The sequence below is a fragment of the Falco peregrinus genome, chromosome 8 (assembly GCF_023634155.1).
Source record: "Falco peregrinus isolate bFalPer1 chromosome 8, bFalPer1.pri, whole genome shotgun sequence".
NCBI lineage: Eukaryota > Metazoa > Chordata > Aves > Falconiformes > Falconidae > Falco > Falco peregrinus.
In genome coordinates this window covers 38,911,417-39,055,595 of record NC_073728.1, presented here as the reverse complement: position 1 = coordinate 39,055,595, position 144,179 = coordinate 38,911,417, and the positions used below count along the sequence as shown (strand labels likewise).

Genomic DNA, 144,179 nt, shown 5'->3' with positions numbered 1-144,179 from the left:
GCATCTTTAAGCGGGGATCCGTGTACCTTTAAATACAAGAGCGAAGACCGTATGTCGAGTGCGCTGGAAAAGAGCGTCACGAATTTTAAAACAAGATTACTAAATATAAATCTATATATCCACAGGGATATATGTGTGTGTCTGTACCACATTGGTTCAACCCAGCTTTTTCAAGGCACTTGGGCAGGCAGAGCCTGCTCTCCTCCATTGCTTCCCCCAAAATCCTGCTCGTCACACGCACAGATTCAGGCATGTCAGGTGCAATCAATACGCGCAACTGATATTTCACCGCTCTTTTAACTTGAATCTCACTGCATTTAACGCACGTCTTTGAAAACATTTGGATCCTTCGGAGTTCTGCTTTTAGTTTGGGCGTTAGCAAACAACTTTAAGAGGCTTATTTAAGTAAATACGCCAAAACACTTTCAGTCTGTCAATATCTAGTCAGAAAATTCTGCATGGCAAAAAGAGATGAAAAGAATTAAAATAGAAAGGAAATTAGTAGCATGGCAAGCTTTCAATCTATTATGCCGGAGCCAAGTTTGCTTGGTAAAATGACATATACTCAGTAAAATTCCGCTTTTATATAATTAGCTACTAAACAAATGTAACACAAAGCAACTTTTCAGCTCTCAGCCAATGAACATATATTGTACCTGCTATGGTTATTGGAATGCAGCAGTGAAAATTTATGTCTAATTTAACTTTTAAGAGCCCTTGCTCTGTAACAGTCCAGCATACTATCCCCAAAACTAAAGTTATGTAACAAGGTAATATCAACAATGAGAAACTGCATGATAAAATCCTGCCCAAAAGTGAAAAATGCTAATTTTGTCTCATTTAGCAGCTGGATACAGAAATGCTCATTAGTTTTAAGAGGGTTAATCCTTTTAACTTTTGCATATTGATATGCCAATTATGCCTAATTGTACAAGAGGCATCAGTCAAGGTAATAGTGCATAAACACATGAAAGTTATTAAGTACATCCCAACATGTAATAAAGTAGGTGTTAATTGGTAGCTGAGTTCTGCAGGCTATTGAGGTGGATAATTCATTGAGAGATGGATCACTTGTAATTTCTCTACATAATTCCTTTTGCAGTCTCATGCTGTGATGTTTTCATGCTTGTCAAAAACAACTGCAGCCTAGTGCCTTTTGTTAAACACAGCCAATAAAATATGTTAGGCATCATTAAATATACTTAACTTTTAAACTTTTTCAAAGGTACAGTTCTTCCTGATAATACATTATAGTATTGCCAGTAAATTACTATAAGCATCATTTCAGGTTTGTAATGGAGGAACATTTCACGTCAGCTAAAAAGGAAGAAACATGTACAGTGTGTCTGAGGCAAACAGTATAGTTTAAACGGAAGGTAAATGAGTCTCTTATCAGCTGCTAAGATCTAAACAGATTTTTCTCCCTGGAAACGTAAGGTGAAATGAGTTACGCTATACCAGGGAAATAAACGATTAAAATAATGTACTTCCAAATAAGTCTGAATGTTGAGCTTGAACTTTGAGTAAAAAGGGAAGAAAATACAGCTGTTATTGTGGGCTTCCTCCATTTAATAACTTTGTTAGAAAGCTGAATATTTCATAGGAATCCATTACATCAACAAAACAAAAAATTAATGGCTGGCATGGCTGTGAGAAGTGACTGAGACCTGGGACTGTGTCCCCAGCTAGCAGAGTTTTCTCCCTCATTTGCATTCTCAGAGAACAAAATGGATCTGGAGTCCAAGAAGTGGTTAACATTGCATAAATAATTTTGCAACATCATATGGCCTCAGCTGCAAGTTGCCACCATTACGGAAGAAAATTAACCAGGGGAGACTCATACCAATCAGTTTGTTTAGTAGCTCGGAAGGAGTACAGGGGCAGGGACGCAACTGGCAATAGAGTTCACCACTAACTATTTAATTTAAAAAAAAATGGTAATGTATAAAAGATGACTCAACTCTTTCAACTCTGTCAACTATTAAAATAGTGAGATAACTTCAGAGTTTGCTTTTTTAGAATTTGTTCATTCTTACAGCAAGACTTACTTTTGTCATGGACAAAGTTGTCCTTTATTTACAGAGCTGTAATTTCTATTTCTTTTCTTTTGTCTGCTTTTAAAGTTTGCCTTCTTGAGAAATCATGACATATACCTGATACTGTAAGTACTATTGTCTGCAGCAGACGTTCTTAAGTACGCTAATACCTGAGAGTTGAAGCTCTGAGTAGAAGCTATGGTTGCAGCCACTGAAGCCAAATTTGGTCTTTCATTGAAGGAAAATTGTTATTCCAATTCCTAGCCATACTCCTAAAAATGTATTAGTGCCATTAAACCCCACCTCACAAGGGATGATCATGAAATGAGTAACTTAACTGCACATAACTGGAAGACTCAGAAAATATTAGGAGTATTTTACTTACAGGCTCAGTGACTTTGATGTTCTCAGACAGAATCATAGATTTGCTTTGGCTCAGTCTATCATGGTGACTGTTGGCATTTTTGATCCTCATTTGAACAGCCCCCGTGCTGTGGTGGGAAGGATTAGGCTTTTCAGGGGCCGTATCAGAGGTTGTAGACCTTTCCATGGTTACTGGGTTGACCTGAAGAACATAAAATAAGAGCATTAATCTTGGGACCCTTCATACAAAAATGTGTCAATGCCAGTTCTATGTCATCATAGTCAGGTGAGGAAGCAGAGTTATCTCACTGGCAAGATCTTGATCATCTTTGAACACCAGGATAACTATCAGCTGTGTCAGCCTGTAGTTTTATTATTGTCCTTATCACTCACCCATCCAAACTGCCTTGGAAGAGTTAGTTTGTGTAAAAGATTATCCTTATCTCAAAAGCCATTCTCCTCTATGGTGTAATCTCCCTGCAAGCCTCTGCCACGTCCAGCTGGCAGCCACTACACTTTGTCTTTGGCCCTGCTCACACTACACATTTTAAATCTTGCAAAGGAAAGCGACATGCTGTGAAGCCAATTAACATATCTTACCTCCGCAGTCCGATACATGCATGTTACAAGTGCATTGTGGGGCCACGCTGCAACCCTGATAGCATCCTAGATTCAAACCCAGACCTAATAAAATTTCCTTTCATTTTTAAGATTCTACCAACAGCACAGATGGGATTTTTGTTTCTCTGTTCATTATGAAGATTTTGAAATGAACAAATGGCCAAGGACGTCAGCTTTCAAGCCCTTGGAGGGACTGGGGGACACTTGTGCGGAACGACCGCCTTCCCTAGCAGTGCTGCTGGTCAGCCTCCTGCCTCAGCCTTAGTGCAACCCAACAACCTCTGTCCCAGCTATTCTAATCCCCCAAACATTCTTCATCAAGAGTTGCTTTATATTTCCTGTACAAAACATCAGGGCAGTGATGTGCAACACTTGCTGCTCCGTTCTCCTCCCCCACTAGTTCACCCTGGCACTACTATAAGTAAATCGTGGGTGAAGTCACAAGAAAACTTGCTATTTATATTGCTATGCAACCGTATGAGCAAATGTGTAAGGAGGAGATAGTATATAAGCTGGAATTGCTGGTTTCCTGACTATGGAGCCAGGCAAATGGAAATCCATTTAAGTGCAGTTATAATACAAACTGTTGAAAATCAGCATTTTCCAAATTGGTTTGAAAAGCACAACTTTTTCTAGCTACATCTCCCCAACCTCTGAAGACTCTAAAAGATGCAATTCCCTGATTTCAATAAAGTCCATTTCTAGGAAGGCGCCAGAGCGGAGGAAGATATGGTACCAGTGAGGAGGTGGGAGAGGGAGGTGACAAGCACTACTGCATGTCTCTGGGCAGGACCACAGCTGTTGTGCTGGTGGAAGGACATGGCTCTCACACCTTCACCCTCTCCTGGCCTCAATAAATCAATTCCTCCCAGGAAACTGCCTTAGGTGTAGAGGATGATAATGAGACATCACTCAGTCACAGAATGGTTGAGGTTGGAAGAGACCTCTGGAGGTTATCTGGTCAACCTCCCCCTTCTCAAGCAGGACAACCTAGAGATGGTTGCCCAGGACAATGTCCAGAAGGCTTTTGAATATCTTCAGCAGTATTTAAACTCATACAGCCAGACATATGTAAATATGAAGAAACACAGTGCTCCTGAAGAGAGAAATGCAAAGTGCTTCAATATTAGCCATTACACGTTTAACCTTATGTGCCATGATAGGAACAATAACTTTAATAAAAGCAACAGTAAAGTTTATACCCATTGGCTGTTTTCCACACTGAATTAGTTACTCAAGGATCCCTACAGAAGTTCAACCAGGGAAAGAGAGGAGAAAAATTAGGCTAAAGTCGTTTCCTGCCACTCAGGAGTATGTGTGCCTATTTCTGCCCAGAGCTGGTGTACGCCGCTGGAGGAAACTTTTTCCGTGGACCTTTGGCAGACAGCACTGTGTGTTCTCCCTCCCTGAGACACCTCTCACCACCCTTCAGAGAAGTCACCGCTCAAACCCATGTCACAGGGACACTTTGCCATTTTGGCAGTAAGGTCTGCAGCAGCTCTAAGTAGGAAATTATTTTTTCCTCCTTCTAAACTTGGAGAGTCAAGCCATTTTGTATTTCATGTTGGTATCAAATCAAAATTCTCAACAGATTTTCAGTAGGCTCCAGGCTGGAGAGCTGATCAGACTCGAGAGACGAGAGCAACACTGGCTCTGTCACCGATCCAATGTTTGGCTGGAGCACATCTCTCAGATTTTTCTTCTGAATTCTCCCACCTATAAAGCTCTGACATATCTCTTCTTGTAAGCATTATGAGTTTTAATTAGGTAGTCTCTGTCTGGTGTTGTCAGTACATGATGTGTTAGAAAAAAGTTTAATAGTGTGGCAAAGTCATACCCTGGATCACAAATAGGAACACAAACAGTAAATGACAAGTCTGCAAAGACTTTTGAAAATTTTTATTCTAATCTCGTTGAACCTTAGTTAATTTTTCCCCAAACTGGAACTATTTCACCTACATCAGAGTATTTCAAGGAGACTTTCTGAGGCACTAAAATTACAGGAACCACCATAAGAGAAAAGAAAAAAACCCAAACCTCAACATTTCCACCACCAGATTTTGCTTGTCTTGGTGTAGCACACGGTGAGATCCTGTCAAATATGAAGGAGATCTTGCAAAATACAAAGGAAAGGTACAAGTTACAGAAGTCACTCCCTTAGGATTTCCAGGTGGAAATCCTTTGCTGCCCCAACTCCATGAAGATTCCCAATAGCGTTATAGATTCCCTGCGTGCCAGTAGATGGCACCCTGAATATGAGCTCCACGAATGCAAGGGCGTTGCAGTCACATTTGCAAGAATTTGGGAGTACTTACACTCTGCTCTTCTTTTTTTTTTTATTAAAAAAAAAAAAAAAGTTTAAAAAATAATAGAGGGGAAGACAGTTGAGAAACAGATGAAATATTAACAGAAACCAGAAGAAGGATCTTATCTGATCCTTTTATGATTTGGTTCTTCCAAACTGTTATTAGCAGCGTCAGGGCCAAGTTGGGGCCAGTTTTGCAGGGGAATTCATTACACTTACTTTGGAAGGCAGAGCTGCCAAGCCCCGTGCAACTGCTTGTGAGGCACTCCATGTTCATTACATAATTAACTAATTTGCCTTTTGGCAAATAGCTAGCATCTGGAGATAAATTTTAGGTTTGAAACCTCCTACGGTTGATTTGCTGGAGAAAGGCATTAAACCAAGACAGACTTCCCTCTCCTCCCCTCGCCGTTGTTTATAGGGTTCCTGGAGCAAAGGGGCAGCATAACTTTAAGGCACTCACCTCGGAGAAGGGGGACAGGGGAACACCCTGAAAAATCCTCTTGGAAAAACCTGTTCTGGGGCACTGTGGAACAGAAGCAGCAGGTTGGATAAGGGTGGGGAAAAGTCAAGGAACAGTACCTGTACAAGAAAAATCCTTGACACTGGGCTGGATGGGTGATACAGGAAGGGAAAAGTGATCAATAGAGTGGGGGTAAAGGTTATACTGGATATGAGAAAGGAGAACTTTAATTTCCGGAGAGCGGGTAGATCAGCTTACTTACAGGGCAAGAAACATCACTGAGCTGAAGGGACAAAAGCATCTTTCTGGGTGGGACAGCAAAACCAGTTCAGCTCTACACAGACAGCCACTTTGGAGGTACTTTCAGGAGTCCAAAAGCTGTCACCGAAGGGAGTTGTTCATCCTTTAAAAATTTCATGCAACCTCAGTGGGTCAATGCTTGCAGTCACTTTTCCCACAAATTGGTCCACGTGTTTGGGATGCTCAGGGAGGAGAGAAACCTGCTCCAGCAAGTAGCACAGCATCCCCAGAGTGACTCAGGTCGAACTGAAGCCACAGCTCAGACACCAGCTACAGCTGTGAGGTGGCTGCAAAACGGTCAAGTGGCAGCTGACATACCGTTACATTTGACATATCTGGCACATCAATAGTTAAGATCCTAAACCCCTAATTTCTAAATGTACAGTCAACTTGCAAACACATGGTATGGAAGTAATGAGTATTACAGAGATGAGAAACAGAAAGGTTATTGCAGATGTAAATCCGTGCACACAGCAAAGCCGTCCCGTTTCTGAGAATAAGGCCCAGTTAAAAGAGTAACAGCAAACTGTGAAGATCAGATCTCGGTCTTCCTCTCAAAGTGCTGGGTCTTGGCAAAACTATTTTCAAGAACATTTTCTGTAACTATTTTTTTAAAAACAGATTTTACAAAATCTTTATGTTCGATAACAGCAAAAATATTTCAATTATTTCTCATTTTCCTTTGATGGGGAAAAATATTTTTTGCTTTTTCTCCTCAGAAAGAGAAAGGAGATGACAAAGGAAATAAATTAACATTATTAACTTCCCAATGAAAAACAGCAAAACGAACCCTTCCTTTTTCTATTTATAATTTTCATGAAAAAAAAAGTAAAAATATTCTATTTAGCTTCTTGAAAAAATTAAATATGTGAACTGTTCATCTTACTGCCATTCTTCTGACTCTGGTAGCTTAATTATGGTTTCCATCTTACAATGACAGCCAGCAAGTATTCCCCTCCTACAGCAGCTCATGAAGCTAAGAGGAAATTTCACATTGCATTTATCAGGATTTTAATCATTTTGACATGCTGCTTTGTCCAGAGTTTGATCATGTCATGAGTGGTCTGACTGGTATTACCCAAGAACTTTATGAGTTTTGGTACAGTATTGGTAAAGTTAGTATATAGGTTTTGTAAAATTATGTCTTGAGCTATGCCTGCATTTCCTGCAGCTACTGACAGTGCAAGATGGAATGCAAATGTTAACTCATTAGCAACTTGTACCAAGTAGTTGTAACAAGTACTTTTACCCAAGAAAGGAAAAAAATCTATCCATGATTAATATAATTTGTTGCATTTATTATTCAGGATTATAAGAGTAAAAAATTATGTATATTTTTCATTATTTATCAAAATAAACTTTTAATTTCTTCCGACTTTGCCCCTTATGACATCTGCACCATTTTCAAGTCAGAAGCATAAAGAACATGAAAGTGCTCGACATAGATACATGAAAACACTGCAAAATTAAAGTGTTCATGTTACATTCACTAATTCCATTTTTCTACTCAAAAGCATACTGTACATGAAGAACATCCAATGAAACAATATTACAGAAGAATAAAAATCAGCAGTAGGTTCCCCATTACACTAGACCTGTGAGCCTGAAAAACCATAAAAATGGAAGAGGAAGTAAGAGTTAACAAATGAAAAAACAAGATAATGCCACACACGTGGTGTGTCAGAACATTCTTGTAAAGGAGAAAACATATTGCTGTGCCTGTGAAAGAAGCGTTTAAAGTCAACACACCTACGTAAATATTTCTGCTATTGGGCTTTGCTCTTAGCCTTCGCTGCACTGTTTGTTATCTCTGCTGAAGTGCAGCTCAGGGCGGTTAGTGCTTAAACACAAAACTGATGGAAATAAAAGGGGACAGATGAAAAAACTGTAGGTAAAGAGAAGGCATAACAAGTAAACAGCCACAAAGCTTTTTTCCAATTATTCTTATCTGCACTCTGTTGTGTCTTTTTTTTTTTTTTTTTTTTTTTGGGGGGGGGGGGTGGCACACAGCTCTCACAGCTAACATCACATGTCTGCGCCCAGGGCATGGACACAAACAGCAAAGGCTGCTGAGTGATGTGGTGTCCTGGGCCAGTGCCCAGAAGTGTCCTGAAGCCAGTTTATCTGAGAACTAGAAAAATCCATTGTAATGAAAATACAATACAGATGTAACATTCCTGTGCCTTTCCCTTTGCAGAAAGATGTCTGGAATAATTTGTACTTAGGAAGCAGCATTAATTTCAACTGTCGGTCATATCTCTAGTCAAAGTAGGAGATCAGGAATGGCACTGCATCACCATTGCCTGGGTCTTTACTCTGGTTTTATCCTTTCATATCAGACAGACAATAAAACAGGACTTTGTGCTGAGTTCTACTGTAAAATGTAAAATGTAAACTACTGAGTTTCTGTTGTAAAATGCTAATGCCCTAAACCCAACAACTCAGTTCCCCTTACCCACCAAAACTCCAATCTCATCAGCAAACACCAGTGAGTTAGTTGATACAACCCAAGTCCTACAAAAGCCATGCTCATCAGCATTAATTATCACATCCCCTGTTAATTTCTTTACCTGCTGCAACCATATTAGGCTTTCAGTGGTGTCTCTCAGAACTGACAACACACTGAGCCAGGATCATGGGGGTCATCTTATTTCAGTGTTTAAAGGCTGGCTTTGTAGTCACTCTTTTCTACTCCAGTATTTGAGGACTTTCTGCAAATAAAAGCAGAAATGGCCCACAGAGTTCTTCAGGCAACTCTAATTTACATGTATAGTTACCAATGCCTCTCCTATGGGCAAAGAGAAGAGTAAACTCATTTTTCTGCTTTGTTTGTAATAATATCTCACTGCCCAGCATTTCTTTGTTACCATGTGTGGGATATGCTGCTCAGCACCATTATTCACAATTGTATTTATGCTGTGAGCTATCTAATCCAGTCTCTATGAAGGATGTACCTAAAAGTCAATTTCTTGACACAGTTTGGCCTAAATCATAGCAGACTTCCTAGGCAGTAGCCCAGTACAAGTAGTAAAGCATTTCCAAGCGTCCTTGTTAAGCAACTGTTATGCTAAAGAAACTTTTATCCTTGAGATTTTAACTTGATCCTTGATATGATGACCATTTCAAACTTTTTGGTTTATTCTCTGATATTAAAGAAAGCGCTACATTTTACAATAACACTTAGTCAATAATTCTCACGATTGAAAAATCACAAAACCAGCTTAATATCCAGTAGGAACAAAGCATGGTATCATTTGAAATGATATCTCCCTAGTTTCTGCAATACAGGACATGCAGTTTCTGACAGGTCTTAAAGGTCTGATCCTGATCTCAGGTTCACAGTGAACCCACTGCAGCTGATGGAATTACAGCAAAGCCAAAGTAACACCAAGCACACCCAAAAAGGAACAAAAAAGCACATATTGCATTGTGGTGTCAGGTGTGGTGATACACTAAGAGGCTGCAAGAGGGAGGGACACCATTGCACCGTTGTACAGCAGCAACTCTGTTGAATTTTGGGTCTAAGAACATACTCTACGGTTGTTCTGATGACTGAATTCCGAAGAACTAAAGTGTTGAACTACAAGGCTTCTTTTCCCATTCCTGATAGCTACCACACATATTAGGAGTATGTGAATCTCTACTTACAGTAGGTCACAGCCCCACGTGGCTGTGAAGTCTACACCGCACGGTATCTTACAGACTTCTACAGTTTGAAGCTTCAGAGATTTTCCTGCCCATTGACTGCAGCACTAAAAATATAAGTGACTTGCTGCTATGAAGATTGACTGCAGTCATCCTTTTTTGCAACTAGCAATAGCACCTTACACAATAAAAAAATATCAAAAGGATAAAATAAAGTAATTGAAGGCTGATATCAAGTCCCTCTTTCTAGCAGATGGCAGCAAAATGCCTTAACCAAATAGACAGTTTCAGTGGAAATTTTATTAAACTTTACAAATTGTTGCTTGATTTGTCTCAAAGACTGGATGGAGAGAGACATGAAGACAGAAAATTTAAACAGCTGTGCTAGACTGGCAATGGCTGTCAATGAGGATTTAAGCAGGGACCTAAAGTCCTCTTTTGTGTCATTCTGAGATGTTGTAAAAGATGATAGCTGAAAGCCCCAGGGTCTGTTCTCTGCTATACGTAGACCTTTAAAAATAGCAGGATCAGATGACAAAGAAAAACAGCCACCTGGAAAAGCTACTTGTACCCTATAGGGCAGCGACACGCTGTCTCTGAAAATGCTTTCATACCTGGATAGAAATGGCCTGAAAATTAGAAAGAGAAGAGGATGAGAGACTGTTACTATTCCAAAGTTGTGCAGATACAATGACAAACTCTTCACATCCATATTTAATGACCACAGACCCAACTCTCATCCTGTGATCCTCCATGACCTGCTGTCTACGGGACTTCCCTGCACAAACAAAAGCTTGCTAGGAAATATTGTTAGAAATATCACTAGGATATTCTTGGAAACAACACAAACACATAGGATAGGGTAAAAGAGCTTCCTCACATCAGGAAGTGACTACATATGGTCACGTCTCTTCTTGCATCACTTAGTTTCTTAATTATATTACATGTGAAGGTCTCAGGAAAGGTAACAGTTGTTTCAGGAGTTCGTCTGTCCCAATATATCATATGGGATAGCATAATGGAGTCTATTTTCACCGCTCCTATGTCACTTTAATATCTCAGTTTCAAGTGGAACTTGAAGCTAAAAGTATCCTTTGTGTACAGTTTGGCCTGCATATGTTCTGGGAACAGTCGTCCATAGTAGAAATTCAGTTGAATATGTAAAAGAACATGCCTGGGAAAAATTGCTACTTCTAGGTCTTCCTGCTGGCAGTGCATTTCATTTCTTTCTGGAGCGCATCTGATCTGCGACACCTGCCTGCATTTTCCATGCTGTGCAAGATAGATTACAATCCTTCCAGTGATGAATATTGGTCATATATACACAGTATTAAAAGAACTCAGCTATGACTGTCACCTGAAATGTCGCACTCATAATGCACCCTGCAACACAGAATACAGAACAAGTATGATTTAGACATTAGACCAATGGCCACAAGTAGTTTACAACATCATAAAGGTTTGTAACAATTTAATTGATTTAACACCAAACCTGAGAAGTGCTAGAGGGGAATGCTTGGTTACTCCCGACCTGCCCTCACCTAACACAGGAGGAAAAGGTAATTTCCTTCTACCTCCTTTCTTTCTGCTATACATTCGTATACGGCAGGTAAGTACGGTAATACAATCATGGCTTTCCAACCACCACATGTACGGCTGACCAGTTCTAAACTAATTTTACACCTGCATATGATGCTTGTCGCATGGTAACTTTTTAGTTTAAAGCTGTCTAATTCCGAATTTAAAAAAAAATAAAAAAAATCCAATGTTTTCTCTAGGAAGATCACATAAGAATCACAAATTTTCTCCGGTGCTTGAAAGAAATCTGTTCCTATAGCCTAAATGTTCAGAAAAGTGTTGTTACTTTTAATGTTGCCAGATCTGAAGTGATGAGATACTATGGGAAAGGTTATTCTTGCAGTATTTACAGATACAAGCAGAAGCAGAAGTGACAGAAATTTCAAAGTAAGACTTCTTGAAATACTTCCAGCTCAATTTTGCAGAACTTATCCTCACAGAGATTCAGATATTCATCCAAACTTTCCATGCTTACCTGAACTAGACATGTGGTGATGGTAATTTTGGAACAGCCCAAACTCTCTGGAGAAGTAGAAGAGTTAGTACCACAAGACAAACTGATGTATTAGAAAAAAAAGATGTTTAATGCCTGAAAGCTTACTGCAAATAACCAGAGAAACAAACTTCCTATAAGCTTTAAATCTCAAGCTCTGCCAACAGAAATTCAGGTTTTGATTTCACAGCAGCGATATAAACAAGCCACCACAAGGCCAGCTCAGGTAGGATGTTACAGCACATTTGTGACCCCCACCACGTTCATGTACAGGCATGTGCTCCACTGGTTGATTCATGGTGGAGGAAGCACCTCCTGCTCATCACTAAGACTGCACACAAGTTTGATGCCCCTCTGCCTTTAGATCACTTGCGCACAACTGAACGCTTGGAGCAGCTGTAAGTCCTGCCTCAGTTTGCCTCCTGCTCCTTAGGTCCTGCAGCAGCAGCAGCTCCTTCACTAGAAAAAATGCCTTCCGGAGCTCTTTTAAGCCTTTGGTGAGGCAGTGGCAGTGGGTTTAACCTCTTAGGGTATCTCAGAGTCCCTCAACTTAGTAGTTTAAATGCACATTTGCCACGTCTTATTCCATTTCGCAATTCCATATACCCATCATCCTACAGAAGACACATCTGTTAAACTGAGTTACTGAGATTATCAAAGAGGAAAGGCTTTAAAGCTTCTCAGGCTTTAAAAAAAATTTAAAAAAACAAACTTATAGTAAAAATATTTCTTTCTTTTTTTATGTAAAACTTATCACAAAAAAAAATATTTCTTTCTCTTTCTGGCACCGCCTGCCTCAATAATGTCTACAACAAGAGGCTCGTCCCTTACTCAGATGGCAAGGCCCCCTCCCTCCCACTCCCCTGGATAAGGTTTGATTCCCCGTGCTGTGCACATGAAACGGTCCCTCCCACCCACTCCTCCAGACATAGCTGCAGTAGTTTTTGTGCTGTGATCCTGCAGCTGCTCCCTTTACTTCTTCTCACTGCTCCCACTTCCCATCTGAGGGGGGAAAAAAAAAAAAAAAAAGCTCCAGACACTTTTAATGTGTTCCCACACTCCATCTCCACTTTGCAGAGCTCCCGGTGCTGCTCTTCTAAGAGACACTGCTGTGAAACACACCAGAGCCCACACCTACAATTTTAGGAGAAAACTTTTAAGCTACAGCAGGAACTAGAAGGGGAAATTCTCTGTGGCTTGCATCAAGCAAGCCCCTCTTCTGCATTTCGTGGGGCCCCCAGCCAGCTTGCTTCAGCAGCCACCCCTGCCGTGCCCAGAGCAGAGTGTCAGGCAGCAGGAGCACCTGCCCCCCGCCCTGCCAGCAAAGCGGGAAGGAGACAGCGGCATTTGTTTTATGTGACTGTATTTGATATCACATTGTGTGGCTAAGATGTCTGCATTCAGCAAAGGGGAAATGTCAAGGGTACTGTGGTGTCAAAAGCATGATTGCTTGGATTATGCAAGAGGTTTGAGCACAGGTTCTCTTAATTAGATTTAAAATTTTTACTGCAAATGTACATGCTTCATGAGGGACCAATGAAAATATTTTTTTTTTAACTAAGGTGGTTCAAGATGACTCCAGGAACCTTGTATGCCTGCTTTGCGTGGGCCAGGAGACCAGAGCCCACCTGTACCCCCAGCCCCACCGCAGACACGCTGCACTCAGAGCAGTCAGTCAGCAGTGACGACAGCAGGAGTGCGTCAGTGCCAGATCCACGTGTGAACACCAGCAGTCACAGTGAGAAGAGTGGCAGCCATTCATCTGCCCCCAGCACGGCTGAGAGCAGAAATCCTTGACAAGTATTACATCTTCCATCAGCTGTGGGTTTATTAAGTCATGTGGAAACATGCAGAGCTGATGTACCCCTCAGATCCCTTGGTGGATGAAATTGCTGCACTCAGCTCAAGTGAGCCTTGGCAGTCCTACGTACCTGCATTAAAATGTCCGCACCGTGCATCAGCATTATTCACTAAACACCTGTATCTCAGCGTGTGATACGAGTCTGGTAAGAAATCTCTGCATTGAACATTTTTCATTCTTTTATTTTATGCAATTTCTGCTCCACTTCTCAATAGATTCCCTCTCTTCACTTAGTTGCACTCTAGGAAAGATTTAATAAAAAGACCCAAACTTTAGATGGAAATTAAAACTAGCAAAGAAGTTTTCTGATTAAAAATCTGTGCAGAAGTTCTGGATGTCTCAGGTCTGTATGACTTCTTCCTACCCAACCCAGAGCCAGTGCTAGGCTGTCCAAACGAAATTCAAGAATTAGTTGAAGACACCGGTTTCTCCAAGCCTCTGCTAAGAGTGGGGGCACTCCTTGCCTTTGCCAGGGCCTAGGGTTAATGAACAAGGAGGAACTGACTGTTGTGGTTGCTCTTACTTGGGCTGTTTCCACTTTCGTTGCCACTCCCAGAAGAGTGGATGGATTAATGCCACCTCCTAGTCCAAAAATCATCACAAGAATTTGACTACTCATTACACTGGTACTACTATACTTAACTTTTTTTTGCTAATAAACTAACAGAGCACACAATGTGCTGCTGGTAATAGAAACATTAATCCTTCTAGATCAAACCTCAGCAATACTCGGCCCAAAGCACAAGAGGCAGCATGTGTCAGAACAGCTTGGCCTGTTGGAAAATCTGATGTAACACCTTCCTAGTGGAAAATGTTGATTCACTTGTAGCAAAGCTGTTCATTAGAAATGCATTTTGTTTAAGAGAGCCCAGGGAGGCTTCTGTTGGTGTTTGCTGTGAATGTCCATGGTGTTACCATCAGGCTCTCCTGCAGTGTGGGGGGAGGTCTGGCTCTGGCCAGCATCCCCATGTGGGCTGGGGATTCCCCAAACAGTGGGACACACTGCTAGTGTTGGGTCCATTCTCCCACTGTGGACTGCTCAGTTCCTCCAACTCCACTGTCCGAAGCAGACACCTGGCCAGCCCAGCAGCAGGTGCCTCCTGGCTCCAGTTGGGATGCCAGAAAAGCTGAGAGCATCCTGACACCCTGCAGGCTGGTGACAGACCTACCAGTCATGGAGGTGACTCCCTGGGAGACAGAACTCCATAGCTTCAATTGCCTTCACAAAATATCTGTGTCATTTCCCTCCTCACCCACGAAGGAAGAGTTTAGCAACGTCCTGAGCAGCAGACAAACAAGCACAGGTGCTAAGCGCTATTCCCTGCCTAGGAGGAGCTTCGCTATCTAGTTCAGCACCAAATACAGTGGTGGTTTTTGCTCAGGGTGTGGCAGGAAAAGAAATAAGAAAAGAAAAGCAAGCACGTACTTAAAGCTCTTCAGCTCAGCCACACAACCACTTCTGTTTTCTCTTCCTCCTTGTCTCCCCACTCCCCCATCATCATGTTGCAGCTGTGCTGAAAACTGATGGGTGTCTTGGAAATGGAATCAGAAGTCACTTGAAGTTCATTTGCTCGAGGACTGTGCCTGTTCAGTCTATCAGGCACAGGCTTGGAAAGAAATATTCATGAAAAGCCACAGTACAAACCCACAATACCTGGCCTAGCTGCAACTGAATAATTTAATATCTGTCAAACTCCAATGGCAGGAGGTGTTACATTACGCCTTAACCTTAAACCGCTAACCATAGCAATATCAAACTTGCTTAGTTAATTTATTGAAGGAATCCTTCAGCAGGTACCTGTGCACTGAGTTAGTATTTTACTGTGTAACTTGCACATACTCCCAGAAATTTAGAATCTAATTCAGAAAATGCCAATATCTGTTTAACCCTCTGATACCTTTCCTACTGAATTCCCAAACAAGTTCTTTTTCACACTAAGTAAAGTGACTAAAAATAAAGAGAAATTAAGAGAAAAAGGCCAAAATTTTCAAGCATGTAAACATTTTGGGTTCTTAGTTTCTGGCAAATTATGCTCTTACACATGCCAGACCTCAGCACTACCAGGTGGCTTCAGCACGAGCCAACAACGCCCTGAAAATCTGCTTCAGCATGACCCCGCTGCATCCACAGGCTGAGCTCTAGCATGAGTTAGATTTGCCCCATAGTCAGTTTGCAGTATCTAAATATCTGTGCCCAGAAACTTAACGCCTGGTTTTCTCATTCAGACAGCCTTCTTAAAACAAAAATATCCAAGAACATTTCTTTTGCTCCTATTTCAGCCAGCCTGGAAGTTTGCACCCCAAGGTGCTTCAAGGTGTAATAAAAATTATGGGAGTCCACAGACTCTGTGATGAGAAGTCTCGCTTTTCAAAGTAAAAATACATCACATTGAGGAAGTCCTGTGAAAGCGAGGAGCTAGCAGTGTTTGTTTTGTAGTGAGTCTCCAAAACAACCTTTTTATAGAATTTCTTAAAGCAGGGAAGGCTGACAGAGGCATCAAGTACAGGAAGGCACAAGCTTAATATCCAGCACAGCACACAACCACCTCTGTCCTTCAGATGTCAACAAGAGAGTTGTCAGTGAAATTAAGATTCACTGACACCTCTGGCTGAAGCAGACCAACTTTATGAGAAGGTCTGAGAAGCAGGTAACACCAGTACCTCCTGACCTAGACCAAGCTCACAGGTTCCCAAATACACACCCAAGGAAGCGTGCTGTTGTGAGCAAGCTGGAGGTAGCAGGACCTTCAGCCTCCTATGAGACTAAAAGGACATTACAGCAGTTAGTTTGAATGTGACAAAAGCTGTGGAAGCCACTACAGGATGGGAAAAGGGATAGTTTTGTGCAGGTTGTGTAAGCAGTAAAGAAATCTGCTGTTGTGCTCTGAATAGCACTTGAATTATCATGGAAGATATGCGGCCAAAAGCTGGGCCAAAATTTTGTCCCATCTGTTTTTTTTCAGGATTAATGCCATCAACAAATGAAACCAGAAAAATGATCAAAGCATCTTCATATAGATGGCATCCACCAGTACCAGCTTCTGTCTTTGTAGTGCTGAGAAACAGGTTTGATGCCTCCATGTGAAAGTCTTACTTAGGAGAAAAGTGAAACATAGAGACTTTAGCTAGAGCTCCAGTGATATTTTCTTTTGTCTTTAAAAGAGATCAGCCCAAACAACACCCATACAGTATTAGGATAAATTCCGTACAACTGCCATATTTCAGGTTTTTAATCAAGAACACACCTAAGCGCTAAAAACACACGTCTCCAACATCGAGACAGTTCTTAGCAGCATGCAGGTTTTAACAGCCAGCTGAATGGTTAGCAACTCACGCTGATTGAGCTGACACAGCACAGAGGCATCTAAAACAAAAGTCAAGAAAAATGCTCATGTACCGGAATTACACATTGTGAACCTCAAAAAATTCAGAAGACGCTGCCTATAACCCACTAAGCCCCATGTGGCTTAGTAGAAACAGCCCATAATACAGCAGGTTCCCACTGCTCAAGGTCTGTGGGACTGCTTAGCAGGAACCAGGCTGAAGTCTCTGAGCAGACAGCAGCAGCCATCCTCACTGCAGCACTAGAGATCGTGACGGGCACTCCATCCCACTTGCACGGGATATTACATTTTAGAGCTTGGTCTGAAGCTCATCACAGCACAGAAGTAATAACTTCTGGGAGCAGAAGTAGAGAAATCCAAACCGGAGCTGCGTACAGCTGTTTCGGTTAAGTTAGCACCACATCGGAGGTTGTAAAGTTGTGCCACCCAAATATCAGGAAAAGAATCTATATGGATGTCTGTCACTATTTGAGTTTCTGGTTCCTGCCTTGCTCCAGGTAGGCAGGAACGTGCCCCAGACCACGGTCTGATACAGATCTGTCCATTGCTGCCCTGGCCAGCCCAGCCCCGTGAGAGGGACTGCTGAGGGGGTCATGCACTCGTGCTAGGTCAGAAGGTGGATTATCTCTCTAAAGCTAGGGTATCTCTTGTACCAAAGCAAAAGGAAGTTTCTACAACAAATGCTGCCAAAAACACAATTTATTTATTTTTTTTTTTGTAATTCAATAATAGAGTACAGCAGGAGGTTTAAAACACAGAGTGATTCAGCTGTTCACTCTATTTGGAAAAGAAAATGAACAAATGTACATTACAGATGTAATTGGATTGAGAGGTAAAGTGAACAAGAGATGCTGCTTTTAAATGAATCTTTTTTGGACACAAAGAGGTAAGTTGCAGGGGAGGGAGAAAATAAAGAAAAATAACTCTGAGAATTCAAACTACTTTACCAAATCTCACAGCTCTGTGGAAAATGCATTTCAAATGACTCTAAGACATTGCAGCAGTAACATAAAAACCACTACAAACACAGCCCAGGAAGAGAACATGTTCTTTTTATACAATTTCCCTCTGTCTGTGTTGATTTGTGCATGCAGGCGGGACAGCTTTTTTTCTCCAAAAAGTACAGAAAATTTGAAATGTAATCTTACAACACTACACTAAAATCTGTCTCCAATTAGTATGCATGATTTCAAAATGAGCTTCAAGCCACGTATGATATCTTTCAACTCTGACCCATATTTCCAAAAGAAAAACAAATTGCTTCTTAAGATAAGGCTATCAGTTAGAAACAGGAGTACTTGTCACAAAATTTGCAGCAAACTGCACATTACCAGGAAAATAAATCTTCACTGTAGAACAAATCTTGCTAATTCTGGCTCTCCTTTATGTGGCCTATAATCAAAGCATTATATTGTGTTAATTGTACATCTTCCCAAGTTACTATTTCCTTGTAAAGCCCAGAAGGCCAGCAAGCAGTGTTCGCCCAGTGACAGCAACACAAAGCGATCTTTTCTGATAGAAAGCTCCGAGTGAGATGGGGACTCAGGACACATAACCTTTTTCAGGTCAGCTCCGAAGCGGAGGAGGAATCAGTCTGAATCTAAACAGCTTCATGCAGGAAGCACGCTACCACAACATCTCCATTGAACATCTCCACGAGGAATGTTGCTGAAAGTGCCCATAGAAAAACCAAGGGTATTTTTGGTACACTGCCCTTTATGCTGCCCTGTGTCCTTTTCCTATTAGTGTCACTGATGAATAATAGGGTGGTACCACATTTTTGGTACTGAGCAGGGCAAGAAATCCCTCTATCGACATCTTCAGTCTCTAGCAATACCAAGTATCAGCTGGATACCTACCCTTACCACCCACTAACTCTTACAGCATCCACCACTACTGATCACCTCCCTCGTGGTCACCAGCAGGGAACCCAGTTAATCAAGCAATGATGAACAGCACCTGGCAAAGGCAAATGTTGGGAAAAGTGATGTAATCTCATTTTCCAGCCAGTGCCACCAGCCTTTTCTACCTTTTAGGGACAGCTAGTTAGTACCAGCAGGGATAGGAGAAGTGATTAGTGGTTTGGGATACCAGGAAGCATCAGATACAGTTGCCTCTTGCAAGGATGCAGCAGATTTGTTGAATTCTGAACACCATTTTTGCCTTTAAAACATGGTTTCACATCTGTACCCTCTACATTTTTGCTTATTGCTTTCAAATTCACAAACACCAATAGAAATAAAATAATTGCGTAATTAATACAATCTGCATTGAACACATAAAAAATACACGTTGTGATTATTTAAAAAAATCTTTAGCAACAGGGTTCTTAAACCACATTAAGATGAATTTAAGGCTCCTTACCTACAGCCCCACAGACGCCATCATCTCATCTCAAACTGCCATCGACCAGCAACAGCTTTAACTATTTCAAAAAACGGAAAACATCTAGGTCACATGTCTATAGACAGCATTTGGGTTAATCTCCTACAGCTCATAAAGACAGAAAGAAAGTAGGAAGAAAAAAAAAGTAAAATAAAACCACTTCCTGCAACAGCCAAAAGTAACCATCTCACCAGTGAGCAACTTACACCCAGGTTTAGTGCAAAGTTCTTCCAGACTGGATAAGAAGCCAGATTTTGAAGTATGAAAGCAGCTTCGCTGTTAAAATTGCAGCAAACAGGGGGGGTTAGTTTTTGCAGAAGGTAAACATGAGGTTTAAAAGGAAATGCTGAAAGGAATTACGATTCTAAGCCTCAAGACAACTTCCCTTTTCTTACCTTCAATGAAACCCTTTGAGTACTGAAATAAATAGCTTGCAACAAATCTGCTTTACTGTTTCGAAATGTAGCTTTAGTAAACGTGACACCATACTGTTACATTAGATTTATAAAACACCCAATTCTGGCCAAACAGAGAGTTTGCTCTTAAGAAAAAAAGAAAAAAAAAAAAAAAAGACTTGTACTATTGCCTGGCGAAGGTCCCTTCAGATAAACACTTCAGTTTCTTTGATTTTCTGTTCTAACACTTCTCCTTGAAGCAGCCCCTGGAGAAGCCCAGGCGCACACAGCTGCTGCCCTGCTTCGCTTCCCGCAGCATCTCGTGCCACAGTGGTCCCTTCTAGCCAGGGCAACCCAGGGGACCAGCAGATTCAGATGCAGATCTGCACCTTCAGGGCTCTAGAAAAGCCCCTTCATGGCATACACCTTCCCTGAACCTTCCCCCAGCCAGGAACAACGGTATCTTTCTGGTATTTCTAGCTCAACTCACAAAAGGATGGCTGGTCTCCCCTTACAGGGCAGAGGGGCTTTGCTGTCTGTGGAGGGACCCCCCCATGGCGCTGGTCGGGCTGCAGAGCCCTCTGTTAATGCTTTAGAAGAACAGAGGGATCTTTTTGGGTTGCCTCCCACAACCAAACAAAGAGCTGCCATACAACACGAGAAAATCAAGGCCATCCTGAAGTTTAAGGGTTTGTCCCAACAGTGAAGTAAAATGAACCCTATTGACAGGAGGTGCCAGTGGAGCTCCTCAAGATGTGCTTCATCTGTGCACATGTCCAGCAAGGAATTCATTGGGTGCCGTAAAGGAGGATCCTGCAGAGCATCCCATAGAGAAAGGGCAGAGAGAAAAAAACAAGGGCTGGGGCTGAGGCTGGCGTGGAGCTTAGGCAGAGCTAGAAAGGGATTGTGACAAATGTTACAAGGCTGCAAAGAAAAGACTGATTTGCAGGCAGATCATTTCCTACTGCTACAAAAATAGGTGCAAGATAGTTCCTGTGGAGAACAGTTTTAGTACATGATGCACTTACTGAAGCACAGGGGAAGCCGGACCTTTGAGGACTGAAGAATACCAGAAAGAAGAAGGGGGGATGCAGCATCGCTGAAGGAATGGCAGAGCTATTGGGCTACACAGTGACCCTTACATTGTTATGATTATTGATTCTGCAGTAACTTCCACAACGCCTATTTCATGGCCAGCAATGCAGTTATGCTAAAGGCCATACAAAGCCACAACCAAGACCATCCTTGTTCCCAAACGCTTCTGATGTACTCCGAAAAGTAACACAGGAGAGGGAGCTGGGCAGTGTGACAGCTGGTCTTCAACGTCCTAAACCGAAATATCATTTTTCTGTAGGCACTGCAACTTAGGTATGAATTTTAAAGATGGACTTTTGGAACAAAATAGTTGGTGTTGTGTATGAAAGGCAACGAGCTGTTAAGATTTTCCTCATATCGAACCATCAAAAGCATTTTTACAATTACAAAACCTTTATGAGCAGTGCGGACAACAGAAGTTCATCACTAAAATGTGAAGAAACCATCAGCAAACCTGTAAAATACTGCAGAAGAACTTGCCTATGTTAACTTGTCCAAAACCTAGATTACCGGGGACGTGACATTTTTCATGAAAATGTCTTTCACCGTACACCTAACATTTCAAGTCAAGTTGCATACTCCGTCTGATTTCCTCCGCATCCATTTGACAGTATGTCAGTAGTGACAAAATTCTATAAAAGGATGGCAGCTTTGCATACTGCTTAAACTTATGCGGCACAAGCTTCCTGTGTGATCTCTGGAAGGCTGAAAATACTTTAGATGTGCAAAAAAAACAGTTTAGCAAAATGTAAGAGCTCATTTAATCTCAGTAAAACTAAACAGGAAACAGGAACTTAATATACGTTACCTGGAGCAGATTGCTGCTCAATAGGTTGGTCTTTGCGCATTTGCTGTGCAAGTTAAAGATGGAGCATCGTTTCTGAAGCTCAGATTTCTTGTCCCTATTTCAGGGACTCATGGCGTCATTGCTTACGAGACGTGTCATCAAGTTGGTGAACATCCAGATTTCCATATCTCATAACTGAGAGCACAGAGCATTGAGGCTAAAACAGCAGGCTTAAAAATCACTTTTGACTGAGGATGCCGAATGCCCAGCAGCTGTTGCCAACTCTTTTATAACAAATTCAAGAAGTACCATATTTCACCAGGTACTTGAACAGCGATTCCAAGGCTTGTTTTGGACCAGCAGTATCCTGAGGGGGAAAGAAAAGTTGACTTTTTTTCTTTTTTGCCTAGTTCAGCCTTTACTCTCTGTTGGGATGGCTGATAGGCAGCCCATAGTCTGGCTTGTATAGCAGACACCCAGCAGTGAATCGAATTCAGTGGGTAAATCCAGCCCTAATAGACCACATAAACCTGGACAGCATACAGGCACAAGCCTAGAAGAACAACTGTGCACCCAATGGCTGGTTCCAGAATAAAATAATTTATTAATGAAAATGCATAAAGTTCCAAAACTTTGCAGTTCACTGGGAAAAACCCTAGGAAATGAGTAGACTATGTGATAATGGAGAAATAATGTATTATTTCCCACGTTCTTCACCAGAGAAATGGTATTTTTCATATTTGTGGTATGGTTTAAAATATTTAAATTAAACAGGATAAGAGTTATGCCTATATGGACAGTAATTCATAAGCTCGCTCATGGCAATTTTTTGCTCTGAGAGCTGGTGTCCATTTAGTAGCCATTATTTTTTTTTGCTATAAGGGCTTTGAATATTTAATCCAGCAAAAGCATTTCTAGGAGCACATTCTTATGTATTGAGAAGGCCATGCACGTGGCCATGTAATGGCTCCAATAGTTTATATTCCAAGTTAACAGCAGTCCCTAATATTACCTGCTTGGGCAATAAATGCTTACTATGTAGGAGCCTGTATGTAAATGTCAATGTAAATATACAGTAATGGCTAAATTCACACAATCCTCTCAACCATAACATGCATTATAAACATTCTGGTATCGTCTTCCAAAACCTTTTACTCTGAGCTGATTTTTCCTCTAAACAATCCATTTTACTTACCGCAGCCTTAAAAGTGCAAAAGATGTTTTTTAAAAATTGTCACAGGTGGTAGAAAATAGATCTTTAGAGATTACCCAGCAGTTTAATGTTGGCTATATGGAAGGAACATATGCGCTGTGACTCGAGGTCTAAAACCCACAACATTCAAATTTTAGGAGACAAATGATCTTGCATTAAAACATCTCTTAATAGCTGGGTTGCTAAAGTTTTGATAACAGACCTACTTTGCAAAGCAGAAGAGAAGTTTAGGATAGAATTCTCTGAACCTTCGCTTCCTAATAAAGATCATTTTGCCTTATAATGACGTTTGGATTTAGAAATATTCATAGTTAAGAAACTAACATATTACTTTATTTTTACACTCTATTTTTCAAGCCTGCCTAATGCAATTTTTCACTGTTTCAAAGAAAAAAATAGGATGCTGAAGTTAATGAAACCTGGTAGGTAAGAAAGTTCTACACAAATATAAAGCGGTCCTTTTCTCTCTCTATTCCAGGTGTTTTAAGGGTCTTGACACATTTTAAAGCCCAGCCTTGCCTAGGGCTGTTTTGAATAACTTAGAAATGCCACTCCAACCCATTGTATAGCTATACTGTACTAAAAAAGAGACAAAACTCAGCATATGTTGATGCATTATGTAAAGACTTTCCTTGACAGGATGTAGCTACATGCAAGCTTTAAATGCAGTGTAAATGCATTTTCTGGAGTGTTAGGCCTCTGAGTGCTAAAAGTACTACAATACCAAAACTGCCAAAAAGGTGGGTTTACATCACACAATAATGGACCTTAAAAAGACAAATGAGTCATGCACTTTGGGCGACAATATCTTCATCTATGCCCCCATGTTCCAGTTAGCTACAAAGTGGTGCGAGCAAGATCCTCTCCAAAGCCTTTCTCTTCTCCCTGGTGTTCACCACTGGCTTCAGGTATGACCCAAAGTCTCCACGCCAATAGCTAGTTGACTGGAGATGTTCCAAAAATGGTTGATGCTTTCACAGTAAAGGAAGTATGAAGTGGCTGGACTGTCCTTAGCGTAAAACTGATGGTGTTGTTTCTACCTCTATTAAAAAACCTTCAGCTGCATGGTGAATAATGGTGGGGAAAGTACCAAGCGCTGTAAAATCTCATGCGGCAGGTTAATGTAGAAGAGAGCTGAGATGTTATGGGACATTCTCTTCTTTTGCTTCAGCCTTTGAGGAAGAGGAAGCTCATTTCTACAGTATCAAATTCCACGTTCACAAAAAAGACAAATGCAAGCATACGGCAAGGCAAAGCATTCACAAAATTAATGTGGCCCCCATCAAATCTAGCGGCAATAAGAATTGCTGAAGTCATTGCTTGTCTCTTCCCAGTATATATTTTATCCACATGGTAGGTAGGTCTGCTCTCATTCGGCTCCCTCCCACGCTGCCATCGCAGTCAGTCAGAGCAGCCTGGGCAGTTGTGCCAGCAGCAGCGAGTCAACAGCAACAAGTCAGACGCAGGGAGTAAAACTCCTCTGCAGACAGGTGGTTGTCCTCTCCTGTGTCCAGAAGATTTCAGGGGAGACAATGCTGCCTGAAACAGACTGGGAAACAAAAAATAGATCAGTTTATCAAAGACTTGGAATCAGAGTCATTTAGGTTGGAAAAGACCTTTAGGGTCATCGAGTCCAACTGTTAGCCTAGTGCTGCCAACTCCACTACTAAACTGTGTCCCTAAGCACCACATTTACATGTATTTTGAATATCTGCAGGGATGGGGACTCAACCACATCCCTGGGCAGCCTGTTCCAATGCTGGACAACCCTTTTGGTGAAGAAATTTTTCCTAATATCTAATCTAAATCTCACCTGGTGGAACCTGAGGCTGTTTCCTCTTGTTCTGTTGCTTGCTGCCTGGGAGAAGAGACTGACCCCCACCTTGCTACAACCTCCTTGCAGGCAGCTGCAGAGAGTGATAAGTACCCCCTGAGTCTCCTTTTCTCCAGGCTAAACACCCCCAGTTCCCTCAGCTTCTCCTCATAAGACTTGTGCTCCAGTCCCTTCCCCAGCTTTGTTGACCTTCTCTGGACACGCTCCAGCACCTCTACGTCCTTCTTGTAGTGAGGGGCCCAAACCTGAACATAGCATTTGAAGTGCAGCCTCACCAGGGCTGAGTACAGAGGGATCTGAAGCAGTTAGCAGAATTAAATAATTCAGTATGTCATTTCCAATTGCTTCCTATGATTTTATTTGCCCATGTTATACAAGGATACTCCTAATTTTTGTGCATGGCTGTACTCCATGGCCGTTTTCCCCAGCTCCCTCCTCCTGACAGGCAACTGCTATTGTACGTTATCATGTGATCTGGGAGATGTCAGGAAATGTTACTGGTGAATGGGGGTATGCAGATTTGGGGGAGGGGGGAAAAAAAAAAGAAGAAAAGAAATGCATCACCAGTGCAACTAACCATCACCAGGCTAAGTGTTAGATACACTGACTGTTTCACTTCTTGGAAGACTTCTTTCCAGCAGCCACCTACAAAAAATGAGGTCTTTACTCAGACCACTCCAACACATCTGCCCAAACACATGTAATTTCGGCTTACCTCAAGCAGGCAAAATTAGAAAATTCATGGCCCTCATTCTATTGCTTTTGAAGTTGTTCCAGTTTTTCAGTTCCTTCTAATCTCTATAGTCTGTGGCCTCTGATGTCACATACTTCCTTTTCCCTTGTTTCTCAAGACCACTCTGTCCTCCTCTTTCCTCTGGTTCTTGCTCGTAATCTTGCTTTTTTGAGCCCCTTGTTACTCTATATCTGCCAAACTTCACAGGGACACTGCTAAAGCAGGTGCGCAGTTCTGGTGCTGCAGCTACCTATGTAGGTTATCTGAGAAGAATTACCTTTACGCTACAACAGCAGGTGTCTAGTGTCACATTTTACATCTTTGCTCTTGCATGATGTAGGAGGGGATGTTTAGCAAAAGTATTACAGTGCTAATTTCTTCCTATACCTCTGAAGTGTCAAAAAGTATTTGTCCAGATCGTTTCTGTTAGTCCAGACAAGCTCTGCAGTAGGGCAAAGTGTGTCATTAGCAGTTCAAAAGGAAGTGGTATTTAGGGTTAGGGAATATTTTTAAGGTTTTAGGAGTATTTTGGATTTAGGGAAGAGTGAGAGAGGGAGTTTAAGATGTAGGTAGCATCCGCCACTCCTTGGCCATGCACCTGGACAGGAGTGTCAGCAGAACATCTCTGCTGCAGCCTCTGTGTGTTTATAAAGGTTCATTTAAAGACAGTCCCTTCAGTCCGCTTCCCCACCCGTGTTATCAATTCACTTTTATCTCAAGCTTCAGTTATCGTGACCCTTCTAGTTCTCCTGAGCAAAAAAGTGTTAGCATTAGGCCTGTTGGGAAAAACATTCTCCATGAGACTTGTTAATCCTGGTTTCTTCTTCCCTTGGAACAGGGTCTGCAAAACCAACTTGCACTCATTACTCATTTCTTCGCAGAGCCAAAAGTTCTTTTTGATAACTTTTAACAGCAACAGTGTGATGGAAGCACCAGCCCCTCTCCTCTCATGCATAAGCTTGCAAATCTAAAATAGGACCTTAATGAAAAAAAATTTAAACATTGTAACTCCACAGTGTATGTCATTATGATATATGGAATGCAAAGCAGCTGTTCCTAACAGATTTGGCAGATAACAGGGGTAAAGTAATTTTACACAAATCATTACGTGGATTATATTAAATTAATAGACTAAAATTAATGATGTTTTGTAAGACCATCTTACCCACAGAGCCCTTTATCCTTATATACTAAGGGTCTGTAGAATTTTTTCCTCAATATTCTATGCAGAAAGGACATAAATGCCCAGGTCACTGGGAGCATAATAAGCCCCTAAATTCATGGCTGTTGAGACTCTTCCAACATAAGCGTCTGAAGGAAAGGTACTTAAGGGAAATAGAAAATGACATAATTTCTTTCCTGATCTTTTGAAGAGTGAATGATTTATTTTAATTTTTTTTCCATTCTACAAGAACAGATTCTGGACTAATTTTTCCTACTAAAGGCTTTAAAGTCTAAAATTCATCAAACATCTTGTCCTCAGAGACAATGTCATCCAAGTTCAAAGGATCTATAGCCCTGTAAAACTGATGTCTTATTTCAGAGCTAACGCCTTTGTTTTCATTGAATGTTTGATTTCATCAAATTAAACCACTTCTTACACTTTCTATAAATGTGGAAAAAAAAAAAAAGACGACAAACCAAACCCCTTGATTCTCTGAAGAGCAGCACACATATACACACATACAGATGCACATATATAACATATATATCCAATTGGTATGATTTTCTGTCTAATATCTTTCCAGGATAGATTTATTATAGATTATGGGGTTTTTTCACATGTTTTTTGAAGAGCCTTTGAATTGAAAATAGTAGTCTTTCAAGGCATTTGTTTTAATGAACATCATTATAATTAAGAGCATGCTTTTCATAACTAAATATAAAGAACTTTTTCCAAGTAAAGTCTGGGTCTGATTACTGATGGAGGAACTTCAAGATCTTCTTTTTGTAAGCATTTCAATATTCATTCTCAAAAATGTCAGGAAAGCAGACTTTAGCATGTAATTTTGGTGATTCATATTTTTTATGGTATTTTATCACTTCAGTTTTAATATCCAGTTAGGGCAAGAAAGTTTGAATAAGATAAGAATACTAATGAAAATAAAGCAGTCATATGTTATGTCCCGACTTCCACAGAATTTAGGATGTTCCAAAAATTGACCCATAGCATTATCCTTCCTTCATATCTGTTACAGAGCATTAGTCTTTGATTTATTAATTAAATCCGACAAGATGAGAGAAATTTCCTTCCAAAATTCAGTGTACTTGTCACTCCTGCTTTAGTCCAGGAGTTCATCTTATCTCACTCAAGTTCTTCCACCAACAGATAAAGCTTAGATGCTATAAACAGGTTTATAAATTCATTAAATTAATCTGCCACTGAACTATGTTCCAACCAGAAGGTGTAAACAATGATTAGGGACATGGGATAGTGGTGGACTTGGCAGCGTTAGGTTTACAGTTGGATTTGATGACCTTAAAGGTCTTTTCCAACATGAATGATTCTATGGCTCTAAAACAAATGGGATTTTCACAACAATTTTGGAGTTAAGGTCCACTATTTTTTAGCATGCCACTATACATGATGTATGCCATTATCTTCATAAGCCATTTTTGCACAACTGTCTATTAAGCAGGATGAGATCTAGGATGGCAGGAAGCATAACCAGACATTAGACTTTAGAAACCGAGTGTGTGAGGTCTCAAAATGCGCTTCACCACAACTTGGGTGAAGCTGAAACACTGGACACAGCAGGATGGTGGATCGAAAAAATGGAGTTGTGCCATGAGGTGGGGAGGAAGGCAGGCTGCACTGCCAGCGGATGGACCTAGGCTTCAGCAGGGCTTTCCACAAGCCCCACGCTGAGCAGTTACCCTAAATTTGGCTGTGAAAAGTGTCTCTAAACTTCTGGCCGATTCCTGCTGGGCTCAATGGTTCTGGTGCACTTGGCAGCACACATCTACCCTGATGCTCTGTGTTACCTGCCCTTCCTCTCTCACCACAGCTGTACACATTCTACACACTTGCAGCTGTTGGTTAGCATCTATTTAGAAAAACGCAAAAACTATGGATGTAGACTGACAAAGGTGTAATATGTACCCCCCCCGCCCCCAGGGTCATGGTCCTACCAGTGAGCTCTTAGTAAGGTTGATGGCTCCATCACACACCTTCCCACTAATATAACTACCATTGCTTTACTTACTGCTGGGTTTTACCCAGTCAGGATGGGCTAGGAGTGTTTTCTTAGTATTTGCTTTGACTGGGCTCCTCAGAAGACCAAACCACATCTTTGGTCCTGGATCATGAAGGGTCAACTCTTCAATCCCCCACTCTAGTGGGTGAAACCTTTCCCAGGCTGTTGCGCTGAAGATTGCCTCTTGTAAAGAAATGTATGTTATTAACCATTATATTTAACGCTCTAGCTTTCAAAACTCAAACTCTTTAAGTGAAGAAACGCAGTAAAGCTTGTGGGGACATTTGGACCCTACAGAAAGACAAAACAAAAGAATAGTAAAGTTTAATCAGAGCTGTGCTTTTAAAGTTATACAGTTTAATGTGAGCAGCACCTGCTGTGGGCAGAGGCTGGAAGGACACTGCTGCCGTTGCTGCAATCGTACCTGACGCACCAGCTGATACAGACCTTTCCTTTCTTAAGCAAAAGGTTTCCTTTCTCTTTCTCTACACATAACCAAAGAGCTTTGCACTCACTGATTCTAAATTTTATAGCTGTCACAACAAAACCATTTTTACAGTCTCAGTGCTACTGAAACGCAGCTGTGGAATCAGGGAAAACAACCTTTCAGAGGCAATTAAGAGAATTCAGAAGCAGATGAATCTGGACTTTCACTCAATTTCTTTAAGGAGACCATCACCCTATTTTTCCCTGTAGGTAACAGCAGTAGAGGAAAGTCTAGAAGCATCCTTAAAAAGAAATGTCCATATATGCACAGGTTACCCAGTTGTAAGGTTTTGTTCTGACTAAGGAGGTAAAAATTGACACAATCTGTTGCCTCTTGAGCGTGATGGTTTAATTAGGTATTGCAAACAAGAGCATCCGAGCACTTTGCTTAAACTTTCTGCTAAGACCTTAAATCTGCTTCTATGTCCTACCTGAAGGATGAATATTTCTGAACATTTCCTTCCACCTCCCAGGTGGAAATTACAATAAAACACTCATTAAAAAGAAACACAGTGTCAGTATGCTTGACATTACAGGCATGTTTCTGCTGCGATTCATTAATGACATTTTAATAGTTCCCAGTTCTTAATACCTTGTGTTCAAGTATCAACATGAGCTTTGCAGACATCAGCTCCCAATTACCCTTGCAACAGCCACCCCACAGCACGATTTCTCCTGGACAGTAAACTGTGGCACCAGGAAAATTTGCAAAGTAGCAAAGCTGCAAGTCAGACCCACGAGGCTCGATCCATACTCTATTACCACAAACATATGGCAACACCTATCACACTAAAGACAGTTCCTCCAGTAGCGGGGAACATGCCTCGTGTTGCAAGAGGTGAGACCCTGAGCCATTCTACAATCTATATGGGTATCTACACAATCTGTGCTCCGTCGGGCGGGTGGCATCCCAGAAGGCACAATTCCTTTCAAGCTGCAGTGATATCTCTAATGCTCAGATGCTTTTTTTCATTCAGAACATGCTTTGTTACAAAGAAAGAATTGGAAAAGTTTTCATATACCTTCATATTTATACCTGCTACTGTGGTGATAAATGCCATTTGCTTTTATTTCAAGTGAAGGATTTTCAGTGCTGCTGGCCCCCACGCTTATTTCAGAAGCTTGTGTAAATCTTGCCCCACATGGGAGTCATTTTGAACGTATTAAATAATGATATTTCTATGTCTCGCCCACTTTGATGTAGCCTCCTAGGAAAAGGAACTATCCTGGATATGCAACTTGGTCATGTTTTAACAACTTGATGATCTATTCAAAATCCTTCAATAAAATGTAAGTTTAAAAAAAAAAAAAAAGAACTTCTGCACTTAGCTCAGTTGATAAGAGGCCCCGTCCCCCACAAATTATAATGTCGCAACTTTTTGAACATATACTTTAAATTCACAATCCATTTCTTATTTTTAAAGCTATTTTTTATCATTTGATTAATTGCTTAAAACTGTACACAAAGATAAAGGGAACTTTGAAATTCATACCTTGGAGTATTAACATGTACTCAGGACTAGATGTAAATGTCAGAAAGAAAAAAGATCTAATGAACTCTTTATTGGTGAAATACAGTATTGCAGCTGCCTAGAATTGTAAATGGTTTGTAGCTAGCTCCAAAGGAAAGTAACTACGGAAGTTTACTTACAGCGTGGACTCTCATTCAGTGTTTGCAATGTCTTCTTCCAGGGATGATGGAAGCCATTTGTTTTGCTAGAAGTTGCAGCTACTTCATTTCGTTGAAGTTTAGTGGAGCCTTTTAACGTTAACAAAATGTCCAGGAAAAAAAAAAAGAAAAAAAAAGTAAGAAAAATACAGAAAGAAAAAAAGTGCAACTGCAGAAGTATTTTTCTGTCTAGAAAATTACACTACCATAAGTTTTCCTTTTCCCTGATGTCTTCTCTGCCATAATAACGGCTTCAGGATTTAAATCCTTTGCTGCTATTGTGACTTCAAAGCCTTAAAACTGCAATTGAATGAAGTAGTTCATCTGTCATTATTCAAATATGAAGCAATTATGATGAAATAAAGATAGAATTCCATTGGGAAATACCCCAATCAATTCTCACTTATATTTAACTAGAAACATAAAATGATGCTTAGAAGAGTAAGTTTAGGTAATAAAAACTTGGAATATAAGAAGTATGAATTACTGATCTATAACTTACTCATTTCTAAATAAGCTTTCTAAATGTATTTCACAAATATTGGTAAAAGTTTAAGCTTACTCTCTCAATTGGTCATTGAGAGTGACTAGCTTTTCAGAAACAGGTTTTCATCAGTTTTGGTGCCCAGAGGCTCCTGCTGAGATTTTCAAGGGTCTCTGAGCAGGTCAGCTCCCTCTGAAACATGCTCCATCACAACATGTTAATTACATCTGGAACAAGGAGGTTTTACAAGTGAGTATATGAAATAACATACCTGCCTCAGCCACGTCTTCATTATATTGCTGTCACTGTTTTGATGCTTATGCATCCTGTAAGGCTTTTCCATGGATGTAGCCCTAGATGCTTATTTTCACCTTTGTGAATGCAACCAAGGCTCATCCCTACCCCTGGGGCTAGAATTTCATGGGGAATTCCCACCTGTACCCAGTTGTATTTGGGAACAGGGTCGTAACATAATGTAACATAGGTTAAAAAGTTAATTATTTTATTATCTTCCATCCTTTCTTCCTCGATCTACCCGTGTATAATACTCTGCTGATGAAATGGAAAGAAGGTGGGCTCTGCAGCAGTCAGACCAAGGGCTCCCAATGTTCTGTATCTTCAGCTTTTCAGATGGGTCACGCCCTTCCCATCCTCAAGCATGCAACAAGCTCAGATAAGAAAACAAATGTATATCATACCTCTTCCTTCACTCACAGTATACTGTTCTTTTGGAAAACAAAACATCCTCTTCTGCTTATGAAAGAGGACTTTACGTTCTCTTTAGTCATCCCATGGCAAAACAGGGCAAAAAATGCACAAATGGATCCTATAGTCATTTTTGCTCATGTTTTCAACTGTTGCAATGAGTTGGGAATCTGTACAGTATTAAATTGTGTTGTGCCGAGAAAGATCACACACAACCAGGGATCTACATATTCACATCTATCTTCTTTCATTGCATAGGCATTTTATCACTCTACCTGGGTATCAATTTTCTGTCATCTACAGACACTCATGTCTTGTTGTTTAATCTGAAAAATGTAATTTCTTCAGACAATCCAAGAACTAAATGTTATCACAATTAGAAAGCAGTAGTACTTAATACTGAATTTTAAATCAGAGATGTAACTAGCAAGAAGCATTTGGGGTATATACAATTAATTATTTCACACATAATTATTCCTGATATTACTCTAACAGTGATAACTTAGAGCATTTGAAAAAGCAGACTGTAATATTCCTTTTTTTTTTTTTTCACAGAAGCCCTTTCATTTGATATTCTCTTGCTAAATAATATGTAAAATACTGACACCTAATGTTAACTTTCAGTATTCATTTTGCAAAACTTTTAATACAAGTAGGGAAAGATCATACGAAACTGGTACTTATGCTGCAATTTTGTTTCAGTATAATGCAATATAGCCTTCCCTCACTTTTTGGAAATAATTTTCTGTATTTATATATATATCTATAAAAGCACAAGAGCTTTCATCTTTATCTTCACAGCTCATAGATAAAAAAGGTAAAGAAGAGTAATTTAGAAAAGTTGAAATAAGTGAGTTTTGACACACTGAATTTAATCAAATCATCAAATGGAACGCAAATGCTTATTTATAAGGTCAATATTTGAACCTGTAGCCTGAATTGTTACTAAAAGACAAAACACTACTAAACATGTATTAATAACTTGTTATCTTTCAAAACCTGGACTGTATAGATTCAGTAAGTACTTTACCAAATTGATTTACTTTCTTCACTCAGAGACACAAGAAATTGTTTTCAGAATTTGTGAATTTAACGCAGATGCCAAACTAAAATTCACCATTTATTTCCCTGTAACTTCCAAAATAGCCAATCCAAACCTGACGTCTAGGTGCTATTTAGGAAGAGATTTTAAGGTTCTTACTTTTCCTGGGTTTGTCACACAGTCAAGGTTCAGCTGATATCAAAATAAAGTATTTTACACTATGACCTAGTGTCATATCTGGATTTATATTAAGCTTGCCTAACTTTATAGGGAAGACATAAGTGACCGTTAGCCAGAGCTGTACGAGCAGCACAAGCGCTTCAAAGGCACTGGCAGTGAATTAAAACCCTTTTCAACACTGTGGACAGTCACAGTTTTATATTCAGGGCTTTTTTTCATCTACAGTCACTTTCTGGAAAACGGTCCTTTTTGACGACCGTGTCACTTGACAGATGAAAGTAGCTGTGCTGCAGATGCAAGGATAAAAATAAAACTGGAGGTCCTGGAGTACAGATACCTGGTCTGCAATACAATAATACGGTCTCAGCTGTATTAAAGAGCAAATGACGTCAGTGTACTCAAAACCTCTTGAGCGAGCCAGAGCTTTCCAAGTGATTAAGAGTCCTGTTCTATTTTTTTAACAATATTCCAGTTTAAGAAGCTGTTCTTACCCTTCACAAGCACTAAAAATACCAACAAATGCTTCATTTGCAGTTCTTTCATCTTCCTCTTACACATTAAAGCCAATGAAATAGGTATTATTGCAGCAAGGATATTAAAACTACCCATCTTTGGGGAATTTTGGAGCATGGGTAGAGGCTCTGAAAGCTCTGGGTGAAGCAGGAGGTGCCCAACGAGTGTGAAAATTCAACCAGCAAAAATGTCCTTGAGCAAAATAGAGTAGTCCGCACTTCTTCCCCCAAATCCTTCCTCACCCTTGAGGTAGAATCAGAAGAAGTAGTATCAGAAGTAACTTTCTACGTGTTTCATACCACAAACCAGACATTTTAAGGATCATCAGAAAGAAAGCTTTAGTTGATCCTTGAAAAAGGGCACGTGCGGAATAGCTACAGACTTAGGAGCTTAGTTGCCAATTATACCAAGATGTTATTTCTGGCTTCAAACAATACTAGGTGAAGTGTTACCTAAATGTAAGCAGTTTTTCTTCATTGCTTTTAGCTGCCTAGTACAAATCCCTGCAAAAATTTGCACCGCGCTGTAAGTTAACAATGAGGTATTTTGCTGCTGCTTAAACAGTTCAGAGTTCATTTTGCCTAATACCAAATAAGCCTTTTAAAAACTGCAGAAACTGCTCCTACACCCCTTCACACTGGCTTACACGAATTTAAAACTGTTCTCAACTTTCTCAAGCATATCATCTCCAAGATGACTACCTAGACAGATAAAATGTTTTGTTTTAGCCAACTGTATCACGCCAAAGAAGGTATCTGCAACATAAATTCATTCTTCAATTAAATCATTAATTAATCTAGAATTTCAAAATGTTGGGCCCTTTGAAAAATTCAGTATGCAGCAGTTAACAGTTTTGAAACAACTAATTGTTCAACTTTTACTTTTCAAGTACCCCATGTACTTTAAATAGAATTGCTAAATTAAAAATGTAAATTGGACTGTATCTTTTAACAGTTGGTGATTTGTCTATTTTCCACTTTTTATTATGCATCATTTTTATAATAAAGAAGGGATTTTTTTCATTCCTGTTCTAGTTGATAGCAATTCTTCCATGCTTCTCAAAGCTAATGTAATAAAACTACATACAATGTTTAAGAAAAGCCCCATTAAAATATACAAAGCATACTAATTCATGAAGTCAAAGTCAAAGCAGAGTGGAAATATGAGCTTTAATAAAACTATGCCTGTTGTAAATAACTATTCAAGCACAGTCATTTTTTTGCAAATTGCATGGGATATAGCTCAGTCTACTTGAAGCAAAGAATCACTCAGCGGGATAAATGCATCTTAGTCAGAAATAGATTAAAAGATAGAGCTGAGCCATCAATAAGAACCAGATAGCACAGTATTATTTGCTGTTTGTTTTGAAGATGTAATTGCAGATCCCAGGATTTCAATAAATCTGTGCACATCATGGAAAGAATTGTAGAGAGGAACTGGGGCAACACGAAGAGCATTTGGTTCTCGTATGTCACACTGCAAAAGAGAAAGGGGATGATTAGTAAATTCAGGTCACTTCATATTTATCTGTCCAACTGTATTTTTAAATGCCGTCCTTGTCATCAAGGAAGAATGACTGGACTGAGGAGACACCTGTAAAAACTTTGGGGCCCCCAAGAAACCAATGTGAGGAGCATCATTGTGAAGAACATAGCAAGAAGAGTAGTGTGTTGCCTAAAATAGGGTGCAAGGCTCAGAATGGGCAGAACTCTAGCAGTGCCACTGAGGGACTCCAAACCAGCTGTGTAACCCCTTAATTTACCTTAGTGCCTATAGCAGTCCATAGTTGACAAGGCACATGGGTGCCAAAGAAGCCACCACGAAACAGAAACATGCTCTTGTACCACAGGTACAAGTCATGTCACAGGGCTTGCAGAATTTTTTCTCTCCACCCCTGCCCCCCGTTAATTTAAACATTTTGCTGAACAGAATAATCTCTCATAGTTTTTGAAGCACGTTATTGCATTGCAAAGACAAGCCAACAGCGTAAGGCCCCGTGCCCTCTTAAAAGCAGCAGTTCCTGGAATTCCCTGGCAGCACCAAAACAGCAGCATATTTAGCCTAGAAGAGTTGCCCTTTGGGGACATAAGTCACCAGCAGAAATAAAAGCCATATATCATTTCTATGGGATTACACTATCAGCCTCACCTCCCAGCACCTCTAAATCACCGAATGTATAGTCTTAAATTCAGCTTTTATCCTTTCTGAGCAGTGCTCACCGGTAACCGTGCCATTACATGGCACTGCCATTTACTGGACGCTTTTTCTGAGTGCTAAAACACATCTCTAAGGAAATGACAGCTTTTTATTTCCTCCACCTCAATGCCTCACAAAGAGCAAGGGTTTGGCCATTTGCAGATCAGGAAAAGGCCTGGCGGAGGCTCAGGGCTCTTTGTCATGGCCGGTCTGTAGGTGTGCAAGCTGTGGGTGAGGCTGGTGGGCACTGCCTGGGTGCTGCTGAGCACCAGCACCCTGCGTGGCTCCCACCTCCTCTCTGTGCTCTGGCTTCATGCCTGGACCCACACAGGGGACCGGGAAGAGCACACTGAACAGGGGAAGCCTGTGCAGGCAGGACACTGCACTGGACAACTCTGACATCTCCTATTTTTCCAGGGATTTTGTGTTTTCAGGGGGTTTATTTTTTCCTGTCTTTCCCATTCAGACCACCAGCTTCAGATCTGTAACGCCTCCCACTATAACGCCCCCCTAAAGCAGTTCTAACCTTAGTAGTGACTCCTGGGTGCTACTCACAGAACTACTGGAAATAAATCAACAGAGAAAGGACAACATACAGACACACTAATATCTTATAAAACAACTTTTCTTATTTGATTATTTGCACAAGTAAAGATTAAGGCTGCCATGTAAGCAATTTTCATAATCCCCAGTGTTTTTTTAGCATTATAAGAGATGATATTTGAATAAAAGCAAAATTATTACTTTGTTATGATATTCACAAAACGGTGCTTAAGATGAAGTTTGATTTACTCACAGCTACTCCTCTCTTCTCCAGCTCTTGAAACACAGATTTGATTGGAAGGGAAAAAGATAGAGTGAGCTGGCATCCTCTTTCCTCAATCTGCGATGGTGTGACTATTTTTATGAAGGGTTTCTCTGGATTTGTCTTATCCTCACTGTAGTAATGTCTGATCAGGTATTCCAAGTAACCCGTGAGTAGAACAGATTTCCTTCTCAATGCTTTCATTGTAGTTTCACCAAAAACCTATAGTGATTTAAAATCATTAGAATGATAATGTGTTGCTATAGAAAATAAAAAGGAAGTGAAGACAACCAAAAGGGTAGCAGATTTCTCTATACATTACCACTGAATTAAGTGGTAGTGTCAGATAGACATTATACATAAACACGGCAGGATTAGGCTTTTGAAAACACAGTATAATGTTATTACTTTAGATATTGAAAGACATTTCTGTCTCCTGTTAACAAGTTTTACGCACATCCATACCCGCATAAATTAACTTGCACACAAAAAGAGTTCACTAAGAGCATTCATTTGCATATCTGAAGAGGATCCATAAATTCTCTATACCTGCAACAGGGCTGCATGAAACTCTAAATCACATCCAAGTTTTTCCTTGTATGTACCTCAAGTAAAAAAATCCAAGGGCCAAGACTGAAACCTCATGACTGGTCTGCAAATGCTTGTCTTTGAAAACACAAAATTTATACTGACATATTGACTTTACCGGTTTAAGTCCTGTACAGGCCCTGTCTCTGCTAGTCTGCATGAAGAAAAAACTATTCACTTGGTTCTGGTTTCATAGCTCTGTGCTCTAACACAGCTACAAGGACTGCTGAGATGTGGCAACTCAAAACATCATGAGACACACAGAAGGGATTGTTCGAAAATGGCAGCGCTACTTTGCCAGATAAACAAGAACAAGTAATGGGGCAGAAGAGTCTGGGAGAAGGAGAAGGAAAGACAGCTTCTGCCTGTGCTCTGGAAAGGCTCTGTTACCGGGAATAATGGAATACGTGACCCCGGAAACAATTTACCCCTGCCTTCCTCAAACCCTCCCTTTTCTTCTTTCCCACACAAGTGGCTTGAGGGAAAAAATGACAAGATACAGAGACGCAAGTACCCGACTGTCACTTCAGATCACATTCTGTCACATAAATGCCATATCGCTGCTCCTGGGCAATTATGCCTCCACTGATGGCAGCTGCGCAATCAGAGGCAAGGCGGAGGTCCTGTATGAAAACCCATGACCTTTACTCCCAAGAAATCACTGCTCCGCACATGGAGTAACACTTTCAAGATTACTTATATCGTAACCTGGAAGAGTGTACAAAGTATTAATGGAGAAATCCTACTCAGAGTACCACAAAGCCTGGTTTCCAGCTGCACCTGCTAATCACTCCTCTGTAGAATATCCCAAACATCACTCCATGATGTTAGCACAACCCTAGGATGCTGCACAGAGGCAAAAGCCCCTGCATGTGATTTCTGTTAAACAAAATACAGCTGTTGTAAGACAGACTTTGCATGAAGACGGTGCGGTCACGGCAGTGAATGTGATGGGGACCAGAGCCGTCAGCAGCCAGTACTTGCACAGGTCAACAAAAATCTGGAGGTGCTTCCCTGACAGCGCAGGCAGGCAGAGCATTCAGCACATCGCTGGAGGTAAAATGGAGCCTCGCCTCCAACTCCTCCAGGCTTTGCAGCACTATGAGGGATGGATCTCCTTAGGCTGCATGCAAAAATCTGTTTGCTCGAGTTCTGTGGAAGGAATATTTGGCCTCCTGGGTGAAATTTTTTGAAAAAGATCTTTTAAATGTGGCTGTAGAGCATTCCCCTTTTTTCCATAAAAGGGAGCAGCTACTTCCATAACAGTCACTTTAAGCATTATTGAGGAATAACATCCATTAACACTTGCAGTTTTCATTGTTTCCATTGGAAACACTGCCTTCTGCTTAATGTGTCCCAGTGAAGGTGGCATGCAATTTCACTAGCCATCTCTTGCCAGACATGAAAACTATTTTGTTTCCCACTGTATTAGAGCAATTAGCACTGGGAAATCCTGGCTGTGCCAAAAGGTAATGCAGGCACGGAAAGGGGAGGCGATGGAAACTGCTCAGCCCTCATTGTTTGAGGCTCCCTGCAGTGGGCTAAATGACATCAACCCACACAAACTGGAGCACTGACAATCTGGGTCATAGCAGAATAGCTTTCAGCTTATCTCGAAGGTCACATAAAGTTTAAAAAAATATATTGGATGTTTAAGGGCTAACAAAATAAATTGTCAGGCAGAACAAGAAGCATTGCTGTGCCCTTTGCAGTCCTTCAGCATCGCATGCAAGATGAAGAGAGCGCAACCGGCAATTTTCTGACTTTGGCTGCCCAAGATACTGTTTTTTCAGTAAATAAAGAAGAGGGACTATACAGTGCATGGACATTGCTCTTTGTTCCAGCATCAGCGTTGCCATTACACTAGCAGTAATGGAGTGCTAGCAGAAATAAATTTCTCCCATCTATACTGATTGCAAAACCTTGTTAACCAAGGCTGGCTTGAAAAGCAGCTTAGGAAAAATTTTAATATAGTAATACGTAGTAAGGAAATTATGTAAAACCAGCCTTTTTGGCTATGAAGACCTAGAGTCCTGCATTTCAGGGGTGAACCATCACCCATAAGAGAAATGTTGTTACGTTTCATTATGAAACACGGTGCAATAGAAGGTGTGTGGAGAACAGCCACAGGCTTCCAGACGGGGCTGAACTGTGGTCTCCGAGGAGGTCCATGGGGCTTTCATTTCAGCACATAGGGCACACCTTCCTGCAACAGGAGGGATTAGGTCTGTATGACAGGACTGCCCTTTCCACAGCCGTGCTCTCAGCGGTTCGTATAGAGATAGGTCTGAGGTGGGGCTCTGGTCTGGCCACTAACGAAGAGGTGAAAGAAAAACCAGTCTGGAGCTATACCGCACTCATGAATTCCCCTTTTAGGAAGCATTCACAGACAGCTTCTGTATTTTCTGTTTGCAATCACAAAGGACTACAGTGGAGGGTAGATTCCCTGAGGCACTGGTTCAACGTTGACTCCAGGACACCCAGTGGCCACATTCATTTTCTTTCATAAAGGAGCTACATCTGTTTTGCTCAGGGAAATACATGTAGAAGCATCGTTGGATGCAACTTTTCTGAGTTAAGAGATTCCTCTGTCGGAAGATCTTGCACTGGGGCAAGCTCTGACTGCCTCGATGGGAAAAGCTGCTGTTCAGATGAAGGAAGGGGTTAAAAGCCAGGACAAACATGGTGGCAGCCGTCAGGCTGGGAGGTGCAAACCTCAAGTATACCAGGTCCAACAGCAACGTTTGTGAGAGCAGTAAAGGGATGAGTATATTTATTAAAGTCGTGGGGCTATTTCGTTTGGTTTTCATTCCCCCACCCTTTTGCTTTTCAACTATTCTGCGATATTTTTTTTAAGGGAGACAGTAATAGTAGGCGTAACATTCATTTAACATTTTTATACTTTTAAATTGAGATTCAAAGTAAAGCAATTACTTACCTCTAAACTGGCTTGCAGAGCACAGACCAGTAAAATTGGAGGATTTGATAACCGAAATCCATTAATTCCTTCACTTAGTTGCAATTCTGGAAAATGAATAACTTATATTAGTGTTTTTGATTTCTTCCTTATAATGGATTGGACCTTATCTTGAAGTCCATCCTCATGCAATAACATTTTTCACTAATGTGGCCTGTAGGATTCAGTCATTAAAAGGAAACCGTAATCTATTCACAGCTAATACTTTTAACTTCGAGAGAAGCCCAATTTTATCCAGCAGACGACCTCATTAACAGTTGCATGGGAACTAGAGAACCGCAATTAATTTGTTTAAATGGTGTGTGTTAAAGCCACCTTTACACTTGACTCTCTTTTAACACCGGCACCTGCCAGAGAAACTCCAAGTCAGCGGAGGCACGCTCGTGTGGAGCCGTGGCGCACGAGCGGTAAATCATGTTCCTTAACTTTATTAAACTGACGAGACACATGGGAGACCGCACACACGGCTAAGTGTAGCTTCAGGCCATGCAGAGAAGTTGCGTAGACTTTAGGCTGTGAAATTTTACAAAATCTATTAAATAAATCTATAAAGCCTGGCTGTAAGGTCTGTGTCACCGTTTATATTTCATGCTCCAGCACCAGAGCAAGAGGACGCTGCGGAGGAAATGCTTTTCGTGCACAGCAGACTGACTAATTTTATAATGATCATTGCCCAACTTCTCCCCTATAAACTGCCCATGGAAATGCATAAACAACGCTTTTCTTGTTCTAACAGTATTTCAAGGCAATTTTTGCCTCCTGCTGGCTTTCCAAAGTGCCGCTCTTACATTTGGTCAGAAAACAAAGAGCAGACTGAGGCTATTAGAGAGGTGTTCTCCAGCCAAAGTCACATCAATAGGCACTGCCACAGAAAATTAAAAATATATTAAAAAGAAAAGAACCAATCAAACCAGAAAGCTCTTTTCTCATCCTGATCCCTCAGGATATTGTCTCTGCCATACTTTAAAAGGGAGCTGAACAGTCTAGCTGTCAGATTTGGACAGGAGTCCTCATTTCACATCGGGACAGTAAATACTTAGCTGTTTCAGAGCAGGTTTGGGTTTGTCTTATAACCCATCCTGTGTGAGTGCTAGGAATTCAGAGATGCTGAAACATTAGTGGTATTTCATGACTTATGTCAGGTTGCCTTACCTTTATTTATAGGATTTCTCATTAATTCCAGTGGAACTAATCCTAAAGCAAGATATTACCCGAGTAAATGATAGCAGATCCTCGCTCCTCAGAGACTTATGAGTTTAATTCACTGAGATACTTTGAAAGTTTCATCCATATTCTTTATCTGCATTTTGAAGGTATTTCAGCAAAAAGTCTGGAAGCACACAGTCAGACCCATATGCCCAGAGACCAAATTTATTCCAACATTTATTTTGCTAACCCCATTGCATTACATATTCGGGATAAGTTTAGCTTAATACCTTCAACTTAAATGAGAAAATGCAAAGTCTATCCTTTCCGCTCAAGCTACTATAAAAGTGAAACGGGTTATATATATACATATATCAAATAAGGTAAAACTGAAAGTGTGAAAGTACATACTGTTTTCCATGAGGAATCGTGTTTTGAAGTCATGACCCCACCAGCCAATCAGCCTAAGATTTTGTAAAGAAAGTAAATCATAACTTAAAAGCAATCTTAGTATACTATCTTTTAATTTAGATTTGAGAGTTAAGAAATGTATAAGAAACATTAAGAAATATATGCACTTCTCATAATACATTGTATTTCTTACAATGACATAAAAATGCAATAAATTCTATAAATAGCTAGCACTAAAAACATAGTATTTGGGAATTTCTCTTTAACTACGAATGATAAAATGTACCACATCTTTCAATTAACTATTGATTTCTAACAATATCCATTTTGTCTGAATTCATTCCACAAAACAAAAAACGAAACAGAAATATATGCACTCTTTTGTTCCAGGGCATTAAATTCACGCACGCACACACACATCCTTAAACTTAGTTTAATTAATATTGAAAGCTAAAAGGTGTTGTAAAATCTGACTTAGTTGCACCAAGAGTTAGTGATGGCAAGTGGGCAGACAGCAGGACCTCAGAAGAACACTGTCTTTTCGTTGATGTGGGACATCAGGGTGAAACCTGAGGAAACTTTTCTTCTCCTGAACAGAACTTATTATTCAAAAAAAAACTTTCTTTCAAACAAAACCCAAACTAGTTTAATCCAAAAATAAATTTTTAAAGTCATACTCATTAAAAAAAGTAATTAAGATCAATTACTTTGAAAATCATTTATCCAGGATTGTACATTAGATGACACTTTAACACAGCTATAAACAGTTTTCCAAAGCAGCTGGATCTGCTGGTTCACTTAGTGCCCAAGGCACTGCAGGTAAAGTCAATACTGCAGAATCAGGGAGTCTCTCCCTACCTCCCTTGGGTTTTCTACTTCTTAGTTCAGTACATGGTAATATTGGTGAGTAATAACGTCAGTACTACTTGAAATGCTCCGTGTATCAACGCCAGTACAATACTAGGAATCTTGATTTTTGATTGAACATCATTCTTCCTGACTTAAGGACTCCAGGACTGGACATATTGGAGACCGTTTCCTCCAAGGTTTTGCTCCGTTTTCTCTATGCCAGGTAGCAGAGTGATTAGGAGTGAAGCCTGGCAAGTGTTGGAAATTTGTAACAGTAAAAAAAGTCTTTAAGTAAAACTCACATGACATCAACCTTCCAGGAAGTAAACAAGGAAAAAGAAAGTTGTTGCTCCTCTCCAAAGCAGGAGAGCTTCTTCACAGTACACTTAACTTAGCTCTGCATAATTGAGACCATGCTTGAGCTAAAAACTTGTTATATGAATACTGCATACTGTAAAATAAAGTAATTCGTATTTCTGTATAACAACATGGGTTTTAAGTTTACTTCTATGAAAGGCTCTGAGCTGCATCCAAACATAGTGTATGCAGAAAAAGCATGTTTTTTTCTTTATTGCTGCATGATGCTTTTATTATTCTAAGACCCATGAAAATTAATAGTGCAATATACATTCATTTCAAATGAGATATTACATTGCCAAAATGAATATACCCCAAATAAAGTATAATACAGCTTCTGCCCAAGTGACTCAGCTACTGATGCTCTGAATCATAAAAGATATTCCAGCTATTTAGTATGAACTGTATGATATATAGAGACAGAACATTTTACTATAAGCCCTTAATATTGTATGTTACTACAACATACTACTAATGTCAATGTTGCACACATACTATGAATTCCGAAAGTTTTAAAGAGAAAAAAAAAAAATCCATGGGAAATATAACATTTGGACTATTACTCTGTATCAAGGAGAAAACAATACTATGTTCTATTTGGACAACATTCTAAAGTCAGAGACAAAACAAACATCAACCAGAATGTTACCCAGATAAAACCTCATGAAAAACACTCTGGTTGCATTTTGAATGTTCAAAACTTGCTAACTTTAAAGCTGGCTTCAAACCAGATCTCTGCTGCAGCACCACATTTGGAACTTGGAAAATGAAATTTCAGAACTTTTCCAAAATGACAGAATGAAGGATTTTTTTTTAAGGCAGTTTTAGCTGTCTTGCCCTTTCCTACCATAACCTTGACAATGTGCTTTTTTTTTTTTTTCTTCTTTTGCTTTTTGGTTGGTTTTTTTTTTCTTCTTGGCTGTTCTAGAACTTCAGAGATGTCACTCCAGGATGTGCACTTTGAGGCAGCTCTGGTCCTACACTCTCATTGATCTAATGGTCCATATGGATGTCACGTTATTTGACATTTAAGTTGACAGGCTTCAAAGTGTGGAAATTAACAAAATCTTTACAAATTAGCAATTTGCTGTTTACAATTTTCTGTGAAAATTTTGAAATGAAGGTTGCCACTGCTATGCCAAATTTCAACCTGTTATGATGGGAAATATCTAAGGTGTTAAACCCCAAACATAAGGCTTTATAAATGCTCGCTAAAAATAATAGGCAATAAAACTGCACATTAAGATACTGCAGTAAAAGTTCTTATTAAACAGTTGTTACTCCGCATGTAAAATGAGTTATTTTGCAATGCAGTCACATTTTGACTATTGCTGCTTCAAAAACAAAGGCACCAAGATCTAAATTGATTTTGAATTCCAAACTATAATCTTTGCAAAACGCATAATGTGGAAGGCTCTGAAAAGCCTTGCATGATGTGCTTGTGCTTAAAAACACCTTAAACTTGGTAGTGATGGGACTCTAGAGTTACATCCTTTTCATTGCAGGCAAAACCCAGTTTGGGAAGTGTGTTAAAAATCAGTGTCTAGGGAGAAAAGGGTCTAATTTTGTCAATCTTCAACTATAAACCTTTGAGAAGAACACTTTTCTGGTCACTGCCCTTTAGATTTACATACTATAAATGTATCTAAATTAAGCACTCCTCTTGTTTTAACACAGCACTAAACAAAACAGTTATCCCAGTGATGGCCAGCTTGTGGGGTGTGCCCAGATGGCATCCCAGTGCCAGCGCTGGGTACCCATAGCCTCCCAAGGCTGCTCAGCAGAGGTGCTCCTGGAGCACCTCCACAGATAACAGCTCCTCATCCAGCAGCAAAAAAAAAAAAAAAAAGTGGCATGATTACGATGGGTTTCATGTACAAAAAGAGTAAATTAGTGCTGAATCAGCTGTGGGGTTTTCTGTGTTATTACAAACCCACTTCTCTAAGAAAACAACTTCTTAAATTATTAACATAATGATTTCAATGCACGGTTCTATTTTATGCCTCAAATAAAACCCATAGCCTCATGGTTTGATAAGACTGAAACTTTCCCAGGGAATTCTGCAGCTTTCCAGTCTATGTAAAGAACTAATTTTTAAATGTGCTGTATAAAATTTAAAGCAAACTGTTACTAGCTCAATTTCATGAAATAAGAGAACATACAATGAAACATTGCTGAAAGATTTTTCAAATTCCTTATTTTTACCCCAAAATGTTCTCTTATTTTACAAATCAATGAACAACAATTTGTTGGGTTGGAAATTGAGAGGATACTGTTCCTTTCTGGAGTCATTCAGTCACACTCCCTTTAGGCACATTTACACCAGGGAACAATGCCTTCAATAAGTATTTTTATTTAGCTCATTTTCCTCCTTCCTATCTGTCTGCATTAGACTGAAGGGCTGGTTGTTCATAACTTGAGTCATCTCATTTGTAGTTGCATTAATGATGCAAGAGTGCAGGATATAATGATCATGATGTATGTGCAGTGTAAACATCAAAGAAGATCCAGTTAAAGAACAGAGAAAAAATAAAAAGAAATTCCTTTGACCTTTGCTTCGAAGTTACAGATGATCATGCTACTCATTTATAATTTACAGCCTGAAGCAACATGGGTCTCATTTCCCTTCTTGGCAAGAAAAGAAAAAAGAAACTCTTGAGTAGTGATACAGAAAACAGGGAAACACCATTAAGGTGGCCCAAAGTTTACAGGCCAGTGCAACGCACTGGAAGCATCTTGTCATTATATTGTGTGAGAAATAGTTTCGTGTCCTTGAGAAACCACATTGAAAAGCTACAACAGGAATGCAGTGTGAAATTAGTAATACTTTCTACTGCACTTGCCAGCTTCACTGAGCATGGCACGGTTTGCCTTCTCTCCATTGTCAGGTCACAACGCTATCTAGAAACTTAGATTATATCTATACTAGGAGCACACCCCAGTAATGCATGCTATGTTTATGAACCATGGATTAAGCTAAATCATAAACAGGCAGTCTGGGGGCAGGCTGTGTCCGCAAAGCGGCTGATGTAGCTGCTGGGTGGCAGCTAAGCTCTTCATTCACACTTTACTTGTTTTTTTGCAAAAGCTTCCAGGGGTTGGCAAAGATTTGTTTGAGTTTTCGTGCTACTCTTCTAGCTATAAGTAAGAATCAGCTTCGAGGAGTTAATGAGACATCTCGCTGCTCCGAAAGTTTATTACACAAAACCGAGGCAGATAGTATGCTGTGTCTGGCATAAGGCAGCCTTGTACCCGAAAAGGAATGAAAGGACCAGCAATAAATGTTAAGTTCAGTTTCTTGCAGTCTGTAGGTCCATGATACAAGTGGCTGGTTAAAGAGCACATCCACCTCCTGTGCCTATGTCCCATGAGACCCTTCAGACCTACAGCAGGCAACCAAGAGGCACAGTGCAGCGTGATGCCAGTTTAGGAACAAGAGGTTCTCTGGGTCTCCACTATCACTCTGTCAGCGGGAAACGTGATAAATAACCAACCCGTGAGGACTGCGGAATTAGACCACCAAAGACGACAGAAAGCCTGGAGCCAGGCTGAAGTTAGGAACAAACTACACCTGACCTCAGTCACAGTGACCTGACCATGTCTGATCATCACCCTTCTGCCCAGGAGGATGTGGCGGTACCACACCGCTGGTACCACATCCACACTTCGGCTCTGCTCAGCTTTCATGTTTTAAAAGGCAGGTTAAAAAACCAAAATAACCAAACCCAACAAATGGTACAATTAGCTCCCAAAGACCAAAAATATTCCTTAACATGCCTTATGTTCATATATAAATCTCCAGCTCAACCGGAAGGTCTAATTCCAGACCTTGAGGTACATTCCTCCAATGTCCTGGGCTCCATGTAACGCAATACGGGTCAAAAAAGTAGTGAGGACTCAGGTCTTGAGCAGTAGCATCTCCTAACACTTCTGCACTCAAAGGTCAATCCCAGAAACCAAACTCAAATAGAGAGTTGTGTCACCCCCTCAAAGCCACCTTACTGTCACCCAGATTTACGAACAGCTCTCTGCAAACTCTGAGCACAGACCTGATCCTCAGGCTCAACAGCTGGGGCACAATCTTTGCATCCTACTCTGCATTAATTTTATTGCAGTTTTCTAATTGCAATTTTTTTGTATGTTTTTATTTCCTTTTTATTGCATTAATTTTATTGTTAGAGCATAGGCATGATTGTGCTGCTTTGGATTCAATGCCAAAACTCAGAATAAATAGCATGAATGACACCCCACCCCTTCAAGAAAACAGAAGAAAATGCTTATTGCTTTACATAGCATATTTTTGGCTCACTGACTAGAGTTTGAGAAGGAGTTTCAATTTGCTTTGCTATCACAGACTTGTCTGATCATGGATGAGTCATTTAGTCTCTCCACGCCTCAAGCCCTCATCTCTAGAAATGCCGCCCAGTACTGCCCTAACTCTCTGGCGAGTGGTGAGAATATTTGTTAAAATGTTTTCACATGCTCTAGTAATGAGGACCATGTAAGAATGGGGAAAAATATTTCCTCTGAGTATCTTAGACTGGATTTTTCAAATCCAGATAGGGAAAGGGGATATGGGGGTAAGCTGCTGGGTTTTTCCCACCCTCTCAGCTGTTCCCCAAATCATCCTCTCAGGCTCAAGAGTTGTCCCCAGGGTTAGGGTTCTGTGGAGTTCAAAATTTCATATTTTTCTTGATCCATGTCGCCCAACTGACTCGTCAAGAAAAAAATAATGTAATCAATATTTCTATTGCTTAATTCCACACGGTGTTTTACAGCTGGGCTGACACCAAACTGAAGCCCAAGTGAATGGACAATGTTATTGCACTGCAACTCCATCCTCACCCTGCCGGGCACCACAGCCAGGTCCTGCCCGGAGCCAGGGCTCCCTGCCGACAGCTTGCTGGGACGGAGAAAAACCCTGCAAGCTGTATCTGGTGGGGCGATGAGGGGTCTGCTTAATCAAAACAAGGAATAATTGAAAAGTGACTCTCAGTTTCATCACTGAAATGCAGAATTCAAGGATTTTAACCCTCCGGTGTAGGTGCAATTCTTCATATGCTGGGAAGCTGTCAGTTACGGAGTGTACTTCATAGCAGAGATATATAAACTAGGATTTGCATGGGGGATTAAGGGAGTTAGCAGCTAGCCCCTGCTAGGCTCTAGCAATATTTGGAAACCAAACCCTCACCGTCTCCTTCAGAAAACCTTGCCAAGATGGCCAGATGCTATATTTAAAGCCTTCCCCCCCACCCTTATATCTATTTAGATATCCTTTATCCCAAATGGCGAGATTGGATGTCTTTCATTATTCTTTTCTGTGCGATGTCTGTTGTTAATTTTGAGTAGGAACTGTTGTTAGAATTTGGAAAGCTTTTGAAGCCCAGGTAATTATTAGCCTCAGACTTCAGTAGTTTTGGATTTCAGCGTACTCTGATGCTTTCCTTATCCTTTTCAACTCATTACAAATGTTTCCTAATTATTAAGCATATGTGACTTGTGAGCACTGCCATACATTATTAATGGACCAGTCTCTTAGAACTCAGTGGAAAAAATCAAAACTCTTTATGAAAAGTTGCTACTGTGAAAGTAGTAACATTTCATATTTAATATCAATGAGGTTTTACTTTGTCAAAAGACCAAAGTAACATGATTTTATTAGAGGCTAATAGCATGACATTTTTCTTCTGTTAAGTAGCTTGCATTTTCAGTACCATCCAAAGGAAGAAAATTTTTCTTTTCTATTTTGAGGCTTGTCTCGGTTAAAAAAACAGCTAAATTCTCTTTCTGCCTAGCAGCAAGTTTTAATAGCAAAGACCAAAATCCTGAAAAACAGTTTCATAATCTAAACAATGGCCCTTACTTACCTATGCAACTGCAATGGGTGAAATTAAGAAATCTCTAGAGCTGAGTAACGATCCTTTCTCCAAAAGCAGCTGGGCAGCTCCGAGCTCCCCAGGCTTCACGGCTCTCCGAGGTGGGGAGTTTAATGCGACCATTGCCACAATTAGAGAGACTCTTGGGCGAAAAACCCTGGCTCTTTGGTCAATCAAGTGCAAGGTGATTTACAGCTGATAAGTATTTGAAGATAAAGGGTACACATGCTTTTCCTGAATTGATTTTTTCCTTGTTAGTCTTTTAGACTCAACACAAGTGGGAATACACCAATTTCAGCATGTCCCTCCATATTACCCCTCCAGGTCAAAACAAAAGGAGATTGAGTTCCCTTTGGTAGCAGGAAACAAGAGGCTGTGATCAGGGCATAAGAAAGAGAAATGGCCACAATGCTGTGAATCCAATCAGGGCCCCTTGGAGTCGCGCAGAGCTCTCCACCAAACCTCTAAGGCGCTTGTGATGAGGGATGATAATTTCATTTGCCATGATCCGGCCAAAGAAAGGTATGATCAAGCGGCAGACAGAACGGGAGCCCAAATTAAATCCCAGGAAAAGATCTCACAAAAAAACAACCCCTCTAAGGCTAATGAAGTTGAATTAAAAACTGTTAAATCAGCTTATGAACAACTATTATCACAAAGTGCTCATATATCACTTTCACTAGCCAAATATCAGATATATGAAAAGGGGGAATACCGCCAACAGTATGTTAGCAGATTTAGTGAGGGGAAATCGAATATTCTGCCTAACACCAGAAATTAAAATTCAAGCAGGGAGGCAATTTACTCAGAGATATTAATAAAGTTCTCAGTGATTTTTATAAAGTATTTAATAGTTCCCAATTATATTATGGTGATTAAAAAAAAGATTACATTCTCTAAGAATTCAGTAATTTTTTCTAGGCTGTTTCAAATAGATTAAATTAAACAAGAAGCAAAAGCAACAATCCCTCCTAGAGCTACTTTTAAATGTGAATTCTGACTTAAAGGAGACTTGGATAGTTTTGATTACTATGATGCATTTGCTGAACTATACAGCCTCCTCAATACCTTGAATGACTCTTTGACGGAATGATATCTAGATAGATTTCTAAATAATACATGTATCTGACTGAACTATAGCATAAAAATTTTAAGATCTGGGAAGTTGTGCTTCCTCAGGTCTTTGTTATTTTTGAATACAGTATTCACAGTATTAATGCAAGACCTTTATCATACTAGAATCCTTATTAGCTAAAATGTAAGGGTTATCACCTCCGCCCTTTGCCTGAAACAAGAAGAAATCAACATTAAAAAAATAATAATAATGAAATCTCATCTAACGTCAGTGGCTGGAACTAATTGAATTAAAAGATTTAAGTGCCAGCAGAGCTGACACAATCCAGTAGCTGTGTTACAAAGCATTTACTAACACTAAGTGATGCTCAAGAAGAAAACTACTCAAATGGAGTTTATTGAGCTGAAGTCTAAGACATGAAATCATAATGAAAGAACAGAAATGGGCATCTTTCAGAGCTCTTTTAGGGAGTCTTTCCTCAAAAAGTTGAAATGTCATCCATCACTAAAGAACATGGAAGAAATGTGACTTAGGGACTTTACAGGGCTGTAGTTCCCCTGATTTTCAGTAGCGCAAACTACCAGTATTTTGGGCCCCAAAATGGGTTTGACAAGAGGTCAAGTGTTTGACATGAGGTCCAAGACTGGTTTCAGGAGCCCCCAAGCTCTTCTCAGTGCAGAAGCAGGTGAGAAGCCAGCAGATAAGGACACTTACATGGACTTATTCTCACATCACAAACTAACTGTATCTGCAACACTGACCACCAAAACACCACACTGACCAAACCACTCCTCACTTGCTTACAATGCGTTGCTAGAAAGACAAGTCAGAAAACTGTCATTGAAAACAGAGGGATGCTGAAAAACTAGATTAGGTTAAAAAATTAATAAGTTTTTGCTCAGTGAACTTTACACAACTAAAGAAATTAATAATAATTCCTCACTTTGAGGTGCTGTTTCTCCTGCCATGGGGCAGAAAGAACCTACAAGCCTCTCAAAACAGTTGCACCAGTGTGATTAGGTCCCTGATTTGACGCCATGCCAGCTGAGAAACTGGAAGGAAGGAGAAGAGAGAAGGATACAGTCCCCCTCCCAGCATCTCACTGGAAACTGCTCTTCAGACATCCGAGGGAGCACTATGCTGCTGTAACTGCCCTATAGTTTCCACACAGTAGAAGGCAGCAAGAAGCAACCGCCAGCAAGGACTGCCAACAGCTCCAATGACAAATAAGGAGTAGTGACTGTGATAGCAAGAATTTACTGTCAGCAACAAACAGCTGTGAAAATAAATATTTCACAAGTGGGATGTGAGAGGAAGGGTGGCTTAAAGGAAGGGAAGAAGCACCATACGTCATGAAGGAGATCTCTGACAAGCACCTGACTCAAAGATGTGTGGAGATGGGCAAGAAGTAAAGGACAGCGGGCTGTGGGCTCACTTGGCTGGACTTACCAAGAAAGGAGCAGGTGTGGGGGCAAAAGAAATGATCTAGCTTGCCCACAACAATGGTGAAGATAAAATATGTTTGACTAAGGGAGCCCAAGGAAAAAGAAAAATATGAATATGTATGTCACAGCACTCTCAAAACTATCAAGCTGCAACAAGGTCTTTCACAACCTCATACCAGCATACTCTTCATGCAGTCCCTCCGCTGCCTTCTCCTCATCCCGCCTCATGCAGGGCATGTGTTCTCTCTTCTCTTGCTTCTTCCTCTCTCCTCTTCTTCCTGCTCCTTACTCATCTTTCTTTCTCGGCTGCTCTTTCTTCCTTGGCTGCCCAGCCCCTTACAAGAACCAGCCCCAGCTGCACCTGATCTACATCAGCCAACCCGCCGCCCCTGAAGCCAGCCCACAGCTGTGTATTATCAATGCTAATTAACCCAGCTTCATCCCTCTATAGATGTATGCCCTGGTGAGACTATCCTCTCCTGGCTGAGTGCTGGAGGGATGAAGGTTCAGCCAGGAGAAAGAGCGGGTATGAGGACCAGAAACCCCACAAAGAAGTGGAAAGAAATTAGCACACATGGAAAACCAAGCAAAAAAAAAAAAAAAAAAAAGAAAGAAAAAAAAAAGAAAACCCCCACACAGTCCCCCCAGTGAGCACACACACACAGAGAATACCATCTTGGCAAGAAATAAAGAGGCTGAATTATTTCCTTAACCTGGGCAAAGATCTTCCAATTACTGTTAAAAATGCTTATGGTTTGAATCAGGTGCCAGCTGTGATATGAATCACAATGTGAGCCGCACGCCTGAGCTCAGAGCTGCAGCTAAAGCCAGAGAGGTATTCAGCCAGGACAGGAACACGAGTAGCTCTGGGAGACATGCAGAGCAGGAGACCCCATCTGAACCGGTAACTGACGATTACAGGAATATACTCCAGGGGGCATAAATGGAACAAAAAAACCAAACAAACAAAAAAAAATGTAACTGTATTAATGACACAAAAGCATAATGGCTGTTGCTGTTACTTTCAGCTTAGAGCAATTTCAAGGCATACCATGATCTTGAAGCACATTCGGGAAGGAAAAATTAAACAATTCCCCACTGTGGGCTAATGAACTAATACAAAAGCATGAGCCAATCTCATTTTTAAATGACATATGTAGTCTACAGCTTTAATTGAGAATCTTAGGAGGAAAGCTTCATAGAAAGTACCAAAAGTGGGAATCTGAAGTAGAAAAAGTGAAATATGATAAAATAGTGGAAGTAAGTCAACATCTAGTAGGAAATCCCAAATGCAAAATTGCATTAGTTCCAGCACATTTCCGCATAGAGGTAAGCGAGCTCTTAGTAGAAATAGCAGAAGATTTTCTTGATGTGTTTTGTTGAAAAATAAACTTTTTATTCCCTAAGAGACAGAGGTTCCGTGAGGTGGATACAGAAACATACAGATTAAGAGATAAGCATAAGAGGGGATATGTTTCTCTCTTTGTGACTTATTACAAAGGCAGGCAAAGAATGTTGTCTGTTTAGTTAGAGGTGTGTGACACCACAGTGAGTGCTGCATCTCTGGATGCTCATTCAACAGGAAGAAAACTAACTCACCGCCTTCTCTTCTTGGGAGAAATCAAGACACAGCAAAGTGCTTTCAAAACTACCTGTCTCAAAGTGGAGAACTGAGGCACAAAGAGCAGGCAGCTAACAATATACATCCTTTGAAACAGGGAAGGAAAAATAAAAAATCACAGCAGCCATACAGACTCGGAGGAGAGCTCTAGGATCTCTTCCTTGCTAGTTAGCAGGGATGCAAGAGTTGCCCCCAGGCTACACTCACCTTTCCATCAGGCTTAGCCTGTTGGGTTCCTTTCATGTGTTCAAGCAGTCGTATCTTACACCATGTGATGAGAAAAGCTAGAGGCAGCAGGTGGAAAACAGCATCCACCAGGAATGCGGCCACCTCCCTCTCATTTCCCAGGCTGAGAGAGCGAAAGGGCCATGGCAGAGCAGACTGAGTGGTGTATGTCCCATCAGTGTGGTCCAGAAGGAGAGATACCTGAGAAACTTGGATCTGCTCAGATCTAATATGTAAAGTCACCAGTTTAGCAAGTGATTACTGAAGAATGAATACCATTAAAGACCTATTGCAAGACTTTGACCAGCCTCAGCCTTAAAATAGTGATGATTTTTTTAAAAGGCTGTGACAAGCATCATGCTGTAAATGTTATTTCTTCATATTGTTGGTGGAGTCCTGGACAAAAGAAAGAGCACGTTGCTGGGCAAAGATTTAAATACACATAAAATCCTCAAATCTGCCCCCAGGATACCTGCAGCCCAACGCACCTATGCTATAAATACTATTTTGGAGAAGATATGAGCCATAGAAGCTAAGGACTTTTGTTATCTTGCTTATCTCTAGTTACCCCAACATTCTGATGCCTTGATAGCAGGCATGAAAGGCAGGAATCAGTCCCAGCACTGTGCTTTTCAAAAATGCTACTTTATATTTTTCAGAAATTTCACAGAGGCCATGTCTCTGCATTTCTACATGCTCCATTTTAAGGTCTGAGTTTTCCAAACTAAAAGTACCCGAGTAGCATGAGAAGAGCACGTTACTTCCACACTTGCTCCAGCTGCCCTATAGGTGATGCAGACCTGACGTACAGCACATTTACTCCTACACAGTCCTGTGAATTCACAAGGAGGCATACCGCCCCTCTCTCAAACACCTTCAAACCTAGCCAGGAAAAAGCTGACAAAACAGAGGGGAAGACTGTCAGGGAGGAAAGAATGAGAAGATTATTTATAATGAGAAAAGCAGCAAGATTTGTTGAAGGTACAGCTTAATAACAAGGGAGGATGTGAAGGAAGATGGAGAGAAAATGCTTGACAGAGAACAAGGAGACAATCATGGGAGTCAAATGAAAGGATGTACAGAGCTGAAGAAATGAGAATGGGAATAGATGATGTGAGCGCACATTAACCTCTCTCATTTTGTCTCCCAGAGACTCACTCCAAAGTTTAAAAATGCTGTTGGATATTTGCCATTCAGTTGGTGAGCCTGAGAACACACCCCTGCAGGCCCATCATGGGTCTAGATTGGCCTAATAAATCACTTGTCCCAAGACAATGCAATTAAGCCTAATTAGCTGATGCCTTTATTCCTAAAGAGTCTCTTCCCAAGGGAGGTTTTAACTTTTGGTTTCTAAATTAGCTCAAGGATCTAAATTGCTCTCATCTCCTTGGCAAAGAAACAGTTTGTTCCTCCGGTAGTGCAGGATACTTTCTGCACTTGAGGGACAAGTGGTGTGATCCACAGCTAGTTTATCCATACATCAGTCCAGAATTTTTGTCTGCTAGGACCAGTTACAGACCCTTCTGGAAACAGCAGCATGCACCATCAGTGACCACAGCATCCAGCACAGCTGCTGGAAACCTCTACATTGCTTCTCCAGGTCCTCTCCTTGGCCGGCTCAGGGTGCTCTGTGCTGCTAAAGCTTTCCGTAGTGCTGAGTTATGCAGAGCTGATAGACTCCAAAGGCCAGTGAGAGCTGGACCATCTTAGCTTTTTATTCCTAGGAGCATTTTAATCAAGAGTAGCTTTAGTTCTTTCCAATACAGTAGGTATAAAACAGCCTTCCCGATCCTTTATGACTGTCCTTCACTCCCAACTCACGTTGTTCCAAAGCTACATTATTTTCAGCCACTTCACAGAAGCTTTGGCTGTTTAGCTTGGGGACTGTGTGGCTCTAATTCTAAAAAAAAGAATAACGTGGTATATTCTCAGAGATCAAGAAAATAACTAAAGAAACACTCAGCTGGAGCTACCAGGCCTGGAAGGGGTTGAGCAGCCTCTTGCAGAACATGTACTGGGCAGAGAGGGTCTGCACTGGAGACCCAGAGAGACCCAGAGCACCTGGGAAAACTGGGAATGGGGCTAGAATAGTATGGGCTTGTTTGTCTCATGCCAGGGTAGAAGTTCACTTACCAAAAAGCTGTGTAGGTCTCCGTGAAGAAGTAGCGTGAAGCCATTTGTGCTCTGGCATTTTCATTGGAAACGACACCAAAAAGGAAAGTGATCCAAGAGAAAGGGATCTCACCTCTGTCTGCACAGAAACCATCTGAAGATATCTTGTGTTTCTCAAAGCTAGTATGAAATAGTTACTTTTTTGTTTCTTGTTCTTTGATACTTTTTTTTTTAATCTTATAGTAAAAGCCAACACGCTCTTTGGGCATCAGCTGCTTCCTGCACACACAGCATTTCTTCACATCACACAAACTTTTTATTTTTAAACTCTACCTGCTGCTAGTGTATGCTAAAGTTAAGTCTTGATAATTCCTTTCATTTTAAACGCCAGACTGTGTACAATTTTCATTTAATCCTCTACCAAGGCTTATCTATTATTCTCCTGGCTGCTTTACATACATTTATTTCCCTTTCATCTTTTTAAATTGTGCCTTACTTTTTCTTACAGGGATTTGACTAGGACTTTTTTCTTCCTCTATCTCAGGACTCTGGGAGTTTGTCCCCTCCCATCCCTTATGCCAGCTGACAGCAGAGCTCAACTCACTGCACATTTACAGCTGCAAATACCCTGCTGCAAATACTCAACTTCTCCTGTATCTTCTGCTCCAGGTGCTCACAAACATTCACCTTTCATTACAGCTGACTTGCTTGGCACATTTTAGTTACCCTGCTTTTTGCAAATGGAGAAATTGAGAAACAGGGGGAGAAGGAGAAAGAAAGGGCTGGAGGGAGAAACTTTTCTGGAGCCTGAAAAGCTAGTCAAGCAAAATGTCATATTAGTAGGTCACCTTAGTGCTCTCAGTGTCTTGGAAAGCCCCCCTCCGCCTCATAACCACACTTATGTAGAAACCTGGTGGCACAGAATGAGCCCTGCACTGACCAAACAGTTTCAGCAATAATTCATAGCTCTGCTCTGTCCGAGTCTTTTTTTTTTTTTATTTGAAACCTTCCCATGAAGAAATCACTCTAGCACAATTAGCCAAGAATATATTGCATTGTGATATATAGAGCAGGTATTAAAAAAGCTATTTGAGTGTTAAAAGAGACTTCAAAGGAGGTGAGATCATGAGAGAATAGGGATATATTGTACCCATATATGTCAGATTGATTCAGTTTTACTGCTCTAGGAAGAAAGATAGGAGACCAGCAAAGGACTACCCAACTTACTCGGGTACAGGTGTTAATTAGGATGGTTACAACATGTAACTTTGAGACCCATGGCCCTTGCAGTGAATTAGAGAACCATCCCTAGCTAAGCTGGGGAGTGCAGGATGGTGTTTGCAGCAACACAAACCCAGAATGGGATATCCGAGCCTGTACTGTGCTGAGCCTCTAAAGGCCAGCCAACAGACCTAAGGATGAAACCTTGTTCTTCCCGAGTTAGTGAATAACAACTTTTAAAAGTCTTGCGGGAAGCTTGCACATCCATAAAGAAGAGGAGTGGGATTAGTGTTGCCTTTTGTCTGCTGGGCTGTGCCAAGGGATCACTGACTAACGCTGGTTCTGGTTTGCAGTTAGGCTGCCACAGCTGCGGGCTGCAGATCCCAAGCAGAAAGCAGCTTTGGCATGGCCCCAGGTACTGGTGGTAAGGCTATTAAACAAATTAATAACTCTTTCTCAGGTTGCATTTTTAAAGGAAGAAGCAGCAGCCCATCAGCGGTTTGATGTTCATGGAGCAGGCCCTGGGTAGAGCAGCACCGCAGGGAGCAGCTGGAGTGGACCCAGGTTTTGAAACTGGGCATAGCTACAATGAGCGCGGCTGCTTGCACGCACTGCTCTTATTAGCAAGCCTCTGGGGATGGAAAAAAGCACACTCATGAAACTAAGGCAAGTTAAAACAGAATACCTCAATGGATTTGGCCATGGGCGGTAGCTGGGCTTGGGGTTTAAAATTAAAGTTTTGCATTGAGCTGTTTAATTTTCAGTAAGTGCCCACGTCCTTTGTGCCCCAGCCTCAGTCAGTAACAGGCAAAGGCACTTGGCAAACATTCTGGGTCTGCCTCTCTGAATTATGGTCAGAACATATTTCGATATAAAAATAACTACTTTGTCAATAGCTTGCGGAAAATATGAAGGATGAGACAAATCAAAGGAATCTATATAGGCGGGTAAAGTGACACACATAATATTGGTCACAAGCTAAAAAAAAAAAAAAAAAAAAAGTATTGCAGACAGTTTAAGCGACAAAAGGATACCAGCAGGGTTGGAATTTAATCACCCGCTTAGGTGTGGGCTGGGATGCAAAGAAACAAGTGTTTGGTGCTCCTGGTTTTGAATGAAGTTGTCTGGCCACTGGGTGTCATCCTTGATTCAGATGACAGCCAAAGACTTCCCAGCTACAACATAAAACCTGCAACTTCCAGAGCAGTTAAATTCCACTCTATTTGATTGTACAACATACAGCAAATTGCTCTGCATTTAAATCAGCTATAAAATTGAATACTTTGACATGGACAAATTCTCCTTTGTCTCACAGTCTTATTTGGAGACCTGAAATGGCTGGTTGATGCGGAATAGGAAGAAAAGTAATGCAACTGGGGCATATTAACTACAAACCATTTGATGAGTGCCTATCAAATCTCAGGAAATATGAAATAACTACGATTAAGTAATACAAAAGGTCTATGCAGGAAGTTTGGAATCATATCCTTAATTGGGCCCCAAGCTGAAAAAGTTTATATCATATAGATAATTGTATTTAAGGCATCCACTATCCAGATTCAGAGCACAAGGTAATGACTACTTAAGAAGCAGCTGGTTCAGGAAAAACTAATTTAAGCTGTTACCTCCAATACCAAGCTAGTACCCTTACAGAAGGTTCAAAATTTCATCAAGGAGGAAAAAAAAAATCGAAGTCCTTAAGATTTTATTCATTCTTCCTATTGCTATTCTGTGGTTTCTAGCTGACCCACATTTTTTTCACTGGTCTTCAACATCTTTGTGGTTCCTCACAACCAGGATCCAGAGGTGTGGCCATGGGAGCAACACCTGCACCTGGCTAACAGGGAAGAAAAAAACCCAAAAAAACCCCAAAAACTTCCCAGAAGAAATATTAGGATAGTTGGAATATTTTGCCAGCGTTCACATGTGAAGATCAAATCAGCCCACAACTGGTCATATGTCACCCTAATGAGTTTTCTGTTATGGGTGACTGAGAAGAACTTATCAGCATTATTTTGTTATCTCCTGGGAGTCTAGACAGTCTGAAACCAGCACATAGTGCAGTGAAGCTGCTTATTATAATATTATTTCTCTCTGAAACCTGATTTAGTTTGTCTTCTTCAAGCTAAAATAAAAGTGCCAGCAATTTCTCCAAGCATTTTAGCCAGAAAGAAATCTAGAAATCCTTACATTTGTCATTGCATTAGAAGTATTAATCCTACTGTTCTTAATATATATACATAGAGTACACTTGTATAACATTTTACATAACAGGTTTGTTGGTTTGTGGTGTTTGTTTGTGGTTATTTTTAATGCAGCTAACCTCAGTTGGTAGCACAGCTTTTCATGGATTATACAGTCTTTGAGAACCCAGATCTCCATGTAATACTTCCTAGCTTTACCAGTGGATATAATTTTAATGAAAACATACCAGTATTAAAGACCTATTAGACACAGAGTTGAAATTGTCTTTGATTTAGTTCACCAGCCAAAGACTTCAATGATTTAAAAACATCCATTTTTAAAGGAAGATGTTAAATATTCTCTTTACATTAAACACTCTCATAGGCATGATTTAAGTTACTTGGTTTTAATATTATAAGCATTCTCTTTTATGATTATATTTAGTTTAGAACTGATAGCAGACTTTAAGGAGGAAACACATTTAAGATGTGAGCATGTACATTAACAATTTCAAAATTTACTAAAATTAACATAAAAGAACTCATCTGAGGTAACAAAGCCAGATAACCAATTTATCTAAACTTGTACTACCCTTTTCATTGGTGCAGTAAGTCAGTAATAGTTATCAGCCCAATGAGGGGTTTTTGAAGCAGGGAATTTCTTCTGCATCTATACATACATAGGTACACATATCTATAGTCTATGACCAGGAATCCATACATTTCTCACTTCCAGATCTCAGCTCAAAGGGAAGATATTTTCCCATTTAAACCTCACAGCATCTTTTATTTGGGTATTGAAATATACTTACGTAGGTTTAATAGTCTGGGAATGCTTCTCATGAATGTAGGCACCAGCAAGGCCTCCTGCTCCAGAATTTAAATACTGCAAAGAGTAAATCAACATGTACACGTCGTGCTCATTATCTGCAAAGTATAGCTCCCCTCCTCTCACCCCACTCTATAAAACAGACCAGCATTAACATTTCTAGTGGTTTCTGACTAGAGATCTTAGAATTTGTCTCAAAGTGCTGATGTATGTAAAAGCAGATATATTTCTTCAGATTAGTTCTAAAAATACCTTTCTCACCTTACAGACGATATTTGAAGACTAACAGACAAAAGGCTAGAAAATTGAAGTATGGCTGAAAACAGCCCCATATCATAACACACACAGCAAAGTCTTCAAACAATTCATCTGACTACAGCTATCGATTCTTCATCTCAAGCAAAGTCAAAGGAATTAAAGATACCTTGTTCTATGATTTGGAATTATTTACGTTTAGGTAACAATATTCTCTTATTTAGGGAACACTTAAGAAAATCCTATAGCCACAAGCCCTTCTTGGTATGGGAAATAAGAGAAGAGCCTCTGATACTGTGACCACAGAGCAGAGCGTGCTTCAGAGCAGGTGTTTAACTGCCACTAGCATCCGTCTCACATCCGCAAGACCTTACAGGTCAGTGCCGCTATTATCTTTTGGAACCTCTGGTAACAAAGCCACCACCAAAGTCAGCGTCCATCTCCTTGTTGTGGCTGGTTCAAAGATTCAGCCATGTCTTGACTGACAGTTCAGGTGCAGTTCTTATTCACCTGACCTGTTTGCTGACCCATCGTATAAGCAACATTATGGAAAATAGTCTCAAACAATGAATTTATCGTACCTTGTAGGAACACCAGCACGCAAAATCTACTCCCCAGTCATGCAAATGAAGCTCTACGTTCCCAACAGCGTGAGCCAGGTCAAATCCAACAAAGCAACCCTGCAGGAAAGAGGTAATTAATATACCACTTATCAAGATAATAATCTCTATAAAATTATTTTGAAAAAGCATCTTTAGAGCTTTACTCGCTTTCTCTATAAGCATGCTATCAAGTCCCATCTGTTTTGAGCTATTACGAGAAACACATTTTCTATGCCACAGATACATGTAAAAATCATGAATTATTTTGTGGGCTTGTCTTCAAGGACGTTTGGATATGGTTTGGATTCCTAAGGTTTTTTCCCATGCAGTAAAGTCAAATCACTTTAAAGAAGTATTCAGAGCAAATGCATAATTTAAAACTTGTATGGCATGACAAGCTCTAGGCACAGACAAAATAGTAAAGTACATAATGATGCCAGCTACTCATGAACAATTGTATTCCACTATATTCTTCTACTTAAGGTCTCCCTGATATTTAAACTGTGAGGATCCTGCTCTCTGGGAATCCAAAGGGTGAGAGAGCACCCGATGCAACACATTGATCTCTAAGGACTTGGGGACTTGTCCTTGAAAAGTTACAAAAGCGTTCTGTCATTGCTCTGTGAAAAGCGTTGCATTTGTCAGAGCCACAATTTGCAAAGGGCACTGAGGTGGTGCTGCTGGTAGGAAAAAAATTGCAGCACCACAGGTGTGCAGATCAAAAAGCAGCAGTTTTACACACAGGATAACCACTGGATGGCAGCCTTTTTAAACGAAAAGGTTCTTCCAAGCTTTGCTGTTTATTTAAGCGCAGAGAAATAAAAACTGCCTTTTGCGCCCGGACTACAAATTAAACGCTATTTTGCATTTTCCTTTTAAAACACAAGCAGCCTGCTTGCAAGCAGCATGGTAGGAATGAGAGCAAGAGCACAGGCTTCAGAAAAATCAGCGTCCAATAATAAAACGAATGGGGGTGTTAAAGAATCTCTTGCTGTTTCTTACACGAAGGGAGCCTGAGCTAAATTATTTAAACAGTAGCTTGGTATATTTAATCTTTTGTATAAACCAGATAACAGTTTGAGTGAAGCAGCATTTTAAGATTATGTGACACGCTAATTCTAACAGAGGTGTTAAAGAAGTTATCAGCTTGGGGAGTTGCTCAAAAAGAATGGGAAGAAAACTCACTACCATAGTATTTGCATGATCTAAACATTGGGGCCAAAGTTCAGTAACAGCCTAGCCTTCACACCCTCCATGGCTTCTTTTCACAGGGGCACACAGAAGCGAGCTAAGACAAATCTGAAATGATAAAGCAAGTAGGGAGAGGTCGGAGCACACTGCATGCCCAGCACACTGCATGCCCATGGGAATGCTTTCATTCACAGATAAAATGGCCTTGGTTCAGAGAAATAAGCTACAGCAAGCTAGAGCCAATCTGCCAGTGAATGAGGTCTCCGTCGGATTTTAAGGCATTAACTTCAAAACTTCAGTTGACTGGATTTAAACCTTTACAGGTATCCCATCGTACATACATCCCACAATATTTTTGAAGAACAACTATGACATGCATTGGTTGCAATGGAAACCAGGAGTGATACGATACGCTGACAGTCTTGCAGAATGAATGTGTCTGGCAGTACGTTAACAAGATTAAAACAAATAAACCAAAACATGGTAGGTGCATATATTAAAAAAAAAAACAAAAAAAACCCAAAAACCAACAACAACAAAAAACAAACATGTTTTCAAGCAAAAGATGAAAAATTAGGAAAATACAGTAGATGGGAGGTAGGAGAAGAGTCTTTAGGACACCAGCAGGTTGTATGCCCTTGCTGTCGTGGTAGTATGATGAGAGTCCACAGCCATACCTACGTAACGTCAACACACACAGACTTTCCTGGGCACTGATGCCGGCCAGAACAGCCCAGTTTGCACTCGCACCATGAGCTTGTAGCCCTCAGACAGGGTGCCCCCTGACCTTCCACCCATGGGTCATCTTCCTGAACTGCTTTAACTGCTCCCCAAAGCTTTGAAATTGGTTGGTAAATCCTACTGGGAACTATTAAACTTACTAAGGCAGCATAGCCTGAAAATCCGGGTTCAGTGCTGGCAGGTTTACTGCGTCGTCTCGGAAACACCCACTTGTACTATTTTGTTCAAGTTATCCGCAAGATGGGTCGTGCTGGTTTGCTTTCCCTGGGGAGGTGTCTGGCACTTGAGTCACACAAACAGCAAATGTTTAGCCACACAGATTGCAGGGAAAAAGTAAAACAAACTGAAACAGCTCTCCCTGCACAAGCCACGCAGAACAAAGACTGCGTGGGAATGTCGCTTCCCCAGACTACGGGGAAAACGACTCTCCATCTGCTCTGGGCGAAGAAGAGGACGTGTGCTCTCCCCTGCCTCTTCCGTTTTATTCTAACATCTAAAAGTCATTTCTGCAAACTGTCTGGGTAGCTGCTGATAACCAGCAGGTAACAACTCAGCATGGACAGTGACATTTGGAGAGAAGGAGAGAAATGACAGCTTCACACCAGCAAAGCTGGGACATTTCGAAAGAGAGGCAGGAAAAGAAATTAAGATGAAGGATCTTGAAGCTCTTCCTACTGGGACTCAAGAGATTAAAACACTTTACATACAGCATAGAGTCAGTGGAAAGTACAATATAACTTATGAAATGAAAATTGTAGTTGAAAGGTAGAGTCTCCTAAAAGTCAGCCATTTCTTTGCTTGTAGAAGAATAAAATGACTCAGCCCCCTCCATCCTCCAGAGCAAGCTCAAAAGTATGAAACAAGGAAAACTATTACATCCTCTTCAGCCTGCTGATGAGCTTCTTGCATAATACGTAGTAATTTTGATTTATCTGAGAGACCTAAGATGGAAAAATAGCCTGAGGTAATTTTTCAAGCTTAATTTAGTTCATTTAATATTTAATGACTTAATGAAGCTGTCTATGTGCAGAGCTTTCGCTCTGGGAGAAATCTTAACATACGTAGAGAACTTAGGAAATTGGCTTAAAAAATGTAAAAGGAAATCAGTAACTTAATTCATAAATGATTGACCTCAAGAATCCTAGGACATTTTCCAGACCTCCTGAGCTCACAGCTCAAATCTCTAGCCAAGCCCTGACAGGGCACTACACTGCAGGATTTTATTTCAATGGTACATTGAAAGAATTATTAAGACCATCTGTGTAGGACACTTTTCTGGTATATTGGCTGATAAGTTATTTTTTAACTCTTCTCAAATGACATTTCCACCTTGTGTTTTCCTCTTCCGACTTTCTTGCTTGTCAGCTCTCCTCAACCAATTTTCTCTTCAGGAGCATGGGGTCATTCCACAGCCTTCATCACGAGGAAGGGGAGCCTTGCAGTTTTGCTATGAACATGACTTCTTGGGCTTATCCTCTTTTAATGTACATTTTAACAGATATCCAGCCTTTCTGTGATAACACGTCATGTATAAGACAAGCCTGGTTTCATCATGTCCAGCAGCTCTTGAGGGAAATATGGTCTTGAAGTCCTTGTACTTACTGTCCTGAAAGCTAGTCAGCCTGGGGACAGGGACTGGTTGGATGCCACCAAACAGAAATATTAAACCCATACTCATTGCATAGATGCTAACGACTCAGGGTCAGCAGCCGGGTATTTTTGTTCTCCTCTAACCCAAAAGATGCTCCTAACATCAGCTCTGACCTAGGAAAAGAGGAAAGGAGCCAATTGCTTTTGAAGATCCAACATATTGGGCTTTTTTGGTAACCAGAAGCCCTGTGACTAAAAGAAGCAGCAGGATACAGGAATATCTCTTACCAGCATTGAGACTGAAAACTTGTCATGAAACCCTGATTTCATAGCTGTTCAAGTAAATATTTGCCATGTGCAGATGTTTAAGTGCAGTGTAACAGTATGTTACATAGTGGGTTTGTATAAACATATAAACATCACTTAACCGGGGGGCAAAATCCGTAAGGAGACATTGAGCTGAGTGTATCTGACAGTAGGGAAGTACAAACAGGCTGGCTCGTGCTCTTCAAGCCTTACGGGTACTCAAGCAGTTCTTCAGGCTGAATTACTTTTTATTTTCAAATACACTAATGACATTTTAGGTCATGAATCTACCTGGATCCCAGTCCTACATGCTTTAACCACAAAGAGGCTGGCAGGCTGGGAGAGCTGGGGCTGTTCAGCCTGGAGAAGAGCAGGCTCCGGGGGGGCCTTAGAGCAGCTCCCAGCGCCTGAAGGGGCCGGCAGGAAAGCTGGGGGGGGGCTTCTTACAGGGGCACGTGTGACAGGGCACGGGGGTGGCTTTGAGCGCAGAGAGGGCAGATGCAGGTCAGAGATCAGGAAGAACCTCTCCCCGTGAGGGCGGCGAGGCGGTGGGCCAGGCTGCCCAGAGCAGCTGTGGGTGCCCCATCCCTGGCAGTGCTCCAGGCCAGGCTGGATGGGGCTGGGAGCATCCTGGGCTGGGGGGGGGTCCCTGCCCAGGGCAGGGGGTGGAACTAGATGGTCTTTAATGTCCCTTCCAACCCAAACCATATCATGACTCCATGAATCCCTGGGGGGTTTTCCCCTCTTTTGAAAAATCTCTGGAGTAAGTGATTCACTTCTACGTTATGGCATCTCTAACAGGCATGCAGGTGGAGACAGGCCTTTGACATCTCTCTGTGCCTGCTGGAGTACTGAGCTGCTGTCAGAAATTGCTCTCCTCTTTACTAACATGGTACAGTCACTGCATAAAGTGTTCAGTGTCCATGCGAAAGCACATATCCCTGAGTTAATACTATTATTTGCACTGCCTTATAGAAATTTTAAGCTCTCTCCACCAAGTCCTGGTTATCTCCTCAGACAACATAAACACGAAATCCGTTTTGACTCCATATAATAAGCTGTCAGTGACTGTTCTTCCCCAGAACACAGGTTCTCAGTCACTTTGGCGTGGTTTCTAGCTTTCAGTGAAGCTGCATCACTCCCACTCACCCAAGCCTGTGCCCCACAGTGCAGAGAGCATCTTTACAGAGGCAGTAAAGTGATAGACTTTCCCCAGGTTGGTCACATTTATGGTAGAGAAGAAACGTTTCTCTCTCAGACACGTTTCAGACACCACAGAGCAGATTTTGGGGAAGAAGCACTGTAGGCAGGTAGCCATCGACTGCTGAATGAAAGCTTTGCTGCCACCCAGAGTGGGAGCAAGTATAGAGCAGTGGGTGGCGTCGTCCTGTTAATAACCTATGTTTCCTTTCAAATATTTCAGCATAGTCTTTTAATTATTTGTGGTCAGCAAAGTGCTGGAAGACGCCATGAAGGTGTTGCTTTCAGAGCTGCACGGAGCTAAGACACAGACCCATTTCCCCACGCAGCTGACTGCCCCCATTTCTTTTTTCCGAGGTGTTTTACATCCATGTCAGAAGTCAGTCTTGTTTTGTACTGTGTTCAGGACCGATTTTGTTGCCAGGTGCTGCTGTGTGAGTACATTCCCTTTTTATATCCCATGGGACCTGCACTAGCTCTCACACCTGCTCTGCTCTCTCAGGGGAGACTTTACCATCACTTTCCAGCAGTATAAATTACTCCCTGACCTCCAGAAAAATTTCCACTGCCAAACGTACAGCAACAGATGATGTACAGCCTGTTGTGAGCCAGGAACCTCTCCAGAGAGTTGAAACATCAAATATAAATAGTTAGCTGGTTTGCCAAAACCCAGTGATATTAAATAAGTTTATCCTTGAGTGGTTTAATCTTACATGAGATAAGGTACATCCAATAAGAGACTGCCCCTACAGAAAGTCTGGTGACCTCCTGTTGCTAAGACGACTTAATTAAAAACTATTTTCTCCTGGATTCCCAAGGCAGTTGAGATGGTTAAAGAAGTTTTACAGCTATGTCCACAGAGCGCACTGTCTGCAAGCTCCAAAGGCTGTCATCACTAAAATACAGTTGTCTTGTGACGCTGATGTGCTCCACAGTGTGCCTGTCTCCAGAAAACTGATCAGCTGAGTCTGAACACCACTGGCTCCATGGGGAGTTCGCCTCCCAGCTCACTGGGGGCAAAAAGTGACACAGTGTGGCACTGGGAAAGCAGGAAAGTCATGAAAGTCTGCCCCAAAAAGCAGAAACCTAACACAAAGTCACTTTTAAAGAGATTTGGGCTGTGATTACCACCTTCTCCTCCACTGAGCCTCTTGAAATTCTATCCTTCGAGAAAAGCCCTGTAGAAGTTAATAGCCATGAACTATGTCTCCATATAGTTTAAGTCACACGTCCAGGATTCCTCTCACAGGGCTATTTCTCCACGTAGCACACAGCCCCCAAAAGGTCTGAGCACAGAGTGCTTTTGCTTTTTATCAGAGCCTCACAGATTTCCACGTGTGCTCTGTTTTGTTCCACAAAAAAGTAGGAATTAAAAATACTTCAAAAGAAAATTTATGCAAAATTGATGTGAAAAGGATGAGTCCGGAGCAATCCTACCTTTTCATGGCCAGCCTTTGTTATTCTAGGGATATCAAACAATTGCCCCGTGTAGTACTGCACCCCACTGAACAGAATGACAGCGATCGAGTCCCCTTCCTTCTCAATTACAGCAAGGATATCTTCAATTCTCAAGGTCTCCTCCCCCTAAAACAAAGTTAAAGCACACATTTTACATCAACTCTGGCAGTAATGGAACTGTCATTTCTTATTTCATAATCTATATTTTACCACGAGCCATGCTGCTTGCATAACGAGATCAAAAGCAAATCCTTAGCATGGTAATGATATACAAAGGTAGTGCTATAAAGTAGTCTATGAGTAAGTTACCTCAGTATAAAAAAAAAAAAATCATTAGCAAATGTATCTTGAATGTGTCTGTTATGAAGAGTCTATTCACTTCTTATTCTAGCATGTTCATACTCTTTAATATTTCAGACAGTTTTAATTTACAGTAAAAAAATCCCGGTGCAAACAGCATATATAATGATTTTTATGTGGCATCTGAAATTTGTGACACCCATAAGACTTGAAAGTTGCCTATCAGTTTCACTCTGTACTTCCCTGATAAACTTCATATCCCACAGGAAGCTATTATAAACCTGCCATATTTATATTTCAAAAACAGTAAGTCCCACATCATCAGAAGTACAAAAATCCCCAAAACTGGGGTCATTAAATATAGAGGAATTTCAACCAAAAGGAAAAAAAAATATCCTCATTCTTGATTCTTTATAGGAAAATTACTGCCCCATCCTCCTCCTGCCTTCCTAGCAAGGGATCATGTAAAACATACCACCACCTAGGGATCAATTAGGCAGTGAAAACCTAGAATTAAATTAGACTTGTTACTGAAAAGAGCTTGGGCAAGATTGTTGAATTGCAAGTAACTGTTATTATCTCAACAATCTTTGCAAATCTATCAAGCGCTCAGGAATGGGCTCTTTACTCACAAGATGACTCAGATTTCAGAAGCAAAAGGTCACCATCAGTTTGTAGTTAGGTGGCAAAGTTCTTAATACTGCAAAAGTGAAGCAAGACAGGCTTTCAAATCCATCTGCATCCCATAGTACTCCAAGCAGACCTTTCCCCCTGCGCTGATACAGACACAGTAGTGGTTGTGTTGTAGTGATCTTTTAGCTCAGGACATTAAAAAGACGTTGGGGTTTCTCAATGAGCTACTATACTTTGCAGTTGTCTCGGGATGCCGTCAGTTTTTACAAACAGGAAAAATAGGGAAACTAACCTTGGTTTTGTTCTTCAAGGAAAAATAACTAGCTGAATCGGGCAATTATAAAAATGGGTGCTAAAACCCCAAAATATACACAGAAACTGGCTGCACAACTCATAAATTTTCCCTAGAAGTATTTGTGGAAACAGATTGTAACTTCTGCAGGCAGACACTGGAATATTTGAGAATATATGACTGCTCTCATATGAAATATGCTTCCGCCCTTAGAGACAGCAAGCAGGACCGGTATTTCTCACCAACCTCCCGCGGCTGCACCAAAAGCATGCACTGCTCCACATCCAGCCCGTGAAGGCGAAGCTGGGACTCAACAGCGTACTAGGAGAGATTTCCATGCAGAGCACGTTAGCACAATTACAAAATAAAACCACTAAAAGAAAAATGGTCAAACACATCAGAACTTCAGAAAAGGCATGCAGATGCCTTGCCTTTCAGTAAAATTAACGCTTGAAAGCCTAATCCAACTCCACTGCAAAACGTATAGATTTCCTTTGGTTTGGAAAAGATCAGAATTTAATTCACATCATTAGCCAGCAAGGGTAAAGCCAAAGTCTAACTCCTACATATAAGTTCACAGAGCAGAACGAGGGTGGAAATGGGCTGGAAGGTGTGCTTTACCAGATGCCAGCAAGTAAAGCATCGATAACAGCCGAGGAGGAGATTGAACACCACCTCGCCAAGGGCCCTGGGCACCCACTTTGCTCAGTAGCATGTGCTGAATCACAGGCTGTCATGTATGCTCTGCTGTCAACACAGGTGGGCTTTGGCCAACACAGACATGCTGTCCCATGCTGTTCTAACCTCTTCCATTTGCAGCACAGCTGGGAGGAAATGGGAGCTCTCAATTCTCAGGCTATCTTAAAAATCCTACCCCGCTGATTTTATCAATAAATAATGATTCTGGAGATGGCATAAAAATCCTTGAATGATAGTATAAAATAGTTGAAAACTACATAACAGGAACTGAAGTGATGGCAGTTGCCCAGGTTATTACTGAAGTGCTGTAGAAATTTAAGAAGACGGAGTCCAAATGTACAAGTGGGCCTGGAACAAACATGAGATTAGTATGAACATTACTTAGAATAAAGGCAATTTGAGGTTTATACATCTTGCCGCCATCTTCATTACAAATAAACCTCTTAGGAGCTCGAGTCATTTTTATCGCACCTCAGAGATCAAATTTGTTATCAATTTCCATGAGTTTACGGCGCTGATGATAAAGTAGCAGTGGGCCACAAACCCAAAGATTAATTTGCTCTAAGCTGTGATGCACAGGCTATTGTCTTCTATTTTATAGCAGACAAATTATGTTTGAACTAGTAATCTAAAGTGCTAAGAACAAACATTTCCATCTCTGTCTGGGGATATATAAGTGTTAATGTTGTGAGTTTGTATTGATTTGGTTTCATAAAGTAAAATAGCAACAAGAATTAATAAAACATTTACAACTTCAGTTGATTTAGGCCAGCAGTTTGCTCAATGTCTTTAAAAAGACTAATAAATCAATGTACTCATTCAATCTTTTCCTCTTGTAACATTTTTTATTTGAACAAAAGGAATAAAGTTACAACCTGTAAAATATGCTGAGCTCAAAAGCTTCTGACAGATTTTTTTTATTGTAATGTTACTTGGACAAGATGAGCTAATAAATATTCAAATCAGGCTACTGATATTCTTTGGGAAAATATGATTAATAATACAAATACGGTGAAATATTAATTTCTTACATGGTCAGAGGGGAAGGCTTTGGCTTCTAGAAGAATTTTATAGCGTCTTGGAGTAGGCTTAAAGAAAGATAACTGTTAAGAAAAAAAAAAAAGTTGAAATGTATCTAAGCAGAGATGAGAGAGATGCTCCCAACATATAACTTAATAAAGACTGTTTCTCATGCAGACTACAGAGAATGCCCCAGAAATTACAAGTATTTCTTTGTCCGTATAACATTTATCGAAGTAGGAAAGCATTATAAAACTGTATTTCATATATCCATAACAAAGGCTACAAAAATCCAGCGGTGATAAGACTTGCACTTGCAGGAATCAATGGCAAAGCTTCAACTGTGGCCAGGGAAGCTGGGATTTCACCGAGCTCCATCCCGCAAGCAAAAACAGCAGCTGAACTGTTGCAAACAGTGCAAAGGAATTGGATTTCTGTTCCTGCCCTAAAACATCAGTTATCAAATCATCACCTCCTCTGAAACAAGCCTGACCAAAGGAGTAAGCTTTCTGCAAAAAACTCATCTCAGCACCTTTATGTGAACAGTCTTTCCTTCTCTGTTTCTTGCATGGAGACTAGCTGGGCTTGCCACCATGCTGAGGACTAGAAGACCTCAAAGACCTCCTGTTCATGCTAGCAGCAGTTGCACAAAGCTCAGCATGGACAGCGTACCCAAGCAGTTTGGCACAAATCTGCCAGCATTGCACCTATTCCAGGGCAGAGTAGCCAGGTAAATCAGCTTGTGCTTGGCCCCATCCTGCCCTGCTTCAGCTTTCTTACTTTAGCAAAGGCTGGAGACATGGTACAGAGGAGCAGATCTAGGTGATAAACCTTTTCGTGTGAACCACAGAAAGTGAACCTTCACGCCTTCAGTTCAACTAAATCTTTGGGAATACTAGAGAAAAAGAGACAGGCTGTATGTAGCCACAGAGACCTGCACATAAGGAAACCCCATTTATGGCCACTATGTCATAAAAATTAAAATCAGATGCTTCACCACATTTTAGGCATATGTAACATAATTCATAATTATGTGAAACAGCATGATTCAAAATGCCATCTCTTGTGTGCAACTGCATTTTAAGCATTACTGAAAATGCAGCCTTGACTTGCTCACAAGTTAAGCTCTTGTTTCTTAAACTTTGAAATTGGGTGTGAAATTCCCATTTGAGAAGCTATTTGTAAAGGTTTCTTAAATAATAAGGTCTCCTCTCTGAGGACTGGCATGCAGCACATGTGAGAACAACTCACACTTCCCCTGCAGAGTCCTTGAAAATATTTCTTTGCCCAGCTTTTCTGCTTAATATTAAGTGGAGCCAAGTCTTGCACAAGCCAAAGCATCATTCAGGATGCAGCTCCCAAGGCTTAAGAAAAGTTGGGGTATCACCCAGTGCTGCCTTTGTGATATGCTCAGAAAACGTTTTGGTTACATTCACAAAGAAAGCAAAAAAAATACTTAACACGACATCAAATATACATTGTAAATACGTACCAACTGGAGGTGCAAGTTAACAGTTAGCCCGTTCATTAAGGCTAGTTCCTGTCTTTGGGCCCCTAGAATAACAAAAGGAAAAAAAAAAAAAAACCAAAACGAGTTGGGGGTTTTCTTTGTCATTTCATAGAAATCTAGTACAGCCTTGAGAAAGCAAAAGTATGTTTTCAGTTAATGTCTCTCTAAAGGCTGGAAAGTAAACAAACGTTTGAGGTGTCATCCCAGTGAAGTAAAAAGATTTCTTGTCTGACTCACTACACCACACTGGCAGGAAAGTATTTATTTTTTCAGGTCAGCCACAGAAAACAAAAAACCCCAATGAAGTATTTCCATTTCCTGGCAAACCAATGGTAGATTTATTACCATTAATACCTCAGACAAAAATCAGGTCAGAAGACTATATGTAAAACAAGGCTTGCAGGCTTATTTTTGTCAGAAGTTTAGATGTAAAGCAAGTCCAAAAACACATTGAGGCAATTATCTATTGTAAGTGGTTGCTGTAATGTCAAGCTAGATCTCATTCCTAATAAAAATTAAAATAATTAAAAAAAAACCCACAAGAAAAACTGGCCTATGGAATATAACAAACCATTATTAATGTAGCAACTTAGCAAGAAGCCATACCCACATAGCTCCAAGGAGGCTCATAACAGATGCCTTTTGGCTATAGCTAATCATGGGCAGAGCTAATGGAGTAACAACTAATTGTTATTACAAAGCATTTAGTAACAAATTCTCAAACTCTTATCAACAACTGGTGAAAGGTTTTAGGCAGGATGAGGGACTGGCATTGGGCGGGGCACCACCGAGATAGGGAGAAAATCAATTCCTGTTTGTTTCCATTTTGCCTGATGTCTGTTGTTGAAAAGCAGCAATTCACCCTTGACATAAATCAGTGTTTTGAGAGTCTTCTTCAGCTGGAAGGTGGGCTCGTGTGCCTTGCCCTACTCATTGCCCCAGCAGCAGAGTTTGCCAAAGGTGGAAAGAGGTTTCAGACAGGGAGGGAGGGAGGCACGTGTAAGCAGGCAAGGAGGGCAACAGCCACCCTAAAGATCGATAAAGAGGAAAGAAAAGTATGATGTTGGGGTGAAAAGGGTAAGGGGAGCCACAAAAAATGGAGAAGTAGATCCTGGGTTTTTCCTGTCCCTGCCTTGGAAGGCACACAAAGACCCAACCAAGACGGGGGAATGGCAGCAAGAGTACCGAGCCACTCCGACCATATCCCCCAGAGTTTAGGTTCGTGGAGTTACTACTTTGCCAGCCCAAGAAAGTGAGATAGACATGGGCTGAACTCAATACAGGCAAATATAGCCAAGAACATTGAAACCTATGATCAAGAAGGGTTTATTCATAAATCCCTGCCAAGGAGGTCTCAGCTTGTGCCACCACAGAAAAAGCCATTCTGACCAAAGTGTTCAAGGGCCTTTACTTGCATTGCCAAAATCTGCAAGTATTGGACAGAAAGACTTGCAAATAGCTGTGACTCCAGAGACATTGTGCAGGGGACAAGCTGGGGGGGGAAAGATGTCACAAATAAGTTCCCTCCTTCAGACACCAGGAGCACCGTCAAGTTTGTGGGAAGGAATATGGGTAGACCTAGTTCTTCATAGGGAAAAATAAGCTCTTTTCCTCACTTAACTCCTCTGCTTTGCTTTCCTTTCTTCCCTCTGATAGCGTTGCATCAGCAGGCTCCATGCTGCTGGAAGAGGTCACCTTGTGGCTGTTCTATTGCAGATACACAAGACAGCTAAAGAGAGTGATTGCAGCTCAAAACAGTATTATTTGCAGTCTTAATATTTCTATGGAACTCTTGAGGCTGAAAAAAGGGATAGCATCAAGAAACGATATTGTTCTTATTTCTCCCTCTGCTCCTTCCATGAAATCTCCAGCTTTCACAGCAAATTCTGCACGAGCAATACTCTGCCTGCTGTACCGTTTCCACATAAAACAAATGGTTAATCTGTAGATCACTTTTAGCTGCATGCTAGCATCCCAAATTAAATATGACACTACATTTGTCATGTAAGTCTTGGTCTTCCATAAATTATATATTTATTAAAAGCTTTCTATTATTGAATTTCATGCCCACAAAACCAAACCTCATCCGTGTCATTGGAAAACTGTTATCCTTTATAACCTGCACTGCATTTCGGAAAACAACCTTTCTATGATCCAATTAACCTATTACAATATTCAAAGACCCAGCACACAGGAGACAAAATTATGTTTGCTTTCTTTATTTCCTAACTTTATACCGTATCTCCAAGACAGGCTAAAACCTGTATGTTCTGCTTGATAAATCTCCTCTTTAATAAAAGGAAGCAGCATTTGCAAAGTACAACTTCAGAGACAATTATGATTGCGTTAGGCAGACGCTGCCATCCTTCTCATCCCTGACTGCAGCGGGAGCCTGCTCCTCACCAGAGTAAGTAAAAAGCATGCTGTAAAATGATTGAAAAAGGCGAAGGGCCCCAATTCCGAAAACATTTTGGTTATTTCAAATAATCCTTATCACTCAAAGTCACTACAAATCTGCTCGGCATTCAGTCTTCCCTCAACAGAGACCTGCCCAAGCGCATTGTGGAGCAGCAGCCACACAGTTAATCTTGTTCCATCAGAAGGTGATCCTGCCAAGGTTGTAATGTTTTAATAAGGTCTGGTAGGAGAAGCAGAGATTACCGTCACCACGTTATGCCACTCAGCGTGAGCATAGGAAAAAAGCTGTGGCCTCCATTGACCTTGACTCTGTATTTCACAATGTATTTACTACTGTAACTTTCATTGAACAAGAAAATGTGACTGCATTTAATAAGCAAGGTGTTACAGCACTATAAACCATTAAATGGACAAAGATATTTTACAGTCTTTAGGCTGCTCCTGAATAAATCTCACCAAATAATTTTTACATACTACTGCTACTTAGAGTGAGAAATTACCATTCTTGCTTCTCCTCCATAATATGTTAAATACTGAATAATAAAAAAAAAAAGACGTAGAATTCTTTTTATGTTCTTACATTAAATTCACTAAAAAAGGAAATTCAGAATTCACTCAACTCACACGTACTCGGTATTGCACCTTGCTGGAAAACAGTACTCAATCGTAAACACCACATTGGAAGAGAGCATTTTAACACAACATTTTTCATGTGTTTATTCTCTTAGCCCTTTCACTATTACCTACAATTTTAAAAATCAGAATCTATTACGATGCATCCATCATCTGGGAAGCATTAATTCATTTGTATTCTAAAAATCAGTCACCTAGGCCTAGGTCCTGAAAAAAACTATAAGGATGTTGTATAAATAAAACCCTGCTGGCATGCAAATCTGAGGGTCACAGCTGAGCCCACACCACATTTTATACTTCAATTAAAGCCCCAAAAATTCGGGAGAACAAAATCCAAACTGATAACATTGACATGCCCTTTACTTTTGAGGAAAACAACAGGACTATGAAACACTTCTTAGTAAAGGATTTTAAAAACAGGGTGGGTGGTTTTCTTTTTTTAAGAAGTAGGTTAATGGTAGGGTGACCTCAGTCATAATTTTTATAGAAATTTTTATAGAAATATAGTCATATTTTTATAGAAAACTTGAACATATTCATTTAAAATTAACAAAATTTAATAAGCAGTGTCATGGAGTTTGGAAAATAAAATTTAAAAAAGGAGACTGACAAGCTAGCAATTAGATGAAGTTGAAGCAAAGCTCTTGTTTCCCTCTCCTTACACCCAGAATACATCTCTTAGTTAAACAAATACCATGATACACACTGAGCTGGCAGCCTCTACCAGCCAGATGGCTAAGGGAAAAAAAAGCCCCACCTGATTCCCTGCTTTCTGCTGTGACCCCTACCCTAAAGCCTCAGCCAAGCTGACCCCAGCACTGGCAGGGAGTGAGTGCCCAGACCACCACCCCCCACCCCACCCCCCAGCCTGCAGGGGTCCCGGGGACCCACGTTTTGCAAACAGAGCAGTAGCAGGCATTCACAGAAGGCGATGCAGAGAAGTGTGATAACTCACGTTCTTGAAGCTGCTCTTTGGAGGAATCTTGGCTCTCTCCTGGTTCTGTGAAGAGCATCAACAGTCTTACCTTGTTACTTTACTAATTCAGGTGCCTGAAAGTATGTTGTGTGACTGTTCTCTCATTCTCACAAGACATATTCTCCACCCTCCAATTAATTAAATTCAAGATTTCCAATTTTAAAAGCCTCACTATGTACTGGGCTAGCTGTGCAACAAGTCACATTTCTCCACCTGCCTACAGCTTCCAAGTTATACCCTACTAGGATGAGAACATCCACTTGCCAGGAAAGATCGGTCAAACTAGATAGAGAAATTCCTAAATCAGCTGTGCTCAGCACTTCAGCATCCTCCGCCACTTTATATTTTCATGGGTTTATGTTCTATGATAGTTAACAGATGAATATATCGAGCTTGCCCTTGAACATAATGGAAGCAAGAAAAGCAATTTCTTAGCATCCTGAGCAATACCAGGTGCTACGATAGCTACTTCCAAAATCAGAACAACTAATCGGCATTTTCGTTTTGTTTTCATTCTGCAGATAGGATTGCTTTGCACAGCCCAGTGACACCCAGAGTAGCCACACTCATGCGTATGTTATCGTAGTGCTTACATCATGGGTAGACCAACTACAACAATATTTGCTTATATTTGTTCTGCTCTAATAATAATGTCCATTGTCCTACCTATTCAGAAACTTCATGAAGATGTCAGGAAGTGACTTTATTTATAAATATGTCAATGAACTTGTCATGAAACATTCCTTAATGTCTCTCTTTCCAGTTGTTTGGATCCATTTGCTTCTCTTGAAGGAGAAAACCTGTAACTTCCTCATTGAACACTTGTCTATAGCTGGAGGAGAAATGACAGGACAATAGCTAGTGTACAGTCGGTCAACTTAACCGTAACATTTTTCCTTAGTGATGGCACAAATGAAGACATGATAATTCAGTCAGTATTGACAGTTGCCTTCAACAGCTGAATTGAAATACTGGCCAATTCTCACTAAAATCTGCTAATCTAGCCTTGACGACAGCTGTAAGGGCTGGGGAGAAAAAAGGGTCTGTGAGACACCTTGCCAAGACAATTTCACCTCCCCCTTCCCACAGCAACAACTCCAAAAGAAATCCCAGTGAAAGATTATTTCAACAACTACACACAGGTTAGAGTAAGAGGCGATGGAGGAAATTTGCAATCACGCAGACGACTGCTTTCATGGCTGGCAAACTCACCAGAAGTCTCCAGGGCTCCTTCTCAATCTCTGGAACAACCAGAAGCATTTACTGCTAAGGTCCTGCAGCACTGCAGACTCCTCTAAGGGTACAGCAGGGTAATGGGAACTTACAAATAGCAGGTCCTGCCCCAATTATCTGCTTCATTGACATAAGCAGTTCTCAAATATGAGGCTGGATTTAGCGGCAGGGAAAGGAGGAAAAGCAGAAAATGTCTAGATGGAAATAATTTTTCAAAGGGGGAAAGTTCATTGGTTTACTTCTAGGAGAGAGACTGAGAATCTGTAATGCCAAGTGCCCTTTAAAAGGGCTTCACGTGTTAGACCAAGTGGTTTATGATGCTCCAAGAAACCCTTTGCCGCAATTAGTTTCATGATATGCATATGCTCATATATTATCACACACATTCATCTCTTAAATCACTTGAGGTCTTAAAATTAAATGTTAGTCCATGCACAAAGCACTCAGAAAAACTACTATAAAACAAAAGAATGCAAGGAACTAAATTCTGGTCACATAGTTTTAAGACTTTCAGACTTAAAAGAAACTGCTTTTCGTTTCTAGAGAAGGATGTTTCCCCGCAGTTCACACCTACCAACCAGCTCAGCCATCAGGTCTAGGATGCACTCGTCTGCCAAAGCCCATGGGCGCTGACCATTGAAATGGCCATGAACACCTCTGAAAAGGAAAAGACAAACAATGAAAACATCTGCTGTTCCCTTTGGATCGGTCCTAAGAAACATACCCGATTTGGACATCCTACATTTGGAGGAGGGAGGAGGAGAAGACTCACCTAACTGAGCCCAGCACTTTTACCATGCCATTAAAGCTCATAGCAAGTGCAATGCATTTGTTGGTTTCTCACTGGTTTTCAGTTGCTTGAAAACTATTTATTTTGCCACCCCACCCCCCCCACCCCGAAATTATAGACATTAGCTTTTTCACAACTCACCTGGAAATGGCTGCATGGGTACCAGAATCCTCCGGGAACAGGCACAGTGGTGCCCAGTGCAGGATGGCACCCTACTAAGCCCAACCCACACCAACCACGTGGAGAGCAGAGATCACCCTGCAGAGTTACTCCACCTGCATTTCTAGCTGACTGTTGTATGGTGCAGAGGATGGTAGACTTGAACACTGCTTTGCTCCCAGACCAAAATATTACTTGTCAGAAACAATTCCTAGCCTCCTGAATGGCCGGTCTGAGCTCGCCCTTCTGCATAAACCAGCAGGTACTTAACGGAGATGCAGGGGAGCACCTGCCCAAACCAAGCTGCTTGCTAATTTTTATTGCTTCTCTTCTCCCTGCCAAATTGTTCTAGATCTAAGTGCACATAAAGCTTTTTGCTTTGACAAAGGTCATTAAAAAAATTTTATTTTGTGCACTGTTCCTGTCTACAGTGGATCACACGGTCACTTTAAACCTGAATGCGTCAATGCTCTGAAGTGACAGATACATACATTCAGTTCTGAATTAAGTGCTCTGAACTAATTTTTGCTTCAAATGTGACACAGAAGTAAACTTCTAAGGTAGCCACCATGCATATATAAATAAAAAGTTGAAAAGTTTCTTAAACAAGCAGGATGTAGCATACAGATTTAAATGCAAATGAAGGCAGATTGAGAAAAGTAATAACAGTGCTAATCCAGGGGAACATTGCTCTGGGCTACCATCTCACACTGCATGATTTTCATATTTGCAGAGCACCATGGGGTACTTGTGGAGTCAGAAATACCAGGCTGCATGGGGCTGAGGCAAAAATGCTCTTTCAAAACAGGGACAAAGTCATTAGAAACACTGTAGAAAGCAAAAAAGAGCCCATAAAACTATGGTGAGAGAAAGAGGGGTGGAGGGGGGGGAAGGAAGCAGAAAAAAAAAAGAAAAAAAGCCACCCAAGTAATAAACCTTTTAAAGAAGCTAATAGCTCCACAATGTTCACTCAAAATCATGAGAGGACATCTGGCAGATCAAGACAGGAGAGAAGAGGGTGGATGACATGCTACCAGCTAGTCCTCCAGGCTTAAGGCTATGTAAAAGATTGGATTTCCCTATCCACCTTGTACTTTCCCTTCTTAGGCAGAATTTCATTCTGTTTCCCACACAAATTACCTGGATATTTTATAGTCAGACCCCTTCTGATTGACTTGGGTCTACTTCACGCCTCCTAGGGATATTTCCAAAAGAACCACCATCTTAAAGAATAGAAAAAACTGCTGCAAAAAGCATTTAATGCCTCTTATCCTTGCAAAACACCAATTACTTTTGGACTACTTTAGGTCAACAGCTAAAGGAGGGCCCAGGTACAAGTGAACATCACTTGCAAATAAAATAACCTACTTACATTCAACAGGTCCAGCCCCACGCAGGCAACAAGGAGGACCCCAACCCCTGTGTTGGATATGGTTGTGTACACTAGCTGACTGCTTTTCCCTGGTTTAGAATTGCTCTCTGATGAGACCTTGATCGCAGAAAGCGGGCAGTGTGAAATAGCACTCATTTACAAGAACATTTTATAGATGAGAAATAAAGGCAGTAGGTGGGTAGGGGTGAAAATGCAATAAGGGGCAGGATTAGCGCTGAAAGTTGCTGCCTTCTATTAGACCGTAATGCAGCTGCATTCCCTGAAGACAGTGGTATGTGTTTCACAAACAGCAAGACATTTATTGCTAATTTCCCTTCTTATTCTTAACTGTAATATAGTGATCAAGGGACTCTGGGGTAATACAGACTGTTAAAAAAAAAACAAAAAAAACCCAAAAAAAAAAAACCCACACAAAGATTTTGAGTGGCTCCCAGCCCGAGGGGATCTGTATTTCTGAAAGAGGATAGTGAACATAATAAGATGGGAAAAAGAAGCCCTAACTACCTATGGGATTCTCTTTCATTAGCTTTCTCTGATTTTATAGCCATTAGTGTCCTTCTAATGGGAATTTACTGATGAAAGCACTTTCTACCAGCACACAGGACTAACAAAATTTCAGAATAAATTTCCAAGTTATCATGAAAACAGATATGAGGTTTTGGGCATAGGAATATTTTATTTTGAGAAAAAAACAGGGAAATTTAAGTATATCAAAAGAGGGGAGAGCCAGCATTTATTATTATTCATATTATTATTATTATTACGGCACAGCTTACAGCTTGCCTCCCTCTTGATGGCGAATATAAATGCCAAGAGACAAAAATTATTGCCGCTAAAATGATAGTTAAAGGCATATTCTTGGACCCTTTTTTTATTTTAATCACATGAAACTCTGTAGCCTTTGCTGATGGCACAATACATCCTATTACACTTAGGTTGTAAAATTCTATGCTCTGCCTCAGAGAATTTATATCTCTGTATATTATGCCACCCCTCTCTCAGCTCTGGTAGGCACTGGGGGTAATAATCTTTAAGGACACAACTGCAGTGCTTCTGGCATTCCCCTCAGACACGGAGAGTCTACATCTCATTTTGTTTCTGCTGCACCCTAGGTAGCAAGAGAAATTTAAATTGAGGTACCCAAATTAATGAATACAAAACGTGGCCCATCAAATCATAAAGCATCATACAAACAGAACTATTTCTTAAACTACTGTGAGAGTTTCTCATTGTGCAAATTATTTTTTTGTCGGTTACCGTTTTATTTTCAATTTGGCACGGAATCACAATGCCACATTTTATTCGCTGAGGTCTGGTTGATTTAGAGCTCACTAGGGGAGCTAGAAACACATTTTCTGATATGATCCCAGGGTTTCAAAGGCGGTGAGAAAAGGGATTTAAATTAATTGCCAGCTTCAGGAATCTTCTGTGCTCATCCAAATCTTGTTCAAGTGGAAATTTCCTACTTGCTTCTTTGCCAAAAATGATGCAAGGTATTTAATGAGCCAATGCAGGCTCTTAAGTTTGACCATGGTTCCAAGCAAAGAAACAGCTAAAAGAAAGGAAGACCTATCCAAAGGAAAAGAACCATATGGGGCAGTAGATCGAAGGCCGAAACTAAAAAACCTGGGACATAAAAGCAGGCATTTACAGCTCTAACATACGACCTGCAGAAAGGCACAAGGCAGAGATGACTCCTGCCGGATGGCAGAGGTGGGTCTGCCAAGCAGAACACGATGGAGCCCCCCCAAGCCACAGTCCCGTTGGTGGGGCTGTTAGATCTTGCAGGGTTAGTTCAGCACGTGGAAATGAAGGTTCTTCTGACTCACTGAAAATAATCTTCGCTGCTGCGGGTGTTGTTATAAAGCCTTCCACAGACTTAGAGGGTTTGTTTGTTATGTTCACAGCAGAAGCCTGTTGACAGACCACTTCAATGCTTGGAAGGACATATACATATTTTGTTTCCAGCCCAATATATTAATTTCTAGTTTATATTTACTGTGCCAGCATGTTACTTCAGGTAAGTGGCTCTTTTTTGCCTTGATGCTTTCCCCTTGGTATACCCAGAGAACAACCATTTTTCCTTGCAGTCTTCATTTTGCCCAGCTAAACGACTCTAATCCTCCAGGGTTCCATAGGTTCTCCACTCCCCTATCACCCTACCAGCCCTTTGCAAAAGCGTAACAACTGGCTACGGCAGCCTCCCTTCTGTTTTAATAGTTCCACTTTAATGAGTTAGTCGGACGCGAGAGACATTGCCCACTGTACTGAGTATGTTCACATGCATTTATGATTCTATAAAATACATTAATTACTTCAACAGCTCTGGTGGAGGGGAAGGGAAAACAAGACACTGCAAAGCACCTATTGGCTTTTCTCCATCCAAACAAGTCACTTGAACTTTGTTAGATTTCAAAAATAAGTGGATTATTGGTTACTCTAGGCTAAGTGTTAAAGAGACAACTGTTCGTCCCTTTTTGGCCCTCATTCAATAAATCATGGATTTAGCTAAAATCAAAGCAGAAATAAAGATGGAGTCTCAAAGGCTCTTTTTTAATCCATACTAAGAACACCAGTGGCTTGGATTTGTAGTCTTTATATATTAACATTAAAAAAAAAAAAAAGGAGGAGTGAGGAATGTCGGAGGGAAAGAATACAGAATCAGAAAAGGTATATGGGGAGCAGATGTAAGAGAAGAAAGCTATAACTCACCATTTAATGTCAGAGGGGATAAAAGGGACAGTGTCACTATAAGAGGGAACACAACAAGAAATGCATGAAAAGGCCTCTTTCTCTCCAGGCCTTACTCTAATGAGTTGCCATCAACACACAGAGCTAAAGCTATGAGCTCTCCTGCCCTTGACCACAGCTACTGGGCAATCTTCCTTTTCACTCTTGCCATTAACTTTAAGTAGTGAAAACCATTTAAACAGACAAGTGTAGCAGCTATTTGAGATGAGCCCCAAGACACAGCAAACAGAAAATGCAATAAACCAATTTATAAGAAAGCCAGAATCTATATCATTGCTGACTTGAAGGATGTGCCTAATTTGCATGCCAGGTCTTAGATTGTAAGGTACTTATTTATCCAACCCACAACGACTAAATTCCACGCTGCCAACACACGAGGCATCAAACAGGCTTTGGATGGCAACAGCTTACTACCTTGGCCCAGATTTTACTAAGTTGACCTTGGTGAGTGGAATAAAAGTACCCATTTCAGCATCTCCAACCACCTAGTCCTTTGCAGCCCTCAGCACCCGATCCCACCTATCAGCTTCTTGAAGCATACTCATTGTAGCAAGAACATTGCTCTGGTCAAATGTAGCTTGACCTTACCCTGAATTTCTCACTTGTTTTAGGTACATCTGTGATCAGCAGGATTTTGTTCTGTGTTTCTGTTGATTTTAGTTTGGGGAGGCTTTGGAGTTTGTTTGGGGGTTTTTTCCTCTGTTTGTTTTTGCTTTTTTCAAACCTTTCTGATTTATTCTGGGTAAGGTAATTGGGGCCAAGCTGTATTTTTGGCAAACAGCCTTTCTAGATGCTCCCTCTCTTCTGATGGCTTGAAATCGCGTTCAGCCATATTTCTCACTTAGATACACCTACTGAAGGCATTTTTGATCTTCTGAAGAAACATGCTGCCTATTCTTTTCTTTCAGGTTTTTATAATCAACAAAAAAAAAAGAAAAACAACAACAAAAACATCCTTCACTGTAGAACAGACAAACATAAAACTGGAAGTAAACCAGTGGAAAGGTACAGTGAAGGAGCTGAAATATGTTTGCACTCGCAGTGCATCACTCTAACAGATAAGAGTGCTATCTGACTTTTACCTTTTGAAAGAGCTCAGCTGTTTCCCTGATAAAGTAGGATAATCATACAGAAATGGACAGGGTTGCAATTTTTTCAAATGACTGGAGAAACTGCAGTGCTGTGCTGAATGAATAACCAGGAGGAACGAGTGGTTCCCAAAGTTCACATTCAGTCCCATTCATTCTCAGCCTTCTTCTCTTATAAGGATACAAGCAATAAATAGGAAACAGTAAAACATTTTTATTAACCCACAGCATTCATATATTAACAAGTGAAAGAGCAGCTACAGGGTTTTCACATTTACATTGTGAAGCCTCCATCCAGACTGTTTCCAGTGAAACAAGGCTGCCCAGTTAGCAGAATTAGTTTTTCCCCTCCTGCCGCCCCATATTTCCTCTGCTCTCTCACCATGAAATCACATCTGTTCCACTCATATCCCGCACCCTATAAAAGTGTTCAGCTCTCTCCCAGCTCACTCACTCATCTGGATGTTATTTTCCTTTCCCGTCATCAGCTCCCTGGTTTTTACTTATCTTTTTCCTTACTTGTCCCTGCTCCAGCTGCTCAGGCAGGTGTTGGACACCTCAAAGCACAGACTCTCCATGGAAACAAAGTGAGTTTATATATATAAATAAAATAAAAAAACAACAGAGATTCTCCCCTATATTAAAGTTTCCCATTTGCTATGATGACAATGCCCCTATCCTGCACTGCTGAAACGCGTCCCTCTTTTGTCCTCCTGTCTCCCTCACACCAGATCTCTTCAGCAGAGCTCATTGCAATCCACTCCCAGCTCCTCACTGGGATGCTACTAAGACAGGAATGCTTCTTTCTAAATAAAATGAACTTGTCAGGCAAAGACCTGGTTTAAGAGGAGCCAAAAACCTGCCAGCGCTGGCAGCAGCACCACCTGCGCTCCGTGCTATTTCAAGGGGAACTGCCCATTGCAAGGCCTGCAGGGTGAATCACATGCAGTTAAAAATGCTAATTAGAAAATCACTGGATCTGAAACTGAATCACGTTTACCAGCAAGGAGCAGTAACTAAACGAGATTGCGCATCTTGCGTATAAACACACATAGCAATTGGATGGGGCTGGTGAAACTGCGGGTTGTCCCGATGAGCCAAAGCAGAGCCACCATGCACAGCACAGGGTAGCACAGCTGGAAGTTTCTCTTTGCTTGTTTCACTGCTCATACCTTTAAAGGAGATATAAATAGTGCTAGGGAAACACGGAACATGTTTTACTCCTGGGCTGTAGTGGTTTTAACACACTGTTCTTCTATTCAAGCATTTCCAAGGCAGATCTTGAAATAAAGCAAAGTGCATAATAATAAAGCAAAGTGCATAATAAAGCATCAAAAATAAAGCATCTCGCATACCCTGTGTCATACTCACGTTCGAGCCCACTTATCCAGTTCTTCATCCAAGTAAGTTTTAACTTTTCTTGGCTGGAGCCCGAGAGAATTCCCAGCAAAGTATATACAGCTCTCCTCTCCGTTCACCAGGCTCAGATCAGCTGCAGAAGGAAACCACAGAGACACCGCACACATGGGAGTGAGCACAGGGGGGACAGCACTTGTGTACACACACACACGTGTGCTACCACCCGCAGCTCTGCCCATTCTGCATCTCCCTGGGACATCGTGCTCCCCACATGCCAACAGAAGTAGTGCGCCTTGACTTTCCTCCCGGGACACCCCTCAGGCAACCCTGCAAAGAGATCCAAGGAGGAGGAAAACTGGGCAGTTTGCAAGCAGTTATTCCCCTCACTCTTGTAATTTTTGGCTGAGTCCATCTGTACCTATTCTGGACCTAACATGAGTTCATGCAGCGTTAAATCCCTAGGTCTCTGGGGTGTGTGGGAAGCAGCCGCTGGCAGCAATTTTGTCAGGTCTGTAACCAAGGGTGAGTGAATAGGCAGCGGTTTCCTGACCAGGCTATCTACTTTTCTTCCACCATCAATATATTCCTACCCTGAGTCGTGAAACTACTTGAATCATGCATTTAATAAAAGTCAAGACTAGGTAAATCTGTGTCCTTCATGTAAGTTCTCCCCGCATGGTTAAATCGCTATTCAGAAAAATGTAGTCACTGCACAGAATATTTTAAGGCAGTCTCCAAAGTTCTTGTCTTGTCAGTATATATTGTGGGCTGCACTTCATGTTATCATCATCATCATCTGAGGAGGCATTCTATGTTGACAAATCCTTTCGATGATTAGAAGAAAAGCAAGGCGGTAGAAATTTATAAATAGCTCTAGTGAGGTTCTGAACAATCTAATTACCCCATGTCATCATCTATCAATCCAAACGCTGCATTTTTCTGTTATTTCTCATGTTAGAGATTCTTGGAGGGACAAGTGATGGTGACCTTCCAGAAGTAGTAAGTAATTTGCATTCATCTATACCTATAATTACAATACCCCAAAAGCTAACATTACATTTATTTTTGGTAAACATAGTCAATAAACCTCAGAAGAAAGACTAAATGAATGAATATGTTAAGATACTTGTTCGAAACAATAAGATTGCTTTTCTGTTCTGAAAATTTTACGTTAGGGCTGTAGTGTAGAAAAACAGATTAGATGCCTAGAAAAGGTCTCTTACTACCTTTTGCACTAACAATTACCAACTTCATTGAACTTCACCAGAAGCACATTTTTCAGAAGTATAGACAACTTAGGTAATTTCTTAATTAAAGCTTTAGAAGCTTTTTTAAAAAAAGCCTGTCAGAGGGCAATTTCAGCCTAATCTGTTTTACAGATACTAGGTCTGGTTTTTGTCTGTTCTAATTTAAATGAAAACAGAGAGGCATAAATATTATCCATGCTCCTAAATTGATTCTATTAACAGGTTTTTTTCTTATCAAGAAACACAATAATACTATCTCATTCAGAATAGAGAAGGATCTTTGCTCAAGAATTTGGAGCTCAGTCTCATTAATACTCTTTACACTCCAATCAAACATTAAAAAAGGTAAGGAATCACAAGCAAGTTAGCTTTTCTTGCACACAGCCCTTTCTGAATAGAAACACCTCTTGGGTTGGAGAGAGATAGCATTACCTCTTCAATAAAGTGTATTTTTCTACTTTTAAGCCTGTTACTTTGAATAGTTTTGTTGGTTTGGGGTTTTTTTTTTGGTCATGTTACCACCTCTATTGGACTGTATTCATTTCCTTTTCACAAAAAGTCATTTACTTCCCCCTCTCTGACATCATTAAAGGATTCATTTTGGACCACTTTTTGCTTCCCAATCTAGGCTTGTTTTTTGCAGCACCTTTGTCATTTAACAACTTCTTCTGACTTAACACACCATTGTGCTCCAGCATTTCCTTGATCACTGTGATATTCTTTACAGTAAAACATTTGCTTTCTTAAGACTAGTATATGCCTTTCCACAAATTAATCTACCCTCATTTCTCACAGCGAAGGCCCTTTTTATTTCTGCAGGAGCTGTGGCTGACATGCAATACATACTGAAATATTCAAATAAGAAATAAGCACAACTGATGAAATAAAGGCTGATGCAAAAAAATCCCAGAAGTTAATTATTGAAATGTGTCCTTAGAATAGCCTGGAAAAAAACCCAACACATTAAGATCAATTAGAAACTTTCTAAACTATTCTCAAACCTACTTAGATTCATGCAAACTGGTCAGATCTAACAATGTACATTTTATTTGCATACTAAATATACCCATTCATCTACATTAGAAACATATTCTATACCTTTTAAAGATCAAAAAAAGAGCAAGTTTATTTACAGAAATGTTCAGTTCAAACACGAGGGAAAAACACAGTGACTTTATTAACCAGAAAGGAAAGACTAAATCTGCTTGCACATATCTGAGTCCTACCCCTTGTTGAAGGATGGAAGGTCACCTTTCTTACACCTTCCCACACACGTCTCCCAAGCCCTCTAAACAAAAAGCCAGATTTATATGATTAACCACTACCTTTAAGCATCTCCTCAGGGAATTATAGCTCCACACTTTCTCTCTGGGACATCTTTTTATTCCCAAGAAACCCCAGTGATGCTCTGTTCCTTTATAAGATGAAACACAAGCCACAGTCTTAATCAGATTAGTGATCTGGTGCCCGAGGGCCAACTGCAACCCAGCCATCCCAACCGCCTCCCCACAGTGCATGAAAAAGCATTACAGGGACCGCTATCAACTCAGAGAAAAGTCAGGAGATCCAAACATTCCTCTAAATCTCCTGCTGGCATCTTCTCCTATTTGCTCACCTGAGCCTCATCCCTCACGCTTGCACTTGAAAACCTCAAAGATTTGCCAGGGAGTTAATCTGCTAGTGGTTTCCATGTGATTGATATAACAAATAAACAGCTGTGGCATTGATTATAAATTGATAACTAAATTAAACTATTATAATGACTCTCTAAATATTTTTTACGTACATCATCTTACAGTTGTCTCCTATGAATGTTCTCATCTGCTTCTTGTAAGGCTTCCTTTTAAAACCTCATTGTAAAGTTTTATGTAAATATATAAAGACTGTTTGATGACTAATATCTGTAATGACATTTATCTTCAGAAGCATGTTATCTAGGATCCACTCCTGTCTCAGATAAATGTCAGGGGAGATCTGTCTCTATGGTATAGGCACACAATGTAAATATATATATATATTTACACCCCTGTTGTTTTTCAGCAGGGAAGCTGTTCCTGATGACAGCTGAAGAACAGAAAAGAGAGACGGGGGAAAAGAAGAGGGGAAAAAACCTCAATTTGGGAACATAGGAATGATGGGTTCTGTGCGCTGTTCAACTGGTACTACTTTGTAGGCTGGTTATCTTCACTAAAACATATATATCCACACTCTCAGGACTACATATTATAGTAACCACAGGGGGTGGGGGGAAGAACAAAAGATAAAAACCAACACACACATCAGCTGCCTCTAGGTCTAAATATTATGGTAAGTGACGAAACAAACAATAATGGAGGTTGGAAAGGAAGCAATGAAAACTGTCACAGGGGTATCAAAACTCTTCTGTCCTTCTCAAAAGATTCTTTAATCTGAAGCTGCTGTGGCATTGAACTGAAAAATGACCTTTCATACTCCTGAGACGTCTGACACTGCAGTGGAAGGCACAGCTGCAGCCAGGTGCCCTACTGGAGCTGGATTTCCATAGTACAGCCAGATTAAGGGCAGCAGCGTAATGGCCATGTAAGCTGCCTTCCAGCATCTTTCCAGCTTTAGAGAGACATTTTGCAGCCGCATGGTGGAAGCTGAAGTGGCTTTGAGTACAAAATAGTCATACCCAAACAAACAGGTGGGGCTTAGGGAACCCTCTGAAGCAACCGGGGCTGGGGGAATATTACTTCTTGGCAGATGGGCTAACACCTCCTCCATGTGGAGGAAGCACCCAGTTTAAATATTTGTAAAGTATCCAGTTCTGCTCTGAATAATATAAATAGCAAAGCTCAAAGATTTAAATGTGGGGAGAGATAAGCCAATACCACCAGTGCATAGAGAAAGAAGATTTATCATCCTCGTGTCCTAAGGGCAGGAGCGGAATGCATTCCCAACATTCATCACTGCTCAGCAGGAAGATAATGAATGCAAAGATAGTTGAATACAAAGATGTCCAGGAATCCAGACAACTGATACCATTTGCTATCACGGATTCCTACTGGACATGATTTGGTGAACGTACCTGTAATTTCTCATGTATCATCAGTACTACTTTTTTTCAGAAAAAAAAATCTGCAGAAAATTTTATTTATTGGAAAGGTAATATATTTTGCAATAAATGTCTATGATTTTTTTTCTCTAATAGATGCTTTCTGCCAGAGCAGAAAAGAAGTGTGACTATACCTATATATGTTCACCATAAGGAATATATAGGCCATTTCTTCAGCTCCCAGCATGTGATGACCAGGGCCCATAGAGCAGGCACAGATTTTGCTCCCTATGCATTTGACACATGAGCTGAAAATAAACCCAGACAGGGCTTGGAAAGCAGGAGAAGAGCCCAGGAGAAAGCAGGAGAAGAGACCACTCTGCTTCCATATGTGGGTGCTCCCACAAGATTTCCCTGCATGATTTTGGCCAGATACAGCAGCAGTGGCGAGTACAAAAAAGTGTCATGGAAATGTTTTGTACTTCCATTGGGCTGGCAGTGCTAACCCAAAGCAAGTATTTCCCTCTCAGCTCACCAGCTTCCCCCTCACATGATTCCAGCCTCTGCAGCACCCTGTCCTCTCCATGCCCAGGCATGCCACAGACTCCTTAAAACAACCCACGGACCAGGAATCAGACACAAAAAAAAAATAAAATTGAGAACCATTTTGCATGGCTACATGGAAGCCATGTGCACTTATCTATTTGTAGGCAATTCATGAGGAAAGTAGGAAAGATCTTCAAATAAAAGGTTTCATTATGAATTATTTGCTCAGATCAATTATTTGTTCTAAAGCACAGTCTTCCATTTGGCCTCAGGAAGAAAATAATCTCTTCCACCAGCAGTAAAGCATAAATGTTAATATAATATATGTACCGTCTCTTTCATTAACTAAAATAATTGTAACTAGATAGATAATACCAAACTATATTATACCAAGGAAGCAACTGCTCTGAACTATTGTAAGCGACATTGCCTTTTCAAACCATTAGATAGAAATGCTTCTGCCTATAATTTTCAATCAGTCACTATATTGTTCAAAGCAGCTGACTGACAGCATAAGCACCGTGTAAGTACTGTATCCTAGCATTTTATTCAGGATGGGAATGAAAGCATAAAGCTTTTGGTGCTAGAATAAGTTGATGGATTGATTTAGCAACACCCGGGACATACTGTGCTCGGATATGACTGCAATTGCTCAATTATCTCATAAGTGACAATGATTTCCAAAGATTTGTGATAAACACATGCAGAAGATCTGAAGCCCCACCCTTGCCCCCGCACTATAATTATAATTCTCACTTGGAGGCAGATCCTTGACTTTGGGGATACAGAAACATTCACGAAGATGCTTTAATTCATCTTCTTCATCTAAGCGGAAAGCAAGTTTCTTGTCTGTGGGACTGCAGCCCAGCCGCAAGGCAATTTGCTCTAAAACAGTTGCTGGTAACACAGAAGAACATGGATCCATTTTCAGGTCATGCAGTTTCACCTTAAAATGAAAACACCACAGTTTAGCTTCTGCAGTACGCACATCCACAAGCCGCAATAAACAGCCACTGAAGCTGCAGCATTCAAGACCCAAACTCACTTGATTTAAAGCTTTTTAAAAGTATTTGAATGGAATAGTAAAACTGATCAATTCAAGTATTTCTAAGGCAACATATTGCTGTAGCCCCAAAGGCTTCCCCTCCTCACCCCCATCCAATGCTCTTCCCTTTTTAAGCTCTATCAGCAGCTTCTAAATTCTCCCACCAGAGCGACAGCAGTTACAGATGCTGAAGTGTCATTCACAATTTTGAGATCTTAGGGCCAGAGGCAGCATTATTGTTTCTGCAGCCTGTGCTCCTAAAAATAGCAGGTGCACAGCTACGCTGGCGTTGTTGCCAGGCTGTGCAATGTTCAGCCTCTTTCCGCTTTCCTGCCTTAAAAATAGGAGGGGGTGTTTGTGCACAGCCACGCTCACAAATGAGGGCAGAGCAGGCGGGGGACAGATGGCAGACAAAGGTATTGTTAGAAATGTAGCTTTCAAGACCAGGACCTTGAATTAATATTTTCATCCTGGTGGTTTAGCTCCATTGGTCCTAGGGAAGGAGAGGAGCTCAAGTCAAGCTGCAGACGTGGCAGACCATAGTTTCTAACAAAATATCCAAAACTGGAAATGCAAAATTTACAAGCTCATTGATTTTGATAAGAAAAATGGTTCTGTAATGGCAGCGCTCAGAGGCACCCTGACACCATTATGTTCAAGATGGCATTTGTGCGCTTGGCTTTACAGATCTATTGGCAAAGACAATTTATGACATGGACTCTGTACTTCAGGGCAAAACTTTGCCGGTGCTCCCTGCTGCGCTCTGTTGCAGAAGGCAGTTGAGGGGCTCGCTGAGGTGCTTGGTGGTTGCCCCAGTTTAGGGAACTGCAGTGTCAGACCACACAATATTCTCTGACCTTTTAACATCCCCAAGAGTTTTTAGTGCAGCAAAAAAACTCTAGGGGATATGCTGAAATAGGACAGATTAGCACTTAATATGCAACATAAAGCCACCAGAAAATATAGCTTTTTCTCTCTGTTTGAGGAAGAAAATTTTATAAATACATATCCTCCACAAGTACCAGCTCCCTTTCCTTAAAACCAATAATAAACTATTCAGTTATCCGGCTACAAGCTGTGGATAGAAAGAACAACAGACAATGATATGGATTGCAGTCAGCTGAGCATTACATTCACTGTCACTTAACCTAGCTTGGGCTTCTGAGACTCAGTGGGATGGTATATTCAAAATTATAGATTTTTTTTTTTTTAATTAGATCCCCAATGATACATTTCTCTTGATTCTTTTCACTACAAATACATAAATGCATATGAGGTATTTTATCAAATGTTTGTGCCAGCCCCTGAACACCATCCAGAAGAACTTTGTCAACACATATGGGAAGGACAACAGTCAGTGTTTAAATATAAACCCCTAAACAGCACAGCCTCATTAGTGCAAATTAATCCAAACCTGCTTATACTCTAGCCAAATGGCCAGCATGATGCTAGTTACCTGGTTTCATCTGCTATCATTTAGTTTATGATAAGAACATTATCTTTTCCCCCCTCCAGACTTGATACCTTACACAGTAGCAATTTTTCCTCTCCCACCAGCATGCAGAGTTAAAAAAGAAAAAACAAAAACAAAACAAACAAACAAAAAACCCCTAAAACAGCAGAGCTCTTTAAGACAGCAGTTTTCATTTAGCTAACATTCACCCTCTCCTGGGAGGTATTGGAGATACCCAGGTTTTGTGCTGTCTCCACACAGATTGTTCACACCTCCTTATTGTCACCAAATTTATCATTCCCACTCATTCATCCTAATGAACCCTTAGCTGGTAAAAAAGAAAATGGTAAAAATGGCTGAAAAAAAGTTGTTTGATCATCTTGGTTCTCAGAGTCCTTTTCAAGGTTAGGAGGCAGAGGGCTACACCTAGGCAAGGAGCTGCACATGATGCTGAAGTGGCTGAGCTGGCTGGATTCAATACCCCCAACCAGCCACCTCCCGAAGAGCTGCCACCCCACTGAAAGCCCTGCAGAAGGTGAGAGCAGGCTCGCTGTTCCCCAAGAACCACTTCTCAGCACCTCCACAGCTGAAGAGCAGATCAAGAGCTCTTCTTTGCCAGCTCCCCTGCTGCAGTGTTGGTAACAACACATGTGCTCTCCGGCAGGTGAGAAGAGTATTGACCTTCTGGACCTTATTCAGCAGACATGAGGGAGGATGGTCTAGAGATTTCCATTTCCTCCAGTAGATGTTAAACATCCACAAAAACAAGCTAGGTTCATGGACACCATGGCCATCACTAATACAGGCACCTCGTTATAACCTAAAGACACTGGAGGGTAACTTAAATTTCACTTCTCCAAATTACAAAAGTTAAGAACCTGTGGGCTGATTTGGTAAATCAGGGTTTATTTTCAAGCAATACTAGGATCAGCTCTTGGAAAGTAAAACTGCTCTTTGTTTGCAAAGGCTTATTTCATTGATTTATAACACTAGCATGGCTGTCTGGATCCCATACTGTTATCAAAGCACGTCCACTCACAAAAATCTAGTCCTCTGTTTTAAATAATGAGTATTTAAAGCAATTTATGGAAACCATCCTTGGAGAAGGGGCTAGGAATCGGGTCTCCCTGGTGTCTTGATCCAGATAAAGGACTCCACAGTAGTCTGTGTAGTCTTTTCTATAGTCTCCTTGCCACTCAAGTTAATGATTGGATTTAATTTTTTTTTTTTCTTTTGCTCCCCAATGACATAGATCCTGAATTAAGGGAAAGAGCCTTTTAATCTCTCTAAACATGACTCACTTGAGCTAGGGATATTTTTTCAGTGATGCTCAGCTCCCCAGGTCCCTAGGATGGGGACTGTGCAGGGTTGGTATTGCTGTCACCTACGTCCTCTCCTAGATACAGCCTATGAGGAACGTTTGGGAGCCTCTAGTGTTTATCTCCTGGGACCCACACAGGCAATACCATAAATTAAAGGTGAATTTGCTGATCAGGAGATGGATGATAAGGGTGCTTGAAGAACAGTTTGATTTTATACACCAAATCCCCCTCGTCTGGTCTGTAGGTTCTCTGCTTTACACCACGTGAACACAGCACAGCATCCTACCATTTGTCTTACTAGTCACCATTTTTCAGTAAGGAAACACAGTTATTACAGTGGATTAATGGTTATCATATTCCAGGTCATCTGCTGACCTGTCTGGAAAGCATAGGTGGGTTTTGTTTCCATTTGAGGCCTGACCCAAAACTCACTGAAGTCAATAGGTGTCTCTATTACAGAGAAAGATTTCTGGATCAGCCTTTTGGTTTCCTGTCACTGCTGTACTTTGCTGCATCTGATCAATGACTTGCGTTTATTGTGATTCTTATTTATATTAAATTTTGACAGCAAATATGAGATCAAATAGAAAAATCTAAAAGCTAAAAATGATTAAGTGCTCAGAGGTATCTGATTTAATACAAACATTATGAAATAAGATAGAACTACTAAAATAAAATCAATCAAAATCCTATTGAGGAATGAAATCCCAAAGATCCAAATCTAAGACCAGAATAAGAAAGTACTTTTGTCCTTTGAATGGGAATTAGGTTTCATAGAGAGGAATCCCAGAACTGGTTGAATTATTTTTTTCTTTTTACTCTGAGTGACAGTATTACATTTTCTAATTGCTGCAGAATAAAGTCCCATGCAATCATTTAGAATAGTTCACAAGTCATTTGTTGTTTTCTACATGTAGAGCAAATACATTAGTATAAGAACGACACACATTATTCCATGCAATTAACTTAATTTAACCAAAAACTACATTCTCTATCCTTTTCCTCAAATTAAAATTCAGACACATCAGTGCCAAATGTAATTCCCACTTTGATAAATGTTATTCCTTATCAGTTTTTTTTTTCATACAACATCGAGTTAAAGTAATCAATATTTGAAGAGAAACAACTTGCCTCCACCACCTACGTAGAAAAAATAATTCAGGTGTTTTCTTCTTCCTTTCCTTGAAACTTTATTACAGTTTTTGACTTAAAACATATAGATGACATGAAGTCAGCATATTATTTATTGAATTTTTTTTACTCTTTGCTCTTCTGACTTTTCAACAGAATTTGCCTGTACTGCATACTGATTCAATTTAAAGAACTCACCAATGACCGTTGGCAATCTTTCATTTTCCAAAAGAGCACATGCAACTTAATTTAAGAAAACAGTCCTTATTACATATTTTATCAGCACAGATATTAGTTCCGCTACTTCATCTCCCATTTTACAACTATAAAAGACAATGGATGAGAATTAGTCAGACACAAGTGACGCGAATGTCTGGGTAATTATTTCTGTTTTGTCCTTTATGCATAATTTACTGACTAAATAGAAAAGAAAAAAAAAGAGTGTGAATATTAGCAAGACATCTTATCAAACTTACACAGGAAGGTCCATTAGGCTTAATTATAAGAATGATAATTGGTCCTATTTTTAGATCTACCTTATGACACTTTTAGAGATCTACCCTCTGTCTACAACTGTATCTTCATGTCTTTATCAAAAGAACTGTAAAGTCCCCTTGCCCCCCTTAAACATTTTGTTTAAGTATTCCAAGATGTTACTCACAGTCTTTCTACCCAGCATAGTGCTGACAGGCATACAATGAATCCCTACTTAAAAAGTTGTATCGATATCCTCAGAGAAAAAGAGTTTATCATGCAAACAGCATGTCCTGCACTTTCTGCCCTCCAATAGCTGTTTACCAGGTTGCTAAACACAGCTCAGCCCACAGACCTTTGACACTTCCAGGTTAGCACCCAAATGAACCCTTTGGAAGAAAAACTGGGGGTGTGCACACATCTAAGCATGCAGCTGTGCAGTATAGGTCCACGCTGCCAAAATACACCCCCTGAAAGCACCAATGGCACTGCAAATTGAAGTTGTTTTAAACCCCAAAGAAACGCTACAGAAATGCACAGAGCGTAAGAGCTGATTCTCCTTCTCATCTATTACACGAAGGAAATTGCTTTTGTGAATACAGTTTTGCAGAAGGAAGTTCCTAAAAAAGCACAGCCCAGAGCAACACACATTCTAGACTTCTTCAGGTTAAATACACTTCAGTGAATTTGTTTAAATTACAGAACCGCAGAGAAGGAAAAATCTAAATATTCATAGCATACCCGACAACAGACACACAGCAGCACACACAACTGTATAATTAAATATGTTACACAGCACACTGCCACAAGCTGCAGCAAGGGAATGCGACAGAGAGGAATTATAATAAACTCGGTTACTTAGAGTAATTTAGGCACATATTGACCTTCGTGTCAAGAAGTGTTACGGTGTTAAAAGTAATTTTACATATCAGACTCATCTTTTCCCCTCCACAGTGAAACCACGTCACCCGGCAGTTGGCAGCCATTCCTGAAAGAGGATGATGAAATTCTTGTGCAAACGCTCAGCGTTGCATGAAGAAACAGCCACAGTCACATGCTTGCTTCCCCAGACTCTGACCTGCACCGCAGCCAAACACACGACCTCTGAGAGTTAACCAAAAAACAGGTGTATATATATTTTTATTTATTTATTTATCCCTTGTCAACATGGCAAAAATGTAAAGCTCTGATTAAATTAAGGCAGCACCCTTCTCCTACACAGGCACAAGAGCACACACAATTGTAACAAAAATGGTTTTAAACCAAACTCTTTCACTCCAGTGAAGGAGCAGATCACTAGTGCAACAGTGAGGAGTCAGCAATGCTCGCAGCCACGTGGCAGAAGGAGCGGTGGGAATTTACACAGGCTGTGGATTTGCCATGGTGGAAAACAGACAGAGAATTAGAGGTGAAATTAGAGAAGAACAGAGTTGATACTTCTCTTTACCGTAAACTATCTCAAACCAGCCATGTGTTAGCCCAATCCCCTCCATTCGGGTTGGAATGGCACCCATTCCTAACATAGCTGGAATGTAGTCATCTGGAAGCAACAAAAATAGTTTCCCTCTATTTAGCCACTGAAGTTTTGGGGTGGGGGGAGCACAACAACCAACAACAACAGTGAGAAGAGATACAGGGGCAAAGGGGTCAGGGCTGTGGATTAATAGGGTAATTTAGGGATACAACTCCACCCCAGTGTTCTGCACACAAATGCTTGGTTATTATCTGGATTTCCATTTTCAGTAAGCACCAATAATTTTGACGTTCTTGAGTTGTAATATGTCATGTTCCTTGCTAGAAAAAAAAACCAAAACCAAAACAACCACACAAAGCACTTAATAGTGAACTAAAATAAATCTAACCTCTATCCATCAGTTCCTGCAACATTGTTATCCTGTTTTGCACTGGCAATAATTTTTTGGACTTCCCACCAGCAAGACAATGGGGCTGCTGCTCAAGAAACTTTGTACCACCAGTAACTGGGGCCAAGGGAAGCAGGAGTCTGAAGCATGCGAGATCCAATGTCAAACTCACTCCAAAAGGACATCTATTTCTTGTTTGGTTGGCTATTTAGCTCAAACCAAGCTGAAACACGCTGCAGCTTTTCACTTTGCCCCTGGAAATAAAACTGCATGACCAGCAGAGTGAAAATTTTCCCCCTGCCTTTTCCTTTGAAAAAAAATGTCTTGAATTTTACCCTTGATTGTCAATTGTAGCAGGAAAATATGGCAAAGGCCATATTTTTGTAGGCTTTCATGAGAATTAGGAATATTGAACCCTCCTTCCCAGCTACTGTTTTCAACTCTTCAGATGGAACGAAAGCAAAACAAAGACAAAAGCTTTTGCCCTTAAATTCAAGGCTCAAAAGTCAGCAAACACGTCTCCTTGGTACTTTTTTTAAGCTGCAGAACTAATGTAATGGTTTAGTGGTGGTTTGTTTTTTTTTTCTCTCCTGTGATGCTGCAAAGTAACCAGAGAGCAGGAAGAGAAGAAGCCACAGTGAAACCAACGTGCAAGGGAGCAAGGCCATGTGAGATGCCCAAAATCCCAGCTGGCACCGGCTGATGTGGCAGAGAAAAGGCAGAAAATGCAACAGAGGACAGCCCTGACATCACCCTCTTAAAGTAGCTGTTAGGAGGGTGATGGGAAGGGAGTGACATTTGACAGACAGATTAAAGAAGGAAAAAGGGGGGGGGGGGGAAAGGAACTGCAGCTTTGTGGGAAGACAAGCTCTGCATGTCTGTACCTGAGGGCTGTATGGGGTACACAGGGCAGAGAAGGAATTACAGCATGGACAGGCCAACCTGTTTCTCATACTGACAGCTTCCCATCTCATTCAGAGGTGCTTAACCACCTTAAGCCACGTGGTACCAGACACATCCATGAACATGCTCGTACCACTGCATCTCATCCCTCACCCTAACCATTTGCCATAGCCATTTCCCATCAGTCACCAGCAGCCCCAGTCTCACCAGAGCACGTTTGACCCCTTGTCATGGGAGCCTTGTCCCCTCGACTGAAAGAAACCGGGAGCTTTTCCCCAGCCAATAAAACTTGCCATACATTAATCTGACAAAATATATGTCTTCTTCTCAAGACAGGTGACAACAACAAATAACAAAGGTGCCCCAAAGCACAGCCACCTCATGCCAGATGATATCCCAGGACACTTGGTCCCCCAGGGCATGAAAGCTTGCCTTAGCACTGCTAGCCCAGGGCACTCGTGCTGTCAAGAGGGTGAAATGATCCAGCAAACAAAGGATTGTGTTTAACAGACAAGGGGAGGTCTCACCCAGGATGAGATGGCCTGGAGGACCCTCAGGCAGGAAAACACTGTGGCTTCTACAGTTGTAAAAGGAGCAGCGAGGCCATGATGGCGAGGCAGCACACGTTGCCCTGGCAGCGCCAAGCTCTGCTCAGAGAGGCCAAGCTGGCTGTGCTTACAAGGCCAGCCCCACAGCTGGTTTGCTAAAGCGTGTCACCTGCACCTTCTGACGGCACGATGCACTTCACCTCAGGCCTGACAGCAATGACTTGGTAAACAACCCCAGAAAACCTTTGCTCTTCTCACTGCTGAGCTCCCTACACTGACTTTCTTACCACTTTTGTTTTCTCTCTGCCCCACCAACACCTCTGCTCTGCCTGCAAAGCACACCTTTTACCTCAGGCCACGTCTGATCAGGATGCCCTACACCTGCTTTCATTTACCTTGTTCTCCTCCCTGACGGACTCTAGATCTGAAGTGGTTTGAAGGGGATATCAGGTATTGAATGCATATTTGGAGTAGTAGATTGCTCTGGTTGTGTGATTCTGACTTTTGGTCTTCTGGTTAAGACTGAAAAAACTCAGTTCATTTAGCTTTACCTGATAGAGAGTTAACTATAACTATGATCTAGGGTGGTTTTAAATCCATTTCTTTTTGGAACAGGGAATTAGTAGCTCCTGCTAAATTCTTGGCTGCCTTTTGGGTGGCCAAAGTGGGCTCCTGAAATTTTCCTGCTTGTCTGAAGCACTTTTCCTGGTTTTCTTTTCCACTTGGACTGTTCAGCATACCTCCTTAAACACATACTGATCGTTCCCTGTTATGTGACCTGCTCCTAGTATTGTTTTTCTTCAGGCTCTTCTTCAGTTACAATTTTCATTTCTTTCTGAGTCTTTAAACATAGTATTTGTCCTTTAAAATCTATTCTTAAAGTAGAGTCTTTATGAAAAAAAAATAATAGAAATAAGACATTATTTACTTTTCTGCAGTAACATTTAGGGAGAAATATTCCACCACTGCACTAATAATAGTAATACCCAGAGAGGGGCAATAAGGAAATCAGAATCAAGTGATTTCCACATAAAGGAAAACATGAAAAGTAGCTCCCACCAGCTTTGATAACTCCGTGGCAGCTGCAACACCAAGAAAACACATTTTGAATAGATAAAACTTCCTTGTCTCTCTCCAGATTAGCTGTTACTAATACAAGATGACTGTTCTTCTGATGCCCTCACCTGTGTTTCCAGGCTGAATGCACATACACATATGGTTTAGAAGCCTCTTGCTATGAGAAATGGTTTATTGTTCTTGTTTATCTTAATATTTTGTGAAGGATAAGACCCTACCCACCCTTCTCTGGTAAATTATTTGGTTTTGATGTTTGTCTTGGACAGCAAGGACATTCAAGTCCTCTTTACCAAATGTAAGGACAGGAGGGGGGATGTGTCATCCCTTCCTGAGGGAGCAGTAGTATGACAGCCAAGGGGGCATTTGAGAGACTGCAAGCAAAATGGGGGACCTGGGATCCACTTTTCTCACGGCATCTGCTTGCTATGTTGCATAACCATCTTAAAAATAAATGTGAGTGCTTTGGGAATCAATTCATGGCAAATCTCCCAACAACTCTTTCTCCAAGGTCCTCTCAAAGACAGGTAAAGGTGTTTGTGTGTCAGGTAGAGCCTCATTCTACATAGCCACCATTTCCTCTGCAGGTGCTCACCCCCCGAATGACAAGCTGTGTGCCCAGACTCTCAAAGGACGGACAATTGTCACCTTCTTCATCTACTTGTAGCACATTTCCTGCCTGGGGTCAAAGAACTTGAGAAAGGGGAAATCAGAATCCAGCTATGGGCCAGATGCCGTGAGATAATAATAACAAGACCTTATGGAGAGGCACCCCACAACACCAGAGTCAGGTTTTTTTCATAAATATTTGCGTACCTTGTCTTTCATGATGCACTTCGTACTGTTGCAGGCTGACTAATAGCTGACGACATTAACTGACCTCAGGTAGACAAACAATCCCAGTATATTTTCCCTCTTTCCCCTACCCCCTGTTTGCAGCTCCATAAAAGTGAATGCACTTCACACTTTCATTTTTATTTTTAAGCTCTTGCAGCAGTTACCATCTGGAACAAGACTCAGGGAGGGAAGAAGGAAGAAAAGAAAGGTCAGAAAATAACAAGCTGAGCTTGTACTACACATGTGTTGCATCAAAAAAAAAAAAAATTACAAAAGAAGAGTGCCCCACACAGCATAGTACTGATTACTGAGAAGCACAACACAGATCTGGACCCTCCAAAAGCTGTAATTGCAAAGACAGGTTATGTCTGATTTAAATAGCATGCTACTGTTCTGGATGGCCTTCAAGCAGCAGAGGAAGCAGGAGTACATAAAGGATCATGACAGGCAACAAAGTGGTGTGTGACACCCGAGGGGACCACCATAAAGAGCCAGTAGTGGCTTAGGAAAGGGATATATTCATACACATTCTGTTGGTAAAACACTCATTCTGCAGTTTCTATTACAGGGAGGTTAACAGCACACATTCCAGCACTGGTGGATCTTTTTGGCAAAGCTGAAATTCCTGGAAAATATTTGAATACCAAATAACACAAGAAAACCAGCAAGCTCCTGCATTAAGGCCACTGCTGCTTGGCATCACTCTTGCAAGGGATCTGAGGCAAGGAGAAAGCCTCTCTTCGTAAACCCAGCAGGTACCATGGGAACAACAAATAAGTACCAAACTCTTTCTAGAAGAACAAATACAGGTTCTTGTGCCACTCAGAGGAGCCTTTTGATATCCATACACTGACTGCTTCCCTCCCCGGCCCCAGATTTGAACCTCCCAGCCTTCCCGAACCAAAGATTTTATCGTTTGATTCACTAAAACATTTATCATGCAGCAAATCAGACCACAGACTGGCCAAGGTCTAAATGAAGCTTTTGCCAATACCTGACTTCCTACTGATATTTATAATTCCCCAATAACCCTTTGCTTGAACCCCCGGCTGCAGGCAGTGACTCAGCAGTCGCAGGGCTCCCATTAGTATTCTCAAAGCGTTTCCAGAGCATTTTACACTGACTGTCTCACTTGTGCTGTGATCAGACCTATCAGTTTGTGCTGAATTGCTCTGAGGAAGGTTACAGGTCTCCATAGGGACTGCACATGATCTTTGAAAAGTGCATTTCCCTCTAGCAAGCCATAAATGCTCAGGAGGGTTGCTAAAGATCACTCAAAATACGCTATTGAATACTTTTCATGCTGTACTCTTGTTCTGTGTTATCATATAGTTAAAGTATATTAAAAGGCTCCCTAAATACCAAGAGCATTTTTGTGGTATAGATTTGTGTTTGCGAAAGCCAGAAGAAAATAGCTTTGTATTGTTACAGGATATGTAACACTTTTTCTGCAATTCTGCAGAATGGATTATAAGAGTTTGATAGTGGCTTTTATTTTTCCCCTTTTATTAATTTCCCCTCCCCTCCCCCCAACACCAATGACTATAGTGATAGACTTTAGTTAACTTCTTTGGATTGTTTTTTTCCTTGCTAACAGTCCGCAGTCAAAATGAAAAATAAGAACCTTCTGGATCCTGTCTTGATAAGGTCAGATCGTAGAATTCTTCTTTCCAGCAATTTAGCCAGGCTCTCTCCTTCCAGAATACATTTACTCAGTAATAAACATCTCCAGACAGCCGGGCTGTACAGACTGCAAACAATTAAGCCAAAATTGGTGCAAGCAGCACATGAGTAAGTATTCTACTTTAATGAAATTAGACTGAAAAATTCAAGAGTAAAGGAATAAAAGCATTTTCACATTGTATTAATTAGATGTATTTGTAAAAAACTGTGCTCATGCAAGTACCTCACGCATTTTTTAATACCAAACTACGCAGAAAATGTGCTGGGTAATCACAAGCCTTTGGTGCTGTAAAGCTGTGGTCAAGGACCAGGCACAGACCAACATTTGGGACACATAATTTAACATCTAGTGGGAAAAAGAAGAAGTTTAGCCAACTTTCTGTAAGCTGTATAAAAGGAAGCCTGCCAAGCAACAGGTTAAAAGACTTTGACTCACTAAAGTATTCCAGAAATTAGTTAAATTATGCTATGAAGAAGCCTCATCTCTCAATTAGGTAAGCAATTAAGTAAATATGTTCAGCTGTCCCAGCTTGTCAGACATTCAAATAAAATTCCTCTGTAACACCCCAGAGTTTTTCTATCATCAGGAACATTTCACCAGATCCTAAAATCTATACTTCTCCAGTTTTTGCAAGACATCACGCACTTATTGCAAATCCATCACCTGTTTACTCGCAGTAAAAGAACAAAAAGTACCTGTGCCACTATTTTTAATTAGGCTATCCTCCTACACCTCCTCTGTCCAACATCCTCAAATAGTTTATACATAACTTCTGAAATAATTTAAATTCAATAATTACACATCATGTTTGTGACACCTCCTGGTGTGGTTTTCTGAAGAGACTCAAAACTAGTACAAAATTAAACTTGGTTTTATAAAGCACTGTTTCAATTTGGAAAGTTCACAGCATTTTCAAGAGGAATTAATGAATGTTGCTAATAGCTGGATCTGAGTTATAAGGCATTAGGAGGACACAATCATGAGGAAAGGCAATATATAACCTTTAGATGGGACAATTAGAGATCAATTATTAGAGCCAGAGAAGAGCATTTGAAAGCAGCTTCTTCATTAATCAAAGATTATATCAAATTAGAATGTTTAATTATTTGCCAAGGTTCTTTGTATATCCTTCTGTACACACACACACACCCCCCAAAAAAAAAAGAAAAAAAAGGAAAAAAAAGTCAAAAAAAGCCAGGGGCTTTTGGAAAAATGTTAGCTTTTTGAACATCTCATTTTAACACTAAAATACCAAATATTTTAAAGGACACATAACACAGTGAAAGTAGCATAACTCAGACAATGACATTAAAGATGCCACAGCTGCTGGTTTTTAATATACTAAGTCTGGTGAGTATTGATACTTATTTGGATGTCCAGCTACATGGAAAAAATGTTTTAATAGAAATGGCAAGAAAGGAAAAGATGTGAATTTCTTATGTACTGTAATGACTTTGGGCAAGATCATAAGATCTGATGTTCAATAAATTTAGATCAAACTTGTAGGCACCTGAGTTTCAAGTTCCCAAACAACTGGGCATATCCAAGACCTAGAGTGGGAGGCAGCATCCTGAACAGGCACAGGATGGGTGATTAGACCAACGGGGGGGGGGGGAGGGGGGGGGGGGTAGAAGATGCTGGGCACCAGTATGTGCTGCCCTGCCACTGCACGGAGAGCACCATCACCCCTGGCAGGGGTTGTCTTCCAAATGCCAACTGCAAAACATGCTGGGGCTTTGCTCAGCGTTACCTTCCCTGGGCCAGCAGCCATCACTGACCACTGAATCACCAGTCTGTTTGTATATCCTGACAGTTTAGATGATAGCTGGGAGGAGATACACCTGAATTGCAGGAGAGGCCTTATGCAAACAGGATTTTTTGACAAACACAGGGGGGAGGAGAGTTTTGCTGAGGCTCCTTTGTAGTTTAGGTAGGTGCAAAGTACATGGCTCAGGAGGAACCATGACTCCTACTCATCCTTGTAAAGAACTGAAGCACTTGGGCAGGTCCCCTCTAAAACGGCCCTGCAAGCTGCTAGCTTCAAGGAGTGCATCGTCACCTGTGACAGCACACACAGGAGCAGGAGGGGCTGAGCACCATGGTCATCCCAGAGCGCACCCTTGGGGAAATGCCATCCGCTGGTTGCTCCTGAAGTAGTCTGCTCAACCTGTGCTTGGCACACTCGCCGTTTATCTCCTATGATGAAGATAAATGCTTGGTGGGCACAACACAAGCTGTCCACGGAGCTGTGGGCACCTGAGTACCTGCTCATGGACCTTCTTAGGAAGCAGGTCCCAGGGCGATGCCTGGGCAGTTATTCTTCAGTGACAGCCAGACACAGGTACAGATGTAAGCTGGGGAACCAAGCTGTTCCCATTCTGAGGTACTTTTCTTACATTTTTTTTTTTTCTCATGGCCAACCTTATATTTAAGCAACAATGAAACTCTTTTATGTCTTTATTCCCCGGTAAGGTGTATCCTGAAAGTGGATACAGATTTTCTTCTTCTCATAGGTGACCTTCTCTCCTTGCAAGGCCCCATCATTTGTCAGCTAGGTCAGGATGACCCTGTGCACATCCAGAGTTGTTTGAACTAGACTTTTGCATATATTGCAATTACAAACCTTTCTGGTATAACTCTGCTTTTAACAGAAATGCCTCCTGAGTAATAATTAACCCTGACACACTCTGATTAAAACTTGTTGCTGTTTGTAAGAAGGTATATTAGCAGCCTGAGATGGACAAACGGTGCTCAGTCTCTTTCACCAAGTCTCTCCCCTACCTTTTGTTAGTTTGCCTGCTGTTATAATGAAGGTTTGTCAAAAGCGCATGCTTTGATGCAGCGATCTACTTAGTCATCAGTAAAAAACACAGCAGTGATACCTGTGGCCCATGATGACTCCTGCTGCTCTAGCGTACCTTGTGTAGTATACACGTGGCAAGGTGTGAGTTCAGGCAATGCAGAAGGTCTTCCTTCCCACAGAGCGCTTAGCACGAGCTCAGAGGGGAGTTCCTCCGCAGGTGGCCATAAGAGAAGGCAGTATAGGGGATGACAGGGTGATAAAGTCAAGGATGCAGGAAAATCCAAACGATACTTTTAAATGGTCTAGAACTTGTCTTTATGGAGACCGGAGTTTAGGGTACTGCAACACCTGTTGGCAGTATCACCAGAAAAAAGTAAAATGTTTGACCCTTCCCACACCAAATTGTGATGGGTGAGAGTTGCCAAGTGTGCCATCACCTTTTTATTTCATCATTACTTTTTTACCACTTCGAATTCTTGACATTGTGCTAAACATAAGGCAAAATGATGGATAGCTAATTATGTTGTGTACTGTTTGCTGCAATTAAAGTCAATTCTTGAAAGTACTTGGTTTGTTTTTTTCTTAGACTCCAGAGAAAAAGTTGGTTTCACACTTCCCACAGTTTGCTTAAATGCTTTAATTTTTACTGGTGTAAGAACTTAACAAAATGAGGTGCTATTTAGAATTACTCAAATGTTCAGCTAATAATAGTACATGATGTAATTACTATATAAACTTTACCAGAGAGGCTGTAGCCAAAACAGCTGTCTGCGGGAACATCATGCAAACGTACGTGCACATCCAATTTAAGTAGAATATAATACAGTTGTTCCCACATTGTTCCTATTTACTTCAGTAGGAAAAGCATCTAGGTCTGAGGAAACAGGACAGTGGCCATGGCATGTCTTACACCTTATTGATTCCTGGCTGCTTCCTCTGCCTTTTGAATCAGTCCCTAATTGCCTTGGTGAAAGCAGATTTCAGGATGCTCAAGGTCATTGCCACTCAACCCAACTATGCCAGACTCTACTCCATTCGTTAATTATTCATGCCTCTTCACGGCATAAGTCACACACACCATGGTGCCCTGCACTTCCCTCGCCGTTCCATAAAGCTTTAGAGGTAAGATGCATCTCTCAGGTTGAAGAAAGGAGCTAAAAGGTTGCAGTTCCACAATCACTTTAAGCTGGTGCAAAGCTTGGCTATGGCTGACAGGTTTGATCTCTTTCTACCTGAACTATGCGTCAGTGCTCCCTCTCTTTTTTGCTAGCACTAGCACTTCTATAACCAAATCATGAGCTGCAGCTATATATATTGAATTGCTAGATTATTTTTCAGCCGTATATCTGCAGGGGTGCTAGAACTCACAGGGGGAAAACAGCAAGAATAAATATCTAGTCCAAAGTAGGGTCGCCCAGACTTCAGTTGTTTGTGGCATCGCAGCCTAAATCAACCACTACACTGCCTAAGGGGGCGGCTACTGCATTATTCATCTCCATTTCTTCAATGCACAGGGTTTAGCAATGCAACGCTAAGGCATATGTAAATATCTGGCCCAATAAAGAGCAAGCAGATCAGACTAGGATGTCTGCATTATTTGAAAACTGTTAAAACAAACAACTTCATTTTTTTCAAGAAGTAAATTCATGTGGGTTTAGACTAGGGAAACAAAAGCCCAGGCTCCTTCATGGGTCAGTCCTGGGCTGTGGCAACTCAGTGGGAGGAGTCCCAAGTGATGGGCCAGATGTAAGGTACACACTGTCCTTTCTATGTGCTTTGTACAGGCAAACTACATTTGTATATATGTTTGTATACACACACATATATATATATGTACTTTCTCAGCATGCTGGACCTTAAAAAAATTAACTTTCACATATAACATAGGAAGAACTTAACATTAATCTATAGAATACTTACAGATGTAACACTTGGTGGGTTACATATAACCTCAATGGAAAGAATATGGGTATAAATTGAATTATGCAGTTATCTCTCTGAAACCTGAGTTTCTGATAGTAGATATCACTCAGTTCACTGATACAGACCTTTTAATTTGTGGCAGAAGAGACACCTTTTAGAGCTGCCCATTGTCTTCAGCCAGAATTTGAGCCAAAACAGTGAGATCCAGTTGCAAGTTTTCCTGTTATCATACCAGTGCAGGAAAAATGACTTGTCCCACATTTTAAGAAAGCACACAATTTACTTGTAAATTACAAAAAAGTACACCAATTCTACCGTCTATTGGCATGAAAATTGCTTATTGATTCAAGGAAAATGGTAGAAATATTTTACATAACATCACTGTGCTAAAAGTAGAGTTTATAACACTGAGAACTTTTGTGAGGAGTCATTAAAGGGAGGAAATTAGTTTTATGATACAAAAGGTTAAAATAGGTTTTAAAAATGTTTTGCAAAAAAATTAAATGCAGACCTTTGGGGGGTTTTAAAATGAAGCTATTTCTATTTAAGATATACAAATACAAAAAAAAAAAAAAAACAACATATATTGTTTCTCCTAGCTCATTTTAATTCATAACAAACTAGTGTTATCTGTATAGAAATGCAGGGGTTTTTCTTCAGAAAGCAGAAACATTTCTAGCAATGTAGTATATCAAATAAAGTTATTAAAACAAACAATTCAGAGCAAAGCATAGATGCACACACTGTGGCTGTGTTGCCGTACCACAGAGGTAGTTCTCAACCTGTTTAAGTCATCTCCATTGTCTGCACCACAGAAATGTATGAGGGAGGCCAAGAGAGACAGGAGAGAGCTGGTACTTGTGCACCAGCACCAGCTTCCCCTTGTCAGTGCTGAACGGAAGCGAGCCCCCTGCCTTGACTTCACAAAGTTATTCTGTAGGATTCTTCACACACTTAGAATGGAACACCCGCTTAAGTGTGGCTAGATCAAAGCCAGAGGTCCGCTCCCAGTAACAACCCTTCCCTGTTCTGCTGGTGGAAAATTTGTATTTCTAATTCAGCACAGCACTTAAGCATGCAGGTTGATTCATCGAAGTCAGCGTACGTCAACATAAATATACACATGCTTACAGTCAAGTATGTGCTGGAACTAGACCTGTATCGACAAGGCAGCTTCTTGCTGCTCTGTTAACCCTGGTTTATCGCACATGAAGCCTTCAGTGCGAACAGCAAGTCCGAGACAGAGAGCAGGACAGGCATCTGCAGACATTGGGGCTTCTGAGGCCAGCCTGTGCCCCCACACCCGCTGAGGTCTTTCTGTCTCCTCGCACTGCAGGTCTAAAGGCACTGGATTACCCGGGATTGCATCTGCCTTTGAAGGGGAACCCAAGGGACAAACCTTGCCAGGAGGATTTATTGTCTCGGGTATTGCGTTCCCACCCAATCTAGCTACGGTGAAGGCACTGCCCGCCATGCAGGTAAATCCACAAGGGGTGATGAACAGGGGTTGGAGGGTCCTCTGCAAAATCATGAGAGTACGCAAACCCCCTTCATTGCCCCCTAGGTTTTGCATCAGAAAGGTTATTCTATAGTCTTATTTTAATGAAGTAAAGGTATAACGTGCTTCCTACCGGCATAAGCTGAATAAGTTTACACCAGCCAGAGATTCTGAGAGACAGAGCCCATAAAAAATTATGTTACTTGACATATGTGCGCAGGCTGCACATTTCTGCCAGAAAGCAAGTTTCACTTGACCTTGGAGAAAAAGTTCCTAGCAATTTAGAACCAAGAGCTCATCCATGCATGTGTTTCCACTGCTTTATCTGTCTGTGAGCTCACTACCATCCTTCTCCCATACAGAGCTGAAAAAATGGGGCCGTGACTTCACAGACAGTTGCAAAACTCAGTTTAAGATAAACTTTTTGCAGCAGGGCACACCTTTTCATTATGGAAGTCCAGAGCCTGCTATAAAAGGATCCCAGTATCTCCCACAACCACTGTGAGCTTTTGCCAAAAAAAAAATAAAAAAAAATGATTGCATTAATACAGGTGGTAGAGCTCTGGTCAGCATTTCAAATTGCCCCAGTGCGTTAAACGTATTAACCCATCTTTGAAAATAAAATACCTGCCTGGAGCAATTCTCAATGCATTTCCCATCAAAAAAAAAATCCCAGTTCAGCTACTTGAAAATTGGTTGCATACTTGATGAGGTATTCCTACAGTATGCCAGCCTTAACCCCAAAATGTCCCCAAATATTCCTCTACACTCCATTACAAATGCCTGAAAACATAGTTTATTACTGAAATGCTTGATCAAAGCTTTACAAAAGATAACACCATCATTTTGACGTCTCAGGAGCTGATTGGAAAAACACCTCACTGCAGGTTACCACAAATTCTTATTAGTCAATATCTGATTTTGTTGCGTATCACACACACGAAGTATTAGTGTTTTCAAGCCTCTCAGAGCAGTGCTAAGCTGCAGCATCTGCCAGGTAAGGGCCAGTCCTCCCAGCCAAGCTCTCAGCTTCACTGCAGGCTTTTCCTACAGCTCCTGTAGTGCAAAACCTCTATAAATACTACCAATAAAACCTCTTACACGTCTTTCCAGTAGACATCTTAGGGTTTGCACTGCTGCAGCAGTACCCATCCTGCCCCCTAGGGTTGTCTTTAAGGAAAGAAAAAAATAAAATAAAATATGTACAGCTAGAAAACCTCGGTGCCACAGCAAGCACTACTCACGAAATCAGTCAGAAACTGCCGAGAGAGCAGAAACACCAATTGTGATGGTGCCGGGGGTGAAGGGGCTGCTCAGCACACAGCATAGCAGAGAGAAAGCCAGGGCTTCTTCTCCAGCAAAAGATGTTGCCCGGCGGAGCAGCAGGTTCCCGTCAGGAATTAGCAGGGACCCCCAGCACAAAGCAATTGCATCGTGGGGTCCATAGGAAAAGGAGTCCTGAATAAAAATGCTAGTAATCATTAAGGAAAAGAAAGAAGGCTGAGGGAATATTCACGGTGGGAGCAGCCACATGCATGTGCAGGAAAATGGAAGTTTTGATTTAAAAATCGATGTTTTAACACCATGTCTGTGATAAGGGGTGTTCAGTTTTAAAAGTCAAATATCAGATGCTGGGCTAATTAATGGCATGTTGTGAAAATCACATTCTCTACTCTTTCCTCTGACTTTAGAAGGACAAATGTGATTAGCAGAGTATACACCCACCTGCATAAGAACATTTTCTAATTATTCACGTGACTATAAATGACCTCTGGCAGCTCATAATACTATGAAAACTGAAGATGAACAGTACATGCCATTGGGAAACTAGTGCAAATCCTTCTCCATTTTCCTTGAAATGAAATTTTTGGCCACATTATGGCAAAAAAATAAAATTGAACACACAGTTTTAATAAGGTTTAAGATCCTGTTTTCTTGGCCACCTACTTCCAGCACCTGTCTGGTGCCAACATTAATAATCATGTTGCTGAGAAATTATTTTCTTTCTTATCCTTTGTTTTTGATTTTTTTCTAGATCTACCTTAATTTTCAGCCCTGTTGGCTCCTGATCCAGCTCACTAGAAGGTCCATCAAAAGTAGGACTGCTGGCTTAAGTGGGAGACGCCAAGGTGTTTTGCACAGACAGAAGAGGGGGTGAAGGGATGATAGGTTCAATGCTAACACCACTTGGACCTGTTCAAACTAGTTGCAGACTTGCAGCCTGATTCATCCTCGTCTGAGGTAGCATAGATGTCCACATTGCACGAAGAACTGCACAATCTTTCATGTTGTGTTTGTAAGTATTAACTGCAGTGCAAACACCGAACAATATAGTAAAACAAATTGGTTCTGTCTGAAAATGGGAGAGGCAAACTTGTTAGGTAAGATGAAAGTCTCTGCATTTCACTCAGAAACAAGCTTTACAGCTTAGTCATAAATACCCCAAAATCTTATTTTCTAATAGAAATGTGATAGCAGTTAATATATTTCATTTCTGGGTGGCACATATAGCACTAGACAATCCAGTACGTCCCCATGGCAAACCTGCGACTGGGAGGTGCAAGGTTAGTTTTTCGGTACAGCTTAACTACAGAAGCCAAGTTCCATCCAGCCCCAGACAAGAGTTAACTCGGTCACGGTGTTTATTAAGGCAGCTCACAAAAAAAAAAATATTATATCATACTAATACTGCCATTAAATTTGGATATATATTTTTGAAGTAGCAATGCTAAATAAATATTTATGAATCTCTTACAGTAGTGATCTTTACTAGTGGCTATTTGGCAATTTACTTTATCCAATAACCAGATTAATTTGCAGATGGAAATATTATTTTTTTTTCCCCATTACTTCTGTTTTCATAGAAGAATATCCTTATTGTCTTATTCTATTTCAAATAATGATGCTATATTGAGATAGCTTTAACAATTCAGTAGCCATTTAGAAAAAAAATTGCCAAAAATGTGTGCAGTTATTAAAGTAACATTAAGTGATTTAATAATCATTTTTGGTCGGGGCACACATTCTATAAATAAATTCAAAGACTATATTAACCTTAAATTAAAAAACAGAAAAATTGCAGTCAACAAGAAAATTAGATGTCTTAACTGCATTGCAAATTTTAAAGTCCCTGAGAAGATTTTACTGGAAGTGATACTTAACCTTTATATGTCATGATCTTGGAATGGCAAGGTCTGCACTTCCATGGCCAGGCCAATTATCTTCAATTAAGCAATAAACGTGCAAGCCTTTTTCAGTGCCAATATAAATTCCCTATCTTTATAGTATACCTTCAGGAATACACTAAGAGTTAAAAAACAGAATCACCTTCCAGTAACATTTTAATGAAACACACCTTTATGTAACTTCACCATTTAATATCTTTCATTTAGATAGTTTTACAGCAGCCTTAAAGAATAAAATTTCTTGGCTACCCTAATTTGGAATAGAAAGCATATTGCTGTAGCAACTTACAGGGTTGTCTCAACTACGCACCAGGTATATTTCTTCTGGACAATGACCACAGAGAAGATTAACATGTCGAGTGTGTTCATTGTAAAACATGAAATTTATGGGTGCAGTTCATTTTTTAAGAATTTACTATAAAAGATTACAATCCCCTACCCTGCAGGAACAACAGCAATATATCTGCAACGCAGCTTACTCACATGTCTCTTTTGTTTTGGTTATCAAAGAGGTATATGAAATAGATCTCACTGAGACACACGCTGAGAATTTTTTCAAGATGCATCAAAAACATTATTTTTCTCAGCAGTAGTATAGGGTAGTATATTCTACTGAAGTGCTTTCATTAAACAAAGGACATTAATTACAAAGGCATGAAATAGGGGCTATACGGCTATTCTGGCATTACCAAGGCACAACAGAAAAGAACCAAAGGGTGGGAGAAAAGTGAGACACAGCATTCTGCCTGATTCTCACTGAGCGTGTATGGGCCACTTACGTCACATTTTGCTTTCTAACACAATCCCAGTGTGCACAGAAGTTTCTGGATTTACAGAAAGACTGTTATGCGTTCCCTGACCCCAAAAAATATCAGAGAATTTTTAGTGTGTAGGGAGAGAAAGCAATCCAGGAAAAATAAAGCACAAATTATTTTATAAAATGCAGTATGGCATTTACTACCATCTGATGTGCCTTTTAAGCACACTTATTCACTTATTCCTCCAATACATGTTTCCCAAATTGAGTCTTGCAAATAATAATTAAATAAAAGATCACAGTAACCATGTCCTTCCTTACTAACTGGTGACACAATCACTTTTTATAACTCTTTTTATGCATAGCCCCTTTTTTTCACCAGTGCTTTCCTTTACAAAATTGCAGGACTAGATCGGTCCTGCTACATCACTGTCACATCCACCAGGGTTCACCTGGGTGATGCTTTCCAGCTTAAAGACACCAAGCTAGATTGCCAAAGGCTTTCAGAGGAGAAGGCTCTGAGGCAGGACAGGGTACAACAGCACAGAGAAAGACACCAAGGACCCCTAGAGAAGCCCAGAAAAGCCGTTGTTAGTAAATGGCAAATCTCTCCAACAGCAAGACTGAGGATATACTTGATACAAAGAGAGAAAAAGGACAAGCAAAGCTCTGGCCATGTCCAGCTTCCAAGAAATGTCACCAGCTGTTGACAAGAGGTAGAGAAGAAATGCAAAGCCATGGTGCAGAGGACAACCCACTGCTGCAGGTCACCGCTGGGATTTACCGGGTCACACTCAGAGCAAACTCCTTGGCTACCTGAATTCACAGGGCTGGTGCACTGGCTGAGTCTCACCAAATCCGTGCTGAGAACTCTGCTCTGCCAGGCTTGCAGGAGCCAAGGTTAAAATACCCAAAACATTTAATGTTACTTCTGCATATAAGTCCTCTATTGTGTCATGCAGTTTTCTGTGTTTTGCATTGCTGTCTGTGTCTGAAATAAGGGCACGCTGACTGGCACCGGGAGATCTGGGTTTAATCACTCAAAAAAGGCAGAAAAGACTCCAAAGTGCCAGGCAGCTGGGCAAGGGATAATACAGATTGCTGGATGGACGGCTCACCACGTGTCCCTGCCCTCCGTCTTCCTGGCACAAGGGAACTCACTGGGCTTAACATTAACCAAAAAGAAAAAAACCCAAAACAATAACACCAGCTGTCAGGCAGCCTCAGAGAAAGTACCTCATTATTTACTGCAGCGAAAAAAATATTTAATTTGCCCTTAAATGTTTTCAGCTTTTTGGGGATTCATTCTTTAAAATTTGTTAAATTAAGCAGCTACGTTACAAATCTTTGCTGTTCTGTAAATCTTGGCTGACATTACATATATTTTGCTGTGAGCTTCCGAAGCACGTACGCATATTTCACATGTAGTATATTCGTATAGATAAATTATGACCATCTCACATAATCGGTTTTAACATGACCTTAAAAGAGCTTATGTTTTTAAATTGGATTCCCCAGAGCCCAGAAACTCTTGGTTTTCCTCTCAGTCAGAATCCCATTGGCAAAGTAATATCCAAAAGACTCAAAAATATTCAAAAGACGCTGCTGTCGGATCTCTCCCTTTCGGTTGTCTCCTTGGGTTCTGCGAGGAGAATTCACACACAGAGATGCGCAGGTCATTCCTCACTGGTGAGATGCATGTATCATGATGCAGCCTTCCCAGCAGGCATTTTTCATGGCGGATAATTGGAAAAGGAAGGGCTAACATCTGTGCAACAGCTTTAACACCCGCACTGCCACTCTACTCCCACCTCCGCTCCTCGCCGCTTCAGATGGGGAACCTGCGAGACTGCTCTCCTTAATGGAAACTTTTTGTAGAGTTTCAAAAGCAGTTATTGAGCGCGTCTAATAACCGTACTCTGCTCAGTGTCTTTGAATCCTTCCAACAAATCGCTTTGCCTGGCTCTCAGTAGAGATAAAAAGGATTCAACGAAAAATCTGTGATGACTCACACCTCCTCTTTCTTGTTACCCTCTCTGCCTGTGGACTTCAAAAATGAAGTTGGTTCTGCAGCGCAGAAACGTGATGGAAACGTGGTCCTTTACTTCCGAACGAAGGAAACTGAGGTGCTTCCCTCAGCATAGTTTAAGATCAATCCCAACGGCTAAAAAAGGAATCCGTTTCTCAGATTTGGCCTTGTTCGGCTCTACCCAAGTGAATTTGACAGCAATTTAACCTTATAAGGAGACTAAAGAAACGAACACGCAATATTCATACATTGAAATCAGAGCCTTATACGTACTCTGATATATCAGCGGGACATAGGGAAGCAGCTATATTGTTAGTACAGCCTTAATTTCATAGATGGCATTGCCTGATGGTGAGTTATTTTACAATCCAGTGCTTTTATTGCTGTGGCACTGGTAATTATGATTACATTTGTTACTAACTAAATAAAATGTCAGAAATGTGTCTTTTTGAAATCTTTGTTGAAAGCCCAATGATAATGTCAGTGAGCCCATCAGGAAGCGGTTGGAGACTTCCCTACGACCTCTTTCTCTGAAAAAATTATCATGTGTAGTGTGAGCATTTCTATACAGTACATGTAATGTAGAGCACTTTTTCCCTGTGCCTGGCCATGACGTACAGCGTAACCTACAGCTGATTCGCATCTACAAATCACAGCAACAGCACTGCTCCATCAGTGTCACGAGGATTTAAGGTGTTGTGAGCGTTGTGTCTCACATGCTTCTGCTTCCTTTCTTAAACCAACAGTAATGCCCATCTGTTTCCAGGATGAGCCAATGGTGAAGAATTACAAAATGACTCACCAGGCAAGAAGAGCAGCTGGCTCAGCTCACAAGAGTGCGGCAGCCGCAAGCCCTGGAGCAAACAAAATGCCTCGAGCCTGCACCCTCTTATGTACCCTAGCACAGCCAGCAGCTTTGCTGGGTACACAACTTTTCAAGAAAACAGTGGTGAAAAAGAAAAAAACCCTGACAATTTTGCCTAATTTAATGTTCTTCCCAGAGCAGAACCTGAGCATCCACAGAAGCGCTATAGATCTCAGCACGGTGTTGCTACCTCCCTCCCAGGACTGAGCATATCCTGAGCAGGGGAATACGAAAGCAGAAAGCTGAAAAATCAGACGTAAGAGTATTTCTAAGGAGACATTACCACCACCACTTGAGATGTCGGGATGAAGAAAAACGCTCAGATTTGAAATGTTATTGAGTATGCCTCCCTTTCTTAATCTGAATTAATTTTGAAACGTTAGCTTTTTCTAACATAGGTTGCACTTCATCAGAAAATAAACTCCTGGCTGTGCTTAGAAGAGCCTTCATACAACTGCAAAGCCCATTTCTGTGAAGAGTGAGAACAGGGACTGCCAAGAGCCCCAGCCGAGCCACCAGGGTCCCAGGCTGTGCCCATGGCCAGGAGGGCACTGCCACAGCCCACGCATGCGCCCCGGCCACTGCCACCACCCCTGCAGCAGCATCAGGGGAGCTGTTATTGGAGGGAGAGGCAAAAGGACGATGGTAAAATCGCACCCACAGTTGCGCACCCGGCATTTCTTCATTCTGAAGTGTTCACCTTCACAATTAAAATACTGCTTAGCCAATAGGGTTATTTTGTACGTAGCACAGGCTCGATGAAAATATATGGAGCTGCAGGACTAAAATCAATGCAAATATCTCAAAAATACTTACATTTTTTTTTTATTAAATGAAGCCAGTGGACCTTCTAATCTCTCTGTGTAAATCTATTCATTTCAAGTTAATGCCCCCCCCGGTTATTTTTTATTTCTTCGTCCTGCTTTGATCAGGCTCATGACTGATTCCAAATTCTGAAGACACTCCTCGCAAAGTGCCTATGATGTGATTTACCAAGTCTATATGTTTGAGAACGTTAACATTAATAAAGATTTGGAGTTTTTTGCAGATATCCAAGGCAATCAAATTAAGATTATTTTCAGCGACTCGAGAACTAATTTTTATTTCTGTGATGAGTATCTATTTTTCTTTCAAGATGAGATTTCTTACAGAATGCCTCCAAGTGTAACAGTTTTTATAGGAATTTGCCATTGATAATATCTATAAATTTCAAGGACGTTTTAGAACTGTCAGCATGAGGCCGCCAGTATTGTGTCACTCAAACTGAAGTCCTTTTGACAACACAGCATTTTCCCCCAATATTACTGACAGATGTCTCAAGAGCAAGTCACCTGTTACATCCAGTGGTCTGTAGCTGACACTTTTTTTTTATTTTATATGCTAGAACATTACTCCACAATAATTTAAAATTATTTTTCTCCTCAATGGTTTTGAAACAGATAAAGCCATTTGTAACACAAGCCAGACAATTTTTACACTGTGGCAGCACATCACACATCCCACATTTTTCTCTTCTGTAAGGGTTTCACTCACAGCGGGAACAGGACACCTATTTAATACCAGCCAGGGTAAAACTCACAAATTTTTGTGTTCAATTTACCAAGAAATGCAATGAGGTTCTAAGCATTTAAAGTAAAGGCACCCCACGTGGCTCTGTACCTTGCTGAACAGTTTGCCAATTCAAAGCAATGTCAGGAAGAAGCAACATTTAACTAGCTGCGATGCACATTGATTTTATGAGAGATTAAATGTTGCCAAATTGCAAGAATTAAAACTGAGGCTTCAGAAATTTGCTTGACATAGGGGAATGAATGGTGGAGACTCATTAATCAGAGTCTATAAGGACTTTATTAATAACCTCACCTGTTTGTTATAAAAGAAAACAATGATATTTTAAAACACTCAGAACATTTAGGGCACCTGCAGGAATTACCTTTGCTAGAAACTATGTTCATACTTAAGCTCCGCTAATAAGATGAAAATTGCTGATATCAGTTTGAGGAAAATATAAAAGAGTAATTTGGGCAAAGATGTGCTTGCAAGAATGCATAGTTAATGAAAGCATCTGAGAGCAGTTATTTGGAGCTTTCCCTGGGCTATATCTATTGACACAACAGCATCTCAACATATCAGACCATATTAAAAAGCTGTAAAAGTAAAAAAAGGAAAAGAGCTGATGTTCATCTTGCTTGCTGTCTTGATATAGACATGTTTGGGGTTTAGTACATGGGGTGCAGATCAGTTCTTTAGATCTTGCATAGCAAACCCATTAATTTTTGTAATTAGCCAATGAAATGTATGCAGTTAACCTGTCTATCTCATCTGAGCTGATCTTGATAGTAAACCCAAAAATTCTGGGACAACGCCAGGTTTTGTGGTTAAAGATTAATTCAAGTGTAATTCTTCAAGTACCAAAATGTTACTTGGAAAGTGTTTGAAAAAGGTCAATCCCAGCTATAAAAGGATTCAGGGAGAAAAAATTCCAGAAGCAAATATACAACATTTCTAATTAGGTTATTGGAGAATTGAATTAACCAAAGTTTCTGTAGTGGAAGTCTTATTCTGAACTTTGATGACACTATCTAAAATTATTTTCATGTTAAATAAATAAATACGTAAATGAACACAAATTTTTTATGACTGTTAAACCAAATAGAAAATATATGCTTTGCCAGTTTACATAATCCTTATTTTTCAGCTGTGCAGTCCTATTCCTTTTAAATTTTACTTTAAATCTTCCTCTTTCTTTGCAAGATTATTCCGCACAGCGTTTGGTGAATACCTCTACAAAGCATATTATTTAAAAATAAATATCCTCTATTTCAGTGCTTTTGTTCTGGTCGATTTGTATAGGTATTGTTAACAAAATTATGACTTTTTTTTTTTGCAAGACCCCAACTCAGAATCACTAAATTATCTTTACTGTATTGTAACACACCTCTACAACAGTATTTGGTAAGAGCAATCAGGCCATATTTTCCACTCATGCTTATGTAAATCAAGAATAAATCATTTGAAGCCAGCAGGCGTGACCTGGGGAGAGCAGGTTCCCAGCTGTTAGGTACGGGCTTAGTCTGGAGAGATTTGTTGGATTCTGTGGTTTATGCTAAATGTGAAAAAAGAGCAGATTTATCTTTGCTCCTGGAACATGCCTGGAATTTGGGCTTTTGTAATACATGTTATCACTTTGTTCTTCCCTGAACGTATATAGTGTGTTCATTACTGTGAGGAGAAGGGATCCCATTCAAACTCTGATTCAGAGGGTGATGCTCACTGGCAACCTCCTCTCCTGAACAGCCTCTTCCTTACACACACAATAGAGGCAATTTCCCGACAAACTGCACAGCCAGGGAGAGGAATAACGTGTCCCCATCTTACCATTCTTTTGGATTCATTTCTTCAGGGTTTAAGCTAAAATTCCCAACCCTGAGCAGCTTCAAATACCTGATTTTTTGGTATTTCTTTTTTTCCCCAGTGCGTTCATCCTACCACATGCCTCAGAGCTGCCCTTTGCAGGCTGTCCTGTGAAACGGCAGGGCTCAGAGAAAAGCCACCAGACGCCGTGCGACAGGGTTGAAGGGCAGCATCAAAAAACATTTTCTATTTCTTGACATCGTTTTTATCTATTTGTAAAATATGCTAATCCAAGTCTGTCTGATATAACCCTGCTCGCCTCGTGGCTATTCGGAACATAACATTTTCTATGTCTGAGAAGAGACAAATAAGACTGTCTGGTCTGGATAAGTGTATTGTTTATAGAGTTTCCCCACACAGTGACAGATGAATATACATTCACCCTCCTACAGACGGAGCGCATGCAAACATCAGAATCAAATTTAATTTCTTCTCTATCAAATAAGACAGAGCATACTGTATTCTCCAAGCAATCAGTATTATCTACTCGGGCACTGATATTTCTGATCTTCTAAACTCTGTTAGTGTGGCTTTTGGAAGATCTTTCTCCGTGATTAGATAGTGGATATAATGTGATCAAATGAATGGTTGTATCAGTTGGCATACACAGTCACTGATGTCTAGGCACTGATACTGGGAAAACCAGATCCCTTCTGGTCTGCATCCCAAAATCTGGGGAGAAGGTAGCGGTCTGTTAAATAAAGTAACATCAAATTAGAGGGAACAGACTTTGCTTTCCCAGCTCTAAATTTACTAAAATTTGTCTAAAATTACTCAGTACAAAAAGACATGCAATATTGAATCCCACATGTAAAAGGAAAGATTCTCCCCAGAACCTGCTGAATTACTGCTTAATAAAATAGGCTGAGTTTAACTAAAGTATGACTTTTTTTTCCTTAGTATATAACTTTCTGGGGAATAACACACAATAGCTGTTTCAAAAACATATCTTCCAAAACTAATATTTCCATTTAATAAAGCAGATGCATTAAGGGACCAAGGCCTTATTTGATCTAAGCATTTAAATTACTTAATGGAATGTAAAACAGAAGCAAAACATAAAACTGATGGCTATTGGCAGTCCTGAGCTGCCAGGGGCTTAATCAGGTACTTCCTGAACAATATTCATCAGTCAAACCCAGCTTCCAGGGCTCCACACCTGAGCAGCTGATGGCAAAGGCAACGGCCGGGCAGCGCTGGCGTTCGGAGCTGATGGTCCCACACAGATTCAGAGCTCAGCTCCTGCCCGTTCCATGTCTCTTTATAATCTGCCCAGTGGTGATTACACCCAGTACAACTTCATCCGTCCTCATGCTCCCTGTGCTGGATCCCTGTCTCCACAGACACCCCTGAGCAGAGAGGACCATTGCACCAGCCCTCGTGCAGAGCCAGGGCTGGAGTCTTGCTTCCACCAGCGTCAGCCTTTTCCTTTTACAGGTCTGCCTTACTTTAAAATCCACTTAATTAGGGCCTAGTGTCTTCCTTTATGAACAGATATTAGTATCTGTTTGTTTTTTATTATTGAAGAGTTATATCTTCCAGTAAACCATTAATAACTTTTATAGGCTTCTTTCTATGATTAATTCTATTTTTAAACAGACATAACAGCAGCAAGCAATAGTGAGAGAGTTCAGCTCTTCTTGAGTCCTGGAATCAGGAATCATTCAAGCAAGTAAACTCAAAACAGCTGCAGTAATTGGCTGAAATTGCCACTTTTAATGACACAAATTATACCAGAGTGATGTTTAATGAAAGCTACAATTCCCAGGCTCTATACATAAAATTTAAAACACTCTCCTAAATTGTGTTGACCTCTCTTGTTTAATACCCTGCTAATCTTTGGAAATTGGAAACAAATGCTTCAATTAAGAGACAATTAATTGACAATTAATTCAACAATAAGCAGATGGCCAGAAAGAGCATCCTGCTATTAAATGAATCAAATGTGAGAGGGAACATTTGACCTTTCTTATGTAAAGCCCCCACCCCTGGAGAAAAACACTTTTCTTATTAAAAAAAAAGAGAATGCGGGGGGGGTTTGTGTCATGCTGTGCAGAGCTGTAACTGAAAAATGAAAATAAAAAGCTTATTTACATCAGTATTTTGGTCTAGGGGATAGGAATTGTGAATCAGGCTAGGAATAAAGAGAAACAGCATGCACAAGTACAAGAGGATTTACAGTAGCTCTCACACCCCAAGGCCTCATAGAAGAAAATAAAGCCACCATTATCATCAAAACTGCAGATGATCTCATAAAGGGCTTGTCTACACGGGGAGGTCAGCGCAGAACAAGCTCTGTGCTGCATTTCAAGCGTGGCTGCGGCTTCGCCTCGCTCCCCATGCGGGCACCACAGCTGCCACGGAGGAGGCGCACCCAGAGGCTCAGGGTGGAGGTGCCCGCTCTGATCCCTGCATGCATGAACCACAGCTGGAGAAGGCACTGAAAGCACAAAGCACATGGCAAACCTCTGCCTCCCACAGGGTGGACTTGGGCAGATTACTGACCCATGTCATGTCACCCCCTTCTCAGCTGCTCTGCAGCTGGGAAAGGGCCAGTTTGGTGCTCTGGGAGCAAAAACATTCTTTACCTTCATCTTCCTGCTTCTCCTCCAATAACATCCCATGCAGACTAGCCTAAAGGTTTATTATTCTTGTTATATCTTAATATATATCTAACCATTTTGCAGGGGGGTAGGAAAAGGAGCCTTGAATTCCACAGCAAAACTCCCTCAGCCAAGCCAGGGCTTTGCTCTACATATTGCAAAAGATCAAAGCCAGATTGTCAGTGGCATGGGGGATACTTTCAGATAACTTCAGAAAATCATCCTTCTTCAGCCTTTTGCTTCTTTGAGAAGATAGAAAAATTAGGATTTTACCTCAGAAAACTGTCATGTATGTAAATATGAATTTATGTTGAATTTGTAATGCAGTGCATAAAACAGAGAAGACGCTCATCCCATGCACAAAAAATTATGTTTATGAAACACTCAGAAATCAGTTATATTAGCAAAGAAATAATTTACTTTGTCTCAAATGAATTACAAAAGATAAATCGATGAAAAAAAAGAGAGACTTAGCCAAGGTGAGAGTTACTGGCAAAGAACTTGACCTACAGATAAGCCAATGTGACTGCTCTCCAAATTTTTATTTAACCTATATGAAAAAAATAATGTGGTTAATGATTACGACATATAAATAAAACATTTCAGTCATCCTACACACAGTGCTGGGGTAGCGTTTACTATGTTTCATTTGTTAGTGTACTTGATGCAGTCTGGCTATGACTTCATTGGTAATTTATACCGCAGAAACCCTGACACCTGGTGTGGCAGAAGCAGTAAGCCTGGCTTTCTAGGGCTTTGGCATAGGCAGAGCAAGCAGGGTAAGCATTGCTTATACCAGGAGCTGTCTGAGTTTTGTTAATATTCATCAGATACTCCTGCCCTTTATTTCGATGTATGTCTCTTAATCCCACCATGAGAACAACCTAATCCAAAAGCCGGAGCAGCAAGACCATTAAGCAAATTCATGAATACTTTCCTCATAATACTCATCTTTCCTATGTCAACACAATAGTGATGTTTTTTCCTTTAATATTAATAATACATTCGTACTTGAAAAAGGTTTTCTTAAATATTCCAGAAGTTAAACAACCAAATAAAAGTTGCTGCATAGTCAGATGACCTCTATGACTTGTGTTTGGACACTGCGGTGTCTCCTGGAAAGTACTTTCTGAATTTGTGAGACTCTAGATAAAACTTGCATGGTTTAGACAAGAAGCGTGTAGACAGAAATAATTAAGCTGGGTTTCTCCAGGCAGCTTCTGGAAAGTGGAAGACATCGGTGGCGCTAGAAATACACACGAACAACGTCAGGGAAATATGTTTGTATCTGTCAGAGATCTGGGAGCTCCAAGTGCACAGTAACACAAGTACAATATAGTCAGACAGAAGCTTCATTAACTATGACAATAGTGAGAGAACTTTGGGGCAGCATCTCCAACTCTGCTGCCCCGATCTTGTCCAAGTAGTTGCAGAGATCCAGCCTATATGCTGGTTTGCAGAAGGGGAAGAAAGAGGAAAACCAGTAATTTCATTAATTTCATGTTAACAAAGCCAGTAACAAAGGCAGGCTCCTTAAGTGCTAACTGCCACAAATCTAAGAAGGAACCAGACCATAAATAACGTGCGGATGCAAAGAGGTGGCTCTGGATGGAGGATACGGGGGTGGCACAGCCAGCATCTTAGCTCAGAGCTCAGGAGTTGGAAACAATCACAGCTTTTAGTTGCAAGGAATGTTCTTACAGTTAGAATAAGCTTCTCAGCCAGACCTCTCAAATATTAAATATTAATGATTTTACCACCACGTATCTTTAATTCCTGTTCAGTTTCCTTGGGCTCAAGTTTAGGACTTGAGACTGAAATATTAATAACAAATTGTAAATAAATTTATGATGGTCAGAGCCAAAAAGGAATTTTTTTTCCTTTATAAAAAGACTTTTTTACTGTTGATTAGTGATCATTTGACTACCCAAGCTGATATCTCCGTTAGGTTAGTTTTCAAGAAGAAAGGTCTTGTCACAGATTACTCAATTATCTTGCCTGTTGCCAAATCTAGCCATAAATGTTTAGTCAAAGTTCCTGTGTTAGTAAACTCTACAAACTGCTTTAAAATTGTAGCATTGACTTCAGTTTCATTCTTTAATTAAACTTTAAGAGTGCCCCAGCAGTTTTCTGCCTGTGTCATCACTTGAAATATCTCAATCAATCCCCAGTCGCCATGCTGCATGGTGCTGAGTCTGCACACTTGTTAGCAGGTGACATATGGGGGGGGGGGGGGGGGGACGGACACAACAGGGAGGGAATACAGAACATTATTCAAGAAAATTAATACATAAAAATGTGCTGACTGTCGTCACAGCTCATTGGCATTTGAAAATATTTTTAATTCTTGTCCCGTATGAAAGATGTAGAAGGAAAAACATCTTTTGAAAAGTCAATTTTTAATTAATATCTTGACATAATTTATTTTTAAACTTGAAATAAGGGGAAAGGTATATATTTTTATTTTTCGCGTTCAGTTTTCTATTTCAAAATGCCTTTTCAAACTCTATGTTTTAACAAGAGTCTAAAAAGTAAGAAAAAAGATAAAAAAAAACAACCAAGAAAAAGAATGAAAGACCAAACCCCCCCAAATAAATCAAAAGCATGAAAATAAAAATTTTAGTTTAGTATGAAGTAAGCTTTCTTGGGAAACTTGTTATTTTAAATTTTCATTCCACTAAAACATTAGGAAAAAAATATAGATCAGCAAGAAAGAATAATCACTCACAGTCCAGCTATACAATGTGAATTATAGGTAAACACTATTTAAAAAAATAAAATAAAATCCAATTTTCTGAAGTTCATGAAAACAACTTTTGTTCTGAGTGCTATTATTTTGTCTAATACTGTTGAAATTAAGATGTCCTTTGATTTTCTGAAAACTATATGTTAATAGTTGTATTCATGTGGTAATCAAGATAATTGGAATAAAAGGGGGCTTTATTAGTTCCATGCTGGAATTTTTAAATGTCTGGCAAAGCAGCTGTCATAATCATTAATATTACTTGTATTTTGTAAGTATTCATTATTGTATTAGTTTAATATAGTATTAGAATAATCCAGGGATACTCCAAATGACCGGAAGGAATCTGGACAAAACCACATTGTCAATATTTTAAGAGATTGCACAAGAGCATCCATGTAATTGTATTCCTTAGCTTTTGGTTCCAGGCTCAACCTACTTGTCTAATGACACCAAAATTGAGGGTTTAACTAATACAATGCCCCATTACTCCACAGCAACCATTACTGTGACCAAACTGATGTGTGCTCCTCAAACCCACACAGAGATCAAATAATTACCTGTGTACGATATTTAAACTGGCAAAGTCAAGTATGGCAAAATCAAGTTGATTTCCTTTGTTAGTGAAAGTATTTGAAATAGTAAAATACATAAATAATGGCATGTTTACTATCCCATCATTAACAATATCTAAAGGAGGTTTATCTTATTTCACTGCAGCTCTTCGAAGAATTTGTATAAAGCCGGTACAACGCAGGGATCAGGCATGGGACCAGAGATCTAAAGGGACACATGCTCAGTGATGGGTTCAGTTCCCCAAATGAAAAAAAAGAAATAAATTAACAGTTTTTCTAGTCGTTTGCCCTCGTTTTCCTTTGTTGCTACTGGAACATAGGCTTAACCGTTTTTTTGTAGCCCCTCATCAAGCCTTGGCAGCTTATCACCAGCTCCAAGGCAGGATCAGGGTTAGCAGAGTATTAGCTCTGTGTCATCTTCACTTGAGACCAAAAAAACAGTCAGTCAGCTAATGAAAGATACGGTAGACCTGGCAGTTTATTATAAATCCTGTGCTCCCATCAATGGCCCCAACATGCAGGTACACTCCTGCAGCTCTCTGTTCTGCAGTTAGGCATTTCAGGCATGTGCAGAGGATAATGTTCCCTTTAGATCCCACTCTGTCCTCTGCTAATCTCCTGTCAGCCAAATTTTCCTTGCCCTCCTCCATTTTACACTACATCCCATTTTAGAAATCCTTAATTAGACATCCAGGCAGGTTACAAAGGCATGACATCACTGATGAGCCAGCATTTCAGCTAACAATTGCCAAAGTTTGGGGAGGTTGTTGTTTTGGTTTTGGGTTTTTTGTTGGGGTTTTTGTTGGGTTTTTTGGGGGGTGGGGTTGGGGGGTGTGTTCTTTTTTTAAGTCCCAAACTCAAAAGGTATCTGGCTGTGCAGCACACTTTCTGAGTCTTTGAAATGCAAATAAGTAAAGTCCAGTACACTGAAACTCAATCTGAATTACTCAGAAGTGTCAGAACAAGAAAGGCTTTGCAAGTGCAATACCCTATTTAATAAACCTTTTCAAAAAGATCATGGTGGAATGTGTTGAGTTTGTCATTTGAAAGTCTTTAAAAAGTAGCCTGCCTAATCACAGTCACCAGACCTTTCCCAGCAAGATTTTAAACATACAAATATAAAAGTGTCCTTAGCTAAAGGACACAGTTTGCATCCAGTTTACCAGAGACCCTCATACTGTTTATATATTATATATAGTGTGGTGTAATTGTGGTGGTGCAAAGGGCAATGAGCTCAACAAATTAAGGGTTAAATTCTCAAAACCTGCTTTAGTCAGCCATGATTTCTGCAATTCACGTTATGCTTCAGTGGTGCACATCTACAGTGACCTTAGTCCCAGCTAAGCTCCACTTTTATGAGGAGAGGTGAGCAAATTCATGAGGACCCCCTTGACTAGATGCTTTTCTGACAGGCAGGTACCTCCCGTGCAATCATTAGTAGGAGTTAATTCAACAACAACAAATTCTATTTGCTCTCATGAGGCACGGGCCTTAAAAGCCCACACCAACCAAAAATATCCTATGCAGTCATTAACTGTAGGATTCAGCAGATTTAAATGTTATACAAAACTATTGATGTGGACCCTCTTCCCAGACACGGCATCTGATCTCCTTCCTTTCCAGATGTTTAAATACCCCGGTGGAATACCCTTACTCGTCAGGCTGCTGCCTTGTTCCCTCACATGTATGGGGCCACCTCCCCTTTTGCCAGCTCCTCCTGCTCATTCTCCTTCTCCCACTTTCATACTCTGAAGCCTTCATGCAAGTTGTCAGCTCCATCAGTCTACAAATGAAACACATCACAAGGCAGACCCCTTTCCTCAGGGGAGCAGAATAAAGGGCTATACAAGATGCACAGGCAAGTGCTTATAATTCCCTTGCCTTTTAAAAGGTAAATAGCCCAGAGTGTGCTATGAAGGCTTTTCAGAACAGACATCAAGGTTAACCTCCAGGTGAAAGCTTGGCGATAGGACTGTAAAAGTCCATTCGTTTTCTAACCCACAGAATATTTCTGGAAAGTTGGGGTGTCCAACATGGTGGCCACTGCCATCAGGGCTTGGAAGCTGCTTGCTAGAGCTTGGGATGACAGCCACCTCTCCGCCCTCCTGCTCAACCTGGGGAAAGAGTGGTTTGCCTTTCAAGCACAGCCCCTCTGTATTTCCATGTGGATTTATTCACTCAAGAGCTCTCGGTAAGCACTGCCTGGAGGAGAATGGATGCTATCACAAGACCTACAGCAGCTGCTTGCAGAGCTCAGCTGGTGTTGCCCACCAGGCTCTCCTGCCTTGCCTCGCACATATCAGCAAAGGCTGCTGGGTACCACCTAGTTTCTCACCTAATTGTACCCACTTGGGATCTCTAAACACGAGCATTTTTGCTACTAACGCAGCCAGGAACCTATTTTCAGATGACAAGAGCAACTCACTGCTTTATGCTGAGGTGAGGTCTTAGGTCAGTGTTTTGCTGCTCCAAAACACAGATGAGCTCAGCAAAGGTCTTTAAGCAAACAGACCTTCTCAGACCTAATTTCAGCCACCAGTGAGCAGTTTGTGCCATCATTCTTTCTCACCAGTCAATGCTTGTGAGCTCAGCCATTTTGCCTCACCCAGTAAGTTACTTCAGATCAGTGCTGTCAAGAATATAAATAACTTTTTATTTCAGCCATTGCCATTCTTCCTCCTGCAAAAGATCCAGACACCAAGCATCCTGTTGGAACAGCAGACAGAAATTCATCCCCTTGTTTGAGTCCAAACACCTGTGCACCATGTCACTTGCATGATGATTGCTGCATTCACGGTGCAACCACTGCATCTTCCACATTGTTTGGCAATTTATAAACATAGCTAAGAAACCCACGCATGTAAGCTCTGTGGCTGCCTGCTTTACCTCCAGCTTCTGTTTGGCATCTCCCATATATTTGAAGGAGAGGGAAAAAAAAAATTTAAAAAGCACAACCAAAACCCAACAACAAAACAAAAATTATGGGAATAATGAAAGACTATACTATGAGCTACCTGCTCAGAATGGAGTGATTAATTCAAGTTAGCATAGGGACTTTAGTGGGCCTCAGGGATACGATGATTAATGTGAAAAATACTTCATGCTAGAATAACAAACTAGACTTTGTTCCGTATATTACAGCAATTGGCGGGTAGGGGGGAACTGGACACATACACATCTGTGCGATATTTCCACAGAGACTAAGCTAAAGGTACATCTATATCAGTCCTTAGTGTGCATGTCTTTAGCCCCAAACCTTACCCTCCATGCTTCCAGGCTCATCCTAGTGGGGCCCTGTCACAGCACTCTCAAAACCATCAAGATGCAACAAGGTCTTTTACCACCTCATACCAGCATACTCTTCATACAGTCCCTCTGCTGCCTTCGCCTCATCCCACCTCATGCAGGGCATGTGTTCTCTCTTCTCTCACTTCTTCCCCTCTCCTCTTCTTCCTCAGCTGCTCTCCCTTCACTGGCTCTCAACCCCTTACCAGAACCAGCCCCAGCTGCACCTTATCTACATTGGCCAGCCCACCGCCCCTGAAGCCAACCCACAGTTGTATATTATCAATGCTAATTAGCCCAGCTTCATTCCACTACACTTCCCCCCTTTTTTTTTCTTTTTTTGTGTTTTTAACAATCAAAGCCCCTGCCATATCGAGCCCCCGGTGCCCACCCCCATGCCTGCTCCATCCCAGCAGGCACAAGCTAGCCACCCCTCTCTACAGCAGTTTTCACTTGGCTCTGTCACACCTTAATAAAGGAATATAAAACAACTGCGGAGAAAGGGCAAACAAACAGGAGCTGCCACATACATGTTCTAGAAGAGCTTATTCCTGTGTGGGAAGTGCTACAGTGTGCTAAAGAACTTTTACATCTGTGTAAGTGGAACACCCTGGGATCCTGCCAGGAGTGCCAAAGATGGGAAATTTCACATTCCTGCTTAACCTGTCTGTGAAAACTTTGTGCAGGACAAAATTAGGTTTTATGACCATGGTTCACTGCTCACAGAGTGTGCCGGTGCATAACACTGAGATAGGATGAAGAATGTCCTGCTTCCATCGCTTACACTTACAAACAACTGCAACAGTCTGTGTGTGTGCAGGTTCCATGCCACACGCTCGGAAGGTGACCTTCATGTGTCACACAGGAGTACTCTGACCTGAGGTGTGAGGCTGCTTAGTATCTGCAAAATGAACTAATATTCTGTGAAAACTTCTACCTGCCCTGTGTCTGGAAAGACTGACTTGAAGTACCATGTGCAATCAGGTTTTTGTTGGTTTGTTTGGTTTTGGTTTTTTTTAACCATTCATTTTTAATGAGTGGGGAAATGTTCTGACTAAAACCTAGAAATTTATATTAATAAGGATCGATCAGTAAATAAAAGCATCCAAACGTGATGTTGTCCCCTATGGCCAAAGACAATACCTTTTATTTGCCTTATCACAGTGGAGTAACTGAACTGATAAATAAATAATAACAGCCGGCACAGAAACTACTGTCGATGTTCTGTGCCAAAAGTAACAACACACTACATTTGCCAAGAACAAAGACAAAACCAATACCTTGCATAATATGGTTTGCAAAGTAACATTTAACTATCCTCTGAAGTAATTAGCAAGTACATGAAACGCGTAAACAGAGAAAAAAGGGACATCTCCTGCTTCTGCCTTGCAGACTGTCAGCCACGGATCAGGAGCGTGAACCCGTTTGACAGTGACAAGGCAGCAGCAGAAAGCGCGGCACCGCTCGCTTGGCAGGATTTCATCAAACCACAGCTCTTTCAGAAGGGCAAATTACCTGCTCTTGTTCTTCTTTCTGCCCCTCCTAAAATATGCTGTCTGCGTCCAAATAGAGACACGGGGACACAAGACAGCTGGGCTGTCAGGGATCCTGCTAACCCAGATCTGTCAAGGTGAGCGCGTGAAAGACTTCCATTTTCCGCAGGCCGGCTGGAGGAGGGAGATGATGTGCTGTCCTTACTCAGCTGCTGCCGTTGGGGAGGCTGCAAGCTTTCGGCAGCACTCGCCGCTGTCTGAAGGCATAACATGTTCGACTTTTTATGCCCGGTGGGAGGAGGCCGCCGCTAGCAGTCCACACGCAAGGCTTGGGGGAAAAGGGAAAAACCCTGCTCTGTTGTGCGGAGGGCAGAGCCAGGGCTGTTTCATACTTCACCCGTTTTTCTTACCTGTGGCCCAGGCACCCACCCTGGTAGCATCAGACCCCCTGAACTGAAAAGGTAGCAGTCCCAGCAGCACTGACAGTTTTTAAACTCTCTGTGGGGAGAGATTACTTTAAGAAACCACTTTAAGGTTGTGTACTATAGGTGCCGGCATCCTTTGGGGTGAAATGTGAAACGTGTGGAGTCATGGCTGTTCTGCCTGGGCATTTAAGAGCTGGTGGCATTTGGGTTACGAGCTGGAGTTCACCAGCCTTCCTGGCTTCTCCCAGAGGTATGACTTCAAATTCTGACAATATTTTCTAAGGGATATCGCTGCAGTCAAAGTTTTGCACCCTCTTCTAAGATTCATGCACAGCCAGAAGTACAGTGGTACATGCACTACTGTAGAATAGATAAGAATTTTAGTAAAATAACAATTAAGGAACATCAAGTGAAGAAAAGGCTACACTGGTAAGTGGTATCCTGATGGAATGCTCAGCAATTTTTTCCAGATAAACCTAGTCAATACTAGGATGAGTTAAGAGAAGACTTAGAGAAAGCAATAGGTGTTTTCAGAATGGATGGGCCATTAACAGCACGTAATTGAAATCTTGTGGTTAAAAAGTGCCATTGAATTCAATAGAAGCTGCACATGCCTCTGAAGCCAACACCTGCTTTTGACAGACACCAGATAAGGTGATGAGGGAGCAGCACAATTCTGAGCAACAACAACAAGAAGCATTAGTTTACAATAAAAATTGAAAACACAAACTGAGGCTCAAGTATTTTTAGCATGGCCAAACTTTTTCCCAAAGTAATGAAAAGCTTGAGTGGAAATATGTGATTTACTCCCTTTGGTGCTGCTTCATAAATAGATAAAGTCTTCCTTCCCCCAGGTCTGGTCTGGGGAAAAACAAAGTGCTAGGCTGTTTCACCAGCGATCTGGGCGTTGCAGTTATGTGGATCTGCCATAAATTTACCAAGGAGCGAGAAAACTGCTTTTGCGTAAGGTTTTCCTGCTTGTTCAAGAGTTTTGACATCCTCCAGACCACTAACTGAGGTCTTGTCAAGGATTTCATACAGCTTAATAATCAGCCATAGGGAAATGAGAGAAGTCACGTGATGAGAGCCTGACTAAAGGGTTTGCTGGAACTGACACCTGAGGCACAGCTGGCGGGGAGATGAAGATCCCCCTCCAGCTGTATTCACAGCCAGCCACTGTTAAAGGTCCATTTTTGCTGCTTTGAGATCACCTTATTGCACACGAGCAAACTCCAGACAAAGTCTCGATGATATCTAAAAGGCAGTAATTACCCATCTAGCTGTAATGAACCAGTACAGTGATGCGACAGAGTCAACACAGAGCCTACACCAGCTTCTCATAGATTTAAAGGAAAACGCTCAATCTGGTGGGTGCATGTTTGTCCCTGTAAGATCACAGGCAGTAGATAAAGTCAAAAACAAGATTTCATGGACTTCCTTCATGTTGTGAGACTTGAATTCCCTAATACAGAGGTCCCAGAGCTGACCTGAACCCTTTGACTACTTCTCTTTGACCTTACCCCATCTGTTAGCTCTTTGCTACATTGCTAAATGCGTATTAACATCTTCTTATCCTAGCTTTTTTTCCTTTAACTTCAGCTGCCATATATTTGATTATCTCCCTACTTAACAAAAAAAAGGCACTCCAAATATTTTTGTTGCCTCTGCTTTTGCTTTGGAATTAATTATGCCCTGTTCTCATCTTTAATTTGGATTATGGCTGTACATTTGCAAAAATGCTTTGCTGGGAATGCATGCAGCATATTTTGGCAGCAACTGTTCTCAAAATGTCTACTGGAGAAGCTCTCATGCCAGAAAAAAATCACAAAGTTTGAAAGAGTTGCACAGAACTTACAAGACTTTCTCCTAATTAAAACTTTATTATTTGGATTAAGCATTTGAAATATGAGGTGAATTTATGCAGCCTCAGGGTATTATTTTCCTATAAATTTTGTCAATCTACAAAGGTATTTCTTTGCTATTTCCCAATATTTCTCCAGTATTTCTACATATCCTTGTAGGCTTCTGTTGATTACAGTTGTAAAACACAAGTTAGCTCACAATTCTATTGAAGACAGTGTTAGGACTAAATCTATAATGCTCTTCCCAATACATTTGAAAAAAACAGAAGTGAAGATTTCAGAGATGTAACGCATGCTAATGTCTGTGCTTTGTGATACTTCACAGACATTTTTTCCAAAATAAAAATGATTAATTTAGTCAAACCTTGATTTTTGAATCTGTAATCACTGACAGACAGATGTTCCCCTGATATAAAATGACATTGTTCCACTGACATCGATGCAGAAAAATCAGAAGGCTTTCTATCTCTTATCTTTAAAGTGTGCTTTAACCACTCAGGTTTAAATAACTGCCTTCAAGAGCTAGAATAATAATAAATTGAAGCTGATTTTCAGTACAATTTTTTTTACAAACAAGGAACCTGACATTTTTTGCTAATTCCACTGGTTATGCGTACGGGCTAGAAGGGCAGTCTCCATTACACAAACTATCTCAGAAATTTTACGACTACTTATTTCAAGGCAATGCCGGGATGATGTATCGGTCTCCCAAAGGTAACTAACAGTCGTGTTTTTGTTTACAGATTATCCCTCTATAAACTCTAGATACTGTTTTATTCCTGGTACTGTTCTTTACAATTGAAGATGTTCTATTTTATCACTTAAGAGGTGTTGAACATAAAATTACAACCTGCATGATTCTGCTTTGTGAGCAGTCTATGAGCACCAAAAAATCTCTTTAGCCTGATTAATATCTGTGGAAGGCTCCATTTGTATCAGAAATTAAATAGGTAATGAGGAACATGACCACTTGAAAATAATTTGTGTCTCCCCCCAAGCTTCCACTTAAGTCTTTTATTAAGAAGTATTTAGCTCTTGCGCAAAAATTCTGCACATTAAAAAAAAAACCAAAAAAACCAAAACAACAGATTTTTATCCTTGCAGCTGACGAGGAAGAAATGACTGTGAGAAATTATTGTTCTAGAGAACTGGAAACACCTTGTGCAAAGGTACTGGTGCCGGTGATGTTGCTGATCCTTTTGGGAAGAGTGACTTTTACGAATAGCGTACAGCACTGTCCTTCCTCACGCAATAGCACTGATCTGCAAAGACAGAGAAGAGATGCCCGGAGTCCATAAGCACCTGGGACTAGCTGCTACACAGGCAGGCCATGAATATGAAAATCCAGAGCACTGGGCAGCTCTCTGGCAGACAACGTCACCAAGAGCTATGACCTGCCAGTACAGAGCATATATGTATTTATTTTTATTTTCTTTTTTTCAGTCCATCAGAATTTGTGCTTGTGCTCTGAGAATTCATCAGCCAGCTAGAAAGGCATAACAATAGCTGGTCAAGGACAAGAGCATACAACGCCTTTTCACAAGGGGCAAAGGCAATCAAGAGATTTCACACATATTTGTGCTGCCTGAGAAACATCCTTAATGTGTGGGGACACAGACAAGGGTAAGAGCAAGAAAGATAAATAGTCTTGCTCCTAGCTACAGTCAGCCTGTGGATAGAAGCAGATTGACACAGTTGAGTACAAGCACCATGAGCCAGAGACTGTAAATACCTGTTAGAGTGCAAGCTGGGGTGAGCAAGGAAAAATACCTCTCTCCTTCTTCCTAACCCTTCTGCTCATCTTTATCTGTCTCTCCTGGTAATTTTATCATCCTTCTCAGAGAGCAGGGAGGGGATGGAAAGGGTAAGTGGCATTTCTAACCCCGACCCTAGATATTAAGGGAGAGGTATTTAAATCTGTAAGATAGCTTTAGGAGTCATCAGCCTCCGGAGACGAGCTCTTAGATTAGCAGCTCTAAAAACTCTTCAGGAATTACAGCTAAAGCAACTCATACAAAGCGTCCCAGTAATCCCATTTTTGCACATTTGCAAAAATGGATTGAGGAGGCTGAGAAATATTCAGTCCTTCTGAAAACTGGTAGCTTAAGTGGCTACTGCTGCAGATTTTGGCTAATTACACTACCAGGTGCAAATCCCGCAGAAAGATTTAGACCTGGGAAGAAATACATGAGAAAATGTTGAAAATTTATTTAAATTATTCCTACCTGCCCTCTTCCTAAATCCTTCTGTATCCTGCATATGTTGTAAAACTGCTTCTGCTTTGCAATGGCTGAGACTTTATAGAGAATATGACATACTGGGACAATATCTCATTTGCTGGATTTAGGTCTGGCATTGCACCCACCATTCCTGAGAAGATTAAGATACCAGAAACTGGCCAGATACAGCCAAGAAAACAAGGGCCAGCCTTTAGGTTTCATTGTATCCTTAGCACACCAGTGTCACATAAGCCTTTGCTTTGGATCTGAGCTAGGACGTAGCCCATCATGCCGCTTTCAGAGGATGGTCCTTGCAGATGTCACCCCTTCACAGAGCACAGACAGCTTTAGCTAATGAAAGAACTAACGAAAGGTCGCTACCAAGCTGACAGGGCCGCTGTGCCCTGGCATACCCAAGGATCTGGCTTTCCTTACCATTTACAAACCAGAACGGGACAGCCTTTTACTCCATTCCAAACCGTGTTTGCCAGTTTTCGTTCATGGAAACTAGGTCGGAGGAGGAAAACTGCTAAGTGCCTAAACCTTGTCCTGTCATCGGAATGACACAATTAGGGCATGGAAACCTGGAAACATTTTCACTAATCTATATGTAACTAGAGGTAGGTACAGCTATAGCTGTAACTAACCTAATTAGGGACTGTGCCTGGGAATATCCCAGAGAATCATTCAAGAGAAAGCCTCAGTTCCACAGGCAGACATGGTCCGGAGCTGACTATAAATGCACATAACGGGCAGGAAAAGTGGGAGTTTTGTTGTAAGAGTTGCCGGTCACTTTGTCTTCTAATATTCCTGCCGTAGAAAAGACATGGGAGATCTCTTTGTACTGGGAAACATATCCTGAATTCCTGCCTGTGTCCAAGAACAGCACAGCAATCATCTGGACACATGACCATATGGCAGGTACACGTGCCAGGAACATGTCCCAGGAGAGGAGTCTTTACCTTCAGAACATTACTGCTAATCACTCTCCTCCAGACTGCGACAGGCAAAATGCAGAGGATCCGATCAGACTCATACAGAGGTCTCCAAAAGAATTAACATATTCTGTATACAGCAAATTTAGTACAATATTGAAATATGAATAAAAATTGAATACATTGGATTAACATTATCAATGCATTTTGAAATACAGCAGCAATTCTATTTGATACTCTGCAACTGAATATTCTTGTTTTGTTTCGCTTCAACTTTTGCATTTGGTTTTCTCACTTTGATTTGGAACTTATTTCAAGCACAAAGGATTTACCACAAAACAGGAAAAAAGTGTTTCTCATCAAAAGTAAACGCTTTCCGTTTAAGATGGAAACACAACTCCTTAGAACAGCATGAATCCCTTATCAAAAGAGAAACGTTATTGGTTTTCAAAATCAAATATTAGTGATTACTGTAAGGATCACTGCAAATACCTCTTACACGAGTGCTCAAGGAGCTCATTGACCTCAGGATCTAGTCACAAAAGCAGCTAGGCTAATAACCATAAATGATACTAGAGTTTACTGAATATTAAGATTGCTGAATATGAAACAAGAAACTTGTAAATTCCAACACAGCTGATCATCCTCTAGAAGAACCAGTGAAAAAAAATCATCCCTGAAGTGTTCAGATTCATGTACTGTTGAATCATATTTTTCATCTCTGATTGAAAAGCAGAATGGCTTTATGTTATCTCCGTTTTATCTCCATGGAGAGCTAAAGACAGCTACTGTCATCTTGTATGCCAGGTCTGTCACACTCGGGATATCTTGCATCGGGAGCCTAAGAGTATTGCATTTTTTAAGTACAGTTTTCTCAAAAGCAAGATACAAGATCTGAAAAATTCTTACCAGAAGAGGAATTAAGAAAATAATTCCTTAAATTGCAAGTCAGATGGAAAGGGACACTTCTTTGCTTGGTCATTTCCAGAAAGAAGAAAAACAACCACCATAGTCAGATGCAACAGTTTGTGATTAAAACCACAATTAAACCAAAACGTCACAAATAACGTCTGCTTGCTGTAGTTAAAACTCAAGGCACAGAACTGACTGCCTTCAAGGCAGTTCACATGGTCTGCTAGAATCCATATGCTCGCTCAGATACCGTGTTGATAACTGCTTAAGAAATGCATATAAAGTTGAAATATCAGTGGGATAACAGTAAAACAGCAACAAAACTGTTTTATTTATGAAAACAGATAAGTTAATGACAATTTTTGTTCATATATATGAAAATATAAATATATATGCCCCCACACAATTTTCATTATTACAGTGAAGTGTGACCTGGATTCAAGGCCCATAAGTAAGATGAAAGGGAAATTGTGTGGTACCTGAAAACGGATCGCACGCCGCTTCTTGTTCTTTTGCTGATCTCTGTGAAAAGAGAGCCCCAACATTCACATTAGGCTTTGGGTGAACAATGGCATCAACTTAGGCGTAACTCCCCAACAACAGGAGCCTTTACAAATTCTCCCAGGGCCAGAGTTCAGCACAGCTGGAAAAGGGCTGTAAGGTGGCTTTTGTATGCCTGATGCCCCAAAACCCCTGTGCATCACCCAGCTAGCAGCCTTGCACAGAGCAGGCTCAGCGGTACTGGATGAGCCCATAAGCAAAAGGATGTGACTAGCAAGATCTTCAATTTTATGTTGGAGGAAGTGTGTCAAAAACAATGCCTTGGCTATTAAAAATTAATTGTCTTCAGCAGTATATGACATTAAAACATAAATTTACAGCTCACTTTTTCAAGGTGCTGAACCGTATGGCTTTAATCCACGGCGGCATTAATGCATGTACTTAAACTTTGTACGTGTGTAGTTTTATTGATGTAAGCGCTTCGCTAAAAGGGGCCAGATTACAAAGCCTCTTTGAGGATCTAGCCCTCATCAGTGAAAAGAAGAAGTTTAGGCCAAAGACATCAGAGTGGGCTAGAGCCCACACGTGTGATTTGCATTTTGAATGAAAGCACTTTAATAATTTAATCACTTTTGAAAACCATTGTACAGAGACGATCCCTAGTCATTTTGAGCAACTAAGTCCTCTTAAATTCTAATTCTTACCCTTCCGCTTATTCACAAAATAGCTTTAAGAAATATCTTGCCATGCCTCAGCTTTTCCATCTCTACAATACTCATCTCAAAGGGCTATTATGCATGTCATTAAATAATGCTGGTAAAGCACTCTGAAGTTCTGCACTGGTATATATATGCTAAGAGAAATCGTTATTGTAGTGTTAGTACTGTATGAAGTTGGATACAAATCCACGAACTATACCATTGGTTACAATTCTTTAAACACAATCTCCAGTATAAAGATATTAAGTGTAAGAAATAGTTGACTACTTTAGAACATAGTTCTCTAAAACCTTTATTCTTATAGCTATATTATATTCAAATGTCAGAGTATATCCAAACCCCTATTTTTATTTTAAGCTTGGCTGATTTATTGATGGCTATGCTTAATTTTTAAAACATTCTCTTCTTTGGAAATTAGTCTTCTGTCAACCTTTCTAATGTACACAGTCTGGAATCACAGCGTTCATCTTAAGCAGCTTAGCATTAATGTTTAATTCTGCAGTCTTTACCCTGGCTGTGCAGAACAGTTTGATAGTTTATGTCTCTTGCAATCACCAGCTAACGCGTATTCCTGTGTTCTCGACTGTACTGGTAGTAAGTTGCCAATCTCTCCCACTCGATTTCCCCTGGTTTTTTCCCCTGTAATTTCTAACTGGTTTAATATCCATGTAATTTTTCAGTAAGGGATGATTTTGAAAGCCAGCAATGGAAATGCTGAAGTACACAGGCTCTCTGGCCTCCCTTTGGATGCTGGAATTCACAGGATGCTTTTAAATCAGATTGCCCAAGCACAGCTTATTGGCTTCTGGGGACTGTCCCTTTGCCCCCTTCGCTTTAGTCACATCAGTCCTTAATGTTATGAGTAGCTCCTTTCCCACGGAGCAGACCTTCACACAAGCATTATTCTTGTCTTAACAAGCAGAAACATCTTAACCTCCTCTCACACTTCATAGAGCACAAAATAAAACAAGGGGTGCCTTATGCTCCCCAGGGGAATGTAAGTTAGCTTAAATGCACTGCTTTTTATCATATCCTCTGTCTATATTTATACATGCCCTACACACACATTTCTTACACACCCCAGGTTTTGCAATCTGCTAGAGTCTACACCCAAGAAAAAAAACCCTTTTTACTCTACAAGAATTTTAAGGCTGCTACTCTTGGAGATTGGGTAGGTCCTCATTCAACAAAGTATACGCTTAACATTAGTCCATGCTTATCTTCCATTAAACCTAATAGGACTAGGCACTTGTTTAATGTTAATTATACCCTTATGTGTTTTATGGATTGGGGCCTGGATTACTTACTTGATTACAATTAGGCCTGTGATTGCATGTTCACTGAGCTGAGACTATTCAGCAATGAGCCTGACTGCTTGCCTGCTCCCCACCCACCCTCATTTTGAGTAACAGAAATTGCTATGTCTGCGGTGCTGAGGGGTTTCTATTAGCCTGGTGGTAATGATGGATTCTGGTCTTTTTACAGATTCAACTACAAAAATAAAAAATACCATCACATAAAAATACCGTCACTCCTCTTCTCAGCACCTTGTGACCACGAATGGAGGCAAAGTTTTCTCCATGAGTTAGCAAACCATCCCCAAACCATAAACCTTTTACGGCTTTAGTACACGAATATACACATACATTACTTTTATCCAGAGAAGCTGTAAACAAGATGAACTCTTCTAACCTCACTCAAAACTGTCAAACTAAAACCAAGAGAAGAAATGCTCTAGGGAAAAAGAAGAGGTAGAGCAGCGTTTAGCAGAGTGATAGGCAATCTCATCCCTTCCACTGTAAAAGCAGAAACTTCAGGGAAGAAACTCCTGTCCTGTTAAACACTAACAGGCTTAGGGCTTAGTGTGACTGCAGCAATTTAGCAGTTGACCTTGCAGAGTCAAAAACAACTGTCAGCTGGAAACAATATTAATTATAATGGTGCAAGAACGATGCATTTAAAAATCATTTTATAAAGGGTAATGATTACAAAGTTTTTTAAATAGTTCATTTCTTTATGCAAAATGTCTTCTCTAGACAAACACATTAAGAAAAGCTGATATCCTCTTCAGAATGGTCTTGTGGTTAAGGTAACAGATTGGGAATCATTTCAGAGGTCTATGTCCTTTTCGTGTCTTATCTTTGAGAGACAGATTGTGAACCAGTTATTTTCATTGATGAGTAGTACTCGCACTAGATGTCCCATACAAAATAATGATACAGCTCATGCAGGCAGTCATCCATCACTGCAAAAAAGGCATTCTCAATGTAACCTTTAGATTGCATGAGATGTGCAGGGAAGCTACTGTCTCCTCCTGCATTTAGCACAAAGGTCTCCCTGCAGCTGGTGTGTCAAAGCATCTGCAGTACAGGTAAAGAGACCCTTAACTGTAGCCAGGCAAGATCTTTCTATAAATATTTCAGCAAAGCTTATTACAGGCAAATTATTAAAGTCTCCATATTTTCCACTGTAAAAATTATAGTCCACATCCCTACATCTATTTGAGGCCCCAAGAACAAATTTGAGGATTCTTAAAAGAAAAGGAATAGTTAAATACTGGTTCATATATAAAAGCTTGGTTTGTTTTATGGGTTGTTGTTGTTTTTTTTTTTTCATAAATGACAATCATTCAAACTATCAATCATCTGGAGAGGAAGAATCAGCAGGCAATCTAATTCAAGGAATTAGATTGTAATGCCTGATGCAGATCTACCAGTTAATTTAAATAATGAGTCACCTGGTAGGCAATCAAATCTAGGTCAGGACATTTAGCAGGCTGAAAATAATGAGTCTAACAGCAACAGAGCTAACAAAACAATCCAGATAATAATGACAGCAGAGAATGACAGTCCTAACATAATCAGACAGCGTGCACAAACTGTAAATAGACAGAGTAAAGAGAATGAACTTACGTAGGGAGACAAAACATATTCTCCAATGAAACTATTATAGAAGAATTATGTTTGGTTAAAAGGAAGCATAGTGGCAATCACAGTGAGGACATACAATATTTATGTGCTCTTACTGCATCTACGATATCTGTGGAAGCACTCTTTTCCAGCTTGTTTTGTTTTGGTTTGTATGCAAAGCAAACAGTAAAATTTGATTGCTATTGGGTTTAGGAAGGGAGGCAGCAAGGCAAAACTTTTCTTAGTGCCTTTTCCTGGCTGCCGCTTGCATTGATCGGTGATCTTTATTCTAGAAATTGCTTCTTGGTTCAAGAAGGTAGGACTAGCAGGGGAGGAAAGAAAGTAAATATTCAAATTCAGCTCCCCCTGCAAGTCCCCTTTGCCTTGGTGTACAAATGGACAGGTACATTAGAAACACTGCTAATATGGCCAGGCACCAGGGACTGGGAAGTTCAGGACTGCAACCCCCTCACTGAATTGCTATCGTGGAGCCTGCCACCTCGTGCTCTCTCTTGGGCAAGCCAGGGGCTGGAACCAAATCCAGACATTCCTGCTCCTGAAGAGTACAAGCAGACGATTTGTTTAAGCAGAAAACACTAGATGTCAGCAGTCCTCCTCACTCTCGGAAGCTCCAGGAAGGCAGCACTGGTTTGAAATTAATCCGGCTGCTCCTGGCCAGGAGCACAGTTCCCATTTTATGGGGGTTTTACCTCCAGACAGTCCTGCCTGTGCCTGGCTGCCACCAGCTGTTTCATCTCCTGTTTGTGTTCAGTCTTGTTCATCTGCAGCAGCAGAGCCCAGCTCGCTTGGTTGGTGGCGGGGAGCTGGGGTCTGGACATGCTCTGACATCCAGTGCGCTGGGTGAAGGCTGTCACCTGCACTGAGGGAGGCCACCTATACCTTCCTGCCTTCCCCAGCAGTATGCCTCAGCATTTTCAAATGCTTTTTGGTTTGCTTGTTGTTTGTTGGTTTTGTTTTTCGGGTTTTTTGTGTTTGTTTGTTTGTTTGTTTGTTTTTGGTTTTGTTTTTGTTTAATGAAGAACATCTTTGGCTTACCAACAGCATTACTAAGTTATTTGGATAAAGTGTGGAGCAGCAACTGATTCACCTATTGAGATGAATTTTATAGTTCATTACCCATCTGATGCTCTGGGCAACTGGTGCTCTGTTGGCTTGTTACTAATACTGGTCTGTTGAGTTTACTCAGCTTAAACTAATAGGGAAGCACATAGGACATGACTACCAAATAGATATTCTTCAACTTTGGCACCTCATTATGTCTTAAAATTAATGATGGCTCTTCTTTTCATAACTTCAGGTAGCTAGCTCATGTTGAACAGCCCATTTTTTCCCCTTTGTGAGCTGTTTTTTTAGTTTATAATTACAATTTCAGTCTTAAAAGCATTGTTGAGTCACATCCACAGATCTTAAAAAGGAGAGGGCTTTGTAGCTCAGCTTCGTGTTTCCAAATGTGTCACCGACTTCTTTGCTCCTTCAAGAGAATCTGTGGGAGCTCTGGTGGCTCCTTACATCACGCTTTCTTTCTTTGAAAAGTCAAAAGGGAATGATCAGACTTTATTCTTACTTAGATCAGTTTTGTTTTTTGTGTTTGCCTGCGGACTGTAGCTACTGTGGTGATAAAGCAGTCTTTAGTAGCTACTTGTGGGAGCTCCATCAGTGATGTAGAACAGGTGACACAGTCTGAAGTGGATTTTATAAAGGTTTAAAAATTTCATCTGCTAAGACAATCTTAATAATTGACTGAAGAGTTGGCCATGATATTTCAATTTTGCTTACCTTTTCACTTACTTTCACACACACACAAAACAGTGAAAGCAATTTTGAAAGCAATCAGTGTCACAAGAGCAACAGCTCTGCATTCCTGCAGCAGCACAAGTTGCATCGCGCCTGGATCGTAATATCCCTTGGCAAGGGAGCATGACGTAGTGCTCATGGCAACAGATGCTGAATCAAGAGATTTCGGCTATTCCTCCAGTTCTGCTAATGATCTTCCATCTTTCCTTGCTGAAATCACTGTATATTTTTGTGCTAATTCCTCCCTTACCCTCTGTTTATATGACAGGCTTCATTTAGGACTTCTGAGCTCTACTGCAACACAAGTGGCAAGAGAAACAAAGGATTGCAGAGCCATATTCCTCCATCTCCCCTACCCTGTGCCAAGGTAGGCTAGTCACAGCATTACGAACTCAGATGTCTTCGTTGCTGTTACTTCATTCCATTTTATGTTAATCTGTTTTCTGTGTTCTCAAAGTTAACAAGAACTTCCTAATACATCAGAGCAGCAGAGTTCATTGCACAAAGTGGCTTGTGGAGTGTTTTGAGACCCACCTAAATGGAGGGAGCCTTGTAAATGAGAAATGAGAACCAAAGAGTAGACTGAACGTTTCAGAACACACGAGAAAGCACCAGCCTGTATGGGTACAATAGAAATCACAACCTTGTGCCTACTCCCTGCATTTAATCTGTACGGTCCTTGTTTTGCAAATACGGGAGCCCGTCACAACTAGAATGTTTTTCACAACTTGAGAGCAGCACATTAAAGTTCTAAGTAGTAAAAACATTTGGCTACCTGGCCTGCTAAAATGATAATACTTGAAAAAGTAATTTTCCTCTTTTTACTTATATTTTACAGTTTATAGACGCCTGAAATGGTAATGCCATATGTAATTCTCTTTCTAGCCAAGCCTACTCAAAATGCTCGTTCAAAAGTAATAAGCGTAATATTTTTTCTAATCAGGTCCCCTTGGAATGAAATCATGGGAAAAATGTTCCTGCCAGTTCATGCTGATTACCTGTGTGTCTCATTATTCTAAACCCTATCTGACAGCCGCACAGTCATAACTGCCTTTCAACAAGAACTACCACTGAGTCTTTTAAAAATAATTTTATTTCAATTTCTAGCTAGTTCTAGCTTAAACAGCACATATAATTGCCTAATAAGCAGTTCATAAGAAGAACATAATTTCAAAGTAAAATGTTGGACCTATCCAGTCTTTGACAGTAGCAGAAATTAGAGATGCCTTTTAAGTTCTCCAGTGGAAGTTATTCTGCAACAGAGGAATCAGCAACCTGGAAACTCATTAGAATACTGATGAAACTTTCAAAGTATGCACAGAATTTTAAAAAAAATAAATAATAGTGTTAATGTTAAATAAGTACTGAACTTAAAAGGTAAAACCTGTTAGCTGTTTCAGAAGCAGTAGTAGGCTCTAAAATAATAAAAATCCCAACAGGTTTGGTATGTGGACAGGGAAAACTTTCCACACCATTGCAAACTGCTGTTGTTTTGTTACCACAGAATATCCGTACAAATGAACAATGTACCACATGCAGGGTCTAATTTTATCTGAGCTATGTAACAAAGGCCACAGCACTTAATCCATGTATTTTTTCTTTTAGCCCAATTACGTATGCCTGACAAACTTCTAGTTTCAAAAAAAATCACCTGATCTTGAGGAGCCCCAGGAGACGATGGGCTGGACAAAGTTGTGTTATTTCCTTGGGAAATTTCCTAAGGACTTATTGCAGGTTAACTTCAGCCCTGGTGTCAGAATCTCTCACCTCCGTTGCTTTGTCCACATGTGTCCGAGTCTGTGTGCATGTAATGGATCCTCTTGGTCACCTGCCAGCCCAGGTCTGGCAGAGGACAGCCAGGCTGCAAGGGAAAACAGGCGGGGAAGAGGCCAGGAGGGCTGGAGTCCTCCCACATGGAGCTGGGATGTAACTGTAAAATATTTGGGAGATAATCATATCCAAACAAGGCATGGCCACAGATCTAAAGTCCTAATTCACCAGGTTACAGCATAAGTCCTTTGCTCACCTTCTGGGCTTCTGTCATGTCTTGATTCCTCAAATAAATAAACGTTCGAGTCCAAACAAAGCCTGGAACAGAGGTGGTGGCTCAGGAGGCTACCCCTTGCCTTTCCTTTTTGAACGGCACAGCTGCTGCGTGGTCTAGATAATGTGTTGGCTGCCAGCGTGAGCCAGTCTAGGATGAATAAAAACTTTGGGTAAGTACCAAGAAAATCAAAAGTGGCTGGCAGATCAGGTAAACTACCAGCCTGGGCATCTATTTAATATCTAGGAGTGTTTTCTATATCTTATATGGTAAGACAGTAAAGCCTGTTACTACAAGATATACATTATAGGAAGGCAGTAGAATCAGTTGATATTTTTAATGGGAATTCTTTTCCGTTGGAAAAATATTCAGTTCAGGAAATTGATGCATTTTTCCAGAATGCCTTCACTCTGATGAAACCGTGCAAATAAATAACAAAGAAAAGAATTAAACCACAATGATTTTCATAAGGTCAAATGTACTGGAATATCTCCATCCATTACTTTAAATTACTTTTTCTGGTTTTATGATACCAAATTGGATGACTGTGATGTAAAATATTCCAAAATTTCTATATTCTGCTTTTACCTGAATCAAATGGGAGACTTTTGGCCTCATTTTAAAAGAAAATATTGTGTTATTAAGATGCTGCAAATGTCTCCCGAGATTACTTTTAGTTAAAAAAACTCAAGAAACCGTAGCTGTATAGAACAAATATGATTCAAACTGAAATAAAATTGCATAATCAAAAAACAGAAGACATTAGCTAATACAGGAAATACTTCTGAAGAAAAAAAAAATTTCTTCTCATATCAGCTCAAGACAGAATTGTATGGTTCTACTCCCAGAAAATGAGAAAATAATTTTGTCTATGAGCGTAAAAAAACCCTAATAAACTAAAATTGTAAACTATAAAGTCATAAATCAAATGTAAGACAGATTTCAGAAATGATCAAATAATAATCCATTTTCTGCTATAGATCTGTCTGTAAAACCTGTGAAATACCGCTTTAACCTGCTTTTCCCCATGATTTTTTGAAAGTATGGTATATTCAGCTGCTCAACAAAATTCTTATTAGTAAAAGCATTAATCACTCATTAATTGTAATTACTTAGCCTGTGGAAAATTTGGGAATGGAATTAGACTGTGACTACAAGTCAAATAAAGTTTACCTTTACTATTGATTTAAACATTTTTGAGACAGATGTTCGATATGGTTTGCTTAGCTTTTTTTTTTTGGTAATGCTTGGTCAATGTGCTGAATAATAATTGAAGTCAGTCT

The 144,179-nt window shown here is 40.7% G+C and overlaps 2 protein-coding genes and 3 long non-coding RNA genes across 11 annotated transcripts in view; 2 read left to right on the top strand and 3 right to left on the bottom strand.

Annotated features, from left to right (window-relative positions):
- Window positions 1–15,084, top strand: part of LOC114013555 (uncharacterized) — a 26,070-nt gene extending 10,986 nt beyond the window's left edge. Inside the window, exon 3 of the long non-coding RNA XR_003556599.2 lies at window positions 13,367–15,084. This is a non-coding gene — a long non-coding RNA (uncharacterized LOC114013555). The remainder of the gene's footprint in view (window positions 1–13,366) is intronic.
- Window positions 1–19,749, bottom strand: part of ARHGAP15 (Rho GTPase activating protein 15) — a 332,924-nt gene extending 313,175 nt beyond the window's left edge. Inside the window, exons 1-3 of one of the 4 annotated variants that reach the window (XM_055812996.1) lie at window positions 19,601–19,747; window positions 19,374–19,434; window positions 2,422–2,601 (exon numbers count right to left, since the gene is read on the bottom strand). In XM_055812996.1, the coding sequence (XP_055668971.1) occupies window positions 2,422–2,586 (165 nt within the window). In that variant the 5' untranslated portion in view covers window positions 2,587–2,601; window positions 19,374–19,434; window positions 19,601–19,747. Of the gene's footprint in view, window positions 1–2,421; window positions 2,602–19,373; window positions 19,529–19,600 lie in introns of those variants that run through there. The other 3 variants (XM_005242359.4, XM_055812995.1, XM_055812994.1) reach the window with 3 other exon arrangements.
- Window positions 19,750–22,248: 2,499 nt separating this feature from the next.
- LOC129785066 (uncharacterized) lies at window positions 22,249–31,809 on the bottom strand. The gene is made up of 2 exons (XR_008748581.1): window positions 30,786–31,809; window positions 22,249–28,939 (listed from the first exon to the last, which is right to left on the bottom strand). It is a non-coding gene; the product is annotated as an uncharacterized LOC129785066 (long non-coding RNA).
- Window positions 31,810–34,877: 3,068 nt separating this feature from the next.
- KYNU (kynureninase) lies at window positions 34,878–94,798 on the bottom strand. 4 transcript variants are annotated; one of them, XM_027793871.2, is made up of 14 exons: window positions 94,662–94,798; window positions 89,806–89,995; window positions 84,253–84,373; window positions 77,275–77,357; window positions 71,423–71,484; window positions 69,942–70,013; window positions 68,458–68,532; window positions 66,966–67,112; window positions 60,480–60,578; window positions 59,627–59,700; window positions 41,851–41,903; window positions 40,255–40,340; window positions 36,720–36,950; window positions 34,878–35,203 (listed from the first exon to the last, which is right to left on the bottom strand). In XM_027793871.2, exons 1-14 carry the CDS (start codon window positions 94,692–94,694, stop codon window positions 35,051–35,053), a joined length of 1,479 nt encoding a protein of 492 aa, XP_027649672.1. In that variant the 5' UTR covers window positions 94,695–94,798; the 3' UTR covers window positions 34,878–35,050. The 4 variants fall into 4 exon arrangements, with proteins under 4 accessions (XP_027649672.1, XP_027649674.1, XP_027649675.1 ...); XM_027793873.2 differs by lacking the exon at window positions 94,662–94,798 and adding an exon at window positions 94,477–94,652; XM_027793874.2 differs by lacking the exon at window positions 94,662–94,798 and adding an exon at window positions 92,113–92,203.
- Window positions 94,799–98,084: 3,286 nt separating this feature from the next.
- Window positions 98,085–100,214, top strand: LOC114013557 (uncharacterized). Its single transcript, XR_003556601.2, has 3 exons — window positions 98,085–98,237; window positions 99,449–99,746; window positions 99,847–100,214. It is a non-coding gene; the product is annotated as an uncharacterized LOC114013557 (long non-coding RNA).
- Window positions 100,215–144,179: the final 43,965 nt, after the last annotated feature.

What these genes read in the sequence shown, in the direction of transcription:
- KYNU (XM_027793871.2), bottom strand. Translation starts at nt 94,694, where the DNA reads ATGCCTGTCAGCACTATGCTGGGTAGAAAGACT. An exon ending in CTGGATAAGTGGGCTCGAAC is followed by an intron (nt 77,358 to 84,252) that starts GTGAGTATGACA and finishes TTTCCTTTTCAG; the next exon opens with AGGTGTTCATGGCCATTTCA. An exon ending in TGGAGAAGAGAGGAGTAGCT is followed by an intron (nt 35,204 to 36,719) that starts GTGAGTAAATCA and finishes TCTCTTTTGCAG; the next exon opens with TGTGACATACGAGAACCAAA.